Genomic DNA, 144,179 nt, shown 5'->3' with positions numbered 1-144,179 from the left:
AAATAATATATAGCGAGTGTTGACACGTAAATTAAAGGACTTGCATATGTAAGTTACAGTTACAAAATATTTGTTCGCTGCAATCAAGGATGCCAGGTTGTTGACGCACAGAGCTAACTGAACCTACGGCAAGCTAGCAAGCTATGCAAGCTAGCTTAGATAGCATTAGCAAGCAAATCCAAGCCATGCAAAAAGAGCTGAAAATGTACCTGAAAACTGTCAAAGACGGCATCACCACTCAAGTGAAAAAAGAACTGGCTGAGTTTAAGGAGGACATTAACCAGAAACTTGTCAAAATAAACGCAGACGTAGAAGGACAAAATGATAAGATAGACGCCACTTTGACTCACACTGACGAAGTCGAGCATTGGAGTACTGACGCAAAACGTGCAATGAAGGACATACTAAAGGAGCAGAAAATAATGATGGATAAGCTGAATGACTTAGAATCGAGATCCAGGCGGAACAACCTGCAAATATACGGCATTCCAGAAGATGCAGAGCTGAGAAGCAAATCGGTCGTGGCGTTTATTGACAAATGGTAAAAAGACGAGATTTCAATCGAAACAGACCTCCAGATTCAACGAGCCCACCGAGCCCTGGCGCCGAAGCCAAAGACAGGACAACCACCAAGGTCGATTATCCTCAACTTTCAGCAGTTTAATGTGAAGGAGATGGTTTTGAAAGAGGCGCGGGGAAAGAAAACGGTCAACCTCGAAGATGTTGGGCAAAATAACCTGCTGAGTACATCACATGTACATTATAAATATAGCTAACTCCTACCCTAGCCTGAAGAGCACATCACACGGCAGTCACATTACAATATAGTCAACTTTTAACACATAACACACACATAATATATAGTCAGGTCAAGGCCGGAGCCGAAGGCCCCATTTCTCAGCCAGGCAGATGTTGGACACTCAGACAATGCACTAGTCATCCTCAAGAACGGGAGAGTCACAAACAGGAGACTCTGTGAAGCCCTCCCCCGTTAGGAAGAACACAAGAAGATACACAGGCATACACTAAGGCCTGGGAGGCAAGGTCAAGCAAAAACACACAGAACCATACACATCTCAAACGCACACACCTCATCGAGAGGAGGATACAGCATAAGAGTGTATCACACAGGAACTCATCACCTTCTTCTGCAGCAGACCTTCCACGGAGGCGAAGCTCTGGACGAACCATCAGCGCTGATTAGGGACTTAGACATATTCGATTTCTCACGCTTTATGACTCTGTATAACCGTTGCCACTTTACTTAATAAATCCAAGGTCCTCGTGCCGATAGACTTTATTACCTCTCCGTCTCATTTCATCTGGTCCAGTAACTAGACAGACCGTTTTTCCCTACAGAGAAACAAGGATTTATTTTGATCATGACTACTCTGTGAGGATGCTGCAACAACGCGAAGCGTACGCAAACGTGAAGAAGATTCTAAAGGGGGAAGGCATCCGCTTTCAGACACCCCTCAACAAGATGCGTATCCACTGGGCTAGTGGAATGAAGACGTAGGCCTACAGCAGCGCGTGGAGGAAGCAGTTGGGGACATGAGGAGAAAAGGATATGAAGTAGATGACATCACCGATACCACCAGAGGCACTACAGCCCGTGACAGGCTCCAGTCGAGTGGGCTGGAGCCTTGGGCACGCGTCGGGAGAGAACGAGACCGAACCTCGCAGGCAAGCACACGAGCGAAAGGACGACTGCAAGAATTCCAACGCGAGGACAACAACGCCAGATGAATACCTGACTCTAAGTATAAATGTGAATAACATATCCTTAAAGTGTAATACAGGTCAAAAATGAAAAAAGGTATTGTTAAATTCGGATTTAGATATCAGACTTGTTGGCTCAAAGGGACTGAAGCACAGCTGCCTGCAACATAGTCTAGTATGGTCGAATCTATCGCTTACGGGTTACATCTTACTACGAGTTGGGGGCCCTTCTCTTATGGAAGGCATATCCCTCAAAACTAACTGAGGGTCAATATATGAGGGTTGTTGACATCTCTTTTTGGAGGTAGCTTTTTCTGTTTATAGCTACGTTATTTTTTCATATGTTTGTTTCATATGATGTTAAGTGCCTATGGTTATCGCACTGTTAGCCTGAGGGGGAGACACCACAATGTGAACAGACCAAAAACCGCCAATGACTACCAAACAAGAATGTATTAAGCTTATGTCTCTCAATGTTAATGACTTAGCAAACCCAGTCAAAAGAGCTACAATTATAAAAATTATAACAAATTGTGTAGCTATAAAATTATAGCAAAAATTAAAAGGAGAGGACGCAGATTAACTTTCTGCAAGAAACCCACCTTTCACAAACAGAACATGAAAAGTTGAAAAGATTTGGATTTAAAAACACTTTCTATAGCTCCCATTCTATCACCCGCAACAGAGGTGTTGCAATACTAATTCGCCAATGCCACCAAATTTGAATATCAAAAAGACATAAAAGATAAAGAGGGACGTTATATTATTGTAAAAGGAACAATTGACCAAGCAATGGCAACATTGGTGAGCATATATGCCCCACCTGAAAGCGATAAACACTTCTTTAAATCCCTATTTGATTTGATTGCTGTAGAAATAGAAGGTGTATGTATATGTGGAGGAGATCATAATGTGATAATGAACTATGACCTAGACCTAGACACAACTAGTTGCAAGAGAAATAGGAAAGCTATCACAAAGGTATTGAAAAGTACATGGGAAGAAATGGGCTTTTTTGATGTATGGAGGGAACTACATCCACTACAGAGAGAGATAGAGATAGAATACAGGGATGTCAAATTGGAGTTGCCAATTTGTCGGACCATAGCCCAATCTATTTAAAAATATCCAGACGAAAAGACACATTTTGGAGATTAAACGTGGGGATATTAAAAAACAAACAGGTGGTCGAACAAATCAAAACTGAAATACAGAAGTACTAAGAGGAGAATGATAATGACGAGACAGACCCAGCAATACTATGGGATGCTCTAAAAGCTGTCATATGAGGAAAATTAATTGCAATTACAAATAAACTTAAAAAAGTTAACGAAACTCGGTACAAGTCTCTGTTAGCTGACCTGAAACAATTGGAACAAAAACATAAAGAGAAAAAAGACAAAACAAATAGAGCAACAAATGAAAGAGGTGAGAAACCAAAATAATATAATACTACAACAGGAAATAGAGATAAAGGCTAGGTATTTAAAACAAAATTTCTATGAATTAGGCCCTAAAGCTGCCAAATTATTGGCGAGAAGATTACGTAAGAAACAGGCAGGGATTACAGTCAATAAACTACGTGATCCTAATACCAACCAAATTAAATATGAACCAAAATAAATTTGGTATGCTAAGGGATTATTGCAAAGATCTTTACGCCAAAACATCGACCACAAATCATAAGGAAACTAAAAAAATTCTAGACTCCCTGGATCTGCCTTCTATAGGTAAAGTGCAAAATGAACGCATAACAGCAAAGTTAACTACAGATGCTGCTCAGAGGTATTACGTTTTGGTGCTCATTGTTTGATATTACACTGTGGAACTAAAGTGGGGGACTCAGGGCTCCAGACTAACTTTTTCCTTGGGTGCACTGGTGCGCCTACATTTTTAATTTGGGTGCACCAGCACGTATTTATGGTGCACCCAAGTTTTGAGTTGTTGGGGGAGGGTGGGGGCGTTGGACCGTGCCTGCCTTGCGCTGAGTTGTTGACGGGGGGGGGGGGGGGGGCAACCGGGCAGCTGCACCGGTTGCACGGTCGATATTTACTCCATTGATTAATAATATTTTGACCATTAAATAAATGCCTTAAATAAATGCCGAATCTGTATCTCTCATAAAGAATATCGTCAGACAATGCCAAGGGATCGGTTCTGTCCCGAAAAACCCTCTGTCTCCGGAGAGACGCCTGTACGATAAGTGCGCCGAGGTCCATGGGAACACCCACAAATGGTGACGCTATTATCGGAGGAGGGGCTAGGAAGCTGCGCACGCCGATATAAGTAGCCGATCTCCGGGTAGACTCGCTGAAAAGCTGCTCCCGACCAGGTTTGGTTGCGAGCGTAAGTCACCATGGTGATACAGCGTGGTGACTTACGCTCGAGATCGACTTTCATGGTACAGCTAACCCAGGCTTTCAGCTCAACATACCTCGCTAACCCTCTAATCGAGCTTCGTAGTACAGGCCCCTGGATTGGGCTTTGCGGGTTTGTTTACCGGCGTTGCTATTGTTACCGGTCTTGCGTGTTCCAACGGTTTATTAGGTATCTAATAAATCGCTGTCTAATCAAAACTTCATTCACTGCCCCTTCCGTGGTCATTACAATATTATGAATAGACTGCTCTGTAAAAAAATAAAATAATAATAATTATACCAGATACATTTTCAGTCGCACCGGTGCGCCGGTCGCAGTACCCCGAATTCTAGGCGCATGTGCGCCCAAATTAGGCGCACTCTGGAGCCCTGGGACTTTAGCGGGGGACGGACACCCTGTTTTTCCAATGTGGGAACAGTGCCGTGTTCCGACATCCATGCTTCCCATACTTACTATACTTATGTAACCCAGTTTCTGTTAGGGAACTGAAGGGGCAGAACGGAAGTTTCTGCGTGTGGGTCGCTGTTTTGACTCTGTGTTGGGAGCGCTGAAAATAAAGTGGACCGCCTATGGAAGTAAATCTGTGCCATCGGGTTTTGAAAATAAAAACACATTGAATTATAAGCACTGAATATTTATGCATTGAAATAACCTATCTGAATTTTTTGCCTCTGAATTTAACTCTTTACATTTTCAATATATCATATTCACCTTCATTTTTCAATGTTAAAAAATTCAACGTTAAAATATTCAACTCAAATATTTTCAGTGTCCAGAAATTCAGTCCGCCAAAGTCACTATCAAAATTCAATGTACGAAATTCAGTGTTAACATTCGGGGACCCAAGAAAGAGCAATCGATCCTAGATGCTAGATCGCGGTCAAACGAGTGGTCGCGTCATTCGGGTCAGAGGAAAAAACTAACAACCACAACGATGGAGTTTGGGGGATTTATCAATGTTTATTTTGAGCTTGGCCTCAAATATTCGGACATCAAATCAATACTTGCCAGTAGGCACGCCTTCCACATAAGTGAGAGACATCTGAAGAGGATACTGTGAGATAGGGGACACTCTCGCCGCAAGGCGTAGGCTACTCTGACCTGTCGGTCCAGGTGGATTTTATTAGCGACCAACTGCAGTAGCCTACTCTGGACAGCTTCACGGGTACCGATGGATGTACGCTAAATGCAGGGAGCATCGACTGCGTGTGAGGAAAGAGGATGTGCGGTTGTTGTTGAAAGAGCTCGATCCCAGAGGAGTGTCACGAAGGGCGAGACGTCTCAGACGACGAAACTAACTACTAGTGTAGATAATAATATAGTGTACATAATAATACAACTAGTATTACTTTTCATACCCTGACATGTTTTGATTGTAAATGTTCCTGCAGTCTTCTTCTAAATGTCACATGATGTTGCTGTGGTGTCAAGACAGCTGATTTTATACAGGTTTCAGGTTATCCTACTTGAACCGGCAGGACGACCGCACCCCCTGCTGTATACAATCAGCTGTCTTGACACCACAGCAACATCATGTGACATTAAGAAGACTGCAGGAACTTGTCATGGTATGAAAAGTAATAGTTTGATTACAAGAATAATTAAGTCAATTGTTCTTGAACAAGTACAATTATTAATTCATTAAGTTTTTCATCTAGCTCATGTGGCCAGTGAAAAATATGGAGAAAGAAATCAGGAAACAGCACTAAACTTGTTTGGCAATTTTTTGTTTATTCAGAGTTCCACATACGGGATAGCAATATAGTTACAGTAATAAAAAATCTTCCATTCTCAACAAAAACATGAATAGCGTGTGTTGTCGTTCTCTCAGTATTTGAAACGACAGGTTGTAAATGCACAGATAATTTCAAAATGCTTTTCTGTCGGTAACATGTCAATATTTGTACTGATTGGCCATCAGAAATTCAGAGTTCGATAGATACATACATTTTTTTGGTCCCATCATTTGAAATCCAATGATATTCTATCATGAAAGACTCAGAATAAGTATTCACATTTAGTTACTGAAGCCAGTTCCCTCATCCTCCTCATCGTCATCCGCTTATCCGGGGTCGGGTCGCGGGGGGAGCAGCTCAAGCAGGGGGCCCCAGACTTCCCTTTCCCGGGCCACATTGACCAGCTCTGACGGGGGGATCCCGAGGCGTTCCCAGGCCAGTGTTGAGATATAATCTCTCCACCTAGTCCTGGGTCTTCCCCGAGGTCTCCTCCCCACTGGACGTGCCTGAAACACCTCCCAAGGAAGGCGCCCAGTGGGCATCCTTACCAGATGCCCGAACCACCTCAGCTGACTCCTTTCTAAGTAAAGGAGCAGCGGCTCTAATCCGAGTTCCTCACGGATGGCTGAGCTTCTCACCCTATCCCTAAGGGAGACGCCAGCCACCCTTCTGAGAAAACTCATCTCGGCCGCTTGTACCCGCGATCTCGTCCTTTCGGTCATCACCCAGCCCTCATGACCATAGGTGAGGATAGGAACGAAGATCGACCGGTAGATCGAGAGCTTTGCCTTGCGGCTCAGCTCTCTTTTCGTTACAACGGTGCGGTAAAGCGAACGCAATACCGCCCCCGCTGCTCCGATTCTCCGGCCAATCTCACGCTCCATAGTACCCTCACTCGCGAACAAGACCCCGAGGTACTTGAACTCCTTCACTTGGGCTAAGGACTCATTTCCTACCCGGAGTAAGCAATCCACCGGTTTCCTGCTAAGAGTCATGGCCTCAGATTTAGCGGTGCTGATCCTCATCCCAGCCGATTCACACTCGGCCGCCAGCCGATCAAGTGAGTGCTGAAGGTCACAGGCCGATGATCCAATGAGGACCACATCATCTGCAAAAAGCAGTGACGAGATCCTCAGACCACCGAACTGCAACCCCTCCCCACCACGACTACGCCTCGATATCCTGTCCATGTATATCACAAACAGGATTGGTGACAAGGCGCAGCCCTGGCGGAGACCAGCACCCACTGAGAACGAAACTGACTGGCTGCCGAGAACACGAACACAGCTCTCGCTTTGGGAGTACAAAGATTGGATGGCCCTGAGGATAGACCCCCTTACCCCATACTCCCGCAGCACCTCCCACAGTTTCTCCCGGGGGACCCGGTCATACGCCTTCTCCAGATCCACAAAACACATGTAGACCGGATGGGCATACTCCCAGGCCCCCTCCAGGATCCTTGCGAGAGTGAAGAGCTGGTCCGTAGTTCCACGTCCGGGGCGAAAACCGCATTGTTCCTCTTCAATCTGAGGTTCGACGATCGGCCGAACCCTCCTTTCCAGCACCTTGGAGTAGACTTTACCAGGGAGGCTGAGAAGTGTGATACCCCGGTAATTGGCACACACTCTCTGGTCCCCCTTTTTGAACAGGGGAACCACCACCCCGGTTTGCCACTCCTTTGGCACTGTACCCGACTCCCACGCGATGTTGAATAGGCGTGTCAACCATGACAGCCCCTCAACGCCCAGAGCCTTTAGCATTTCTGGCTGGATCTCATCAATCCCTGGGGCTTTGCCACTGCGGAGATGTTTGACTACCTCAGTGACCTCCACCAGGGAAATTGACGACGAAACACCATCAACCTCGAGCTCTGCCTCCAACATAGAGGGCGTGTTATTCGGATTCAGGAGTTCCTCAAAGTGTTCCTTCCAACGTCCGACGACCTCCTCAGTTGAGGTCAACAGAGTCCCATCCTTACTGTACACAGCTTGGATGGTTCCCCGTTTCCCCCTCCTGAGGTGCCGGATAGTCTTCCAGAAACACTTTGGTGCCGACCGAAAGTCCTTCTCCATGGCCTCTCCGAACTTCTCCCACACCCGCTGCTTAGCCTCCGACACGGCAGCCGCTGCAGCCCTTCGAGCCTGTCGGTACCCTGCAACCGAGTCAGGAGTCCTCCAGGATATCATATCCCGGAAGGCCTCCTTCTTCAGTCGGACGGCTTCCCTGACCACCGTAGTCCACCACGGTGTCCGAGGGTTACCGCCCCTTGAGGAGCCTAAGACCCTGAGGCCACAGCTAGCCACCGCAGCTTCAGAAATGGAGGCTTTGAACACCGCCCACTCCGGCTCAATGCCCCCAACCTCCACAGGAATGCCAGAAAAGCTCCGCCGGAGGTGTGAGTTGAAGATACCTAGGACGGGGGCCTCCTCCAGACGTTCCCAGTTCACCCGCACTACTCGTTTGGGCTTACCAGGTCTATCCGGAAATTTCCCCCATTCCCTGATCCAACTCACAACCAGATGGTGGTCGGTTGACAGTTCCGCCCCTCTCTTTACCCGAGTGTCCAAAACATGCGGCCTCAGATCAGATGACACGATCACGAAATCGATCATCGATCTTCGGCCTAGGGTACTCTGGTACCAGGTACACTTATGAGCACCCTTATGTTCGAACATGGTGTTTGTTATGGATAATCCATGACTAGCACAGAAGTCCAATAACAAACGACCGCTCGGGTTTAGATCAGGGAGGCCGTTCCTCCCCACCACGCCTCTCCAGGTGTCTCCATCGTTGCCCACGTGGGCGTTGAAGTCTCCCAGCAGAACTACGGAGTCCCCTACTGGAGCCCCATACAGGACTCCATTCAGGGTCTCCAAGAAGGCCGAGTACTCTGAGCTGCTGTTTGGTGCATACGCACAAACAACAGTCAGAGTTTTCCCCCCTACAACCCTTAGGCGCAGGGAGGCGACCCTCTCGTCTACCGGGGTAAACTCCAACACCGCGGCGCTCAGCCGGGGATTTATGAGTATCCCCACACCCGCCCGGCGCCTCACGCCCTTGGCAACTCCGGAGAAGAATAGAGTCCAACCCTTATCCAGGAGTACGGTACCAGAGCTGAGACTGTGCGTGGAGGTAAGCCCCACCAGATCTAACTGATAGCGCTCCACCTCCCTCACAAGCTCCGGTTCCTTTCCCCACAGCGAGGTGACGTTCCACGTCCCCAGAGCCAGCTTCTGCCGCCCGGGTCTGGTCCGTCGAGACCCCTGACCTTCGCTGCCACCCATGTGGCTGCGCACCCGACCCCAACGGGTCTTCCCACAGGTGGTGGGCCCATGGGATGAAGAGAGGGGGGGTGCCACGTAGTTTGTTCGGGCTGTGCCCGACCGGGCTCCGTGGCAAACCCGGCCACCAGGCGCTCGCCATCGAGCCCTCCGTCTGGGCCTGGCTCCAGACGGGGGCCCCGGGCTTCCTCCGGGCCGGGTCACATCTCCTCTTTTTTCGTTCTTCATTGGAGTTTTGTGAACCATTCTTAGTCTGGCCCCTCACCTGAGACCACTCTGCCATGAGAGACCCTACCAGGAGCACAAGGCTCCAGACAACACAGCTCTCAGGTTCACAGGGACACGCAAACCTCTCCACCACGATAAGGTGACGGTTCCAGGAGAGGCCAGTTCCCTTTTTTGTTAAATACAATTCTAACTGAAAAAAGTGATACATTTGTTAAAGTAAAGTTCTGAAATTGATACACATTTGATTTACTTTTTACAGGCTTTGTCTATAAAGCCCCCCCCTCATTTCTGTGTTTCTAAACTATCGTTTAAAGGAATATAACATTTGCCAAAAGCTAGAGATGTTGAGCTATGACTTTAAAGGAAACTTATAAAGGAAAAGGACAGCAAAGTGAATTACTTATGTGACCAAAAAATCCTGCCACTTCCAAGCTCGACACAACTAAACACGTCTGACCTACACTCATGCCCTGATGGCCTCTCTGAGGTGCATGTACAAATTCACTGCCTGATGTGAATCTGTTGCTAGAGTGAGATTGGACTCAGCCATAAAGATGTTGCATAGTTCATATAGATCTGGATCACACGGTTTGGTCTGGCGAAAGATACATTCATTTTTGCACAGTTGAAAATCATAATCTTCAATTGGGGAAAGGAAGTCTCTTGTCCCATAGAGTTCAGGTAATGCAAACATCACGTTCGGCCGACCGCTGGGGACGTTAAGGTTTTTCGATGGCCTGATGGTGTGTGTGTTCCAGACCTGTGCAGTGTCATCCAACTCATCCTGTTAAAAGCAAGAATATAAAAACAGTAAATACATTAACGAAGAACTATAAATGCATATCCAGGGCTGTTCGCTTATTTTTTTTAAGTGGTAGCACTGGTGCCAGCAAGCACAAAAATTCAGTAGCATAAAAATAAATTTTGTAGCACAGTGTGAACTTGCATAACCATAACCCTTGCATTTCACTCTAATTACCTTTGAGCATGTCATCTTGGTCCATTGGCCCATAGAACAATAATATTAATATCTATATCTGTATATTATTTATCTATACACATAATTATCATAATAATGATAAACATTTTTAGAACATTTCCTTTTAATTAAAACCAAACTTTATACATTGAACACAGCCTATTCAATTAATTACTATACATATTTCTACAATCTAGGATAAATTAAATAGATTGTTGTGAATGTTTTTGGAGTAGTTCTTCCATGGCTTATTTCAAAATGTGTCTATATAGGCTACTGTTGACTGCTCTCAGCTCTCTGCAGCTGAAGGACAAGATGTGTCCAGCCAAAGTGGCGGGTGGACTCAATAACTTAAGACTACTTTACCCAGTTTGGCGAGTGTTAATTTTGAGCCCTCTAAGCAGTGTTGTGCATCACTTATGGAAGTAAATCTGTGCCATCGGATTTTGAAAATAAAAACCCATTGAATTCTAAGCACTGAATATCTATGCATTGAAATAACGTAACTCAAAATAAAATGTTTGTATTATTGGATATTTTGAATAATTATTAGCTATTGCATATATAAACCCATGCATAATCCCATTCACAAATATATACAAGTTTTAACAATACTTGCTACACTTTTGTAGTTGATGTTATTTATTTAGTTTAATTGATTATTTATGTTTTTTCTTGAAGTGCTATTTTTTTTCATTACATACATTGCACATACTGCACCCCTGAAATATTCAATATATACGTTTATAAAACAATGTACATGGGGTGAGTAGTGGTGTAAAATAACGTGATTCTGCAGTGGGAGCATTATTTGATAGAGCCAATTGGTCTATCCACATACTGTGTAACGTGCGATGGTACAGTAGGTCAGGGTTAGCATGAAGGAGACAACATGCGAGATTCTCCTCACGGTACTTTTAGTATACTATAAGCTTTTGACCATACCACACCAGGTCTCCACGGCACTATATTTAACACACAGATGGAAAGTCCGGGATTCCTGCCTACAACAAATCAGTAACTAAATAACTCATATTAGAAAGGGAGACTTCGATCGTATACGTAAGGAATAATCACCGAGAGGCCGGGCAATAAACAGTTTGATATGCCCGGCTCGTGGACGGCTTACCTTACGGTAACCTTCCGCAAGCCGGGCATATCAAACTGTTTATTGCCCTGCCTTGAGGTGATTATTCCGTTTATTCTACTTCGCGCCGGCCAATAATAAAACAATTCATATACTTTAATAATTAGCCTTTTTCTTATTCGTATTGCATGCTTATTAAATGTATGCTCTGTTTGAGTTCATCTCCCTCGAAAAGTAGTTCCGTTTAGAACTACGGTGAATAACGTTAGCTCAACTGTAGGTAACGCGTTTCTATAGCAACCACACAAGGTTGCAACTGATCACTAGTTTAACAACGTAGTTGTTACATTCGTATCAAGTCAGCTTTAATGACGATCGATCAAACATGCACTCCTTGGTTTATTTTTACAACGGACCTCATGTTTGAAATGTATGTAATAGAAAACGATACAAGCGGCGTATTGATCTACTGTGCTCAGTCAGCAGCAAGTAGAACCGACAAGTCAGCGGGCAATATGCCGGATTAATGCACCCCTCCCAGCCAATCAGAATCGAGCATTCTTAAATGAAGTAGAATAAAGCTGTTTATTCTAGCCGAGCGAAAGAGCACGCACTTCTTCACTGTACGTGAAGAAGAGGGAGGCGCCACCTAGTGGCGCTACATATTATAAACCTGACTGTTACAACTGTACCCCTGAAATCTTCAATAAAGACGTTATAAACCAGCATCAAAATATGCCCGTTGACTTGTGGCTAGCCTAGCTAGCCTAGTCTCCAATGATAAAGAACACCAAGGCTAACTTGGGAATCAGGCTCTATGTCCAAAATTCCGAACTACCCCTATTTTTCAATTCGACGTCCTTCTTATGTATAAGTGTCCGTTAGTATTGTCCATTGCTGAATCTTACAGAAACAACCCATACGAATGGCATATATATATAGAAAAATGTACTCACCGAAGCACTATTACTGCTGCTGTTGCCGTTGGACATGGCAAAATCTGTTTTGCCTTCCCGCGTGAGAGAGTCAGGTATCCAACGATGCGCAGTGCACACTCATTTGACCGCGATCTAGCATCTAGGATCGATTGCTCTTTCTTGGGTCCCCGGATGTTAACACTGAATTTCGTACACTGAATTTTGATGGTGACTTTGGCGGACTGAATTTTTGGACGTTGAAAATATTTGAGTTGAATATTTTAACGTTGAATTTTTTAACGTTGAATTTTTTAACATTGAAAAATAAAGGTGAACATGATATATTGAAAATGTAAAGAGTTAAATTCATAGGCAAAAAATTGAGATAGGTTATTTCAATGCATAAATATTCAGTGCTTATAATTCAATGTGTTTTTATTTTCAAAACCCGATGGCACAGATTTACTTCCATAACCGCCCCGTTCAGGGAATGGAGTTAACCGATTCTTCCATTATATATTACCCAAGTATAGGCAACAATAACACGAACGGTTACATTGGTGGCAGCGGTTGAATTAGTTCTGTTCGGACGGCCATCAAAAACAACTGAAACGGACGAAACTGTTGGGAAAAGTTTAGTTAAGTAATAAATCACTTCTAGCGCGGTTAGTTTAGCTGTAGACAGTTTAGCTAGTACGCGTGGAGAGTCTGTGATGCGTCCAGCGTGAGGACTTCAGCCTGCATCTTATTGTCGTCGAGCCCCGTTAAAAAGAGCTACATAAATGTGGAAGTTTAACGAGGACCCATTGGAATACAGGCAGCGCTGCAGGGAAAGACCGTTCTCCAGCAACGTTAAGATTGAACTTCCACCGCCCTTTGCGGGAGAGGAAAAGCAAAGTTTCCCCTGCTTGGCCAGCCAGTATGAGGTTGCCATGAAGGTTTTAGTGGGAGGCACTGAAGGTGACTATGAATTTGAAGTCGTCAGGATTTTACCAACGCGTCTGACCAAAGCTGCTTTTTCTGTTATGGGATAGCCTGCCCGCAGCCGTTCAGGCCGACTATAATGCAGTAAAGGAGAGGTTGCAGGAGGCTTTTGGACAAAAACTTTTTCTGGACTTTTTCTGGACTGTTTCAGAGCGAACATCACTGCCCGCCTCCGTGCTCCGGGCGAGAGCTTGGATGTGTATGCAGCAGAGATAAGTAAACTAGTTCTGGAAGCATTCCCAGGCTACGGCGACATAGCTCAGAAACAAGAGAAGTTTTGCAGGTTTCTGGCGGGGCTCGACCCGGCCCTGAGAGTTAAATATCACGAGCAGGGGGCTACTGATCTGGATGAGGCCCTTATCATCGCCGGCCGATGGGAGATGGCTCGAGAGGCTTTACAGATTGCCTATCGCAACACTCCGATACGCCAGATTCCGACTGGAGGCGGCGCAGCAGCAATGGTGCACTCCATATCTGGAGGTGACTTGTACAGAAACCTGGACAGACTGACTGAAGATAGGAGAGAAATGAGAGTGGAAATGAGACGAATGGCAGAGGAAAACAAGAAACTGCAATCCAGCGGCTGGGGAGATGAACGAAGAATCGCTCACCCAGTGCTTGGAGGCCAGTGCCAGTGTGGTGAGCAGAGCTGCCAGTCGCCTCGCCCGCGGGGTGACCACAGGTGGCACTCACCCGACCGTGGCTGGCGGGAACAAGAAGCGGAAGGAGGTCCCGGCAGAAAACAGAATTACAAGGCATCCTTTGGTGACCGAATCCCCTCTCCAATTTGGCGGGACTCTAGACCTACCAGAGGCTCTTTCCAGGGTGATTCACAGAGTAGAAGACGTGTGCGTTTTCTCTCACCTAAGAGGGAGGATCCTGCCAACCGTTCGGGAAAAAAGATTTGTAGCTGATGTTGCGGCCCAAACGTCAGCTACCACACTTTGGGGCACTTTAGAGTGAGAAATGCTTCTCTCCTCAGCATGTAACATCCAATTACATGACACAACAGACCAGCAGCATACCTCATATGTAAGGGGCAGCATCGAAGGGACCGAAGTCTATATATGAGTGTTCTCAGGAGCCACAGAGTCATTTATCAGTGCTGATTTTCGCATGTCAGTTCCGGCACTACGTTAACGTCCCTTAAATGCAGACTTCATTGTCGCACGTGCTGTGAATGGCCAGATGCTAGACACATTGGGCACCGTTACTGCGACTCTACATCTAGGGCAGGGGTGCCCAACTAGTCGATCGCGGTCTACCAGTCGATCGCCGACAGATCCCAAGTCGACCGCGAGGGGTGAAGCATGCGCTGTCAACAGCAGTTGAAAGCCGTCAACAGTAGTTACACACTCCTAAACGTTGGCATGGCTGAGGGGAAACGAGCTAAGACCTACAATTTTCACCCTGAGTGGGAGGAAGATCATTGATTATCGTTGAGAAGGTACTGTGCGCAGACGGAATGAAACCCCCACTGAAGTCCGTAGGTTCACGATACAAACCCCCCCTTTTTCTCATTGGATGAGTCTGACCTTCTATCACTCCTGCAGGTTTCTGTCGAGACAGTCTCTGCTATTTCACCAAATGAGCTCCCTGTCACTAGAGAATTCAGCCGCCACAGCAACAGAAAGCGCGATTGGGTGCTCTGCTAGTAGAACACAGAAGGTTGACAGGCAAATGTACACTTATAAAACACCACATCAAAACCGACCACCATAGTCCCATGCGACAGCATGGGACCTCACCAGACAAGCGAGAAGAGATAGACAGGCAGGTGGCGGCCCTGCTAGCTGATGGGTTGATTGAGGAAAGCTGTAGCCCCTGGGCCTTGCCTGTCGGTCTGGTGAAGAAAAAGAATGGTGAGTGGAGGTTTTGCCTTGATTATCGTCGCTTGAATAATATTATCGTCAAAGATTCTCATCCTCTTCCCAGGGTGGATGACACCTTGGATGCGCTAGCTGGCTCCCGGTGGTTCACCACCCTGGATTTCACAAATGGTTACTGGCAGGTGGAGGTCGTTGAGGATTTCAGGAAGAAAACTCGATGCCTCGGCGGTCGATGCCAATGGGCCTCAATAACTCACCTGCAACATTTCAACGTACTATGGAGCTGGTGCTAAGAGGGCTTCCCTGGCAGGTGTGCATGGTCTATCTCGATGATGTGCTTATCTACAGCCCCACATTTGACCAGGATTCAATCAGCAGGCCTCAGGAAGGAGAGCGAGATGAGTGTTAGAACTCAACCCTTTTAACTGGGTCATGCAGCACAGAGGGTCAGCAGCAATACTGCGTCAATGCTGATGCTCTCTCAAGGCGGCCTCTAAACCCAGGGTCTGGTGTGGTGAATAACACGCATTGGAGACAGCTGCTCAGGTGAATTCTGTTGGCTCAGACATGGAGCCATTGGTTCCCCGGTCAGACATTTTGTCATCTCCACCATCTGCTGTGGACCCCTGCACCTCTGACCTCACCACAGGGCAGCAAGTGGACACAGACAGTGAGTCTGACATGTCTTTCATGCATGCACTTCACATGACGGGAATGGAATAAGAGAGCTGCAAAAGACCGATCCTGACACAAGTGCAGTGCTGCAATGGATTTAGGGAAGTGGTTCTCAACCGCTGCGGGGGAACATGAAAGGCATCTCTCGGCAATGTTGGAAATTATGGACTGAATATCCCTGCCTTTCTGTAAAAATCGACGAAAGTCGGTTCTATTTTAGCGGTATGCAATTGCTTCTTTCCCCCACAATGCATTGCATTAGGTCACATTGGGGAGACAACAAACCAAAGCCCACCTTGAGACCCTTGAGAGAGACGAGTAAAGAGAGACTAGTAAGAGAGTGTAAAACAGATTACTGTATACAGATAAATAGATGAATACAAAGATATATAGATAGCCTCGATAGATAGATAGTATATAGAGAGAGAGAGAGAGAGAGAGAGAGAGAGAGAGAGGCAGACAGATAGCATAGCATAGATTGCAGATAGATAAATAGAAATACAAATTGTTAAACTTCAATAATTGTTCGTAGTCAATTTATAAAGTCCATTTATTTAAGCTCTCAACAGCATAACCATATAGCATAGCGACATCGGCGGAATAACACAGCACACGCAAAGTACATCCAAGGAATCAGCCATTCAAAGCAAGTCCGCACGAATCGTCCGACAACTGGATGGCAAGGGATGCGGACAAGGAATACACCGCAGGAGGGAACATGAGAGCCCCAGCTCGCCGCATACTTGTAGCCTGGGTACTGGAACAAGCGTGGAACAAGCTGGATACGGAGCGGGTGAAAAACTCCTTCAAGGGGTGTGTGTGTGTGTGTGTGTGTGTGTGTGTGTGTGTGTGTGTGTGTGTGTGTGTGTGTGTGTGTGTGTGTGTGTGTGTGTGTGTGACGCTCTTTGAGCATGCACGAGAGTTCAATGTCATAAGGCGGCTGCATGCTTCAGCGTTGGTGTTACGTTGTTGCGCAAAATTTACTCAAAGCAATTCATGCTCCCTTTAGGTTGCGCGTGTTGCCAAGCAATTTACCGCCAGAACAGTAGGTGGAGTAATATGTGGAGTGAAGTTTTTCGTTGAAGACGACCTCGAGAATGACGTCTTTGTCTGTGGGAGTCGTTGGTTTGTTTATGTGCCAGATCGTGTTCTCCCCATACACAGTGAATGATGGCAACAGACAGAGGAACAGGGGTGATGAAGTTGTTGATCATTGGGGTTGTATAAATGTGCATATCTCTCTACATTTTAAAACGACATAATGTGTTGGCAGCAAAGTTAACTTCACTTCACGTTAATGATTTTGTATATGAGCCTGCCGGCCGGGTTCCATTCTATCAAACCACCCACCCTCCTTCCTCCTACGGCAGCGTTTCTCAAATTGAACCATGAAAAGGAGATTTTCATGGTATTGGTCGAAGACTACCTAAGTGAAGCCTATATGGTGTATTTGTGTGTGGGCGTCGTCGTCGGCTGTTTATAAACCGCCTCCCAGTCATGTTCTACACATTCAGTGAACTATGGCAGAGAAATGTGATACTCCAGACAGGAAGTAGTAAGCAGACCAATCACAGCCTTGCAGGCTGCGCGGCTCGCGTAAAAGCTTACGTAAAAAATGACGCAAGTCTAGAAAAATCGCCCGACGCACGCAAGACGTGAGAAGTCGCGCAAGGGGTGCGCAAGGGCGCGCAAGGGCCTCTTGCGCTTGCGCTTACGCTTACGTAACTGAGCATAAATCGGCCTATAGCCGTTACTTCTTTCTTGCGTGTGTCCTGAGCGAGTGAGAGGCTGCGGGCGCACAGCTCAGGCTGCTGGATGGCGCAGCAAGGAACTTTCATAAACGCAACATTGTTATCCCGCAGTAATCAGCCCGGCGGTCCCGAAACGTTAACGGCCCATCGGGATTTCTCCACTCTCCTGAAACCACTCCGCCACTGTATTCTCGGCACTGAGTTCTCGGCACTTCCTCATTCACCTTCTCACGTCTGACATTTTCAAATTATACGGTAGCGGGCCATCATACATAAATCATACATCTCCGAATTGCGTTAAAAAAAACCTGTTACTACCAAAACGACAAACTGTACTGGACTTTAACTCCATTTTGGTGGTTAGTCTGTGGTGATATCTGTAGTTCCACGTTACCACAAGGTGTCGGTACCGGTTCTACTAATGAGTGATAACGGTTAATACAGATCAGATTTAGTACTGAGTTCATACAGTGAAGTCGCATGTAAGATGCTCCGTCTTTATAATTAATGACAAGTGCTAAACAAAGATTCTTTATTGAAATGAAGAACAAAACATGGTACCAGGAGTAAAAGACATGAAGTGAGTGAGTTTCGGTTCTGGAAAAGCGGACAGTCGCCTACAAATTCGACGATGGAGAACTTGATGAGACCTCCTGGACACCTAAAGCTAACGGGAAACGTCAACAGTAATTGGCGCACATTTCAGCAACAGATTCGGCTCTACATCGAGGCAGTGGGGCTGGACAACAAACCGGACGCAAGAAAGGTAGCGTTATTACTCACTATAGCTGGGCCACAAGCCATTGAAGTAAACAACACCTTCGTATATGAGGATGGGGAAGACCAATCCAAGTTTAATACTGTGCTAGCCAAGTTCGAAGCGTATTGTTCACCAAAAAAAAACGAGACATACGAGAGATACGTATTCCGTTCAAGGCTGCAGCAGCCAGGGGAGAGTGTTGACGGCTTCGTCACAGACTTGAAGATAAAAGCACAATCATGCAATTTTGGAACCCTCAAAGATTCGATGATAAAGGACCAGATCGTATTCGGAATTGATGACAAGAAGGTTAGGGAAAGACTGATAAGGGAGACTGAACTAAAGCTAGATGGAGCGGTGAAAATAGCCCAGGCTAGCGAGCTAAGCAAAAAGCATGTGCGAACGTTCAGTGAAGCAGCGACTAGCAATGCTAACCTGCGAGAGATGGCACATGTTGGCGCCATTTCTAAGCACCACAATGCACGTCGAGGACATTCCAGTGGACAGAAAACGGGACAGTTTCAGTGCAAACGGTGCGGCACACAGCACACTGAAAAAAATTTGGAGTGACATTTACTTAAAAAAAGCGAGGCATATTTTTCCACACAGAAAGTGCTAGTAATCTTTACTCAGGCTATTTCTAAGTAATATTTACTTACTGGAACCACTTATTTTTTATGAAAAATACACAAGTAAATTGCACTGACAATACTCACGTATGGGTTGTAACTTTCACTCAGTTTACCATTGCATCTAATTACAAAACCCAAGTAAACGTTGCTGATGTTTCTTTGTGTTTCTTACTCTTGTTTTCTTTGTTATATTTTATGTAATTATTAAGTAATATTTATTATGAATGTATTAGTTAATATTAATTGAATTGAGTAAATATCTTTACTATTCTATTAAATAATTCAATATTTTCCAGAAACAAATATTTGCAGCTTAAGGGGTGTTTAAAATATTTTTATTTCACATTTGAAATGGCAGATTTAAAATATCTACATAACATTATAACCACAGAACTTCTCGACACACACACACACACACACACACACACACACACACACACAAAATGAAGCAGTGTAGAATTTGACAAATTAAACGCGGAATGACAAAGAACCAACTGACTATTCCAGCGAATACAGTGTTAGTTGACTTTTCAGAACATAAAATCTGTCCATTAACAGTTGCAATGACTACCTTTGCGGACATTCAGGACAGAATATCTACATAACATTATAACCACAAACACAGAACCTCTTGCTAGCAAATTTCAAAAGAGTACACACACACACACACACACACACACACACACACACACACACACACACACACACACACACACACACACACACACACACACACACACACGTAAAGCAGAGTAGAATTTGACAAAATAAACGCGGAATGACAAAGAACCAACTGACTATTCCAGCGAATACAGTGTTAGTTGACTTTTCAGAACATAAAATCTGTCCTTTAACAGTTGCAATGACTACCTTTGCGGACATTCTCAGGATATTCAGATATACAGAAATAACTTAAAAAATTAAGCAACACTTGAAATCTCTGTCAGAAAAAGGACAAAATGTAAAGAGATTCTTTGTGCTGGACAAAAGCACAAATAGCACAATGGAACACTCACGCTAAAAGTTTATTAAGGAGAGACTGGACCTTTGGTGACATTTTAATGTAGTCAAGCTCAAGGAAGACCTTCTGAAATACTTCAAAAGTATACTTCAGTTTTAGTGGGTAACTTAAGTTGACTGCATAGATAACACCCATGAGCAGGAGGCAAGCGTTTGTCACACTTACGCAGTCCTCCAGAACTTCTGTCCCCTCAATGATGACTGACACATTCACAGGATCTTTGTTTTCCTGTGCCACATTGGGATGGATGACGTTGATCTTCATCATTTGATTGTTGCAGTCCTCTTTCACTGCTTCTTGGCTGACGTCCTGTGAAAACATCTAAGGCACAATGAGAAACAAACTAAGAATAGATTCCAAGTAAAAGAAAAGGTTAAGAGAAAAAAAACTTAAATAAAAACAAAAAAGGTATACTCAATTTAGTGTACTCAAATCAAACAATATTCATATGGCACTTTTCATACATAAAGTTACACAACGTGCTTCACAAGGGCTGACCCTGAGACAAAGAAAGTCACTTTTGGGGGCCATCCAGACTGAGAGGGGTCATCGCCCACGACCACAGGGAGTGCCGCTGTCACGTTAAAATTGTACCGGGGGCGAAAATTGTACCGGCCTACGTCATCTGTTGTTTACATCTTGACAACCTGCCTGGTAACAGACGACGCGATCGTCTGTTGCCGGGCAGGTTGCAAAAAACATTCGGCTCATGTTTCCAAAAGACGAAATAACATAATACAGATAACGGATCGCTAGATAACACTTGTTTTTACTTTATATATTTGTATTGTATTTAATTGTTTAATCGAATAGCAAAAGACGACGCGATCGTCTGTTGCCGGGAAACGGGCTATCGCGTCAAATGACGTAGGAAGGTTCTTGAACATTCATAAATGCGATTAAACAATTAAATACAATACAAATATAAAGTTAGCAACGCCAATAAATGTTAATGGTAAAATAAGTGTTCTGTCTTGTCACGCTCAATGAAGGAGTGCAATGAACGAGCATGAAAGTTCGCGAATGTTCAAGAACCTTCCTACGTCATTTGACGCGATAGCCCGTTTCCCGGCAACAGACGATCGCGTCGTCTTTTGCTATTCGATAAAACAATTAAATACAATACAAATATAAAGTAAAAACAAGTGTTATCTAGCGATCCGTGTTTTTTAAAAGAAAAAAAAGTGTAGAGAATCTTTGACCTTCAATATAATATCACAAGTGAAAACCAGATTATAAGGCTAGACAATCATTTTAATATGGTCATGATTATCATCAGATACCTGATGGTCTTTGATCAGCTCCTCTCCACTCTCTCCAAGATACTCAACCAAGCAACGGATGATTATGTCCCTTCTGCCATCGACAGGATGCTATTAAACACAAAAATAATTTATTGCAGAGAATACATAACATATGTAGCATGCATACATCACAGCACATATAGATGTAAACAGAAAGTTACCCATGGGGAATGTAAGCCTGCAAGTGCATTCTAACGTGAAGTGTGCAACTTAAAATACATTTTTTAACGATGTGTGTTGAGACAAGAGTCAATGTTTAGTGCATGTCATAATATGTGGGTCCAGAAACTCTGCCTCATCACTGGACGTGCAAATGAATTTTCCCAACATAACAGTACCTTCCACCACAAAATGAACCAGGCAGGCAAGGACAGGAATTCCCACACACAAGTAATATTTTGGAAAATTATTGTGTTGGGAGTCTATGGGCAGTAGGAAGGGATCTCGCTGCACTCAGAGGGTCACTTTGAAAATTCTGTAAATCTCTCTGCTTTTGAGCACATATTAAAAGGTTGGGTATGGGATTTGCGAAACGCCAGCAGATTTTGAAAATACACAACTCAAATGGTCCTACCCCCTCTCCTTCAACGTTGACTCTGACTCCACCCATTCCAAGTACATGTACATGGGAGCGGGGGAGGGGGAGTGCAGTATGACCGTTTGATTGACATACTTACTGTCCAATGCCACTCGGTGGTTCTGGAAATAATTGGAGTTTTTCCAAGCCCTACCCGTTCCACAGATGATTGACTTGTTTAATTTTCATGTAAGTACTTCTAACTCAGTGGCTATAAGTGGGTTATGATAAGGATTTCAAGTAATTTTGCAAAAATGGCCAAAAAGAGAATTCCATACCCAACCTTTAAGGGAGAGATGACAGGTTTGTATACACTTGTGGAGAAAATCATGTGCATAAATGGTTGCTTGTAGCCAGTGACAGGACAAGGAGAACAGTTTCAGGCCAACACAGATACTGATCAGATTAAATAAAAGAGTGATACATTCTCAGTGTGTATGAGACCTCATCATTAGATTATGTAATTAAAATAATTTGTAACTTTACCTCATTCAGTGAGTCCAACAATGGTTTTATTTTGGTCCCTGCAGTCCCACCCTTCTTCCGAAATATCTCCAGGAGTTTGGTGGTGTACCTGTCCAATCTGGACAAAAAGGTTCGCTCCAGATGCATCGTGGTTATTCGTTTAAACTCCTCTTTGATCTGAAATGAGATAAAAAACACCAAATTATGTTAAAAGATGACTCATGAGATTTCACATACTTAGTTGCTGCATGAACAAGAACTGGATTTACCTGATATTCACAGAACAGAGAAGGCCATCTCTCCAAGAGGTCGTGGATTGCGGGGCAATCCCTGACAACCTCTGTTCTTCTCATAGCGAAGGACTTCTCCATTTTCTCATTAATGGCCCTCTCATTGTTCTTCTTCTTTATTTCCTGCAGCAAATCGAGTCTCTCCTTCTCTAAGGTTTCCTCAGTCTCACCAAATGGCAGTGGTGGCAGATAGTTGACTTCAGCTTTTTTTGGCCTTTTAAAGCCTTTAAGTGAACCCTCTTCACTGGAGCATCGTCTCTTCAGTGTGTTCACCTCGAGCTCTGGAATGGCTAATTGGCGACCTCTTAACTTTGCCCTGTAGTTGCCCATTTTATATTTGATCCTCTGTTGCCAACCATATAGGCCATTAAAAGACCCTGGCTCTTTGAGGCATGGGTATTTTTCTACCAAGGCTTCAGCAACAGCTAAAACCTGGATACCAGTTGGATATGCCGTGAAGCCAAATATAGTCTCTGCAAGCTTCTCAAGGATGGTACTAGTTATTCTTGGGTTGTTCAAAAGTTTGCCATCGTTTTCATGAGCGTGCTTTCCCTCTTCCAGTGCAAGGTTTACATCATAGGAAAAGTCTGGTATTGAAAACTTAAATGGCCATGGCTCAGACCTGTGGGATGGTGCACTCACATCTGGAGAGGACAACAGGATTGTGTTGCATTCAGATGAGGAGGAGCCTGATAGTGGAACTGGAGCTTCGACTTCTGACATGCCCACAGGAGTGAGACTCAAGATCACTGGTTCAGCTTTTACTACTTTGAGGTTAGCTTTATCTTGTACTTCCTCAATTGAGGTCAAAGTGAAGTACTGACCATCGAAATCCATGTCCTGGTACATAACAGTGAATGGTCCTGTAATATCAAATGTGTCACGAAGAACATCAGTGAGGTCCTGGAGTGTGCTTGGGATTCCTGCAGGTAAAAGTAGTTTGTGGATGACATCCTCCCCAAAAATGCCATATCAACAGGAAGAAGCTGCAACAACAGAGGAGAGAAATTCAGACATTTATTCCCAAGCTTCTCTCCTCATACTTAAAAGGATAAGCAAATGTGGTGCTTCAAAGTTGTCAGGCGTCTTCCTGCAAGGGTGTATGGAGCCAAAGGATAAAAATCTTTAAGCTCTCTTTGCTCAAGTAACTGCACACTCCCTGTGTTCTCCAGCTCATAACTCCTCAGGTGTTCATTGTACCATGTATTTTGTTGTCTCACAAAAAAAGTCAGTTTGTTACAAATCACCATTATCTGCAACACTTCAGAAAAGTCAGGCAGTCCTGCAGTGGAACCACAACACAACAACATTCCCACTGCATAGTTGGTGCCTAAACTGCACACATTATTGGCAACATGCACAGCCGTAACAGCAGGGTATCTGCATTTCACCAGGTCTTTTTACATCCTTAAGCACATCTAAAGAGACCGCTGTTGTATTTGTGACTGCAAGTGATGGTTTGACAGCATCTGATTGATGGTATGCAACCATGAGCTGGTGTTTGTTTGCAAGGGACAGCAAGATATTCCTGAAACAACGAGTGTGTCTGACCACCTTCTTGAAAAAGCTGTGTTTGGCCTCGAATCTCATTGTCCAGAGGGCAGCTAGGGGGCCAAATTCCCGAATGAGTTGAGGATAGTGCTCAAGGAAATGGTGCTTGGGAATGAGATTACGTTGGGGGAAAACATCAAGGAATCTGCTTCGGTGTTCTGAAATGATGCTGTCAAGATAGCAAATGCTTTCTTCTGTATGGACTGGAGACATGACCAAGTCCACAATGTCTTTCAGTGTCATCAGCATCTGCCATACAGGCTCTTGTTCGGGTACTTTTAAACCTATAATCAGAGGCAAAAGACGTAATAAGCACCAATTTTCATGTGCGTTGCCCCCTACTGATTTTCGAGTCTAAATGTTAGCAGGAATGAGATGAGGGCGATTAGTTTTATCGCTCCACTTGTATGGAAAATTGCAAATGGCATCGTTCAGTTCGATGAGAGAAAAATATTTTTTCTTGATAAAGTTATCAAATGCCAAAGCCAGTTCCACTGGAACAATGCCCTCCAGCAGATCATGTAAAACATCTGGAGGGTAACCAGATGTTACATGGAAATGTTCAAGTTTTTCTGACAATGCACACTGTTTTTTTACACCATAACAATGAGTGTGATCTGGACTAGACACAGCTGTCTGTACATGCAGTGTATGCTGATCTTTGGTTCTTTGATGAAAAGACCCAGATCTCACTTCATCGGACTGAAACTTGGATCGCTCCCCAACACAAAACCGGCAGACGTATGACGCAGAAAAGCTTTCGACAAATCCTGCCACAGAGTGCGCCCCCAAATTATCTGCCACCACACTGACCACAGTCCCTTTAATGGCCTTCCCTAACGCTGGAACAAAAATACCATCTTTCTCCAAGCTTTGGATATCTGTCAACAGTGGCTCTAAAACTCGCTGGAATCCAAACTGCTTGGTGTCTTCAGCCTTACACAGAATGGCAAGATAGATTGATGTCAATGTGGAACGGAACTGCACTGGAATGTTTCCCAACACCCAATAGACAGCTGTGACTTTGTGCTTTTTTCGAGATGTTCCAAGAGGATTACATACCTCAAAGTCATCAATGTAAAGGATGAGACTCACTCTGTTCTCCTCTGCAGAGAAAAAACGATTTTTTTGATAGTGAGATCCATCACGAAATGTCTGGTACTTAAAGTCATTTTCAGACTTGTTTTCACCTTCAAATGTGTTTTCTTGAAAAGACTTACTTAGGGCTTGCACCAAGGAGGGCAATATTGGGACATACTGGAAGGTTTTGCCCTCTTTTCTATCAAATATGTGTTCTTCTGGTTCAAGAACTGAAAAATGCTTCTTCATGAATTCTCTTCTCTTGTATGCAGTTGTGAAAGGGCCACCTGTCCCCAAAGCAGTACTTATAGGGTGTGTCTCACAAATGTTTTTCACTATATCTGAGATAATGACTGGATCCAGATTACAATTATGGCTTTTCAAGGTGGACACCACCACATCTCTTAAAAGTGGACCAGATGCAGAGGTGGATATAAATTGAAGCTCATCCACTATTTCATCAATGCATTTGTTTGGGACATTGAACATGCTTTCCAACTTTAAAAAGAGATGGCCAAATTTCTCCTTTATATCTTGAGACAACTCCTGTGGTTCCCCATCCCAAAGCTCCAAGCTCTCTTCCACACAGGTCTCATCCTGAGCAAACATGGGTTCATAAGGTTGGCTTTTTAATACTTCAGTTTTAAAATCCTCAAGGGTGTGTGACTGGTGTTTTCTGTGTCTATGTGTAGCAAAGGTGGAGTAAATATTTGTACTGAAGTTGCAGTTTTTGAAGACACATGCAACTGCTTCAAACTTCCTTAAGTGGCTGCCAAGATGCTCAAAATACTGCTTCTCTGAATCAAAAAAACCAGAGCCGCAAAGTAGACAGGTAAATGAAAGAGGTCCACTTTGTGTGACCATCTCCACATGACGTCGATACAAATGGGTCTGAAGGGCATTAAATGTTTTAAACGAGCAAGGGCAATCGGTGTGAAGACAAGGGACTGATTGGCTGCGACCACCATTTCCATGCTTTAGTCTGTAGTGTTTTAACAATCCCAACCTCTTCTCTGACTCAAAGCTACATATCTTACACATCCATCTCATGTTGTGGCACCTGAAACATACAAATTAAAAATCTAAAAATTTAACGAAGCTGCCACAATATATAATATTATTATTTGTATGTCATATATTAAAAATTATCTGTACATTATTTTGTAATATTACCTGTATGGCCAGGTGTCTTGTTTTTGTAGTCCAAGTAGTTGATGCTCCTGATGCTCTTAAAGACTTGTGACTTCCTGTTCAAGTCTAAAAGGAAAACAGAAATATAATGACAAGAAGCAGTGACTCACTTTACATATTCAGAATAGCTTGGAATCGCGCACTTCCTTTCAGATTTTTTAAATATTTAATACTTTTTTATATATATATATATATATATATATATATAAAATATTATATATTTTTAACACAACTGTAGAAGTAACGTTACTAAATCAATTTAACCGTTTATCTTCTTTCAAACCATTTAACAAACCTACACACTTGTAACTTCAATACTATCCAAACAGAATTTTGATAGCATTTATACTTTTTTCAGAATCACAGTTCTAGTTTCAAACCGGTACGTTTTCAGTTGCTTATAATAATTTAGGTAACCATAGCAACGCCGGTAAACAAACCCCGCAAAGCAAACACCGGGAAGTATTCGATTTGGAACGACGCTGACATCTGAAAATTCGCGCACTTTTAGCGAGTGCGGATAGTGTAGTACGTTTAAGTGTACTCATGGAATTCCAATACCCGTACTGTCCGTACTTACTAGCCACATTTTAAGTACGTAGAACGTTCCAATTCTGATCTGGCGAAAAGAAGTATACTTCAAGGACCCGGATATCGTACTCAAAACGGGTGGATCGAAGGACACTTTCCGTACTCAACGGCAGCCATCTTAGCTACGTAGCGGAAGAGTCGGAGCCAGGCTGAGCCAAAGTCGGCGCATTTTCCACATAGCCTGCATTAATAGAGTCATTTTGTAGTTTTTATAGCTTTTTATAGCTGCTAGGCGTAAAGAGTTCACTGTTCAAAGCGGGATGTTTATTGCGGGGGAGGAGCCACGGCGGCAGTCGTGATCGTAATTTCCGGTTAGTGCACCACGGAGTACTCGATTTGGAACAGCACTCACATCTGAAAAATTAACGTAGTAGATAGTACGGATAGTATACCTATATTCCTTTAAGTATACTCATGAAAGTACGGGTATTGGAACACGGCATGGATATTGGAACACAGCACAAACCCTAGAGAGCTCCCCGGCGCTACGGCCATCCGGAGGCGCAGAGCTTTTGGCCGTGATATTATAAACAATTATATTATCACACACACATTTGACCGTTCCGATTCTTCAGTTCAATTCATTTTACATTTCTGCATTTTTAGCAATGCTTTGCGCTTTTTATTTCTTTATGTCTTAATCTATGTGGCTTTATTAAAACATCTTAATACACATGCTCCGGCCATCATCCGATCTCTAAAGTAGTAGCAAAATCGGTATAAGGTTAATCCGAGCTATCCCATATAAACGCACTGTGTGTTCTCCTACGTTCAGAGTGTTCATGGTCGAGGTCAAGACACTCGGAAACAGTGGTTCCAGACAGTCGTCCTGCAGTAGGCACTGCTGCAGAACATACATCGCTGTAAAATGTGTGCGGGAATTTCACACATTATAAATGTTGGATTTGCAGGCATAAATTAAATTGTGCACAATCCCACGCTGAAATTCAGCCCGTTTTGTTTCGTTTTTGAAGACGTTAGTTAAGGCGGCAGGCATGTGTTGCTTTGGCGGCCGCCTAAGCTGTAAAGTGCTGTCGGAAACCCTGGACATGTGGCGCTAGCAAAGTTAACTAGCTAGCAGGAAAATACACTATTTGTTAGCGCCGCAGCAGCCGCTGCTTTCAGTGCGGAGAAACTGACTTAAGTAGGTGAGCCAACAGGAACGTACAACATTTGTTTCACTTAAAACTTACCTTCGTGGTTCATTCATGTTCTTCCCCGTCTCATTCAACCAAGTCCGCCAACCCAGTTGAAATGTGGAACTTGGACGTCTCGGATGAAAGACCGTTCAAATGTGGGGAGGGGCTTTGACGTCATGCTCCGAATGTTCGTGAATGTTGCCAGGTTCAATGATATCACTCAAGTACATTTTACTTGGAAATATCAACTAATTAGGCCAATGAACTGGTTTAGTGAATATTACTTGGATCAAATGATTCAATTTACATACAAAACTGAGGACACATAATTACAAACAATCCCCAAGTAATGCACTACATGAAAACTGGTATTTTAAAGTAAAAGCACTGAATTCGTATTTCATGTTCTTCCCCGTCTCATTCAACCAAGTCCGCCAACCCAGTTGAAATGTGGAACTTGGACGTCTCGGATGAAAGACCGTTCAAATGTGGGGAGGGGCTTTGACGTCATGCTCCGAATGTTCGTGAATGTTGCCAGGTTCAATGATATCACTCAAGTACATTTTACTTGGAAATATCAACTAATTAGGCCAATGAACTGGTTTAGTGAATATTACTTGGATCAAATGATTCAATTTACATACAAAACTGAGGACACATAATTACAAACAATCCCCAAGTAATGCACTACATGAAAACTGGTATTTTAAAGTAAAAGCACTGAATTCGTATTTCTTTGTAGAATTTATATACATAATTGAAATAATAATTACAGGGCCAAAAAATCATTTTTTACAGTGCATAAGCCCAGAGAATGCCCTGCTTTCGGCAAGCAATGCAGCAACTGCCAAGGCAATAATCACTTTGCCAAACAGTGTTTTTCGAAACGAAAAGAGAAACAGAGAGGAAGATCGGTGAATGTCGTGGAAGATCCGGAATTAGGTGAGACATTCTTTATTTCCACTGTGAACTGTGAAGATGAACCAAAAGCACAGATAAACGCTGTTAAATCAGACAAATGGATAGCACCACTGCAAATTAATGGGACTGTAGTTACTAGGGCTGTCACTTTTTCCAAAAATGAAATTCGAACGAATTTCGAATGTCCATAATTAATTCGAATACATTCGAATACATTCGAATGTATTCCCCCCCCCCCCCCCCCATAGAACTATTAAAAAAAAAGAAAAAAAAGAAACACGACAACGACTGTTGTCGTGTTTCTTTTTATTTCTTGTGGAAATCACGTATACCTACTGAATTCATAACAGCACAGGATAAAAACACATCTTTGATAACACATTTGTAAACACAACAAGAGGAAGCTCCGACACACAAGTGCGGCTGTCTTTTACGCATTAACAATAACTGCTCGGAGCGCGACATGCGGAGCGCATGTCGTCCATGGCACACACAGCCTATATAAACGAACAATCTGTGAGGCCGACCTCCAACACGGCATGCTGCTCTTTTGTACTTGTAAAGAAAATTACAAGTAGTCTCGCAGCTCTCCGTTACCGCTGCAGCTGCAGCCGCTACAGGCTGCCCATCGCGCCCAGCGCAGCAGCGGACTTTTCTCCCTGTCGTGTGCGATCAGTGTCGGTCTCCGTTTCAATGAGCTTGTGTGAGAGGCTTTCAGTCACGAGATGTTTCTGTGCAGGGGAAAGGTGGACTAACCGGGAGAAGCGGGGATCCAGGAGGGCCGCTTTATTGAGGAAAAGCCACTCGCCGCTCTCTTCTTTATAGCACATTTTTACAGTTCGAATGGAGAATTACACTTCGAATTCAAACTTTTCACCCCACCTTCGAACGAATATTCGAACTTCGAATAAAAAGTGACAGCCCTAGTAGTTACAATGAAGCTAGATACTGGTGCAAAAGCAAACTTGATCAGCATGTCAGATGTGAAGGCAATGAGAGAAAAACCAAAAATACAGAAGAAAACACTCGCACTAAAAGACTACAATGGACAGAGCATTGAGTGTTTAGGCACATGCAAGCTGGAAGTCACAGTCAAGGATAAAGTGCATCACCTGCTCTTCTCAGTTGTTCCTGAAGGACTTGATTCACTGCTAGGGGACAAAGCCTGTGAAAGCTTGGAGCTAGTGAAAAGAGTGTACCGGATCAACACCAGCATGACTGACTCACCTGACTCTGCTGACACGATCGTGCAGAACTTCTCCGACGTCTTCAGAGGTTTTGGTATGCTGCCATGTACATACAAAATTCAGCTGAAAGACAACGCACAGCCAGTTGTTCATGCCGCAAGAAGAGTTCCACTGGCACTCAGAGACAGCTTAAAGAAAGAGCTGGAGCGGATGACGGCGCTTGGAGTGATAAAAAAAATCGAAGAACCAACGGAGTGGGTTAATTCCATGGTCTGCGTAAAGAAAAAGAATGGAGAGCTTAGGATATGCATGGATCCAAAAGACCTCAATGAAAATATCAAGCGTGAACACTACCAAATACCCAAGCGAGAGGAGATCACCAGCGAGATGGCAGGCGCCAGGTACTTCTCAAAAATGGATGCATCACAAGGTTTTTGGCAATTGAGGCTGGATGAGAGCAGTACCAAGATGTGTACGTTCAATACACCCTTTGGACGATACTGTTTCCAGAGGCTCCCCTTTGGAATTATATCCGCCTCTGAAATCTTTCATAGGGCAATGGAGCACATCATCGAAGGCCTGGATGGAGTAAGAGCCTATGTAGATGACATAATTATATGGGGGTCCACAATCCAGCAGCACAATCAGAGACTGACCAGTGTTCTAGAGCGAATACAAAAGAATGGATTAAAGCTCAACAAAAACAAATGCCAGTTTGCTGCTCAAGAGATCGTGTTCCTCGGAGACAAGCTCTCAGCTCAGGGAATACAGGCAGATGAAGAAAAGATCAACGCCATAATGAACATGCCAAAGCCCACAGACAAACCAGGTGTCCTACGCATCATGGGAATGGTAAACTTCATCGGGAAATTCATACCCAATCTCTCAGCGAAAACAACTTACCTGCGTGAGCTCCTCCACAAAGAAAACAACTTCAACTGGACAGCCAACCATGAGCGCGAGTGGCTAAAGCTCAAAGATGCACTCACTGCCACACCTGTGCTGACATTCTTCGACCCAACCAAAAGAATCAAGGTGTCGACAGATGCTTCGAAAGATGGTATCGGTGCGGTACTACTACAAGCCGAAGGTGAGCACTGGAAAACTGTAGCATATGCATCTAGGTCAATGACAGAGACTGAGTGCAGATATGCACAAATTGAAAAAGAATGTCTCGGATTAGTGTTTGGCCTTGAAAAGTTTCACAGCTACATATACGGCCTACCCACCTTCTCGTTGCAATAATGAAAAAGAACCTGAATGAAATGTCACCACGGATACAGCGCATGATGATGAAGATGCAGAGGTATGACATTGAACTCATCTACACACCAGGCAAGCACCTCATTCTCGCCGATGCATTGTCAAGAGCTCCTATCAAGGGTTGTGCGAGCACGACTGAAGAAGATGTCCAGGTGCACGTCAACACGGTGTCCGCAGCGCTTCCTGTGTCCGACGCCAAGACCCGGCAGATCATCGACGAGACGGTGAAAGATCCAGAGCTACAGCGCGTCATGGAGAACATGCGGAATGGATGGGCTGCAGGATCCTGTCCACAGTTCTTCCACGTCAGAGGTCAGCTGAGTGTAGTCAATGGACTGTTGTTAAAACAAAACAGAATAGTCATTCCACGCACACTTAGAAAAGAGCTACTGCAGAGAATTCATGAAGGACACTTAGGTGTCGAAAAATGTAAAAGAAGGGCAAGAGACACAGTATACTGGCCAGGACTTAACAAAGACATTAACAACATGACAGGCAAATGCGAGACATGCCTGAAATACAGAAACAAACAAACAAAAGAGCCAATGACGGTAACTGATGTGACAACAACACCTTGGCACAAAGTAGGAATGGACTTGTTCCACCTGAAAGGAAAGGATTACTTGGTAGTAATTGACTATTTCTCAAATTACCCTGAGATGGCATTACTCTCAAGCACATCATCCAACTGTGTCATTACACATGCCAAGTCCATCTTCGCCAGACATGGCATTCCGCATACAGTAATGAGTGACAATGGACCATGCTTCAGTAGCAAAGAGTGGCAAGACTTCGCAAAAGTCTATGATTTCAAGCATGTCACATCTAGCCCACTGTATGCACAGTCTAATGGCAAAGCAGAGAAAGGCGTTCACATCCTGAAGCAGCTGTTGAAAAAGGCTGCAGACAGTGCTTCCGATCCTTACCTAGCTCTACTGAGCTACAGAGCATCACCTCTGGAATGCGGACTGTCACCTGCTGAGCTGCTGATGAATAGAAAGCTTCGAACAACACTTCCAACCTCTGCAAAGCAAAAGAAACGCCCAAAGCTGGAACAAAAGCTGAAACATCAGAAAATGAAACAAAAGAATTTCTATGACAGAACAGCAAAGCCGCTTCCACCACTGTCCAGGGACGACGCAGTCAGGATTGAAAATCCTGAAGGATGGACGACGAAAGCTACTGTTCTTCAAGAGGTCGCTCCACAGTCCTACACTGTGAAAACACCAGAAGGACAGATCATCAGGCGAAACCGGCGCAGTCTCCTGAAAACACCAGCAACACCAGAGACTGTTCCAGACCAAGAGCTCAGTCAAACCCAAGCTGAGTCCGAGTCAATCTCCACACATAATGCACACTGCAACACAGACACAGACACTGATAATCTAACCAATATTTCTCTTCCAGGTGAAATGCTGATAAGAAGATCCGCAAGACATATCAAGAAACCTGAGAGACTTGACCTGTAAAAAAAAAAAAAGGAAATTAGTTAATGTGTTATGTGTTATGGCATTAATGTTTGAGTTTAGTTACAGTAATTAATTAGCCATTGTGTTTTTCTTACATAACTAAATACCAAGAATGAGTTATGTTTGTTGACTACCTATAATGAGAAAAGAAGTCCATGCAGTTTAATGGAAAAGTTGTAAGGTAATTACTGACACTTGTGATGCGTTTAGTTTTTCATGCTTCAGAGAAAGGGGGATGTGGTGATATCTGTAGTTCCACATGTTACCACAAGGTGTCGGTACCGGTTCTACTGAGTGATAACGGTTAATACAGATCAGATTTAGTACTGAGTTCATACAGTGAAGTCGCATGTAAGATGCTCCGTCTTTATAATAAATGACAAGTGCTAAACAAAGATTCTTTATTGAAATGAAGAACAAAACAAAGTCCAGACATTTTTTAAACTATATACATATCTTGAGTGCTTTATGTACCCATTAATCAACAATCGTGGTTAACCTACAACACGGGCTTTAAATCAACCTGTCTTCTGTTTATCCAAACGATAAATACAGCCTGCTAATGTATTTTTTTATACAAAAATAACTTGTTTGTTTTAAACCTACGTTGCGTGCATTCCAGCCCCACAATACTAGATATCGCTGTTACTTTAACAACGACAAGGCCTTCGATGGCGTCCTAGAGAATCACAGCGTTATTAGCATTATTAACATGGGTGTATCGATTCATATTTAAAATTAGGCCTATAAATCATTATTCAAATATTAAATATATGTATGAATCCACAAAAATTATACAAAGCATTTTTCCACAATCATCCTGTTTTATAGCATTAAGTTGCGAAAAAACACGACAGGGCTAGTAAAGTACAGTGTTTATTAATATGCAAATCACTGAGCAGCCTTCCACCGGTTTGGCATGTATTTCTCCATCTTCGGCCACAGATCTGGGACCTGTTTTCATGTGTGCATCGGTGGAACCTCCTGCTCTTATGGTTGTTGCTAAGCAGCAGCCACTATCAGTAAAACCAGCGCGAAGGGCTCGTCGCTTTTGAAGCAACGGCGACATCCAGTGGTGAGGGACAAGACTGCATGCAAAGTTGGTTTAAAATTGAATATCGTAATTGCTGCGCTGTAAGGCCGAGTAGTGCATTAGGATATGGTAGACTCACGCGTATTTCTTTCTTAATTTCATAACTTTGGTTTGCCTTTAGCCGACCCTGGCCACAACTTTGAAGAGCAAGTCTGAACTTTTAATCAGAATAACATCTAGTATGGAGTGCAGTTCTCAGAACACAAAATAAGGTCCCATAGATCTGTGATCAGGTCTCATTCATGAAGAATTCCTTCTCCTCTTGCAGAGAAGAAAAAACACCTAGAGAGAGAGAGAGAGAGACCTAGATAGAGAGAGAGAGTGAGACTGAAACACACGCCGACTTACCAGGACCCACTAGGATCTCTGGTGGTCCCCGGTCCGGTGTGGCCAGACCGGTCTGAGGCAGGGCCGTAGCCGGGGTTTAACCAATAGTGAGGTCCAGATTTTTTTCTTTTAATAGAGCTTATTTATTGTAGATATGGACTAGCAAAATGAATATCAAAATTACACAGGCCAAGCTATACACAGAAACTCATCATCTAAAATTAAATTGTTGGCAAAAACTTGTTGGCAAAAACTTTTATTTTTTCGAATTTTGTGTGTGTGTTCCATGCGCGTAATGTTTTATATTGCCAATTTGTAAATATATAAAAAAGTATGCTAAAAAATATCTCAATTTTATTATCTATAAATTATTTTTAGCTGGCTAGAGCTCTGGACGGAGGAGTCCTGTGGAAGCGCAGCACAGACAGCCTCTCGTTGTGGGCCCTCCTGGACAGACAGGGCACCGCGGTCAGGCCCCCTTCACCCAGCAGTCTGATGATCTCCTCTGTGGAGGGAGAGGGTAGGGGCCGAAGAGAAGCTCATTGATTAATAATGATAAGTTGCTTAAAAACAATAATAATTATTATTTTATTTACAACGTTTATAAAAGGTGCAACTCAAATAAGAATATTGTGAAAAGAAATAATTAAATTGTGAAACTCCTATATAATATAGATTCATTACACCCTAAATGTTATATTGCAAGCCTGTGTTTTAATCTGGAAGATTTTGGCTTGCAGCCCATTAATATACGAGTTTCACTTTAAGTTAAATTATTGAAATTAATTAACTATTCCAGAATAGTCACATTATTGAGATGCATCCGTTTTCGAGTTGTCCTGCGTACTGCAGTGAGAGTTTCAATACGCACTAACAATTAATCCCCCGTCCCCTCCATCGTCATCGTTCAATTTGGGAACATGTTTGGTAAGCATGTTTTATTTCGCTTGTCTCATAATTTTATGAATTAATTAAGGGCGCCACCGCCGATCGATCAGTTTGTCGTTGCATTTTATTCATAACCAGTCGTTGCCATGGGGCTCCAGGCCAGCTCGGGTCTGAGTCTTTGGACCGTGCACATGATTCTATAATTTTAAGTTTTCACAACATTTAAAAGAAAGTTATCTCGTCTTGTTGCTAGAGTTGCGAATGCTGTGTGAGTCCTACTCCGACAAGTGGTACACTGACCGAAAAGAAGAATTAAACGAAGTACAACTACAGAGAGAGTTCATCATGATGATCACACTATAGGAAATATTGCTGTGCTTGAGAGACTGTGTAATTATATTCAATATTTTCAGATGTATTTTCCACTGCTTACATGCTAAAAAGACTGCTAGTGGTTCACATTGTTAACCATTTAATTTATCTGGAGAATGAATCGCTAGCCTCATAGCATAATTGCCATATTTTAAGGTTCATCTTGTATTGAGCGTCAAAAATAGATTGTCATTATTATATTCGGATATAGCCAATGAGCCACTGTGAATCAGCAGTATTAGAGTAGAGTAAGGCTCAACATCACAATTTGGCTAACAATATCAATTATCCTACGATGCTAACAAATTGGATTAATGTTACCACACTGTCCACGATATGTCGATCTACTTTATGGCTATGATTTAAAATAAATATTTAAAGGGGACATATTATGAAAATAAAACTTTTCCTGGGATTTGGGGTGTTGTTTCAGATCTCTGGCGCTCCCACGTGCATACAAACTTTAAAAAAAAGTATGTATGTACATGATTTTTTGAGTGAGATATGCATTCTGAAAGTACCCCGCCTACATTTACCAAACGAGCGAGTCAGTTTCGGCACCCCCTCCTACGTAGGAAGGGGGCACATTTGATTACCTCCCACTTCCCCCCCCAATCAGAGCATAGCTACAATTTTGTGGACCAGCGGACGAGCACTGGGGGGAGACGTTTGCGCATTTCAGAAGCAGGGATGTTCGATACAAAAATAGATGTCTAATTTGTCAGTTTGCCATGTGACTGCCTGGCATGGAGTCCGGGGGAGCTGCCGGACTGCTACTGAAGCTCTGACGGCAGTCCGGCAGCTCTGGCGGGTGAGCTTCGGCTGCAACCGGCAGCTCAGCTCCGGGAGTACAATCCCCTTCTCCACTGGAGCTGCCGGACTGCCGCCGAGCTCCCCCCGCCGGAGCTGCCGGACTGCCGCCGAAGCTTCGGCAGTCAAGCAGTTGTACTCCCAGAGCTGAGCTTCCGGCGGGGGGAGCTCGGCGTCAGTATGGCAGCTCAGCTCCCGGAGTACAATCCCCTTCTCCACCATATCGCGGTTCAAAATGGACTTCAGAGAGTCAAAGCCAAAGTTCCTTTCCCCCAATTCTTCTCAACCATTGCCGAGATATCCCCCACTACGAGTCTTTACTTATTGTGGAAGTACCAGAGACGTCAGACGCATTCTTTGATTCATAATATCATCCGAGGCGCACATAGCTTTTGGCTGTGATATTTAGGGCTGGCCCGAATACCATTTTTCAGGCTGCGAATACTCGTTGGTTTTTCCGAGCGAATATTCGAATACTCGTTCCAGAAAAACACACCATCAAAAACAACATTAATAATCCCTATATACTCACTGGAACCGATTTAGACAGTATCTGCATATTTTGTTGAAGATCTAATAGCTTTTGAACGTTAATTATTAGGCCTGAGTAAGTTCGAGTTCCTTAGTTTTTCCCCGTGGAAGCGAACAGCTGTTGCTCCGTTCCAAACCAGCTGTCCTCTGCCATCTCAGCCCTTATATGGCAGCTTTTCAATTCATCGTGGAACGTGCATATTTTCAGGGAATTTGTACAATAAATCCATACAAATACTGAATATTGATTGTCTTATGTGTCCATATTATATCCATTATATTGACCGGGTATTCCCAAGACGCTCACGCTCTGCAGCAAGCCAGTCACAGTTGATTGGTGCAGCGCTGTACAGCGAACGTAAACAAACTAAGCTAAGGTTAGCATTTCGCTAAGCATTACTTTTCCTCCCGAGATCTTGCTAATGTTGTAAAGTAAAGGGAAACAAGATATCTATTCTTCCTCCACCTCTCTCGCTTCTCTGCATGGTGTCGCTTATAGTTTGCCTCCCTTGCTCTGGTAACGTCAGGTACGTGGAAAAAAAAACAACGAAGCTCCGAATACTGATTTAAACTTCGAACACTAATTTTCCGAACGAGTATTCGAATATTCGAATAATTCGGGCCAGCCTTAGTGATATTAGATATATTATATACATACCTATATATAATAATAATATTTTTAGTATTATAATACAGATATAGAGCTTCAGGAGTCTGCAAATTCAACAATCACTTCTCCTCCATGCTGTGGTTCACTGATAGCGGATTGGTCAATGGGTAACAGCTCATTTGCATTAAAGCTACAGACACCAGAAACAGCGCATTCTGAAGGGGCTGAAACAGAGGGGAATAGCGGTAGGCGAGAAAAAAATTTCTCCCTAAAAGCTATTTCCAGCAAACAGCTTCAAAAACATGTTTTCTGAACTCATATACTACGTTTACTTGTTGGAAAAACACCATGATATGTCTGCATTATTTTTTTTCCTGCAATGTATTCTACGTGTATTCTATCCAGTTTATTACAAATGTGATGCATAATTACTGCGGGTCATACCTGGGCAGTTCTCCACTATGGTGACGAGGTAGAACAGCCCCTGGTTGGACAGCAGCTGGGTTACCATGGGGAGGAACCTGTCAATCACCTCTCTGCCCCGTCTCCCCCCAGCCCAAGCTGCCTCTATGCCACTTCTGCCCACCTTAAAGACCAAGAAAAAACAAGACTGAAATTACATTAAAAAGGGCCCCTATTGTACCACCAGGTTTTAGAAGCCCTTTGAAAATCTGCCTTTTCCTGTGTTTTAGTGACATCACAAGTGTGCGTGTCCAACTAGATGTACAATGGATATATGAGCAACATTCACAACAGTCTACTTGGTAGGCTGGCAGACTGATCAATCCAGCATACATCTAGGTGGACACGCCCATTTGTGATGTCACTAAAACATAGGGAAAAGGCGGATTTTCTAAACTGCTAATCACATTCACACATGGTGGTATAATTAAAACAAGGTGGACCCCTTCTAAAGCATTAGAAATATATGATTCAGTGTTGGCTCTGACCTCTTCCGACGGGGTGACCACATAAGGAGGGTTAAAGAGCAAGACGTCCACTTTTCCACACAAGCGGGGCAGTAAACACTGCACCTTTAAAACAGGAAATGGCTCATTGAGAAAAAAAAAAATCACTGATTCCAGACATGGACTAAACTGTGCCTTGGTTACAGAACGGGGGTCTGGCGCTGGGTCAAACTGATCCAGAGTCAGGAGACGATTCTCCCATGTGGTAACCTGGCGGTGGAACGCGGGACGGCAGAATCCCAAACTTTCAAAAACAATCAAAAACCCAAAAGCCAACCGACTTGTGGACTTCAACCGTTGAATCAGAGCATATCTTGGTTGGGATGGATGCCGATGGCTGTCGCCTTACGTGGTTGACTCCGCCGATGTGTGAACGTGTACATGAATGGGTGAAGGTGTGCGGAAGTGTGTAAAATGTATGCATAGATGGGTAAATGTGTGAGTGAATTGGTCTATGAATAGGTGTATGTGTGTATGAATAGGTGTAAGTGTGCATGAATGTGTGTATAAATGGGTGTATGTGAGGTAATATTGTAAAGCGCTTTGAGTGGCCATTGGTTAGAAAAGCGCGGTATAAACGCAGTCCATATACCATTTAATTGTTGACAATGAAAAAAATAGACTTTTGGCAGGGTTAGCATAGCATTAAACAGCATGTTCCATTATGGATCAGGAAACGGGGCGGGGCCATAGGACTACTTCCTAGTTACAGTGAGGCGTTGGTCTCACCAGGTCTGTGATGACCGGCTGTAGAGCTACGTTGTTACAGGTGGCCGTCGTAGCCGTGCAGCTCGCCGCCAGGGAGTTCACGTCTGTGCACCTGCAGTGATACACACACACGCAGAAACATTCATAACACACACACACACACAGGGAAACATTCACATACATACAGAGAGAGAGATATAGATATATACACACAACAATATAAAACACAGACACACACACTTGCAAAAAATATATACATACAATTTGTAAAGATATATTGGGATGAAGAGCTTTAAAAAGAAGTAAGTCAAGTCAGTTTCTTCAATGAATGTCAACGTGACATCCAACTTTAAAAAATAATCACCCACAGGTATAACGCTGATGAGCCAACAACCGATGCCAGGAACGCAGACACCACCCCTGAGCCGCTGCCAACCTCTAGACACACGGACGGGCTGGGAGAGGGAGCGGTCCAGAGACCAAACATTCATAAATATAACATCTGACCTCAGATTGTTTAAGTTTTTCCCAGTAACTTGGTCCATGATACCAAGTAGCTTCAACATGCTGGGTTTGAAACCTGGAGAACACAGCAGGGGGCCCTTATGAAGCGAGGAGTGCTCTACTGGGCACACACATTTTGGACCTCAATCGTTTACTTTATTGCTTTTTAATAAAAGAACGAATGAGTGTGATGCACGACTAATAGTATTGACCAAGCGCAAGGCCTGTCTTTGGATACGCCTTGTGCTTGGTAAATGATATTAGTCACTAATATTAGTAACAAATTACGTCACTAATATTAGTAACAAATTAGGTCACTTTGCTCTGCGTCACTTTCAATTACAGATGAACACAATTGCGTTCACCAGGATAATCCTCCTGCAGGCCTGCAATTGGCCAAATATTCCAAAAATAATAATTGTTCAGCTTAATCACTTAATTATCCTAATTAGTACTGGTTCCATGGCATTTGTTTTACCATGTCCGTTGCAATGCATTGAATCACAGAACAATGTAGTTTACTGCACAGAGTAGGAAATTGATCAACACCACAAAACCATCCCACCAGTATGACCTTCTCACCTTAACCCCTGCAGCTCGTCAGCATCTCGCTCCAGAGCATCGATGAAGAGGAAGGAGTCCTCAGCCGGCTCGTACACATCCTCGAACCGCCCGCGCCCCGCGTGGGCGTAGAGCGGCGTGGGGTAACTTAAAGAGCTCATGGGTGAGAACAAATACTATAACAATAGACTTTAATACTCTTACTTTTACTTTGACTCAGCGAGTCAACTTCCTATTCTCCAGATTGGCTCGTGTTATGCGTACGGTCTGGTTTGCGCTTCATAGTGCGGGTGGATGCTGACGCGGGGACCCTATGCTGGTCAGGAGTGAAAAACACTTCCGTATACAAGGGCGACGTGATTGTGACGACATCTCCAACTCTGTGTGTTGGGCCCGCCCAGAGCTATGACCGGCTACGCAAGAATGATGATTGGCAGTTACAGCATGTGAACCTGGTTAACGTTGATTTTATAATTTTTGTAAAACATTTAAGCTTTTCCTTTGCGCAATTAATTGCGCAAGGATTGTTTTATAAAAGGATTGTTTTATAAACAGTTTATAAAATGCCTTTTAAAAGCAGTTCAACGCTGTGGTACAATTATAAATGCTCTTTTAATTGTATATTTAATCTGTTTGGTGCTTAATTGTTTAAATTCATGCTCCATAAAAAAAAGCATGTTTGATATATACATATTTAAATTGGGAGAGAAACCAGAAGGAGAGAGACCAGAGGTAGTGATGGATTTCATGATTATTTTCCCTGATTCAGTTTGCGTCGGACAGTTCGCTAAGCCTCTTCCCTATTCACTCACAGTCAGTAATCAGTGACTCAGCGACTAGTGGGTCTGGGAGGAGTCGAATCTGAGATCGAACGAGACGAACAAGAGAGAAGAATCAGTTTGGTTCGTTCTTGTTAAAGATTTGTTCATTCGAATTGATTTGTTCGCGAACGACCCATCACTAACCAGAGGGAGAGAGACCAGAGGGAGAGAGACCAGAGGGAGAGAGTCTAGAGGGAGAGAGTCTAGAGGGAGAGAGACCAGGTCCAGAGGGTGTCGATTATTTAATTAATTGGCATACAAACATATGCACTTCCTTTGGAAGCACACAGATTATTCATCGAGGGACACGTCGACGCGTTAACGATTTGTCTTCATTTCTCTTTGCATTTTTGCTGCAAGCCTGCTGCGCTGAATACAGGCTTGGTGTACCAGCCTTCATTGATGAGTAGGCAACAGTTTTAGTCTGAGGACCACAATTACTTTTGCAAAGTAAGCAGAGAGCCAAACTTTGCAAGTTTGCAATTAAAAATAGTAACACAATTAAATTGTACAAATTAATTCGTTGCAAATTATGTATTAGGCTGCCATACAGTTGCCTCGACTTTTCCAGCCTATTTCAAGGCCTGCTATTTATTTTTATTAGACCTATCTGACCTCTGCTACTCAAAGGCTACCGGAGGTAGACCTTCATCACTGAATGAAAAATACATGCCTATCCAGCTGATTTCAGTTGTTATTATTCTTTTTTTTTCATTTTTCAAATATTTTATGAAATACACAATTTAAGTGCAGATGAACTTCACACTTGTGTTAGCTTGTAAGATATAAAAGGGCAACATGGAATATGCATCTCAGAAAATATTTTGAAATTTGATTTGGCTGTTTCATCACCTTCTACGTGGGACATGTATAGAAAATGCCAACATATGCAACTGAACTATGATGTGAAAATAACATCCTCAATCAAGGTGAACTGAATGGAACTTGGGCTAATTTAGAAAACTGCATTGGGGCCTATGCTACTGTGAGATGAAAAGCTTTAGATCTGTGTTCTGTAATTTAAAGTGTAATCCGGCAAAAATTGAACCAAGGGTCTTTTTTGTTGATAATTGAGTATAGAGCTTGCCCAAAGTTGCCCGGAGCAATGTAACAGCCCAAATGGCTTCCATGTTATTGGCTAGGGGCAAAGCGAATGCTTCAAAATCTGCATTTTTTAACCACTAATATTGCTCAAAATAGCACCAAACCTCTGCAGAAGCATGATGTAGGGTCCCTACACATGATGCATTTTTTTAATGCATAAACAACTTAGTTACCGGGAATTTATTAAAAAATACTGTTTTCCAAATCTGTCATACTTGGAAAACAGTCTTACCGCCGGTTTGTGTTTCCAGGAGGCAGCTGTCAACAAACTACGCGACAATACTTGCACTGATGAGGCCTTTACATGGAATGAGCCTAGTATAGCAGCCAGGAGAAAAATAGAGTGTACAGAGGGGAGCAAGATCGTTTTTTCAAAGGCCCAGAGCAAGAGAGCAGCAGATGGGTTTGTGTGACCTTCCCCCTGCTAAATTTCCACCTCCAACTCCTGCTGAATGTACAGCACTGTACAACATGCTACACCTCTCCAAGAAGAGTGAGAAGGAACCAATACGGAGTGCCATTCAAGCTTTAGTTCATGGCCATGCACAGAGACATACACCTTGGGCTGTACAAATGAATATCCCTAAACCCCTGAGCAAAATATACACGCCGTTGAACAGGTGATTTGCTACATGAATTTCACTCATTTTCATTTTAGTGCTGTGCAAAAGAAAGCGAGGCAAGACTTCAATCCAAATCCACTATGTGGTACTACCAGAAAGCAGGAAGGGTCACTGCATCTAACATCCGAGCATCCTGCCACACTAACCTAGAAAAAACAGCCGTGTCCCTGCTAAAAAAGCTTCCTGTGGCCTACAAAGCTCGAAACACATCACATTCGCTCAAGTAATACACAATGCCTTTAATTAATAATCAGATAAATTCCACAGAAATTAATTGAGGGCTTTCCATTTTCTTTACCATGATGATATGCACATTGTGGAGGTTATCAGAACCAAAAAAATATGATACAAATATTGTTTGTTTCAGATGGGGCATAGAACAGGGCCCGGTTTCCCGATAAAGCTTTCTCTTTGCGTGCTACGCAGACTCCTACGTTTAGACTTATCAGAGTTGTTTACCTCTATAGGCGTGGTTCCCGAACGGTCTCTTAAAAGGAGACTTAGGAGTCTTCTTAGGGAACACTCCTTACGTTGTTCGTAAACGGCGCTGTCCAGAAAGAACATGCTGAAATAGATTGCTCAGAGATCGAGTTTCCATTTTATGCGCATGACAGCGTTAAAAAATAAATAAGGTCAGGGTTTGCTCAAAAAAGGTTGAGAACCGCTGAGATACAGGATCGGCAGGCAGAGAGTAGTCAGCAGGCAGAGGTCGGCAACGGGAAGGCAGATGAGCAGTAGGGAACGGGTGAACAGACAGACTGACAGGGACTCGACGGCGGTCGGGAGGTCAGGCAGGCGAAGGGTCGAAAGCAGGGGAGGCAGGCTGGTGGATCAGGAGTCGGGGGCAGAGGAGCAGACAGGCCGACAGGGGCTGGGCGGCAGGCAGAATAGTCAGAAAGGCAGGGATCCGAGAACAGGCAGGATAGTCAGACAGGCAGGGATCAGAGAACAGGCAGGATCGGAGATGGGTCAGGATTCGAGTCGCGGGAAAGCACTGTGAAACACAAGGGACAATCTGGCAGGGAATGTTTGGAAGGAGAGGACTGATATAGGGGGAGCATAGGTGAAGGTCAAACAGGCCTGCGATACACTCTACTGGCCAAAAATGCAGGGAGAAATCAAAGACTATGTGCAGCAGTGCTTAGTGTGTAATGTGTATGCACACGAGCAACAGAAGGAGACTATGACTTCTGGGAGATCAATCTACTTCCAGACCTGTCAGCAGGTACAGACATTAGAAGGTTGGCACGGTACAGCATCCCTGACCAGGTCATTTCAGACTGTGGAGGTCAGTTTGACTGTAGAGTGTTTCGGGCATTTGCGAGGGAGTTGGGCTTCAAACATGTTATGTCCTCCCCGAGACACCCAAAAAGCTAACAGCAAGGCAGAGTGTGCAGTGAAGATTGCGAAGAGCCTATGCAGAAAAGAAGACCGTGCCGACGAGGACCCCTGGAAGGCTTTTCTACACTGGAGGAACACACCCACAGGAGCTGAACCACTCCCGGGTGGCAGGAAGGGCCGATGGAGGAGAGGTGTATGCTTGCAGCAGGTGAGACCGCGGTCCTATCTGGTCAACATGGAGGGAACCGCATGCACTGCAGCCCAGCACAGAGACTGATGTCGGGAAGGCTGAGAACTCTTCTCCCTGTGGCTGACCAGCTGGTAGAGCCTCAGGTCACCACTGGTGTTAGAGTGAAGCATCAGGCAGTGTAGCTGACTTATGACAGATCTGCGAGGGATCTGCAGGAGCTGAACATCGGCCGTCCCATCAGGGTGAAACCACTCCCGGGTGGCAGGAAGGGCCGATGGAGGAGAGGTGTATGCTTGCAGCAGGTGAGACCGCCGTCCTATCTGGTCAACGTGGAGGAAACCGTGCATCGTCGCAACAGGGTCGATCTCCGACCAGCAGATGTTGCCCCTCCACAGCCGTCAGCCCACGAAGAACGGCCACCTGAGCAGCCTGTGGACACAGGTGCAGCTGACAGGGGCCATGCGGAGGCAGTCGTCCTTAGCCCTGCGACGACTCCAAGGTTGTCAGCCCCGAGGTCACCGGCATCTCCCCCACGGGCTGTGACCTCATCATGCCGTGCGTTACAGGGCCAGGCCTTCTTCCGAAGAGGGAGGCATATTAAGCCTCCAGAAAGACTTGACTGTTAGGACATACACTGAGCTGAGAGTGACACACACACACACACACGCACACACACACACACACATGCAGGACAGTGGACTTTATTGTTTACAACTAAAAAAGGATGGTCACTTTGTGCATGCTCTGATACTACTATTTTGTGGTTATAATTCTACAAAGGTCCTGGTTGATATTGACTTGCCGTCTCATCTTGATACACCATTTCTATTGCACTATTTTGATTTGTGGATATGAACACTAATGTTCTAATGACTTATACAATCCATGTTATTGTTTGGTATTGCATTCTAATAAAGGAAGGGAGATGTTGAAGGGTAATGTTATGCAAGCCGACAGCGCCCTCTGATGGGCTCGTGTGTGTATGCACTCGGTAGTCCTGTTATGTGCCAGCTCGGTAATACAGGTCCTTCTCAAAAAATTAGCATATTGTGATAAAGTTCATTCTTTTCCATAATGTAATGATAAAAATTCAACTTTCAGATATTTTAGATTCATTGCACACCAACTGAAATATTTCAGGTCTTTTATTGTTTTAATACTGATGATTTTGGCATACAGCTCATGAAAACCCAAAATTCCTATCTCAAAAAATTAGCATATCATGAAAAGGTTCTCTAAACGAGCTATTAACCTAATCATCTGAATAAACGAATTAACTCTAAACACCTGCAAAAGATTCCTGAGGCTTTTAAAAACTCCCAGCCTGGTTCATTACTCAAAACCGCAATCATGGGTAAGACTGCCGACCTGACTGCTGTCCAGAAGGCCATCATTGACACCCTCAAGCAAGAGGGTAAGACACAGAAAGAAATTTCTGAACGAATAGGCTGTTCCCAGAGTGCCGTATCAAGGCACCTCAGTGGGAAGTCTGTGGGAAGGAAAAAGTGTGGCAGAAAACGCTGCACGACGAGAAGAGGTGACCGGACCCTGAGGAAGATTGTGGAGAAGGGCCGATTCCAGACCTTGGGGGACCTGCGGAAGCAGTGGACTGAGTCTGGAGTAGAAACATCCAGAGCCACCGTGCACAGGCGTGTGCAGGAAATGGGCTACAGGTGCCGCATTCCCCAGGTCAAGCCACTTTTGAACCAGAAACAGCGGCAGAAGCGCCTGACCTGGGCTACAGAGAAGCAGCACTGGACTGTTGCTCAGTGGTCCAAAGTACTTTTTTCGGATGAAAGCAAATTTTGCATGTCATTCGGAAATCAAGGTGCCAGAGTCTGGAGGAAGACTGGGGAGAAGGAAATGCCAAAATGCCTGAAGTCCAGTGTCAAGTACCCACAGTCAGTGATGGTCTGCGGTGCCATGTCAGCTGCTGGTGTTGGTCCACTGTGTTTTATCAAGGGCAGGGTCAATGCAGCTAGCTACCAGGAGATTTTGGAGCACTTCATGCTTCCATCTGCTGAAAAGCTTTATGGAGATGAAGATTTCATTTTTCAGCACGACCTGGCACCTGCTCACAGTGCCAAAACCACTGGTAAATGGTTTACTGACCATGGTATTACTGTGCTCAATTGGCCTGCCAACTCTCCTGACCTGAACCCCATAGAGAATCTGTGGGATATTGTGAAGAGAAAGTTGAGAGACGCAAGACCCAACACTCTGGATGAGCTTAAGGCCGCTATCGAAGCATCCTGGGCCTCCATAAGACCTCAGCAGTGCCACAGGCTGATTGCCTCCATGCCACGCCCCATTGAAGCAGTCATTTCTGCAAAAGGATTCCCGACCAAGTATTGAGTGCATAACTGAACATAATTATTTGAAGGTTGACTTTTTTTGTATTAAAAACACTTTTCTTTTATTGGTCGGATGAAATATGCCAATTTTTTGAGATAGGAATTTTGGGTTTTCATGAGCTGTATGCCAAAATCATCAGTATTAAAACAATAAAAGACCTGAAATATTTCAGTTGGTGTGCAATGAATCTAAAATATATGAAAGTTTAATTTTTATCATTACATTATGGAAAATAATGAACTTTATCACAATATGCTAATTTTTTGAGAAGGACCTGTACATGTTACTAAGAGACACAGCCCGATACCGTGTATTATTCTATGCACCTTCACTTGCAACACTATCCGCTAGTGCACTTAGAACAGATATATTTCGGTCAGTTGCACAACTGCTTTATCGATCTGTAAGATAGCAGCACCATGTATCATTTGCGCCTAAACACACCTCTGCTTTTCGCCGACACACCTCTCGGGGCGCAAGTTTAGTGGCGCGGGGGAAAGTCAGCTTTGCGCCCGGTGCCATCTAGCAACGATACATGCGTCGTTATAGAAAGGCAATTGCGCTGGGTGCAAGATAGGTCTCAAAGTGTGTATAAATTAATGGAATATTTTTCGCGATTCATTTATATGTTAAGGATAACTTATCAATGTCACAATTTAAATTAAACGTTGCAGGCCGTATTATTGAATTTATCATATGGTTTAATAAAGCCATCATCTGGCAAACTTGAAGGAAATGTCAATTGAGGCCTACACCCTGAGGGACATTCACGTGTCTCTCATTCACACCATTTATCGCCCCTGAGATGAACCCGTTTACTTAAAGGGATACTTCACCCATTAAGAACCGGCGTTCTATCATTATAAAATCGCGATTGTAATATAAATAAATATCAGTCTAAACCAGTCTCCCCTTGGCCCATTTTTTCTCATCTAATTTTCTCCCGAAATGACGTCAAATTACGCGTTTGACGTCATTTCGGGAGAAACCTCTTGTCCCGCTAGAAGGGCAGAGGACTACAACACACTTTTGGTGGCAAATTTTTCCACCAATAAGGAATGAGAGGGGGCGGGAGCTCGCGTACTGAGGGGGAATGAGGGGGACGGGAGACCGACAGGTGGGCGGGGCATCGAGCACAATGCACTGTGGTAGTTGGAGGTTTTCTTACTTTGAGCCAGAGAGACCATGAAAACACTCTTTCTGCCTTTTTTCAGGCTAGGATGAACCGATTTCAATTTTTTCTTCACATTCATAATACATTGAATTATTTAATTCATAAAACCTGCATATTCCCACCGGTGAAGTATCTCTTTAACTGACTCTATATTGGCCCCTAAAAATTTGTAAACCTCTCTTGAACCCCTCCCACTCTAGGGACAGCCCCTGAAGTCCCAGGCTGGTCAGGACAATGGCGGTGGAAATCAAGGATGAGACCGGAGTTGACGATGTTGCGACCCATGACCTCTCTTCTGGACCGTAACCCTCCCAGCCGGCCAAGTATTGATAGCCATGGGGTCGGACCACCGACAGCCGTCTAACAATCGATGAACCCGTGGTGGTTGGGGCTTGGAGATGGGAGGGCTCTGCTTGACAGGCTTAACACGTGCAACACGGTATGTTGGGTGTACCTTCATGGGTATGGGCCGATTGAGTCTGACCGCCACAGGGTTTTTTACCTTTGAGACTGGAAAGGGGCCAACGAAGCGAACCGTATGGTGAGACAACACATGGAGCGGGAGGCCCCGGGTGGATAACTGGGTAACATTCTCCTAAAACATGCTGCACTCATAAGAAGCACCTGCCGGGCCCGGCTCCAGTTGCTGCAATACTGGCGCGTTCCCTCAGTCAGAGCTGAGGGAATGCTAACCTCCTCTTTGATGGCCTTGAATAGGGATGGCTGGTAACAGGGTTAGGGTTAGCCAGGCAGGCAGTGTATTGTTGGCTTATTAGACCCAGGTGAGGTGTTTCGTCCAGGAGGTGGAATTAAGACGAGGCAGCACAGATCAGTCTCCAACTCCTCATTGGTGGACAGGACGGTCTCTGCGGTTTCCTTGGCGGAGGGCAGTTTGAGAAGAGGTATGAAGTGTCCACTCTTATGGACAGATAAAGCCCAGGGAGATGACCGACCAGGGGAGATGCAGGACTGGGAGTGGGCGTAGTAGGCCGGAAGGAGAACAAGTGTGAACTCATTCCCGGCACACTCCGGGAAGGCAGAAACATGCTCTCCCACTTCCCTCTCTATGGTCGGCCACCAGAAACGTTGTCTGATGACAAACAGAGACTTTTTTACCCCCGGTTGACAGGAGGGGACTATGCCCAATGGATCACCTGGGAATGAAGAGAAGACAGCACAAACAACTAGTTTTGGGTGCAACCATCCAGTACATTCTCCTAAATGCCCCAGGTGATGGCCCGACCAAACATGGAGGTGGCAGAATGTAGGAGGGAGACTTGGGGGTGGAGTCAGGGTCAAACAGACGAGAGAGCATCTGAGGTCGTGTTCTTCGAACCGAGGCGGTAGGACAGAGAAAAATTAAAACGATTAAAGAACAGAGGCAACCTGGCCTGACGGGGGTTGAGCCTCGATGCGGCCCGAAGATACACCTAGCTCTTATCAGTCCCCCCAGAAAAACGTGATTATGCGATCGCATAATTCAACGCATAATCAGCCTAAGTCTGCATATTCATGCGGGGGCCGCATTTTTTCAAATATGCCGCACTTTCACAGCATAAATTGCCAATTTCCGCGAAAGAAGCAGCCATTTCCCCCTGTTACCATGGGAAAGTTATGAAGTGACGTAATTACGCGACGTGAACGTCATCGTAAACCCCACGAAGAAGGCAAGATGAAGCGGTCTCATTTGCCAACAAAGATAAGTGCAAAAGACCGTGCAAAGCAGTTTCCTGGATTGTTACACGACAGTGGGGGCAAATTATTTTGCACTCCGTGCAACTGCGTGTTGGACCATAGGCGGAAGTCAACGCTGGAAAACCACTTTGTTGCAGCCAAACATGCAAGGATGGTTAAAGAGATGGACGTTGAGGGAGAGGGGATGGAATGATTGGCTAGTGTTAGAGGCTGCAGTTAGTTTTCATTTTCACAGTGGACTGTTGTAGTTTCATTCAATGTGTTGATTCAACTTTACAGTTGTAAGATTGCACTTTTTTCTTACTCTTTTGAAAAGCTTCCTCTGTAAAACAGGAACATTTATTTATTTATATTTTATTTATTCATTTTTACAGAAGTTTTAGCAGATTATTTTGTAAAGCTACAGAAGTTGTACTCAATGTTTTGTAAGTTTGAGCCATGTTTTAAGGTCTCAAATAAAACAAGACTAGAACTTAAATGTTCCAATTTACAATTAGGGCATTTAGCAGATTTACATCGTTTAATACACACATTGACACACAGACGGCAGAGTCAACCATGCAAGGCGACAGCCAGCTCGTCAGGTCAAATTGTAAATTGTAAATATTCAGAGCACTTTCTATGATGTAGTATGCTTGTTTTTCATAGATGTAATAAGATATGACTCTTTACATTAAGGTAATAGCCTAGTGAGAACAGGGTGTTGGGGAATCACTTTTTCCCCTCTTTTTCAAACCCCAATTTTCGCACGTTCCCGCATTTTTTACAAGTTCCCGCATTTTGTCGCGAGTTCCCACAATTTCATCGCATAAAATGGCATAAATATGCCGCATATTTCATCGCATTTTTTAAGAAAACGTGCCGCATAATCAAGGATTTTTGGCCGCATAAATCACAAAAAAACGCCGCATTTTTCTGGAGGGACTGTCTTATTGTCGGTCCACACCCACCGACCATAAGATTGCATCTGTTGCAACTGCGGGGATGGCCCACTCCGAGACAGCACCAACCATGGCTGGATCCGTTTCAAGTCTCTCCTCAAGTTCTCTTGACAAATAGACAAAATCAATACAATCAAAAAGTGAGGCTCACATGTACCGTTTCTCTCCACTCTTAGTTCACATAAAACAAATACACAGCTCCTTTTTTATCAAAATCCTGTTTCAGCTTATTCGCTGGTTGTTTGAGCTACTGTATTGGTCCGAATATAAGACAGCCTTTTTTCCCCTCGAAATAGGTCAGAAAAAGTCGGGTCGTCTTATATTCGGGGTCTAGTATTCAGAGCGCAGTTTCTCTTCTTCGGCGCTCCCTTTAAATGTCAATACACATTTGCGGCCCCAGATGGCGCCAAAAATTCGTTCCGGACGGCGGGAAGAAGTAGTCCAGCATCCTTAACAACCAGCCCGTTACCGGTGTTCAAAGATGGAAAGACAGGCTGACCATTTAGAGACAAGTGGCTCAAAAGTGGGTCAGGTCAATAAACAACAGCGGAGGAGCTATGATGCCAATTTCGAAATAACGGTCGTCAATTAGGCAGAGTCAACTAACAACTGCCAAGCTGCCAAGAAATTCGGGGTCACGGAGTGTAATGTAAGAAGATGGCGAGCAGAAAAACAATGTCTAAATGATGCCAACAGTCAGCGCAAATCCTACCGTGGTCCTCAAACTGGTTGTTTCATTGAGGTTGACCGGAGAGTTTTTGAATATGTCAGGGAAAAAAGAAGTGAGGGAATGCCCATTACCAGAGCTGTCATCCAGCTTAAGGCCCTGGAAATCGCCAGAGAGCTCAACATCACTGGATTTAAAGCCAGCCTCGGCTGGTGTCGTAGTATGATGCGGCGTAATGGACTGTCACTGAGACGGAGAACGAGTTTGGCCCAACACCTGCCGTCAGACTTCGGAGAGAAGCTGCTTCCGTTTCAGCGCTTTGTTATTAACCTGAGGAAGAAGCACTCCTACCCGCTGGATCAGATCGGCAATGCTGATCAGACACCCATTTATTTTGACATGCCAACATCGGTGACGGTAAATAGAAAGGGAGAAAAGTCTGTGTTGGTGAAATAAACAGGCAACGAGAAGAGCCGCGTCACTGTCATGTTGACATGTCTCGCTGATGGCAGCAAACTCCCCCCGTATGTCATTCTAAAGCGTAAGACGGTGCCAAAGGACCCAATGCCAGCTGGCATTATTGTGAGCGCCCAGGAGAAGGGCTGAATGGAGTCGGGGCTTGTAGTGGACTTGCTAAAGGTTGTGTGGGGCGCACGCTACAGGGGACTGAGGAAGAGGAGGAACATGCTCGTTCTGGATGCGTTCCGCGGACATCTGACTGAGTCAGTGAAAAGTCAGGTGCGAGCAATGAACGGTGATCTTGTGATCATACCAGGGGGAATGACAAGCCAGCTACAGGTGTTGGACGTAGTTGTGAACAAGCCTTTCAAGGATAACCTGCGAAAGAAATACACAGAGTGGCTCCTGTCTGGCAACCACGCACTCACACCGACCGGGAAAATACAGAAGCCGTCAGTCCGTCTACTGTGTGAATGGATCCTGCATGCATGGGATGCTGTTCCCTCACAGAGCATCATCCATGGCTTTAAAAATGTTGCATCTCAAATGCATTGGACGGCAGTGAGGATGACGCGCTTTGGGAGGAGCCGCTGGAAGCGGAGCAGCTGGGGAGCGATGACAGCGAGAGCGAACAAAGCGGGGCAGAGGACGTGTGTGAGGGATAGAGAGACATCGGAGGAGAAGTTTGGCGAATTTTAGTTACGTTTAGTTAAATGTGTGGCCGGAATTTTCTCTGTTATTTAAACATTTTCACAATGTTGCTTTATTATTATACATATATACATTTTTTAATCATACTGTACATATTTTGCCTCGAAAGTACCGTGGCCTTTACCGGCATTATTATTATTGTCATTAATATATATAACAAGTGTTTAATTCATTGTGTTTTTAATATTGTTATTTTAAAACAAAATTAAGTTCTTTGTTCGGCAAATCTAGTCTGCACATTTTTTTTTCTAAATGTTTGTGTTGAAAAACGGGGGGTGGTCTTATAATCAGGGTCGTCTTATATTCGGACCAATACGGTATCTCACATAGTGCAATAGTGCATAGTGTTCCTATAATATTGTCATGGTCCGTCCCTAGTTTTCCCATTCACCTGCCTGCCACCCTGATCTCTCCTAATTAACCCAACCATCTTCACCTGTGCTCCCCCTATATCAGTCCTCTCCTTCCAAACATTCCCTGATTGTCTCCAAAGTTTCTCAGAGCTTTCCCGCGACTTGATTCCTCATACTTCTCAGATCCTGCCTGTTGCCGATTCCTGCCTGTCTGACTACCTTGCCTGCCGCCCAGCCCCTGTCGGTTTGTCTGCTTTCCCGTTCCCCATTCCTGGTCTGTCCATCTGCCCTCCCGTTGCCGACCTCTGCCTGCCGACTACCCTCTGCCTGACGATCCCGTCCCCAAATAAAGCCTTGTACTCATTCTGCGCCAGTCGTCTGTCTCTGCACTTGGGTTCTGGTAAATGCCCCCATTACAGCACAATCTGGCCAAGAATGGACCCAGCCCAGATGGACGACCGCCTCTCCCGGATGGAGAGCGCGCTACAGCGCCATCAATCGCTCCCAAAAGCGACTCCCAAAAGCAGTACCCCCTGTCTTCTTCTCACCTGTCCCAACCTCTCCCGTAGGATTGGGCGGCCCCGAGCCGATACGATTGGTCCGCAGCCCCCTTACTTCGGAAGAGAGGGATAAGAGGGTAACCATGAACCTCTGTTTGTACTGCGGCCAGCGTGGTCACTTCGTCAACCAGTGCCCAGCAAAGGGGCAGAGTCCCCAAGTGAGCGGGAACATACTTGTGAGTTCCGCCACGGTCACTGCTCCCCCATCAAGAACCATTCTCTCCGGTGTGTTACCGTTTACCCTCCGGTCCCCATCCCATAACCGCCCTAGTCGATTCAGGAGCTGATGAGAGCATCATGGATCGGTCCCTCGCTCTTCGATCTCTGCCAGAGCCCTGGATGGATACGTGCTGGGGAGGGTAACTTCACAGACAAACCCCGTACACATGCTCCTGCCCGGAGGCCACAGGGAAACCATTCAGTTCATGCTCCTGCCTACACCCGACCAGCCGGTCATCCTGGGTCATTCCTGGCTTCGTACACACAATCCAAACATTGATTGGTCTACTTTCTCTCCGCAAATGGGGGGTCACCTGTCAGCAATCCTGTCTCAGGACCCCTTCACCGCTACCTGACACTCTCACTCCCGCTTCAGCCTCGGACATCTCTGGGGTTCCTGCCGTTTATCATGACCTTAGAGAGGTCTTCAATAAGGCCAAAGCCACCTCCTTGCCCCCTCACCGTCCCTATGATTGCGCCATTGACCTGCTCCCGGGCACTTCTCCCCCCAAGGGACGCTTGTACTCCCTCTCTGCTCCTGAGAGAGAATCCATGGAGGAGTACATCCAAGGCTCTTTAGCAGCAGGGATCATCCGACCCTCCTCGTCAACCGCTGGGGCAGGTTTTTTCTTCGTAAGTAAGAAAGACAAGTCTCTGCGGCTTCGTATTGACTGCCGTGGTCTAAACGACATCACGTGAAGAACCGCTACCCCCTTAAACTACTCTCCACTGCCTTTGAGCTGCTCCAGGGGGCAACGGTATTCACCAAGCTCGACCTAAGGAATGGAATTACCACCTGGTCCGCATCAGAGAAGGAGACGAGTGGAAGACGGCCTTCAACACCCCAACGGGCCATTACGAGTACCTGGTGATGCCCTTCGGTTTGACCAACGCCCCAGCAGTCTTCCAAGCGCTCGTCAATGACCTTCTGCGGGACATGTAAAATAAGTTTGTTTTCGTCTATCTGGACGACATCCTGATCTTCCCCCGCAACCTAGAGGAACACGTCACCCACGTCCGGTCGGTTCTCCGCCGCCTCCTAGACAACTCCCTGTACGTCAAGGCGGAGAAGTGCGAGCTCCATGCACCTTCTGTCTCCTTTCTGGGATACATTATAGCAAGGGACAACCTGCGGTTGGATCCTGCCAAGGTCTCTGCTGTCACCTCCTGGGCCCCCCCAGAAACACATAAGCAGCTGCAGCGTTTCTTGGGGTTCGCCAACTTCTACCGGCGCTTCATCAGAGGCTTCAGCTCCATCGCGTCCGGCCCTCACCTCGCCCAAGGTCCCCTTCCGTTGGTCTAACAAGGCACAAAACTCCTTCGAGACCCTCAAGACCCGCTTCACCACCGCCCCCATCCTTCAGATCCCCGAGCCCGACCGGCAGTTCATTGTGGAGGTGGACGCATCCGGTGTGGGAGTAGGGGCGATCCTCTCCCAGCGTTCTTCCACCGACCAGAAAATCCTTTTTCTCTCGCCGTCTAACACCCCCCGTTTTTGGTCTGGACTGATCACCGGAACCTAGAGTACATCCGGTCCGCCAAGAGGTTGAACTCCAGACAGGCCCGCTGGTCACTGTTCTTCGACCGGTTCAACTTCACCTTGTCCTATCGACCCGGTTCTTGTAACCTAAAACCAGATGCTCTCTCCCGACAGTTCCCCGAGTGTCCCGATGAGACGGTCAAGCCTTCCACCATCATCCCAGCTTCCTGCCTCGTCGCTTCCGTCACCTGGGAGATAGAGGAGAGAGTACGAACCGCCACTTTGAATCAGCCTGCCCCCAGCTCCTGTCCCCCTGACCGCCTGTTCGTTCCGGCTCCCCTCCGCTCCGATGTGCTCCAGTGGGGGCATGCTTCCTGGCTCACCTGCCATCCCGGCATCCAGCGGACCCGGGACTTCCTGCAGCGACGGTTCTGGTGGTCGTCACTGGAGGAGGATGTCCGGGGTTTCGTCAACGCCTGTCCTGTATGCAACCAGAATAAGACCTCCCGCCGCCCACCAGCCGGCTTCTTGCATCCATTGTCTATCCCCCATCGTCCCTGGTCGCATTTTTCCCTGGACTTCGTGACTGGTCGTCCTCACCATCGTCGATCGGTTTAGCAAGTTGGCCCATTTCGTTCCACTTGCTAAACTCCCCTCTGCCAGGGAGACTGCGGAACTGGTCCTCCACCACGTCTTCCGTCTCCACGGACTTCCCACGGATGTCGTCTCTGACCGGGGGCCCCAATTCACGTCGGTCTTCTGGAGGGAGTTTTGCCGCCTAGTTGGGGCTTCCGTCAGCCTGTCTTCCAGCTTCCATCCCCAGTCCAATGGACAGATCGAGAGGGTAAACCAAGACCAGAAGACCACCCTTCGATGCCTGGTGAACCGCAACCCGGCCTCCTAGTCCGACCAACTGATTTGGGTAGAATATGCACATAACACCCTCACCCTTTCAGTGCGCCTACGGGTACCAACCACTCCTGTTCCCCGACCTGGAGAAGGAGTCTTCCTGCCCCTCAGTCCAAGCCCTGATCCGGCGTTGTCAACGCACCTGGACCCGGGCTCGCACTGCTCTCTCTAGGGCTGCAGGTCGCCACGCTGCCGCCGCCAACAAGCGCCGTTCGCCGGCCCCTGCCTACCGGCCAGGCCAGAAGGTCTGGCTCTCCACCCGAGACCTTCCCCTTAAGATGGGGAGTTGCAAGCTAGCCCCCAGGTTTATAGGTCCCTTCCCCGTCGCCTGTGTCATTAACCCGGCGGCGGTACGCCTCCGGCTCCCTAGGGCCATGAGGATCCACCTGACGTTCCACGTCTCCCGACTCAAGCCCGTCCAGGAGAGTCCACTGGCTCCTCCCGTTCCGCCTCCCCCTCCCCCTCAGCTCGTCGACGGCGGCCCGGTATACACTGTCCGGCGCCTCCTTCGCTCCCGCCGCCGTGGGCGTGGGGTACAGTATCTGGTGGACTGGGAGGGGTACGGCCCGTAGGAGCGCTCCTGGATCCCAGCTCGTTTCGTCATTGACCCCCGTCTTATCTCTGACTTCCACCTATCCCATCCCGACCGACCTGACCCGCCCGCCCGTCCACCCGCTACAGTTCCACCGGCGAGTGGTTCTTCTGACCTGCCGGGAGGAGGGGACTCCGATGTCGCGTCCTCCTCCTCTACGGAGGACGCAATCTCCGAGGCCTCAGAGGGGCTAAACGCCCCCATTACAAATATAAACAAACATACTCCGTCTTGAAACCACAATAAACCATAATAAGACAATAAACAACACCTAGGGAATTAACATTAAAACACGACCGGAACTACAATGGATTTGCCTGCCTAACAGACCGAATAAACATTTAATTATAAAACATATCAACACTTTTCTTATAGTCTACTCTAAGATATCCTATCGCAACGTCATCTAACTCTTAATCACATTAAATATATTCTTAAACATGTACGTCAGGTGTTCAGGGCCAAAGTAAACTTAAACATACTCTACAGTGTGTGTGTTTCCACAATAATATACCATGCGAACGGACCAACTGCCATTTTACACTAGCGCCGTTTGGCGCGAAACAAACAGGACTTTTCAAAAGTAAATGACTCGACATAACAGACTTCAAACTCAACACAAAGTTTATCGACTCTGTTCTAAAATGTTCTGACTAATGATAAGTTATTTGTGTGATTTTCACGGTGTACAAACCTGAAAATCAGGTATATATCTATTACAATGACTGAAGCAGCACAGCTTTTGTTTGGTCTTCCGAAATCCGTCTGGCGAGGAAGCGGAAGTTCCCACAAACCATAGGAGTCCGGGCTGCAGCACAAACACTTTGGTTCCGCCCTTCCGGTTCCAAGTATAGCGTAATAATACCTAATAAATAAAGGCTCAATGTAAATAAAACAAATGTAAATGAATGACCATCGGTTATACATACAATCACAAAAAAAGAGAATACATATTGAAATAGTGGTTGGTTTTGAGTGTACCACACAGGCGCAAAGAGATTTATCCTTCTTGTTCACGAAGAAGAACCCAGCACCGGCAGGAGAAGGCGAAGGACATATTATGCGAGTAGAGCTGACCTCTGGTTCCAGATAACAAGTCGGAAAATCTGGTCAGGAATATCTGGTCAGGAAATCAGAATCAGGGGATTCAGTGGTTGTGAGTACGTCGTTGCAGGGGGTTCTAGTGACAGGAGAGGCTTGGACAGTCTCTTCCTGAATTTTCAGACTCAGAATCTAAGGGACTAGGCTATGTGTGGTTGACTTGCAAGGTTAGCTGGGCTGGCTGTGTGTGGTGGGATACCCTGCAGAGAAGACGTCCATCCGATGGGGGTTTGGGAAAGGGGACAATGTTTAGAGCCAGTCTCTTAGCTAGCTCAAAGACCAACCGGCTAGCGTCAGACCCTGAGACCACCAACACTGAATGGGAATAAGAGGGAAAAGTAACCAGTGCCCTCTTCACTGGGAAACCTGGTATTTTACTGGGCATGATGTAGTGACCCATCTGAGCACAGTAGATGCACCGACCCCCCGCATGCGACGCAGTGCCCATCTGCCTAACTGCATTGGTAACTCCCAGTAGCAGTGGTAGGCACAAAGTGTTGACGGAAAGAAGGAACGGAAGAAGAACTGGCTGAAGACTGCCTCCTAAGGAAGGCAGAGGAAACAGAGATAGATAAGTTGCTCATCTTTTTTGTGGATTCTCTTAAACTAGGCTTGGAGAGCGGCATGCAGCAAATCAGAGTCTGCTTAGTCCATTCCGGCCAGTTCGTATTGTAATGAATGGTGCACACATGGGATGGACTCAAAAGCACAACTCAGGAGGAAATGTCAGGTTAATAAGTTATCTTAACTGATAGAAAAAGGTCAGAACACAGGTTATCAATTTGATGATCAGGTGCAACAAATCGGGCAGAGAGAAGGTAAAAGGTGTAGTCGGGGAGAACAAACAGGAATAAAAAACCAGGAACAGGAAGATTGCTAGCGGGAATGCAGGAACATTTGATATAGAGGAACAAAGATTAATTGGCAAGGGAGGTTGGAAACACACTGATTAAAGACCCTTGGGGAGAAGAGAAATTGAGCGACAGGTGAAATTTATTAACGCTACGGGGAACAATCAAAGGCATGAAGTAGCTTGGAGCAGGGCAAGACGTGACAGGAAGAAGGAGCCCCCTGTAATCTTTTTCTCCCGTTACTAACACTGACTTACAGATCAAAGTTAACTACTAGTTAGAATCAACCACTGCCTGCCTCATGAATGTATTCCACAATCACATACAAAATTGTTGTCAATTATTTGAATGCATGCTTATTGTCATTGACAGTAGATTGTCATTGTGTTTGGGTATGTCCTATCTTCATGTTAACCAATGTGGTATGGGGATTTGTTTAATTTGATTATCCATTGCTCATCTAATAAGTACATGTGTTTTTTTATGTATGTTTTAAATCATATGAATTAATAAAGTGATGGGTTGATTGAGTATTACACTGCCCTACATATGATATTACTGTAATGTTTAAGATGTCAATTCTTAACACTGTAATGTACTGAGAATTCAGAGAAGGATAAGTGCATGTTTAGTTAATGGGGAACTGGGGTGGGAACGGGAGTGTTGTGATTGGTCAGTGCATGTAGGGGGAAGGCACACAGTTTGGGGATATAACCTGAGGCCTGATTCCTGAACAGGAGATCTTTGAGCTGTATCTTAATTTTGCCAGAAAATAATCTGGCTTCCTCCCATACAGAAACTGTCTTCCTCCCCTAAGAGAAACACTGACTGATTCAACAATGAGAAATGCAATCAAACTGACCCTCCCAAGATGCAGAACTGAGAGACACAGAAGATCTCCAATCCCATATATGTGCAGACTCTTGAATGACAAAGGACTGTCAATTTTTCCTTCCTTTTTCAAGTTTGTTTTGATTTAGCTTCTATTTTGAAATAATAAATATGGAGGTGACTTTTTAAATATGTTCTTATTCTTATTGTAACAGCACGAGTATTTCAGTTTTGCGGCAATGTTTTTTTGTATGCAGTCTTCATTGACCTGCCATAATGCTGAAATTAAACTATTCTTTGCAAACCAACTTATGTAAGTTATTAAGTTAAGTAAGTTATTCCTTATGTTTAATTGATAATTTAGTCATTATCTTTCAAATATTGTCATTCTCGACCCCTCATATTTTGTGTGGGTTTTTATCCACAAAAATAACTGGGATGGGCTACAGGGTGTGCATGCCGGGTTGGGCGTCTGGTGGTCCGGCACCACCGACAGACTCGCTCCCTATCGGCTCCATCGCCCATCCTGCTGCTGGGTATGAGGGCAAGCCCAGTACCCTACAGCCTGACCCACAGAGACATGTTCTGTGGGACAGCCACAGCCAGTCTGTCGTTAATGAGTAAGAGCTGATTTTGGCTGGTTGAATGACCAATCAGTATGGTAATGCTAGACTTCTGGTTGATTATTTCTGGACGATTCATATAAAAACCAACACAAACATTTCTAAGAAGTCCTGGAAATATTTTCTTATTTTCTTATACTTTCTCAGCTTGCTCCTTGTTCCAAACATCCATCTCTTATCAGCCTAGCCTATTGTATCTGCAAACGCAAAAACATCCCTTAATGTGACTCCGTAACATTATCACAATCGTTTTCGACCATTTACGAGCGCTACCTTTTGTAAGGCATGCTTCAATATACAATATGTTAGTGTTGGGTTAGGGTGAATAACAATGGTGTGAGTCAGACAGGGAACAGAGATGACATTTGTGTTAGCTACGTGAATCAACATTTTATGAAGTACAGATTGAAGGATTCAGATGGGATACTTTTGTACATGGCAGCTCTAGGCCTCCGTATCTCTTGTTTTGTATAAGACTGCTCCAACATATTTTATTATGCATTATAGATATCCGAAAAATAATAATAAAAAAAAAAAACATTTGTGCACCTAGATTCAGCAATGACTAGTGGCAGGTATCTACAAAATGAAAGGCTGGCGATGTATACTCTGTGCATTCTGAAACTAAGCCTCTCCCACTGGACTCGCTGGTATGGATCACTGACACTAGGCAATCCATCAGATTTACGCATCCAACCTATCCTCGGGATTCTCTACCTGGCTTTTGACAGTGCCAGACATAATGACTCTTGAGAATGTACAGTTCTAAGTAATCAAGCAGAATCCTGATAAGCCAACTTAATATATTCAAGTATGAGCCTGAGCAATTCTTTGTATTTTTTAATATGTTGATCTTTAATTACACTACTGCCTACAGCAGGTTAGGGTTAGGGGGGAAAAAAATATTGTTGGCGCCGGCTAGCATCTGCGGCGTCACATCAGTTAATCCAGTGTGACGCAGCCCCTGGTGGTTTGTTAGCAGTGAACTCAATGGCACCTTCAATAAGAATTTGTTCCCCTGTCACTGAGTGTCTAAGCAGCTAACAGTAACAGGACATTAGTGAGGGGGTCCAATGTGTCTGAGCAAGAGTGCATGCAGCTGTGACATTCCTTGTGAAATAATTAATTTACCTCTTCACAAATTCAAAAGCTACACAGGCCACGATGTGATGTGATGTGCTATGATGTGAAAAAATTATTAATCTATTAATAATTTTAAAAGCAAATACACCAGCCCCAAAGCTAAAACTTAAGAGCTAGCAATAGGGAACGTGAAGTTATGTCACGCCGGGCGCCATCTTGAGAGGCTTAACCAACAGACACACAAAGGCGCGTTCACCGTCACAGCGCTCGACAAAGTGTGATGTCCTCTATACATTCTCATGATAGATCGCAAATGTATCAAAGGCGTGCATTCATTATCATTTTGTACTGTTGATGTGAGTAAATGTTGAATTACACTTTTGAACCTGCTATTGTATTTATGCACATATCAATCTGCACATTTGTTAATATTTTTTATGTCACTTATATCTGTCACTTAAAGGAACACTCCATCCATTTGCATTAAGCTTTGCATTGTTAGAAACCCAGTCGTACTTCTGAATGGTCTTGCAACACTATCACATTTTCCCTGAGACAGGAGAAATCCGTATTTACCTCTTACACTTCCAATGATGCAAAAAATCGTCATTTTGCGTCATTGCCAGGAGGAAATACAAGAGGGGGATTTCTATTGAGACTACAAGCACTAGTCCCACCCTTTCAAACCCGGCCATAGGGGGTGGGACCTAATGCGCTAACAGACCTATCACAGATCAGTGCCAGTGCGTTAGACTTCGCCAGCAGAAAACATGGCCGAAAACATGTTGGCCAAACTTCCCGTGTTGTCCAGGGCCATCAGAGCTAATGGTGCGTTTTAGTATTCTCTGCGAACAGACTCGGATCTCGGATCTGACGCCACGCCCACACTTCAAGCTTTTTATTATTTCGCTCGGTCGTTGGAGGAAAACATGGACGCCACCCGGAAAGCTGTTGTGACGGTAGCATTGGCAGAGTACCAGGCGCTCCAAAATAGGTAGACTATAGGCCATAGGCAGAGATACGGACGCAGTAAGGTATTGCAGTAATACGGGTGATTGTAATTGCCATTTAAACCACCAAAGCGGTCCAAGCACAATGAAAACAGTTCATGCTTCAAGTCACACTGGGCGCAGCCAACTTGAATTCTGTCTCGGAATTTTGCTCGGTCACTACTGAGTTCAACCGAGATGGCGAGTTTGCTGTCCGAGGAAATGGGGCGTTTTCGTGCGTGTCGCTAGGCAACGTCCTCGGACCTCCGAGACGGATGGATAATAAAACGCAGCATACTTAATTACCCAGCACAAGATGGGCAGTACCGTGGCTACCAGAAGACAGTAGATGCTTAAGCTGAGCTGTGACTATTGACTCCAGCAAACGCACACTACACGTTTTATTTTTGCAAATAGTTCAAAAATGTTCCATGAATAAAACTTCAAATTCATGTTGGTTGTTGTGATTTGTTTACTAACCCAAGTGCTGTTATACTAAAGTAGGCCTATTGTATAAGATAAACACTTATTTCAACTGGGGAGAAAAGGTTGAGTACAAATACTTGATATGCTGAGCTACTGTAATTAGCAAATGTTTTTATGCTGTACAGTCAGGGCTGACGGACTGCGGGGGAAAGTGAGGCAGTCCTGGGGGGGCCCAAGGCAGAGAGGGGGCCCATGGCAATACAATTATTATTATTATTATTTTATTTTTTTAATATTTTATATTTTATTTGAATTATCCACCAGCCCATAGTGTTAGGAGTCGCACACGGCCACGTCTCCTACCTCCCCCCCACCCCCCCCGTCAACAATTGTTCTCTACCCCGTCCCCGTCCCCCCCGTCAACAATTCAGCGCAGAGGGCTGGTAGGGGGAATTCGGGGGGGGGGGGGGGGGGGGGGGGGGCATCAGTACCTCTTGTATACAGGGCCCAGGATTTGGTGCAACGGCCCTGTGTACAGTAATATACAAATGATGCATTTGAAAAAACAGAAGTCTAAACTAGTTATCGTATCACGGGGATATGTTTAGACAAAGTTTGCTCGCGCTAACACTCGCGCTAGGACCATGGGTCCTTCCCCCTCCAAACGGAAACAGGCGGGCGGTGCAGCGAGCGCAATGCACTGTGGTAGAGCAGACACTTTCTGCCTTTTCTCAGGCTAGGATAAACCGATTTCAATTTATTTTTGCACATTTATAACACATATGATTATTTACTTCATTAACCTTCAAATCTCCACCGGTGAAGTATCCCTTTAAAACAAATATTTTACATTGTAAATATAAATTTCATCATATAAATTCATTATTTTTCTACAAGCTTTTTCATTTATTCCTTAACTTGAGCTCCACCAGACTTCCTTATCAGCTAGGCTTTGACCATACCAAGCAACGACAACTCCTACACTGTATGTTGATCAGCTAATACGTGTTCGTTGATTTAAAAAAAAAGCTCATGTGGCTCAATGTGCATTAAAATCCTTCTGGGCTCTCAGCTGTCTCTGTGTTTTAAGACGGCTCTGGTCATGGAGCATTTACAAAATGTAGCGCTATTTTTTTTTTTTTATTCCCAGCAATTAGCCTATTAAATTATTTGAACACAAAACATGTTATTGTTGTTTTTGTATTACTGTTGTTAGTGGTAGTAATAGTAGTAGTGGTAGTAGTAGTAGTAGTGGTATTAGTAATAGTAGCAGTATAGTAGTAATACTTCCATTTTGGTAAGATAATAAGGAAAGTGAGAGCACCCGCCCCCCCCCCCCCCCCCCCCCAGCTAACAGGCTCCGCCCTGCGCCCCTCATCACACGCGCACCGAATGCTCTCCCGCTTGCTCATTGCACTTGTAACAACTTGTTGCCATCCAGTCTCCACATGGGTCCGACCGTGGAGAGAGCCCTGGTTTAAAAGACATCTGAAAGGGGACGAGTCCACTGGGAGACCCGCACAGCGATCGTTCGGCAACGAGGAGCATCAGGTATTCTTCATTACCATTTCCTCTACATTTCTTCATACAGGTCGTCAGTAGTGGATAGGATTGTTATTCATACTCCAGGTTCAGATGCCGTGGGGTTGTTTATCCGTTGAGACGAGGCTTCGGTGGTCACCGCACCGCTGCTGGCCGAGCTGCGGCGGGGGAAAGTAGGCTAAAGGTTACTGGCTCACTCGGGCACTAGGGACCGCTCTGTGGAGATCTTTGTCAGGACAATTCTTTGTCGCTGCATGGGCGGAACTAAATGCACGCATTTCAATGAAACGATAACGTGAACTGAATCATAAAATGATGCCATCTTCCCGGTAATATTATGTATTCTCCTAATTTTTACATTTTAAGATTTTTAGCGAATTCTGTAAATGCAGCTCTTTTGTGTAAATTCAGCAGATTATTGAAAGAATAAACGTAGACGGAAAATCAATTAACCTTGAGTTAAAGGGGAGGACAGAATGGGAATCTGAACACCTTCACTCGCTGCGTTATCCGGACTGCACAGCAGCCGGGTCAGGTAGAAGTTAATGGAGCTGTAGAGGGGCCAGGTAGAAGCTAGGAGCCGTAGAGGTGCCAGGTAGAAGTTAAAGGAGCTCTAGAGGGGCCAGGTAGAAGTTAAAGGAGCAGTAAAGGGCTACTGGGCAGTCTTTTAGAGAGTCAATTCTGTTTGTAATCTATTGATTTCTATGCACAAAGGTTTTAGTTTGTAGATAAGCCAGGCTTTCTTCTATAAGATACCTGTAGGCTATAATATCATATAATAGCCTAATAGTTACCAACTTGGATATTTGGAATAAGGCTATCCAATATCCTTATAAGGATCCGGTAATGTTTCCCCATTAGTGAGAACTATTTAGTTCTGCGTCTGTGTCTGATGTGCTTTCACCAGAGCCAACAATTCTGAACTTTATTAAGCATGCACCCATCTCAGATAAGTTCTCAACCCCTGATTTTATATAGCCTACAATCGTTTTTACTTTTCAATTTCATGTTTAGCTCCAAAAAGAATGACGAGGTCCATTGGTGAGGTGACCTCATATCTTGCTACGGGGATGCTCGTAGTTACTATTATTTAGCTTGTTGGAATAAAAAATTATCCCTTTTTTTAACGACTGAATCCGTACATGTAATTACCTCGAAACTGAAAAAGCTCAGCCGAGTCTGGTCCAGCTGCAGCCCGGAGAAAAACAAGTGAGAGTTAACATGAATATTACTCTCACTTCCGTCACACCAGAGTACTTCCGTCGTGCCTGAGTTGTTTTCTCATGAGCTCTACCGGAAGGGGCGTGACTTCGCCACTCTATAGCGGTAGACGATACTTTTTTTTCCTAAAAGCTATTTCCAGCAAACAGCTTCAAAAACATGTTTTCTGGAACCCAAATACTATGTTTACTTGTTGGGAAAACACCATAATATGTCTCCTTTAAATATTGCCGCCGTAAAGGATTATGGGATACCACTATCACCTTTCCTTTCGTATAGGTTCCCCAGGAGTAACCTATGCTAAAGGAGGATTAAAGGATGCATCATGGCTCCTTTTCTACGTTTTTTTTAATTTGAACCACCTTTCCTCCAAGTACTTCCGGGTCTCTCCATAGGAAAGGAAATTTCCTATGCAAAAAAAGAGAATTCGTAGAGGCCCCTGCTCATTTTAGTGAGCCATTTAGCTCGGCCAAGCAGTAAGAGCCAGCTCTTTCTAGTGAGCCAGATCATTTGGCTCGGCCCAGCAATAAGAGCCAGCTCTTTTTAGTGAACCAGATCGTTTTGCTCCACCCTGTGATAAGAGCTGGCTCTTTTAGCTCCCAAACGGCTCTTAATTTAGTAAACTATTTAGATAGAATTATACCAAACTGTATTATTTCCAAATTATCATAATTTGACATTGGTGTAAAAACCTTAAATAATGTAAAAACATCAAACTTTGAATTCCAAACAAATCACACTCAAAACAGAACAAAGTGCCATTTAACAATTACAAAGTAAAAGTGCAAAACAGCAGCATCAAGACGTTTTAGTTCTTGTTTTGAGCTGTTGGATTCTTCTCTGTTGATCGGTTGTCTCCTGTCTTGTGGCTACTAAACATGCAGAATTGAACACATGAGGATAACCAACGCGACATTCTCAACGTGCTTGGCCCTTAAATCTGGTTTTATGAGTGTTTTTAACAAAATACATATCATTAAGCTAATATTTCACACATATTGGAGTAAAACGTTGGTGCAGTAATCATGAGCAGAGGTTTGTTGTAAATAGATAAGTGACTTCTGTCCGTCCTGCCGACAAACCAAACAAATTCCTTTTTGCAGAAGCCCTGAAAGGCATAGGCAAAATGCCTTAGGATATATAAGATATTTGTCTAATCTTTGTAAAGTTCAGCAAAGGCTGTAAAGAGTATTTGATCCACAATTAGGAAAAATATCAAGCCAGAATACTGCCAATACTGCTAATACTGATGGTACACACAGGAGGGCTGAACGCGATGACGCCCCAAACCCCGAAATATATTTCTTAGAGAGCTGGCTAATTGTATTTGTTTCGAGAACACATGACTAACTTAGACAATAAAGAACAGACATTACCTGAATCTCAAGCCATTTAATTGCATCAGGAGAGGGTATCTATGTATGCATATTTGTGGTAACTGCAAAACCTAAACAAAAAAACTAAAAAGAGATCAGGAAACCACTGAATAAATTTGAAGACTATTATCCAGAACTTTAACAAAATTATTCAAAAGCCGAGCTGGTCTGCAGAACACCTGCTCTCCCAGCAAGGGATTCTCCCATGAGCTCCAAGCCAGGCTTGTTGTCACACCATGCCAATGCATGGCTCCACCACCAACCAACTCCTGTTGTTTTTGTATTGTTGGGATTTGTTCCATGTATCATCATCTTCAATCTTATCCACGTCCTTGTCTGAACATTCTATAACTTTGTAACAGGCCACTTTCATGCATGCGTCATTCACATATCTTGTTATTAAAGCCATGAAAGCTGTGCAGACAGTCCTGAGAAATCAGCTCTTGGGCAGACTCTAGTGAGCTTGCCTGATGCAACCTAATATATTGTCGAAGCACTTCAAAAGGTGTTTGGACTGGTCCGGCAACGTAACGTAACGCAATGTAACCGATCACATTCAGGGAAACAAGGCCCATGGCATGCTCCACCCAATAAGTGAATAGAAAACTACCTCGTGAGGAGAGTTTATATCCGAATGTGCAGCCCATATGTGCACGGTGTTCAGTGCTGTCTCACTTTATTTGCCTGCTCAAGGATTTTATATGCTTGCGCGAGGTGCAGTAAAAGGGCTCTCAATAATCGTTTTTGTGCACAGATGTGATAGTTGAGCGGGAAGTCATTTTTGCTTGGCCGTCATAGATAAATCCCATTCAAACATCCATTTAAGAGACATTCATTTGAGATGCATTTAATACATTTGATACACGCCTGCATTATATTTAGTAGACCATCTAAAACGTACAGACAGAACACACAGCTTTACTTCAATTTTGTTTTATCCTTACTGATCTCCCTCTAAGTGCTTCTCTCTGGCTAATCGTGGGAACAAGCCTTGGTGGGCCCTTTTTATCTCGTGGATGGGGGCTTTATTTGTTGGATAATTTATCGTCTGATATTATTATTTATCGGATTAACAGCCCTATGGTTAAGCCAATGGAAGCATTTTCTGCTTCAAATTATCAGCTCTGTTTATGGGCTAGGATTTATTTCTGGGAGTAGTAAGTCATATGAATTATGTCCTATTATTCGCCGAAGATCTGTATATTGAGTTTAATGTATCTGATAAAACCGGCCATGTGTGTTGAAACAAAACATCTGTCTTTTCCCCCAGAATGTTGATGGACCCACACTACGACCCGAAGTCCCAGCAGGACGGGAAAACAGAGATCCCTGTGCTCAAAACCTTCACCAGGGGCCAGTGGTCCAACAAGCTTGAATTCCTGCTGGCCGTGGCCGGGCAGATCATAGGGCTGGGAAACGTGTGGCGGTTCCCCTACCTGTGCTATAAAAATGGAGGAGGTGAGCTGAGGATACAATTTTGTAATTTGGTTTTGATGAAAACGAAAAGGACTGGGCCCTGATGAATAAATTAGGAATTTAGTAACTTGGAAAAAGGTTACCTGGTTAGTAAGCATAGAATACTTATCAAAGATAAATAATTTTAAGGTGAAGAATGGCGCCCAGATAAATATATAATACATAAGTAAATTGGATGTTTAAGAACTTATTTAGTGAATTTAGAACCAAGTGCCAAGCACTTTATTCATACAAGTGATATCAGCAGAAAGCAATCGTAATAATCATAAATCATAACATTTTTAAAATCTGTCAAAAAGGTGTTGCCATTGATAGAGTGGGTTGTCTTGCTATTGAAACAAGTCCAACAAATAATTATGTATAACATTCTTCAGGACAGCTGCCTGAAGTCAAATGTAGGGGAGGTTAATTGCATGTTGAGGTGTGAAGTTGGATGTTGAATGATGAAATTGTCCAAACTTGCATTGAAGTGGAAACTAATCGTTATTTTTCCTCAGGGGTGTTCTTCATACCATATGTGGTATTTTTGTTTGCGTGTGGGATCCCACTGTTTCTGTTGGAGACAACCCTAGGCCAGTACACTGCCCAGGGCAGTATCACCTGTTGGAGGAAGATATGCCCTCTGTTTGAAGGTAAACATTGAGAAACCATAAGGGCTTGGGAGAATTTTTGCGAAAGGCACGCAGTAATATCTAGCAACCAGTAAGACAATAGGTAATATAATATAAAATAAAATATCAAAGGCAGAGAAATCAATTAATGCAATCTAATATTTACATTTATTTTTTTGCAATTTTGTATTAATAATTCTATCAAATGTTGAAAAATTAACCTTCATTGTATCAGTGTCTGTAAAGCTACTAACATCTATTCACAATTGTTTAATTGATCCTGAGATTGAGGTGCACAGCGCTACACTTAGTGGACCATGCAAACCAAATATATCTGTTGAATTTGCATGAATTTGCGTATCCCCCAAAAGTGGGTTTCTGTTATTGTGCAGTGATGGGTACAACCAGAAATCATGGGCCCCTGACTCTTCTTGATCTTTTTGACGCCATCCCCCACCTAACGCCCACTGGTAATTCTCCTGGACAGGAATAGGTTACGGAAGTCAGGTGGTGGTCTTATACTCCAGCACGTACTACATCATCATCCTGGCCTGGGCTTTCTTCTACCTGTTCTCCTCCTTCAGCTCTGAGCTTCCCTGGGCGTCCTGCAGCAACACCTGGAACACCGGTAGGTTTGTGTGTGCTCAACGGACATATTGGGTTCACATGTTATGGAAAAGTGAATACTCTCTGTGATATATTTTGATTTAAACTGCATTATACTAATACTGCTACTACTATAACTAATAATAATAATAGTAACCAAAGCTGCAAGCAGCAAAAACCAGATTATTCTTTTTTTTTTTTAAATGGTAACTAAAAATTCTGCGGACAGATAACTTGAAGTGAGTCGCCTGTTGCCATCGTCATTGTTTGTCGAGTCGTGCTAAATCTGTGCTCTTTAAGGTCACACATGTTTTACCAGTGAACCTTAGTGTTCTTTCTTACTCATTTTCCACGTACCAGTGTAAATGGATTACCCGACAAGGGGTATTGCAAGAGTTTCTGTCATTTATACATTTTAACACATCAGAGGCCTGGAAATATCAGATGGCAATGATCCGCTGGGAGAGGGTCAGACTGACACTGAGGGCGGAGCCCTGAGTCTGTTCAGACAAACGGGGGGCTCTGAGGGGTGGAGGCATCATTTCAGAAGTGAGGGGGACAAATTATTCAGAGGTCTTTTGAGTGATTTATCATCCTCTTGCATTCAGATGCACCTCTCCTTAGTGGCTACATAACCACAAACAGCACAGCACCAGGGGACCGACTTTAGTTCTTTAAAATGATATACTATCAAAATCTAAAGTTAAAATCTAAAGCTGCCAAACTCTGGTTGAGTTGACACAGAATGACCCTCGAGCATCTACAGCATCTACAAATGACAACACTGAACACGAAAAGTTCTGTAGAACACCATTCCTGTTTCAAATTATCAGCACCAAAATGGAATGGAAGTGACAGGGTAATAAGCCACATAATTAAATTTAATGGCAAGAAGTGACAAGTGAAAGTGACAACAATAAACATATCGACATGAAGATGTAGCTATTTTACATTTGCCGTCGTCAACTATGACAGCACAGATGTTCAAAATTAATCAAGACTAAGACAAATGGTATGACCTATACCTGCTTTCTTTAAAACACAAATAGTGCAGTCGTCAAATAATATCAGCAAATAAATAATAAACAAAAAGTCTCTGAAATTAAATATAAACTAAACTAATCTTAGAGTCACTCTTATCCTATAGACATTTCCTTAGCCAGTTATATTTGTCCTGCAATGATATAGATAATAAATGTGCAAAGCCAAACTTCTAAATAGTATTAAAAATAGTAGTGGTGACGTAGCTGTGGAAATAATCGCAAAGTCACTTTTATGCTATCGAAAAATTTTCTCAGCTAGTTATATTTTCTTCTCACCTGTGACCCTGAATGATCATCCTTGCTGGCCTCTGGTCCACCATCTCCTCTCTCACCCTGCTCTTTCTATTGTAGCAATAAAGATTAAAAAATGTGTGGAAAGCAACATTTTTAAATAGAATTAGGAATACAGTAGTAGTAATGAAATTGTTGTAGTCGAGTTTAACCTCAAAGTCCTTTTTATGCTATCAGTATTTTCTCTCAGCCAGTTATAACAAGAGACGTTCTAAGGACATTGGTTATAATTTCTCCTCACCTGCTGTGAAGACCCTCCCTGTTCATTCCTGCTGCTGCTGGACTCTGGTCCACTGTCTCCTCCCTGACCCTGCTCTTTCTATTGTATGAAGATTAAAAAATATGTGCAAAACAACCGTGAGCACAAGTTCTGTGCAGAAATGCGAGGAGTGGGTTTATTCCTAAGTGGTAGAGTAGCCAAAACTTGTAGTCAAGTAGGAGTATTGTTACTTTAGAATAATATAGTACAATTTATCCAAAAAGTTACTCAAGTAAATGTAACAGAGTAATTGTCACTAGTTACTATCACCTCTGCACCTAGCAAGCGATTTAACATAGGTAACAGTTAACAATTGTTAACTAGCTTAACTTGATATATTCACATCTATTAGTCAGTCATCATTAAGTTAAACAACATGCAACAGCATTACTCAACTTACACGTTTTGTTTGGAAAAAACAAGGTAAAGTTTTTTGCCTCTTGGCTGCTGTTTTGCTGAACATGCTTGAAACAGATCTGAATCAACGTCTCTGTGATTGAAATCACAACAGACAGCGGTGTTTGCCCCCTGGCTCCGCCTGCTCATGGTGCGTTCAAAGTCGGGTCGGAAAAACGTGTTTCCACATGTTAAAAAATAATTGAATGGTTGTAATGGCTTTAAAAAGTGCGGGGGACAGAGGGCACAGATACGGGAAGTGTGGGGGACATGTCCCCCGCGTACCCTGCGTCCGCTCCGCCCATGGGTGGGAGCCCTGCGTCTGTTCAGACAGACCCTGAAAGTGGAGCCCTGAGTCTGTGCAGCCCCACTACTTCTGAAATTAATCAACCATCGACTGTGATATTTCTTCACACAATTATCAGACCAGACTGCTAGAAGTCCCGTCAATGTAGACCTGCCCATTAGAGCCAACTGCCCAGGGTTAGCTCCATTCTAGTCACAACATGTGTGTTCAAGGAAAGTGTTCCCACCAGAGCTATAGAGAGAGAGAGTTGCGACACGCTATGATCTCGCCGACAGGGTGGTCACGTGGTTGTCACGTGGTTCATGTAAGCCTCAATAGTTCCAAACACGCCGCGCAGTCAATGTTATTCTATGGGACGACAGCAGAGATTTCAATATTGAATGGTAAATATGAATGAAAAAAACACATGCAAGTATTTGTCTGACTGTTATGGCATTATTGCATATTTGTTAATGTCAGTTATACCTTTAGAGTGGTTAGATACGTTTTTAAGTTTGAGGGAAAGCTTCACGTTCGTGTTAGCATACTGGCTTAACCTTAACTTTTACCCTACATCTGTATTGAAATCAAAGTAATCAAGATGTTTTACCATGATAATTTTAAGATATGAGCCACACAAAGTATCAAATATATTAAAGAATAACAACTCATTACGCTTGGATGAATGAAATCGTTTTTATTTTTATTAAACAATTAGTGTGACAAGAACAAGTGAGTGTGATTGTGTTAACAGATTCAACAATGGACACAGCAGGGAACACTATATAATATACTTAGGGCAAACCATTAACATATAACGTTGCAAATATACTATACTTTATGCCATTACAATACTTATAATAGCCCTGAGCAAATTCAAAATTGGTTTAGATCAATGGTCATACCATGGTTGGCTGTGCAGCGTTTGGATGCTCCAATCAGTCCGAGAAGGGTTACCACATGTATGGCTTCCCCAAGGACCAAGAGCGCAGGAAGAAATGGATGGCAATGGTCAGACGTCAAAACGTACAAGTGACAGGGGTCAGCAACCGTCAAAAACTATGTAATGTAATTAATGTTCATCACTTGATAGAATTATTATGCCCTTTGAAATGCTAAGTGTAGTGAATGACTTTTCAATGATATTTTAAGTGCAATGGAAACTGATCTTACAAGCCTACCTATAAAAAGGTACACTTTGAAGATGACCAATTCACTGCCACAAAAAGAGAAGGGATGTTGAAGCTGAGGCCCGATGCAGTCCCAACAGTTTTCATTCATCGCCCTATGCCGAAGAGGAGGAAACCCCCTTCTGTGAGGGTGCCTCCAGAACCAAGTGCAACGGACCACACATATTTCATCAAATTAAACTTCGGTATGATCCATGCAGCTAACAATATTCCCCATTTCATGTAATTCAAGGATAGACTACACTCCTAATGAGATGACATAATTCATATTTGTACATTCAGTTTAAAAAACAACCAGAGGTCAGGGATTCACTGAGGATTTGCACACAATGTAGATAAGACACATTTCTACCCAATTAACAATTGCCGGTAGATCCATTTATACATTTTATTGGTTTCTGATTGTGGCAGATGATTTAATTCACATTACAGAAATGATTCGCTTTAATACATTTTCTTACATTGGAGATGACAGTAGTTGCAAATGCAAAGTCAAAATACATAAAACAGCAACATTACCTTGTAATTATTACAGAGATTGAGGGAGAAATTGAGGTGGATTTCAAGAGCGATGAAAAGGACATGACAGGAGACACCGAGAGCAATCAAGAGGCCACTTTGCCAGGGGCAGGTGATTCAGGGGCAGCTGCTCCAGGGCCAGTTGCTCCAGGGAACAGACTGCCAGGGACTGATGGGGCGACTGGAGAAGTTAAAACGAAAAAGCCATACAGGTTAAATTCACCGCCCATCATAATCAGCATTGTTGAAGCGGCGGCATCTGTAGGGCTTCATGTGCTGAACATCACCCTTTCCAGGATATAATTAAACAAACACTGTTATTTCTACTAGCTATCGCATCATAAAACCCGTCCTTAAATCAACCTAAATGATCCTAGTAAACCAACATAAATAACTAACTAAATAAAAGTTTGATTCACTACTGAACTTCGTAATTGTTGGTGTAGATACCTTCACATGGCGAAGTCGAGCTCACAAACCAGCAGGCAATAGGTCGTCTACCAAGATAAAAATATATATAATTACGCTGTGCATATACAAATAAATGTCAGTATATGCATCATAAAAGGACCTGAGTCTAATGCAATAGAGAGTTGACAATTCAAAAGAGGTAGCTATTTAATCAATTTACCCCTGGAGATACGTTCACAGGTGGTGAAGTCGAGCTAACAAACTAGCAGGCAATCGGTCGTCTACCAAGACAAATATATATATAATTACGCCGTGCATATTCAAATAAATATCAGTATATGCATCATCAAAGGACCTCTAATACAATAGGCAGTTGACAATTCAAAAGAGGTAGCCATTTAATCAATTTACCCCTGGAGATACCTTCACAGGTGGTGAAGTCGAGCTAACAAACTAGCAGGCAATCGGTCGTCTACCAAGACAAATATATATATATATAATTACGCCGTGCATATTCAAATAAATATCATTATATGCATCATAAAAGGACCTCTAATACAATAGACGGTTGACAATTCAAAAGAGGTAGCTATTTAATCAATTTACCCCTGGAGTTACCTTCACAGATGGCGAAGTTGAGCTAACAAACTAGCAGGCAAATGGTCGTCTAGCAAGATAAATATATATATAATTACGCTGTGCATTTACAAATAAATATCAGTATATGCATCATAAAGGGCCTCTGATACAATATAGACAGTTGACAATTCAAAAGAGGAAGCTATTTAATCAATTTACCGCAGAAGTTACTCGACGGCCAGCAATGGAAATGGATGATCTCCTACGCCGTAAAATGGTTGTTTGGAACTATTCGAGGCTCCATACCCCGGAAGTAGGCGCTACAACGGAGTCCAATGGAAGTGTCGCCACTATTCGCCAATATTAGCCCATAGACTGATGGATAATGTCTCCACTGCTGAAAGTAGTAGACCATAAACAGTCTGTTACCTCAGACCATTGCTGTGTTCCAATATCCATACTTCCATGAGTACACTTAAACGTAGTACACTATCCGAATTTTCCGATGTCAGTGTTGTTCCAAATCGGTTACTCTGTGGTGCACTAATCGGAAATTACGATCACGACTGCCGCCGCGGCTCCTCCCCCGCAATAAACATTCCGCTTTGAACGATGAACTCTACAAAATGACTCTATTAATGCATTTGGAAAATGCTACGACTTTGGCTCAGCCTGGCTCCACCCTCTTCCGCTACGTAGCTAAGATGGCTGCCGTTGAGTACGAAAAGTGTACATCGATCCACACTTTGCGATTTGACCGTTTTGAGTACACTATCCGGGTCCTTTCAGTACACTTATTTTCGCCTGATCTGAATTAGAACGCCCTACGTACTCAAACTAAGGCTAGTAAGTACTGATTAGCCGATGTTATCGGCCGATATTTGCGTTTTTTACGTGTATCTTTACGTGTACGTGTTTTGTTTTTTTTGGGGGTTTTTTGCGGTGATTTACAGACAGTTCAATAAATGTTCATTTTTTTTAATTGACACATTGTAACATTTGTTATCATCATTGTGTAATTTTTATGGTGTAAATTGAGGGAGGCTTAGCCTGGAAATCCAGACCCACATCTAGAAAGCTGTAGGGTCTGGCAACGAGTAAGGAAACCAAGCATGCATTTGAAAATATCACTGGATAGCACACATTGGATAACACTATGACCAATCAGAAGAATACAAGGGGTGACGTATCCAGACCAGTGGAGCTAACCAATAGATAAGACTCTTGCCGTATCCGGTCAGTAAAACAGCAACGCTTTTGGCCCGCCTATATTGATACATCGATGTGATTGATTAATGTTCTTAGCCAGGGGAAGCCAAGAATATACACGAGTATATTACTCGTTCCCAGAGTGACTTGCTGAGCAAATTCAAATTGTGCTCTCGCGAGAACTCTGGATTTCCAGGGTATTATCGGCTCCAAACATCAGCTCAAGAAAATCGGCATCGGTGTATGAGTTATCGGCTAAGGCTAATGAAAAAAAATCGTTATCGTATTGACCCTAAAAAATCTGTATCGGCCGATCTCTAGTACGTGATAGTATGGATATTGGAACACAGCACATATTAGCCAGTGCTCTTCCCGCTGAGCTTTTTACAGATACTTACCAACAGGTGGAGAGGAAAATAAGTTACACAGTATATCGTAGGAGACATCAACTGTCGGTCATAGAAACTTCTTCTATCTATGGTAGAATACCACATCCACTATCTATCAGGACACCATACACACTATCTAAACCCAACACAGCCGACTCTCTGTATTACCAACAAGGTGCTGGGTTTGACACATGATCAACATAACTTTTGGCAAGAACTTTACACGTTTTGGCAATAACTTAGAATGTACCAATTTAGAATGTACCAATAGGGTGAGATGGAGATATGTTGTAGAATACCATCAGAGAATACAGTCGCAGAATAAATCCACATATAATACATTCACTGAACGTGGACGTAAGAAGAAAAAATTACAAACTGTTTCTTAGTACCTTTTTTTCGGGAATTGACCCATGGACCTTTTAACTTTCCGTTGAGTGTTCTATTCTCAGAAATATTGACAGACACGAAACAACAGCGGGTAATGGAAAATTGGGTTAATATGGACCTAAATGTAAAGAAGTTGTTAAGTCAGAGAAAGCAGGTGTTATGACATTGGACATACTCTCTGGTATTTGAGCAACAGTCCTTCTTGTAAAACTATTTGGATAGCTTTTATTATTTGCGTAATGAGGAACCAATTTGAGTTGGTTTAGTTGGAATTGGTGAATTGGCCTGGGAGGAGATAAAGGTTCAATCCAAATAGCCTCATCCCGTCAGGCATGTCAATGGTCCCGAAAGGAAAGCTTGCGGCCATGAGAAGGACAATATAATCTATTTATAATCGGACACCAAGCTTGTGAGTGTGGATCAAATGGAACCTGAGATATGGCCTTTAGGCACTAGAAGCCTTGACCTGTTGGTGGCGGATAGAACCAGTCTAATTGGACCCAATTTCCGGATGTGGACGATGCGGGCTGACCCGGATCAATATAGACATTGGGAAATGTCTGAAGAATGTGGAGGATGTTATAAAAGCAAGTTTAAAAAACCTGAATGATACTGGGGATTTGAAAGAGCGTAATTGAACAAGAAATCTTGTTGGATTACTCAAACCAATAAAATATTGGGCAATGAAAAAGAACGGTTAAATCAATACATTAGAAGTGGCTGATTTTTCCATCTATTAGATTTTTCCACACATTCATTTTTTCATTTTCTGTTTGGGGTCCAAGGGTTATGGGCCGAATCAAATGTGGCATAATGGAGAATTTCCTTTAACTTGTCAGTAATTTTTCCCAATCTATGTAGCTGGTTTGAATAGGATCACTGTTTTTAATGGAATTACTGGAAAAATGCCAATTTCCTGTGTGACATTCAAGCACACTACGTTAGTCTCTATTGAAAAACTATTTTGATCACTTTGATTCCTATTGAGATTTGGAATCAATTACAGATGGATTGGTTGTAATTGGCCAATTGGGTTGAGGAGATGTGAAAAGCAGCTCTGCAGATAATAAAACATTGTGGAAGCACTCGTAGGTGGAAGTCCAAGGTCTCAGTAGCAAAGTGACGGGCAAGGAGAGGCTAAATCATTTTACAATATGTTTTTGAGTAGTTTTGAATTGTAGAAACTTGACATAATAGAGCTCGTAAGTCCGCCCCTTCCGGTAGACCCCCATGGGACCTTTGAGATCGTAAAATATGAATGGGTATCAATGGAGAGAAAGTAATTATTTTATGGTCCCAGTCTTTATATGCCCTGGATTACACATATATTGTTTGGATTTAAATTATAATTTTTCAAGTCAAGAGTTTGGCCGTTTATTGTGCAATTGTTCAGTTAAAGGCTGCAGAGAAAACACAATGAGAAAGACTACATGTCTCGTATGTGACGTGACGTCACGCTCCCTGCGACTGGCATGGACAAGACCGACAATCTCCCCATCGGAATAACTGAAACTCTCCACATGCCCCGACTTATAATGGTTTTCACCGATTTTGATGCTGTTATCCTCCCCTTGGAAAAGAGCGGTGAAGTGGAGCAGAGTGATCGCCATGTCTGTACAAGAGTGGTGGTGACGTATATCATTCGCGTCGAGAGCAGCAAGGGGCTGTAGTTCACAAAGCGGCCTCACTCAAAACTTTAACATTATCAAACTTCTTCACAATTTTCTTTTGTTTTCTTTGCATGAAAAATTATAATTTAAATCCGCAAACAACATATGTGTAAATATTTGGACCAGAAAATAATTACTTTCTCTCCATTGAAACCAGGGGCGATTCTAGGTTCTGACTTTTGGGGGGGCTCAACCCCAGGAAGCCACAGTACAGTACAGGGGTCTATGAAGTATATAAAGTCCTGTCCAAGATTTATTTATTCCACAACCTTTATTTTCTTAGTTACTATGCTGTTGTATGTCTAAGCCAATAGCTGGCAGTGTCAGCTAAATAATGCAGTTCTGAACCACTAAAGTGATGAAAGGAAAAAAGACAGTTTGGATGAAGGAATAATCATTGGATGTGAACTGTAATAACAAATTTGAGGTATATTCAATTTCCTTTGTTTAAGTTTCATTCAAAAATGGCCATATTTCCCCCTTTTTTTATTTACACAGTTACTGAAACACATTGGTACAACATGTACTAGATTAATAATATATATATACCTACCACTATTTCGGGAGCACTAAACTATGTTGTCTCATTTTCAGGGACCCATACATTTTTATAAAACTTCTGATACAAAATAATCTTGTTCTGATGCAAAAAAAAGGGTGCACATTTTCAGTTTAAAATTAGTGGAGATAACATCTGCAACATGCAGTTCTGAACTCCTGGAACCGTCACCTTATCGTGGTGGAGAGGTTTGCGTGTCCCTGTGAACCTGAGGGCTGTGTTGTCTGGAGCCTTGTGCTCCTGGTAGGGTCTCTCATGGCAGCGGGTGTGGGAGAAATTCGGAGAGGCCATGGAGAAGGACTTTCGGTCGGCACCAAAGTGTTTCTGGAAGACTATCCGGCACCTCAGGAGGGGGAAACAGGGAACCATCCAAGCTGTGTACAGTAAGGATGGGACTCTGTTGACCTCAACTGAGGAGGTTGTCGGACGTTGGAAGGAACACTTTGAGGAACTCCTGAATCCGAATAACACGCCCTCTATGTTGGAGGCAGAGCTCGAGGTTGATGGTGTTTCGTCGTCAATTTCCCTGGTGGAGGTCACTGAGGTAGTCAAACATCTCCGCAGTGGCAAAGCCCCAGGGATTGATGAGATCCGGCCAGAAATGCTAAAGGCTCTGGGTGTTGAGGGGCTGTCATGGTTGACACGCCTATTCAACATCGCGTGGGAGTCGGGTACAGTGCCAAAGGAGTGGCAAACCGGGGTGGTGGTTCCCCTGTTCAAAAAGGGGGACCAGAGAGTGTGTGCCAATTACCGGGGTATCACACTTCTCAGCCTCCCTGGTAAAGTCTACTCCAAGGTGCTGGAAAGGAGGGTTCGGCCGATCGTCGAACCTCAGATTGAAGAGGAACAATGCGGTTTTCGTCCCGGACGTGGAACTACGGACCAGCTCTTCACTCTCGCAAGGATCCTGGAGGGGGCCTGGGAATATGCCCATCCGGTCTACATGTGTTTTGTGGATCTGGAGAAGGCGTATGACCGGGTCCCCCAGGAGAAACTGTGGGAGGTTCTGCGGGAGTATGGGGTAAGGGGGTCTCTCCTCAGGGCCATCCAATCTCTGTACTCCCTAAGCGAGAGGTGTGTTCGCGTCCTCGGCAGCCAGTCAGTTTCGTTCTCAGTGGGTGCTGGTCTCCGCCAGGGCTGCGCCTTGTCACCAATCCTGTTTGTGATATACATGGACAGGATATCGAGGCGTAGTCGTGGTGGGGAGGGGTTGCAGTTCGGTGGTCTGAGGATCTCGTCACTGCTTTTTGCAGATGATGTGGTCCTCATTGGATCATCGGCCTGTGACCTTCAGCACTCACTGGATCGGCTGGCGGCCGAGTGTGAGTCCTTAGCCCAAGTGAAGGAGTTCAGGTACCTCGGGGTCGTGTTCGCGAGTGAGGGTACTATGGAGCGTGAGATTGGCCGGAGAATCGGAGCAGCGGGGGCGGTATTGCGTTCGCTTTACCGCACCGTTGTTACGAAAAGAGAGCTGAGCCGCAAGGCAAAGCTCTCGATCTACCATTCGATCTTCGTTCCTATCCTCACCTATGGTCATGAGGGTTGGGTGATGACCGAAAGGACGAGATCGCGGGTACAAGCGGCCGAGATGAGTTTTCTCAGAAGGGTGGCTGGCGTCTCCCTTAGGAATAGGGTGAGAAGCTCAGCCATCCGTGAGGAACTCGGATTAGAGCCGCTGCTCCTTTACTTAGAAAGGAGTCAGCTGAGGTGGTTCTGGCATCTGGCAAGGATGCCCACTGGGCGCCTCCCTTGGGAGGTGTTTCAGGCACGTCCAGTGGGGAGGAGACCTCGGGGAAGACCCAGGACTAGTTGGAGAGATTATATCTCAACACTGGCCTGGGAACGCCTCGGGATCCCCCCGTCAGAGCTGGTCAATGTGGCCCGGGAAAGGGAAGTCTGGGGCCCCCTGCTTGAGCTGCTCCCCCCGCGACCCGACCCCGGGTAAGCGGATGACGATGAGATGAGATGAGATGAACATCTGCAACAACAATTTCCAAGTTCAGTTCATTAACTCAATTTGTAACATTTAAACAAGACTGCTAAGTCTGTGTGGATCTCAAAACAGAGAAACAAGAGCAAATGATTCCCTTGGGTTTACATTTAATTACAAATATCTTTAAACAGTAAACATTGGTCCCTTGTCAGCTTCATCAGTTTATTCCCTTTCAAAAAAAAATATCTATGTTCATCTTTCAAGCATGAGTAAATGCTTGAAAGATGAACAGATATTATTGACACCTTTTATCAGCTGAGGCCGTTTTCATGAGTCCCATAGTATTAGAACATGTTGTACTTGTTGATTAGCTCACGTTGTTATGGCAATGAATATGCCCTCAGCTGATAAAATAATGCCAGCATTTTATTTTAACTGAAAATTAGCACCCGTGTCAACTTCTTCTGCTCCTTGCACCTTATCATGCTTATCATGCTACGCAGCATTACAAGCTTGTCAAACAGGAGACGCCCACCCACCAATCAGAGGTTAGAGATTCCTGCAGGAAGGTTGCGCTCGATTTCACTAGCCCATTTGAGCGTGAGTGTACGGCATCCATTCTCTCATTGCTTGTGTAAATAAAAAAGGTAGAATATTAGATTTGAGGACGAAACGATGGGTGGGCTAAGGCAAGTTCTGGGTGGGCTTGAGCCCACCCAAAAAAGGTCTAACTTCGCCACTGATTGAAACCCATTCATATTTTACGATCTCAGAGGTCCCATTGGGGTCTACCGGAAGGGGCAGACTTACGAGATCTATGATTGCGCCAGATACTGGATTGGTTCCACAATATAGATTTGGATGTTTGGCTGTTGATCAATGTGTACAATTTAGTATAAATAATAATGAAAGAATAGCAATAACAAATGGCACCTTGCACTTTCGGTGCTAGACACCTAAAAACAATAATAATAATAAATATAGCTGCGAGCAGCAATGTGGGTGTCAAGCAGAATGGGACTCGATTAACTAATTCTGCCGGACGGACGTAATTGGCTGAGTGGCTACATGACGACCGTCTCGGTAATCAGTAATAACGACAGCTGGTGGAATGAACTAGAGTATTATACGAGTACACGTCAATGTTTACAAAATGGAAAAATTACCCTACCTAGTGGTAAGGGCGCATTATCGTCTGCCTGACAGAACAAATGACACAAATACATAGGGGTATTAGGAGCAATATCCCTAACAGAGACACCGGGCCCTATCTTGCATCCGGCGCAAGTGACTTAGTCACGGGCGCATGTGTCGTTGCTTGTTTACAACTGGCGCAGAGCGTTCTTTTCCCACCACCGCCACTCGCCGGTAAATTAGGGATTGATCATGCGCCAAGGGGCGGTTCAGCGGAAGGAGGAGGCGTGTTCTGGCGCAAACGGTATTTTGCCGTTTCTGAATACCATTGCGCGACTGACCAGGAAATACCTGGTTTAAAGTCAGTGGCGCGTTGTTCAGATGCTATTTTAAGGGCGCATGCATACATGCGCATGCGATGCATACGGATTGCTTGTGCACCTCGCGCATACACTTTGCTTCTCCCATCTACCTAGCCGCACATTCTTGGTAAATTATTTGGGAAAGCAGCTGATGCAGCGGTAATAAGTTGTACTTTTAAATCAATGCATCTGCAAACACCGTACAGCAAACACATATTTTCTTGACAGAGACATCGTGTAGGCCTACATGCCCATAACTTTTAGGATTGATGAGTATTTGATCGTGAAAAACATTGTTTTACCGCGAGTGAGTGTTAAAAAGAATGAATGAATGCGGGCGCTGTTTAATGTGCTCTGTTTAAACACATGCAAACTAAACACGTAACGCATAATACAATCAATGGCAATGTCTATTACCGCGGGGACACATGCATATTAGGATAGCATACAATGCTGATAAGAAACAATGTTTATAATGTATTGCGTATATCATTAAATAGAACCACAGTTACCGCATATCATATGTTATATCATATACGTTTTCTTTGCCGAAATTTATTTGAGGACTCAGTATTTCTGAAGTTGTGGAAGAAAACCCCTTATTCCATGTGTGAATTAGGCCATATTATTTGGCAATAAACTGAGCCATTTGCAGTTTGAAATTCATGTGCATCTGTCTCATTGGAGACTGCAGACGCGCTGTCAAAATATCAACTTGTCCGATTCAAATGCGCTCATGGCTCTTAAAGGGGATGGGAGCTGGCACTCTCATTGGTTTGTTGGACGTTACGCCCAAACCACACCTACGGGTAACTAGGCTGCTTCAGACCAACCCTTTTGACACTTGCGCCGCGACGCAAGTGTCATTTATCCGCCTGTAAAATAGCGATAGCGCCGTAGAACCGCCCACAAAGCTACTTGCGCTTTGCGCTTCCCACTTGCGTTTCAGACCGTTAAAATAGGGCCCACAATGTTAACAAGCATCCGTTCTTGAGGTGGTTCATGAAGCATCAAATCCAGTAAGAATTGCAGTTTATATTGTAAGTGGGCGGAATGGTAAATAAATCATTGTTGTTTGACGTCCCCCTGAGGTCAAAGGTCACCAAATTGTTTGGGTGTCCCCAGAATTATGTCATGAGGCTATGTAGCAAGTTTGGCTATGATATGTTAAAGAGTTGTGGAGAACAGGCTTACTTCCTGTTTGGCGGCTTTGCCGTCAAGTTTGATTGGCTGTCGCGGCCAAACGGTTTTGAATTAGAAAAGCTGTTGTTCAGCTTTGTCTGAAGATCATATATGGCAAGTTTCATGATGATTAGACATAATCTTTCAACATGAACTTTCAACATGGCGGCCAATTACTGATGTTGCCATGGGAAATATATTATTAGATATATGGGGCGGTCTGACAGTATCACCAGACATTGAAAATAAGTTTGAAATATACTCATGTTTCAAAGGGCTGCTGAGATATTGGCTTACTTCCTGTTTGGCGACTTTGCGGTCGAATTTGATTGGCTGTAGCGGCCTAACGGTTTTGAATTTGAAAAATCTTTCAACACTTTTATCAAGCATGGCCTGAAGATCATGTGTGCCTAGTTTCGACATGATTGGACAAAATTTGTGATAGGAGATGCATTTTGAAGGTTTTTGACATGAACCAAAATGGCAGAAAATCCATCATGGCGCAAATCGACAACATAGAGTGCTGTTTGGCACATTTGTTCAGCTTGGTCTGAAGATCATATATGGCCAGTTTCATGATGATTGGACATTATCTGTGGCCTGTGGATATGTAATATTGATATTGACAACTTTCAACATGGCAGCCAATTTCTGATGTTGTCGTTTGAAATATTTTATTAGCTATATGGGGCGGTCTGACAGTTTCACCAGACATTGAAAATAAGTTTGAAATATACTCATGTGAAGAGAGAGGAGTTAAAACACGTCTTGAGTAATTATAGTGCCCCCTAGAGGTCAATGATCACCAAATTGTCACCAAAATGTCCCCATGATGATGTCATGGGTCTATGTACTAAGTTTGGTTATATGTCAAAGGGCTGCTGAGATATTGGCTAACTTCCTATTTCGCGGTCAAATTTGATTGACTGTCCCGGCCAAACGGTTTTGAATTTGATAAATCGGTCCGATAAGTTTTATCAAGCATGGCCTGATGATCATGTCTGCCAAGATTCACGATGATTGGACAAAATCTGTGATAGGAGATGCATTTTGAAGGTTTTTGACATAAACCAAGATGGCGGAAAATCCATCATGGCGCAAAACGACGACATAGGGTGCGTTGAGAACTCTGCTTGGATCAAGGAATCCAATGATACATTGTTTGTGAATATTGGATCAATGGGTCAAAAGTTATAAACATGAATGCATGTCCAACTTTGACCTGTTGGTGGCACTAGAGCTGATGAGCTAGCGACCTCAAATTTTGCTCCATGGGCTAATGGGCCTGTCCTGAACCAGTTTGCCAAATTTCACAACTTTCATCAAGGCGTTCTATGGGCTGCCATAGACTCCCATGGCAGGTAAATTATAATAATAGGAATTCATACGAAAACAATAGGTTGTCTCGCAGCTTCGCTGCTTGACACCCAAATATAACCGCAAACAGTAATTAACAGGGTCCGAGCAAAATGAAAAGTCAAGAACACACTAATGTATATATATATAAATATGACATATAATTATGAAGGAAAGATGTTGATGTTCCCCTTATTGCCATAATGTGCCTCGGCTTTCAGGTGACTGGGCTGCAGAGCAATGGCCGAATGTCATGTTCAGCATTGTCTAATCGGGATTCAAACACTCAAACTAAGGATCACCAATACAAGGCATTATCCCATTGAGCCACTGACAAACATGAAATGTAGCCTCATTCACATGGTAAAAATGTCTATTGATAATCACACAATATCCAGAAAACCCAAAGCACACATTTCTCAACTGAATTAAGGGCTTTCTTCAAAGCATATACCTGAAAAATCTTTGAAAATCTGGGGAAATTAAACATTTGTAGTCAAGAACACCAACGAAAGAAATATAAATATGACAGAGTTAATTATGAAGGAAAAATGGTTAATGAAGAAGTTCCCCTTAATGCCATACTGTGTCTTGGCAGTCCGATTCTTGGAAACTAATGAGCTGGAATGTTGATTGCCTGATGAATTTCAGGTACTGTTCAATGGTGTGTTTCTTAAATGAGTGGCAATGTCAGAATAGCGCCAACTTTGGGTGCAGTACCACATATTTGGGTTTATGGGTAGTGGGGGTTATTGTTAACCATACCTGAAAACTCAAGAGTTTTAGACTTAAGGCATAGGCTGCAGTGACAATGACTTTTACAGAATTTGAGGGTAAAAAAACAATTACAGAAACAATAGGGACAATAGGGGACCAAGCAGCTTCGCTGCTCGGACCCCTAATAATGATGATAAGGATTCATTTTTTTATCAATCACATTTCTGAACCCCAATTGCAGCAGGTGTAAAATAGATAGCAATAGAAGAACTAATATCATCAGTCCTTATATGGCAATTTAAAGAGATGTGTTTGAGTTGCAATTTAAACTCAGTCTGTATATTGTAACATGGTATTCGTATGCGTATGTTCCCCATAGCTACCTGTTTGCCATTTAATAATGGGGATAGCCACATGAACTGGAGTACAGCAGAAAATGCCTCATCACCGGTCAAGGAATTCTGGGAGTGAGTAAAAACACTGTTTAAATAAGCAGGCCATTCATGTAACATGAATGGCAGTACTTAATGTGATTCTCATTTGTGATCTTTAGGAGGAGAGTATTGAACGTAACCGGGAGTCCCAACGAGATGGGCAGCATACGATGGGAGCTGGCCCTGTGTCTTCTCCTGTCGTGGATCGTATGCTACTTCTGCATCTGGAAAGGTGTGAAGTCAACCGGAAAGGTAAGATAAAGTCACACGAATGTTGAACAAAAATCATGGTTCATTTACATCTCGACGAAGACAATTTCAACAATTGACCTGGGGTCTTGGCAAACTGACAACTGATGACTTTTTGTATGAGACATAAATATCAAATATTTTTTTAATCTTAAGAAAGAGTAGAGACTGGTTCTGTGGGAAACACTTGTATGTGTACGGTAACGGTAAACATTCAAGATGCTCATGAATTATTTTTAGCATGATTGTTTGGACAAACGATTACAGCGGGGTTACAATAAAGATTACAATATTGCCTGATATTACAATATATATCAGGCATTATTGTAAAGTGCTTTACACTTAAGTGCTTTTTAGTGCTGGTTACAAAAAAGCGCTATATCAAAGCAGTCCATATACCATTTACCATTTCTATCATTTTCGTCTCCAGGCCCCAAGTAAGAAGTGCCCCTGAAAAAATAACTCTGCTGTCTGCAGCTGGCCCTGTGTAGGCCACCTACAGACAGCCTTACACACAGTTTTACAGACAGCCCTACAGACAGCCTTACACACAGGTTTACAGACAGCCCTATATACAGCCCTACAGACAGCCCTATAGACAGCCCTATAGACAGCCCTACAGACTGCCCTATAGACTGCCCTACAGACAGCCCTATTCACACCCCCTGACACACAACAACTCACTGCATTGGCTGATGCCTAACATTGTTCAGAGAAGACAAAAGGGTAGACAATGTTTTACATTCGTCGTCGCCTTTCGTCATCGTCACTGTTTGTCAATGTGTGCTCTATAAGGTCACACATTAGTGTTCCTCCTTAGTGTTTGTGTTCTTACTTACTCATTTTCTATGTACCACTGTACCAGTATAATTGGAATACTCTACATGGTGTATTACAAGAGCTTCTGTCATTTATACATTTTAACACATCAGAGGCCTTGAAACATCAGATGGCAATGATCCACTGGGAGAGGGTCAGACTGACACTGAGGGTGGAGCCCTGAGCCTGTTCAGGCAGACAGAGGGCTCTGAGGGGTGGAGCCCTGAGTCTGTTCAGACAGATCCTGAGGGTGAAGCCCTGAATAGATTCAGGACCAGTACCAAGCTGTTCTCAGGACCAGTACTGAGCTCTGTTCTCTGGACCAGTACTGAGCTCTGTTCTCAGTACTGAGCTCTGTTCTCAGTACTGAGCTCTGTTCTCAGTACTGAGCTGTTCTCAGGACCAGTACTGAGCTCCTCTAAAATTCTAAAGTTATGAGCTCTTAAAGAAATGTAGAGGAGACAAGTAGTGGGCGTGATAATGAATACATCACATTTCCCAAGTCAAAGTCGAAAATATAATTAAATGTTGTTTGGAACAACATTGGAAAAAATGTACATGAATCATTTTTCTTCATGTGAGCACATGATATTTTATTCGTCATCACACTCTTTGACTTGGCATTCCTTTTGTTGGGAATGTCTTCCTCCATTTACCGGTGCCTCTGCCTCCTGTCTCAGGTGGTGTACTTCACGGCCACCTTCCCCTACCTGATGCTGGTGGTGCTGCTGGTCCGGGGGCTGACGCTGCCAGGGGCCATCGTCGGGATCAAGTTCTACCTCTACCCGGACCCGTCCCGCCTCTCCGACCCCATGGTAACACATCACCATCAGCTCTTCATGTTTACTACCATTCCATCATTTAAAGACACTGTTATATGAAGACATTGTTTTGAGATGCTCGCCAATTCTCATGAACCCCAAAAAAATGGGATCTCGTTGAGGATGAACTTGACACTATGGAAAAATGCTGACAGTCATGGTATGACATATTTTGAGCATAGCAAAAATAATTGTAGAAAATGAATGTTTGATCTGACCGGGGGAATCGACGATAGCAAAGATAGATATGTTAATAGATATGTCACTGGCCAACTGAAGGGCGTTTGGGGAATTTGGCAAGACTTTATGCATCGGTGCTGCTGGAGTATAAAGAATATAAATATACACGTACCAGGCTGGGCCCTGCATGGCTGTGCATTCAGGGCCCCTAGATTAAGAAATGGTGGGCCCTTGGTCATGCCCGAACCCCTGCCCCCCCTATCAGCTTTTGCTTTCTGGCTCATGTTGGTTGTTGATTTCTCAGTTTTAAACTCAAAGGACAAATGAACAGCTGACAACAAGTGACATTTTGAAACCCCCCCCCGCTGTGAGAAAAATGCAAACAAGACGTGTCCCTACAAAACAAGACCTTAACCTCGTTTCCACGCCCACTCACCCCCACAAAGTGGGCGTGACCCGGACTTAGCTGTACCCGTTTTGGCCTCGTTTTCAGTACTCCTCCGTTGGGGTACTGAAAACGAGACGAGACGCCTGAAAGGGTCCCGGGAAATTCTAGTTGCACACCCCCTCCGTTGATTGGTCGACAGAATCATCATTTCTGGGCGACGTGGGGATAAAAACAAACAAACAGTAGCCTCGAGGTATTATTCTTTACAATTAACATGTTGCGTAAAACGCTTGCTTGGGCGAACAAGGAGGTGGAGACGTTCGTCTGCATTCTTGGGGAGGAAGACGTTGTTTACGATGTTTAGGTAGCTGCCGCGGCGATCGACATCCGGCCTACCTTAAAGGGTACTGTGGGCGCTGGAAACGCGACCTCGGAACTGAGCTGGGCTATACCGCCCCCTCCCTACCGCACCTTTGCGAACCGAACCGTTCCGCACCCTGCAGTGGAAACGCGACATAAACCGCACCTTTGCGAACCGATCCGTTCCGCACCCTGCAGTGGAAATGCGGCATAAAGCTTGAGGTCCCCATATTTGGGGACTCTCGATCACTCTCGCATCAAAAGGCATACAACACTGCCCTTATTGTGTAGAAATAGTCATACTGCACAGCAAATTAAACATGAGAAACTCCGCTACAAGCACATACAAGGACATTTTTATACACACCAAACACAACTCAAACGCCAAGCATATTAATTATCAAATATCAAAATCTGAATAGCGTCAGAAAGTCAACCCACTCTCCACATTTGCATTGCTACCGCACCGATACTTATAGGTAAGGTAAAGGTAAGACCATGACAAGTTCGACAGTACCACTGTAAAGACCCTACGATAAAAACTCAGTGAACCAGCAGCCAAAGAATACAAAGGTATACAACCACTTATTTACAGCGACTAACATAAATCCTGTCTTACCTTTGCGATTTTTTTATGAAAAGTTTTACTTTTTCATTACTTAATAAACTCCGATTTTAGTACGTCCGACATGTCTGCGTTTGTTTACAACCAGTTTTAATGTGAACCTCACTTATTTTTAGTGTAGGATGGCTTCCTTTCAGGAAGCATGCATCGAAGTTGTGCCATGTTCCGATATCCATACTTCCATGAGTACACTTAAACGAAGTACACTATCCGCACTCACTAAGTGCGCTAATTTTCAGATGTCAGTGCTGTTCCAAATCGAATACTCCGTGGTGCACTAACCGGAAATTACGATCACGTCTGCCGCCGCGGCTCCTCCCCCGCAATAAACATTCCGCTTTGAAGGGTGATCTCTTTACGCCTAGCAGCTATAAAAAGCTATAAAAACTATAAAAACGACTAAACTAAAATGAAATCTGTCATTCATGCTTATGTGCCAACTTAATTTACTCTGAGCCAGTGACATAAATACAGATACCTACACATCTGAACACATTTCACAAGTGTTCCCTTTATAATGACACCACAATTATTCAAATAGACCTTGTAGATGCAGATATTCTCTTTTCATTTTGTCATTTTCGAGCAGAAACCTAAAAAATAGGCTGGAGCTTAACAGGTTAAAGTATAATTCCGGTGAAAATGTAACCCAGGGTCTTTTATGGCATGAAAAACTGATAAAATAAGCCTTCCAGGTACTATTTTTCGTAAATCAAGGAGTTTAGAGCTTGCCTGGAGCAACGCTAATAAACAATGTGTTTGTGTTTGTTTGTAGGTGTGGATGGACGCAGGTACTCAAATATTCTATTCATACGCCATCTGTATCGGATGTCTAACTGCACTGGGAAGCTACAATAAGTACAACAACAACTGTTACAAGTAAGTACTAGCAGCATCAAACCAACATCCCAGGGCATTTTCAGTGAAAAATATCACACTATCTGCTCTAGAGGAATGTTAAATGATGTGTAGAATCGGCATTCATATTTAAATATGCAAACGCATGCATTCATGTCACCACATCAACACTGTCTTCTGTTTCCCCAGGGACTGTGTTTATCTCTGCCTTCTGAACAGTGCCACCAGCTTCATCGCGGGCTTTGCCATCTTTTCTGTTCTTGGTTTCATGGCCTATGAGCAGAACATAGACATATCCAAAGTAGCAGAGTCAGGTGGGCCCAGGGTTTTCAGAGAAGGTAGCATTGAGCGTGTGTGGGGATGAGAGAGAGAGAGAGAGAGAGAGAGAGAGAGAGAGAGAGAGAGAGAGAGAGACCAAAGTGAAGGACAAGAAAGAAGCGGAATGCTCGGATGGAAAAAATGAAAGAGACTTCCACACAGAGGTTGCAATCCTAATCCTTCAACGCTATTCATTTAAAATAAAACTCTAGCTCAAGAAATAGATCATCAAGGATCCCATCAACTACCAACCTCTCTATGCTCACCTCGATCCTACACCCCCCCCAATAACAATTACTTATCTTCACTGAACTATGTTTATAGTGGGTCGGCTTAGCTCAGGAGGTAGTGCAGTTGTCTTGTAACTGGAAGGTTGCTAGTTCGATCCCCAGCTCCTCCTAGCTGAGTGTTGATGTGTCCCTGAGCAAGACACTTAACCCTGCTGTTGGTGTGTCAATGTCTGCGTGAATGTGAGGCAGTATTGTAAAACACTTTGAGTGGCCACTGGTTAGAAAAGCGCTATATAAATGCAGTCCCTTTACCATTGCCCCAGGTCCTGGCCTGGCCTTCATAGCGTACCCCCGTGCGGTGGCCATGATGCCCTTTCCTCAGCTGTGGGCCATCCTCTTCTTCCTCATGATCATCTTACTCGGACTGGACAGTCAGGTCAGCTGCTTTGACCGAGCTTTGACCGAGCAGTCAAAACATTCTGTTGTTTCCTGACGGACCAGCTTGTGAGATCCCATTGAAGCGTCTGAGTGTCACAGAACTTGAACGGGTCTGCTCTTCTGTTGATGGTAGTTCGTAGGCCTGGAGGCTCTGACCACCGCCATCTCCGACATGTATCCTGAGTTCTTCCACATGGGCCATCGCCGCAAAATCCTCCTTCTCATCATCTGCCTGGGATGCTTCTTTGTGGGCCTGCTGATGGTGACAGAGGTGAGGCTCTCCCGTCGTCAGATGGTTGATAATATGTATGACCAATGTGTTGATAATGAGTGTAATCAGCCGTGTTCATGAGTGTACTCAGACTCATTGATGATGTTTGTAACGCCTTGTCCCATTCTTACACAGGGCGGATTGTACATCTTCCAGTTGTTTGATTACTACGCCTGCAGTGGGATGACGCTGCTTCTGTTTGCCATTCTGCAGTCTATGTGCATTGGCTGGGTGTTTGGTGAGAGGCCTTAGCTTGGCAAGACCAATCAGAGGAGGGCGTGGTGATAGGAGGTGGACGGGTAGAACCAAGCCAGAGTAGCCTTGTCTTTTAAAGGGGGCATATCATACCACCAGGTGTGAATGTGATTAGCCATTACAAGCAGGTTTGAAAATGTGCAGCATTGTGATCACAGGTGGGCGTGTCCACCTAGATGTGTGCTGGATAGATCAGTCTACCAGCCTACCCAGTGGACTGAAGTAATCGTTGCTCATCTATCCGTCACACATCTAGGTGGACACGCCCACCTGTGATGTCACAATGCTGCACATTTCGAAAACGGCTTGTAATGGCTAATCACACTCACACCTGGTGGTATGATAGGTCCCCTTTAAGTTAAGAAATGGCAGAGCCTTGGTCATGCCCGGGCCCCTGCCCCCCCTGTAAGCTGTTGCCGTCTGGCACAAGACATATCCCAACAGAACAAGACCTTAACTGAATAGTTTGCTGTCACAGACATGCTTTACTGCCTCTGGGTTCTGCGACACATCACAGCATGCTTGGCTGAATGCGTTGTCGGTCAAAGCATGGCTTCCAATGCACTGCTTGTGCATTGGAATCAAGTACTGCTTATCAAGTACTGTTTGAAACCCTTTAGTGCAAAGGGAATGAAAAGACCTCAAAGATAGATAGGTAGAACCAAGCCAGAGTAGCCTTGTCTTTTCATTCTGCTCTGCATGCTATGAATCATTGTGACTTTCATTATGTTTTTGAAAAGGCTCTTGGTTATGGCCTTGATGACTGTGTTAACGCTAACGTTGCTTTGGGAGACACCATTAATATGCAATGAATATGTAGCTAGCGGTGGCCTGTATGTGACAGCCACAACCACAACACAGTCCCTGATTGGCCTGGGTTATGTCATCCACTACAACACAGTCCCTGATTGGCCTGGGTTATGTCATCCACTACAACACAGTCCCTGATTGGCCCGGTTATGTCATCCACTACAACACAGTCCCAGATTGGCCCGGGTTATGTCAGCCACTACAACACAGTGCCTGATTGGCCTGGGTTATGTCATCCACTACAACAAAGTCCCTGATTGGCCCGGTTATGTCATCCACTACAACACAGTCCCTGATTGGCCTGGGTTATGTCTTTGACTAAAACACAGTCCCCCGTCTGCATTTTTATTTCAGGAAATGGATGTGGGCGGCTAAAGGTTAACACTGATCTGTAGCCAAACATTCTGTTTGGCTACAGGTCATTTGATAAGGATTGTCTCAAGGCTATAGGATTCATTCATTTATTCATTTGGCTCAATGTTTTCTATCATCCCACAGGCGCGGACCGTTTTTATGACATCATAGAGGACATGATCGGATACAGACCATTTCCCCTTATCAAGTACTGTTTGAAATATGTGACTCCAGTTATCTGCATTGTAAGTTGTGATCGTTTCTCCCAAATTAGTTTACATCCTTGTTTTGTGCCAAAACACAAGATCTGTCTATTTAAACTTTGGCACGATACAATTTCCAAAAACCCATGAAGCTTTTTTTGTGTCTTTCTCTCTTCTCACTTGTTAAGGCAACGTTTGTGTTCTCCTTGGTGAAGTACACTCCCCTGAAGTTTAACAACACGTTAGACTATCCATGGTGGGGCATTCTTCTTGGCTGGTGGTTCACTCTGTCCTCCACCCTAATAGTGCCCCTTTGGATGATTTTCAAGGTTGCAATCACACCCGGCACACTAAGAAAAGTAAGCAGTTTCTTTATGGTCTCTTGTTTTTTTTGTATCTTCATTGTCAGCAACATAAGCCCCTTTCACACATGCAGTGTTTCCCTGCAATGTTCCATAATATTCCCTGCATGGGGTCAATTTCATGCATGACTGGGAATACCTGCTCAACACCTGTTAACATTCACTGAACGCTAACGTTTATGCTGTGTTGTAAATTAGAACACAAATAAGAGGCAATTACAATATTCGGCTGATAATGTGTTTGAACGTACCAATGCTTTTCGGGGGATTTCATAACAATATCAATGCAACAAATTTTGTTTATTCAAGAAAGGCTGAAAACCTGACAGATTCCCAAATAAGGGTGCTCCTCTCAGTGGGCAAGTATTCTGGCGGTATGAATCCACAGGTGTTGCACGAGCGCCCTCTGTCAACTGTCCCTCGACCCAGCCGTTCCCTCATCAATTTGCCCAACGGGAAAGCTGCGTGTGTGAACAGGGAAGAGCATCGGTCGTTTACCGGGACCAATGGGTCTTCTTTTCTTTTCTTCCTTGCAGAGGATCTCTAAGCTGTGCACCCCATCAGATGACCTGCAGTTGACACGACAAGCTAAAGCAATGGAGAATGTGGAATCGAAATACCATTTAACAGAACTCTCATGCTGTGTCTGAAATCGCGCACTTCTATACCTACACTTACTTTTTTGAGTGCACTTTGCACAAAAACGGAGAGTGTGCCAAAACGCAGTGCACTGGAAGCAGGTGGCGCACTCAAAAACGATCTTGTCTACTTAGCAGAGGGGGCAGGAATTTCAAATCTACAATGTTTTAGGCTGTATCCGACCAGTGTTTTTATGGTGTTAATTCTGTAATCAGATGGTATCAAGAACGATAACGTGAATACTGCTAGATCGCTAATACAGGCAACTAACGGAAATGATCATGCAGAAAAAAGAAATACCACAGAAGAAGAACCGTCAAACTGCAAACTCATTTCAGTCGTTTTAGAGCCAAAGGTAACAATTATTTTAACACGTGATTAGCATTAGCGTAATTACAATGTGCCTTAACGATCATATTAACCAGTAACCATGCTACTGGGAATAATGTGCAAAGGAATCAATTAGCCAGTTCATAGACATTACAGCGATGCATGATGAGGAAGGCTGAGAATTCCTTTCTCTCACTCTGCTGTGTTTTGTTGTGACCAAAGAGAACTATTTAGGCTCGAGGGCCACATTGCGTTTTTTAAACCAAGTCAAGTGCCAAGACATAGTAGTGTATGCATGTGAAAAGATGTGAACCCTATGAAAGTCAAACATACTGGGGAAAAGATGTTAGAGGAGATGAAGATGTATATTTTGGAGATGGGGGGGTTGATAAAATGCTAGCATACTGTATATATATGTTTGGATAAACAGGTATATTTGATATAGTTAAATATTTGTATCTTGATATATCCTGGCCCTCTCCCACTCTGCCATAGAGAAGGGGGATGTCTCCTGTTTCTCTTCTTCTTGCTCACATCTGTGATGTTTCACCGGGGACTATTTACTGCCTCACAGCTCAGAGAACACAAGAGATCAGAAATCGTACTTTGGTGGTAAGAGGGACCAAGGCTGACCAGAAGCTACCCCATAATACTCAGCTCTGACACTGGGAGAATTTCTTCTCTACTCTTAGGAGTACTATCATTATCTTGCCTTTTATGCTTTATGAATGAGATAAGCGTAGAAAAATACTAAGACTCTTTCAGTCTAGAACAGGTGTTTTCATAGCGCATTTCACCCTAATGGTGACTGATGGCTGTGCCATTTCTTACATATACACTCTAATAATAGTTCTTAATTTTACTTACAGCGACTTTAATGTATGAGAATACCAGATATATATAAACTGTATGTGCAGAGATAGATCTTAAGATTCTGTATTATACATTTTAACGGCTACTTAAAACGGTTCCCTGGGGTCTTCAAAAGACATTTGTGAAGTCTATATATGCAATATGATAAAGCCAGCTTTTGTAGTCTCATTTCCTGCACTAAAAAAACTGGCAGTTTTTGAAGGGGGGGGGGGGTTATGCTAACGAGCACATTTAACGAGGTGAAGGCGGACAACACCATTAACAAGCTTGAAGTAGTAGTTTACTGTAAATCTGACCACCGCTCCTTAACCAGCAGTAAGGTCCCATGACATTAAACGTGATCATTCGTTTGGCAAAAAAGAAACATTAATTTTACTCCCATCATGGTCAAATTTTTATGGATCTAGCTAGAGAATAAATCAGTTGAACCAACGCCAATCAGGAGCTTTGATATAGTCACGTAGGCAAAGTTTCTCAACACATAGACCTCTTAATGCATCCATAGTGGTAAATTACATTTATTAACAGATTATTACAACAAAACTTCAGAATGAGACTCAAGAAATTCAAGATTTCAGATTTTCCTCTACTAAAGTCATGATCGACATGAGAAACAAGTGGAAGGGCCAAGAATGAGGCCTTTCCATAATACGCCCCCTTGAACAAAGCTTCTGGGTCATTTCAAGCGAATCAGGGTGATTGACGAGCAAGATGGTTTCCCTGAATCATTCAGCGAAACCATCTTGCTCGTCAATCACGGCGTACAGAGAAGATGCTTATTTGTGCTGCTTAATTTCAACTCTTTTCGACCTTTAAATATTACCTACAGAAGATGAAATGTGAACGTGCTTAATTATAAAAATATATATTGTGATAATGACACTCCTTGATGAACTACGGGGCAACCAGCAGATAAACATATCTTATCTTACTAAGTAGGAACCTTGAGTCTCCAGGACAATGCAAACATGTTGCACAGCTCTGGTGCCTTAATATTCAGTTCTAATATCAAGTCATGGGTGTATGAAAATATAGATATTGTTCATATAAGAGTTGAACAGTAGTTTGTATAAAAATACTGTATGTGTTTCTCTTAATGATGTTTATGATTATTTTTATCATGGTTGTACTTCTTATAGATGTCAAACTCTTTTTTCACAGCAATAAAGGTACTAATGATTTTTGAAATAATTATTGTCCTTTTTGGACGTTTAAACGTCTATAACTGCTTTGAAATTGGACTGAAATCGTATCAATGCATTTAATATTCAAGCACTTTTAAAGCTTTCTTCAGACTAGGGTTATGTACCCTTAAAATTAGCATATGTTTTTTTTAAATGTAACGCTGAATCACAGGTTAAATTGTCTGATCTCCCTAAGAGCAGGGAGATCAGACATGTTGTCAATTTCTTAAAATAACCGAGTCATTTGAAATTTGGGTCTGATTTATTGTTTCATCTCATTCATTTGCGAGGAAATGTTTAATATCTGGAAAGTGCATCAGCTTTACACTGACTCAAAAGCAATTCATTGAACAATTTGGTTAAAAAAAGCCCTTAATAAAGTTTGTTACACAACAGTAGGCCTATAAATCCATACTGAACTACAAATACTTGAATAAACGGCCAGGTCAAAATAAGCCCACAAAATAAAAAGCCTTGGAAATAAAATTTGACAGACAGACGAAGAAAACAAAAGTATCTCACAAATATTCATCAGTATCCTATGTAATCAAGGTAACACTTTCTGCTTGCTAATCCCCCCGAACTACCCCATGGTGCGAGAGCAGGGTTAGCATCCCAAATATCGACGGCCAACATAGATTCAGTGGTCACTAGTATCCCACGTCATATCAAAAATGGCTGCTGTGCTCTTTACCACAACAACACCATCATATCTTAAAGTGACATTGCTAACAAAAAGGTTTTGTTTACCAGCAGCACTTCCCTTGCAAATAAAAAAGTAGCCTAATAACACACATAGTTCCTTTCCTTTTACACCATTGTCACTACTTAAGACACCAATTTAGATTGTTTTACGTCAAATTAATAAAGCAAATTCAGGGTGCAAATCTCATCCAGGCTCATATCTGATGATGCCTGTTTTTGGCGAGAGAACAGCGGAGGAATTACAATCTAAGTCCAAAGCATCAGACATCTAAGCGCAGAATTCAGAATTCATGAACAAAGTCTGGAGACTTACGAAGAGGGCATAACAAAAAAAAGTTAAGATGCATTGAGATAGCATTGTGGTTTCGACAATTCATATTTAAAGCTTACAACGATGACAATAGCATGCAAAAGTATGTACCAGTAGTTTTGTAGAAAGGTACAAAGGCAGCATTCGTTAACCATGTTCAACAATACAACCGGTAGAATGTTTTGTTTTGTGGTTTTCTAGAATGAAAACGGTTAACTTCAAAAGTCATGATTCTTTTATTGTGCATGTTGTGAATATGTTTTATTGACTTTATCAAGTTTTCTAGGGAGTATAAAATGATTGGGCCATTTATTTACAATTGGTATAGCACAACAAAAAAAAAATACGATTCTGTTTTGAAAAAAATGCCACAAATATTTCTGTTCCCAAGGACGGACATTGCACTTACCGACAGATGCCCAAAAAAGATTGAATGCCAAAGGCATATGGGTGATATGATGACGAGAATGTGGAGTTCAAAAATCAATGACATGCCTTCGCTCTGCTCAGCCGATTCCATCATATCTTCTGAACCAAAACGTTCCAGAGATCCCGTATATAAACCTCCGAAGCGACGAGTGTTATGATGGGCTAGGAAAGGAAAGGCCTGCCCTTCCTCAGAGTATTTGACATCAGGAGTTCTCCTGACTCCTGCGTCTCCGTTTACTCCCCACCTCCCCGTTGCTTTTTACACTTTCATCCTTCCTTCGCTTCTGCTTCCCAACCTGCACAGCACAAGGAAATACGGAATAGTAGGCCTACTTTAAATTCAAGATCCATGCACCTTGCTTAAGTCATTGTTTAAGGAGAGAGTTGCTGAAATACAACATTTGTATGAAATGTAAATTATGATTTGCTGAATAGGATTGTGGGTTCTTATATAAATCCCTGTCCCAACTATGATTTACCACTGAATGGACTCTAGGTGGCAGTATACTACAACAGAAACTTGTAAAAGTTAATTGGACACATATTTTTGCAGATGCAATTTATTTAAAGTTTAATTTCTCTAAATTAATGAGCCCCAAATATACATACGATTATAATGCAAACCTTGAATGTTATCTGAAATTGCATTGCCACTTAAAAGCAATCGCAAAGTCATCTAACTACAATGCGTGGAGCATGTCTTTCCTTTGATGTAGGCTACTCAATATTTTATACGGGCAAATAAATGGTGATCATTTAATTTAGTTGGACATTTACATTACATTGGTATCAATCTTCGTATGAAGACGATACGTTCCTTAACAACTATTGTGAAAGGTCTTCAGGACCACACAACATTAACATTTGCTATGAAAAAGGAAAATGGCGTAAAACTATTCTACACACTGTTCATTCATCCCATGGAATTCACTGACTTTTTTATCGTGTTCCGCGAATTTCTGGAACATGTTGGCGTAGATCTTCTTGTCCCGCTCCTGGTGTTCCCTGACCTTGTGCTGGCAGATGGTAATCTGAGCCCGGGCCGCCCGATTCAACGGGTTGACCTGCAGCACCTGGCGGAAGTCGGCCATGGCCAGACTGAACTCGTTACGGCAGAGACGGGCCTCGCCCCGGCGATACAGCGCCTTCTCGTTCGTCGCATCGAGCTCAATCACCTGCAGTAACCACCACACAAAAAGGACAGTTTGAACAACTTCTTATTCACAACACATTCTTATTCTTATTCACTACATACCAAACATAAAGCAACAATCATAGGGAATCCTAAGAGCCTGTTTCCTTCAGGCCTTCGGTATTTGCTTTAGCAGCAGGCCAGCTGCGTCTGTTGATGTGCATGTCATGAGAAGTTTAAAGGAGACATATTACACCACTAGGTGTGAGTGTGATTATCCTTACAAGCCGTTTCGAAAATCTGCCCCATGTGACATCACTAGTGGGCGTGTCCACCTAGATCTGTGCTGGATAGATGAGCAACGTTTACTTCAGTCCGCTGGGTAGGCTAGTAGACTGATCTATCCAGCACCGATCTAGGTGGGCTCGCCCACAAGCGATGTCGTATCGGGCAGATTTTCAAAATGGCTTGTAAGGCTAATCACACTCACACCTGTTGGCATAATATGTCCCTTTGAACTAACAGTCATGGGCACTCATGTTAAAAAGAAGAAAATGTTCCTAGCTATCCTTTGCTACATCCATCGATTGGCCTTTCTGAACAAATGATCGATTATGTGCTTTGTTCATTGCTCACCTGTAACTCGCTTGCGTCTGATAAGTGGCCTCCTGAGAGGCCTCAGTGATCGGTAGATGAACTGTTACATTTGCATGGCATACCACAGACAGAGGCGGATTGGCCGTCGGAACGATCGCGAAAAGCTCTGTGCGCCTCCGGATGGCTGTAGTGCGGGGAGCACTACGGCCATCCGGAGTGCTTTTGTTTACCGCTGTTGCTATGGTTACCGGTCTTGTAAGGAAGTGCGCCAATTCTCGGAGCGCCAATTGTCTTCCGCACAGAGCAGAACTGTGGCCTATTTTACACATTTTTATTTTCTTAATTATATCATTCATTTTTACCGATTTTTTTGTTTATTACTGAAAAAAATAAAATAAAAACGGTGTTGCCGGCGTTGAGTAATCGGTGTTGGCCTCAACACCGTTAATACCGTGGCGACCCTAACATGTGGGGGGGAGGGGGGGTGGGGGGGAGGGCCGGACCGGGGAGGATTCTCCCGGTGGCTGTTAGTGCCCCACTCCGCCCCTGACCACAGATGTGCAGTGGCATACCTTGTTGCAGTTGTCCACCACGTGGGAGAACTCCTGCAGCCGTAGGTAGCACAGTGCCAGGTTGAGCTGGGACAGCAGCAGGAACTCCTGGATCTTCCTCTGCTGCTCCTCTCCCACGCCACACTCCATCTCCAGCCAGGACACGATGCGCTGGTACTGGATGACGGCCTGCTGGAGGAAGCCCGCCTAGCCGCGCGCAGAGGAGGCGTCAGCTGATCCATTGGTTCTTTGATTAGTTACGGCAAGTATAAGAAACGTAGGCGAGTCTACCTTAAAATACTGATTCCCTTTATGCTTAACTTCAGCAGACAGTTCAAGTTTCTCTTTCAAGTCCATTTCCCATGATTCTTTGGCCTTGAGGAGACACGGAGGATAGCATAACATTACAATCTGAATGGAAACTGATGTTGAATGTTCCTCAAATGATGTAATATGTTTACTGGCATGCATTTATTCACTTAATTTACTTATCAACATCAAAATTGAAAATTATTTCTAATGGCTGTGGAACATCTCCGTCCGTCTCTAAAGCAGGTTCACCTTTTTGAAGTCTCTGAGGGTAACTTCATAGAGCATGTCTTTGTTTGGTCCAATCTTTAACTCTGGCTTACCTTCTCTCCCAAAGCCATACCTAGCAACAAAGAAAAATCACTCAATCTATCAAACTATGCTTTTAGGTCAAACTTACGCCTTGAAGTGTTTCTTATGGGCATGGAGACAAGGACAGCGTGAGTTAATATGAAGTAAATACTGTAGCAGAAATCGATGAGGGGCCACATGTTCATGCTTGAGGCGTACTTGGATTTAAGCTGAAGTAGACAGCACTCTCCTTTCTGCATCTTCTCCATGGCCCGGTCCACTCCCAGTGGGACGCCCTTGTCCTGCGCCTCTCCCACAATAAAACACACATCCCGGGAGTCAAACAGCTGGCCCTCGCACCTCCCCTCCAGGTGCACTGTGAAGGGAACAACAGATCAACCAATCCTTCCTGATCGATTCTCTAAAGCAACATTGGCACTCAAAAAACAACAACGCAGTATGTATTTATGAAAGTCGGTTAAATACCAGAAGAGATTTACCATCGACAGTAGCCCCGTCGTTGGGGTTGGTGAACCCTTCTCCCTTGGTCTTGATCCTCCGCATTACTCCTCCGTCTTCTGTGAGCATCTCGCCCTGGAAGTCCAGCAGCTCAACCTGCCGATACACCATCAAGAAGAGCTCCACGTTCAGGGGAAATCTCTCCCTCTCTACCCATACACAACCACCACACTCCCTTTGTGTGTCAGGTATTGTTGTAGTGACGTCAAGGCATCCATACTATACTAAAACTATACTAAGGTTACTATACTAACCTCAAACAGTAGGGTTGAGTTTGGGGGAACCTTTGGTGGGTTCCCTGGGGCTCCATAGGCGTAATCCGGACGACAGAGCAGTGAGCACACCTCTCCCTTCTGCATCGTCATCACACTGCTGTCCCACGCCTTGATCACTTGCCCTGTGGAATGGCTCAGTGTTGAATACATCCAGAGCCGAAGCTACATGCCATTGCAAAGATATCATCGCTTGGGACATTATTATTATTATTATGAGTCACTTACCCTTTCCTAAACTGAACGAAAAGGGTTTCTTGCGATCTAAACTGGAGTCCACCTGCTGCCCGTTGAGCAGTTTACCCGTGTAGTGCAGGGTAACCCTGTCCCCAAGCATGGGCCTGTCTCCATCTACGCCCTGGACCTTCACTATCTGCAATGATGAAAACCATTCATTCCCTTCTCCACAGACACTCAAGTGTGTGTGTGTGTGTGTGTGTGTGTGTGTGTGTGTGTGTGTGTGTGTGTGTGTGTGTGTGTGTGTGTGTGTGTGTGTGTGTGTGTGTGTGTGTGTGTGCGTGTGTGTGTGTGAATGTGTGTATATTTACTATATGGAATCAGATACAACATAATAGCCATAAAGTTATTTATAATTTTGTCAGTTAGCTCAACAGTGAATGTGTGTATTTTAAAGTTAACACATGAGATACTAGGGAACGCCACTCATACCTTCAGTACTCCTTTATCCTTGCTAGACGTTACGTCAATACCCTTTACAGCAAACAAAGCGACAGCTGATTGACCGTCGACAGACAAGTCTTGATCAGTGGTCATCCTTTTCTCTTGACATCCCACTCATACTGTCAAGAGTAACACAAGAGGAATAACACTGTTACTGACCAACACAAAGTTATATCACACTGTTACAGATGAGTAACCCAAATAGACATAATATAAATCACAATTTTGCAGTTCAGTAACCCAAATATAAATCACACTGTTAGGGATCATCGCAAAGATAAATCACACTTTTAGGGATCATAACAAAGATAAATCACGCTGTTAGGGATCATCACAAAGATAAATCACACTGTTGAGAAATGTAGCAGCCCATGCCACCTAGGTGGCTTTATGGAGCACTATAGACCCCAGCACCGAATGTAGAGGTTTAGGAACCAGTTTAGAGGGCTTGGAGGTCATGACGTACCATAGCAATAAACGTCTCCATTTCGGGAGTAGAGGAGCAGTGAAAACTGTTATTGGTAACTATGTGTTTTTGATTATGTTTCAGTAATTTATCTCGAAAATCATTTGTCATTACGTTTTGATTAGCCTACACTATGGTATATTTATGTTTATTTAGCATTTTACATTACTACAACTCTCAAAAATCAATCCCTCTCACAAAATTGGAAAGTTCGTCGGCAGAGCCAGTGTGACCCACTGACCTGTCGGTGACCTTAATACTTGTTGGCCATGTTGATCGTTTGGAAATATGTAAATATTTATATTCAAAATTTCGGGACAGCATTATCTCCTTTCCTTTTGTAAATGATCGTCCGATGTGCCCTATGCTAAAGAAGAAGAGTTAAGAAATATATATATATATATATATATATATATATATATATATATATATATATATATATATATATATATATATATATATATATATATAATATATTGAGTTTTCCAAGATCTGTAGCTTACATATAAAGGCCAATGGCGAGAAAAAGGTTGTGGAAGGTTGTTCTTGTTGTTCAGAGTCTACGGTCTAGACTCTGCATAGCCACCCCCTTACCCCCCATACCCCTCTTCATCGCTTATTGCACTTATTGCATTTGGTATGTCCTGGCACTTAATGTACACACTTATTGTATGTTGTACGCCCTTGTAATTAAAAATAGTATTAAGCATCGTGTAGCATCTTACCCCATCTTTGTTGAATAAAGGGTCAGAATTTTTTTTTGTGTTTGCCACTTGTTTCTATGAACATCCTTACTGTATCGACAGCAATATATTGTTTCTCTTTCTTCTGACAAATGTACTAATTGTAAGTTGCTTTGGATAAGTGTCTGCTAAATACCCTTAATGTAAATGTAAATGTTGTGTACGTTGGTGAATGAATGACAAAATTCTACATCAGACATTAATAAATTTGACAAAAAATCATGGACATTTATCAGAATTATAAGTAACTGTTTTGAGTTTTCTCCTTCGCAACGTACAGACATCAACGCTGATCGAGAAAGAGCTCTGGTGTTCCCTGATGAGTGGGGGCACCACAGGTGTGCAGCCTGAACCAGCCCCAGAGGCCAATCAGCCAAAGGCTCGCCAGCTGAGGCTGCTTCAACCAGCCATCAATCACACACACTCCACAGCAAAACACTGAGTCACATAAAGAAAGTAAATTACAATGTGCACAAATGATTGATTTATCAATTGTTGATTAGGTGAGTGCTGCATGCAGTGCTCAACTATTGTTCTTCATAAGTTTTATTCTTTCTTTCTTTCTTTCTTTCTTTCTTTCTTTCTTTCTTTCTTTCTTTCTTTCTTTCTTTCTTTCTTTCTTTCTTTCTTTCTTTCTTTCTTTCTTTCTTTCTTTCTTTCTTTCTTTCTTTCTTTCTTTCTTTCTTTCTTTCTTTCTTTCTTTCTTTCTTTCTTTCTTTCTTTCTTTCTTCAAAATGTGGGACCTCTCCCAATTTTTCAACTAGAGACTCCATTCAAATTTTTAAATATTCAGAATAGCTTGGAATCGCTTGATTCTTTTCAGATTTTAAAATATTTTATACTTTTTAAGATATACTTTTAAAAAATCATCTCTTTTTAACATGGGAGTCAATGGGAGGCCTCTGGTACTTCAACTGTTTAAAGGTCCCATGACATGAAAATCTCAATTTATGAGGTTTTCTAACATAAATATGAGTTCCCCTAGCCTGCCTATGGTCCCCAAGTGGCTAAAACTTGCGTTTGGTGTAAAACGAGCACTAGCTGTTCTGCTCGCCTTTGAAAAAACGGAGGCTCAAGCGCGCTGATTTGGAAATCTGTGCTCATGACGTCATGAGGAATCTCAGCTCCTCCCCTTACTCTGCCTGGCCCGCCCAGAGACGTTGGCCCGCCAATGAGACTCGACCGTGCGAGCGCCACATGTTTGTGTGTGTGTGTGAATACACACACTGTAACGTGTTTCTTGTCGGTTCTTTGACGTGTCTTGTATTTCCACAACGAGACTGTCGTGGGGGTTATCTAAGCCATGGTTGAGAAGGAATTGGGGGAAAGGAACTTTGGTTTGACTCGCTGAAGTACATGAACTGCGACATGCCGCCGGTTGCCGCGAGGCACCATCGCCCGGCAGCGGGCAGCCGGCCGCAGGCAGCGCGCGGTTCAGTCGACTTCAGGTTGATGTGAAAGTGGAAGAACCAGAGACGTCGCAGAACCCGACAAAGTCGTTTGTGATTCATAATATCGTCTGGAGGCGCACACAATATGTTATATGATATAGATATCTATGTATTATATGATATTATTTAGATATAGAGCTCCAGGACTGTAACGCAAGTGTTGTACACTTCCTTGTTATTTGGATAACCGTTCTGCTGTTGGTGTGATGGCGCTCTCGTATCTGGTATTTCTACAACGAGACTCGTATTGGGGGTTATCTCAGCCAAGGTTGAGAATGAATTGGGGGGAAGGAACTTTGGCTTTGACTCCCTCAAGAACATGAACCACGACAAGGAGGAGAAAGGGATCTTTGCCGGGCAGCGCTTATGCACCTCCGCCTCCGGCGGTGGTCCCTCAGCGGGGCTCAAGCGGGAGACATTCGCCGCCAACAATCCCTTTCTCCTCCATGTCGTGGTTCATGTTCTTGAGGGAGTCAAAGCCAAAGTTCCTTCCCCCCAATTCATTCTCAACCTTGGCTGAGATAACCCCCAATACGAGTCTCGTTGTAGAAATACCAGATACGAGAGCGCCATCACAGCAGAACGGTTATCCAAATAACAAGGAAGTGTACAACACTTGCGTTACAGTCCTGGAGCTCTATATCTAAATAATATCATATACATAGATATCTATATCATATAACATATTGTGTGCGCCTCCAGACGATATTATGAATCACAAACGACTTTGTCGGGTTCTGCGACGTCTCTGGTTCTTCCACTTTCACATCAACCTGAAGTCGACTGAACCGCGCGCTGCCTGCTGCCGGCTGCCCGCTGCCGGGCGATGGTGCCTCGCGGCAACCGGCGGCATGTCGCAGTTCATGTACTTCAGCGAGTCAAATCAAAGTTCCTTTCCCCCAATTCCTTCTCAACCATGGCTCAGATAACCCCCACGACAGTCTCGTTGTGGAAATACAAGACACGTCAAAGAACCGACAAGAAACACTTGCGTTACAGTGTGTGTATTCACATTGATGTGGACGTTGAAGAACCAGGAACGTCGGAGAACCCAACGCGGTCGTTTGAGATTCATAATATCGGCTCACACAGCTTTTGGCCGTGATAATATATATTATATGATATAGATATCTGTGTAGGCTATATGATAATATTTAGATATAGAGCTCCAGGACTCCCGTGTGTTCTGGAATATTTACAGAACACGGCTAAAGGCTGTGTGCGGCTCGCCATTGCGATACATCCACTGTAAACAGAGCGCATGGTGGCTGCAAGCTGCTCAGGGCCACACCCCCACCCTCCTCCTTGACCCGCCCACCGAAACAGCGCATTTGGGGGAAGCTCAATGTGCGACTGGCTCGGAGTGGCTGTAACTCTGCACCACGGCTGAATTTAGGGAACGTCTTTGAATACTGTTTTAGTTGCCCACTAATACCTATATTAAAGAATACATAAAATAGCATGTCATGGGACCTTTAAGGCGTAACTTAATCGGAATTTCGATATCATTTTCTTCAGAATCAGTTTTAGTTTCAAACCGTCATATTGTACAGTTGGTCCCAGTGAAGCCGTCTGCCCATTCTGACACTTAAATTACTTAAGACATCGTAACTCGGTCAAATTTCAACCATTTACCATCGTTCAAACAATTAAACAAATGTACACACTTGTATCTTCAGAATAACAGTTTTAGTTTCATACCGGCTTCGTTTTCATTTGGTCACATTGATTTACGTTGAAGCTTGAGCGTGAGGACGTTCAGCAGTGTTGCCAGATTAGGCGTTTTTCCCCGCTGGATTGGGCTACTTTTGGAGGACGTTCAGGCAGTGTTGCCAGATTGGGCTGTTTTTCCTGCTCTATTGGGCTACTTTTACACACACCGGCTCGCTATTCTCTTAAAGACACACACACACACACACACACACACACACACACACACACACACACACACACACACACACACACACACACACACACACACACACACACACACACACACACACACACACACACACCAGCAGTGCAGGGCAATACATTTGACCTTTAACATTTCTGCATTTTTAGCAATGCTTTGTGCTTTTCATTCAGCTGTCACTTTATTTGTTTTCAACCATTACATTTTTCTTAAAGGTCCCATGACATGCTATTTTATTGATGCTTTAATATAGGTATTAGTAGGCCACTAACACAGTATACAAAGACGTTCCCGAAATTCAGCCATGGTGCAGAGTTACAGCCACTCCGAGCCAGTTGCACATTGAGCTTCCCCCAAATGCGCTGTTATGGTGTCTGTAGCTATAATGCAAATGAGGAGGAGCGAGGCGGGTCAAGGAGGAGGGTGGGGGTGTGGCCCTGAGCAGCTTGCAGCCACGGTCCCTTGCGCTCTGTTTACAGTGGATGTATCCCAATGGCGAGGCGCACACAGCCTTTAGCCGTGTTCTGTAAATATTCTAGAACACACGGTAGTCCTGGAGCTCTATATCTAAATAGTATCATATTATACATAGATATCTATATCATATAACATATAATATCACGGCCAAAAGCTGTGTGAGCCGATATTATCAATCTCAAACGACCGCGTTGGGTTCTCCGACTTTCCTGGTTCTTCCACATCCACATCAATCTGAAGTAGACTGAACCGCGACATGGAGGAGAAAGGGATTGTTGCCGGGCAGCGCTTAGGCACCTCCGCCTCCTGCAGCGCCGAGGCGATGGTCCCTCGGCAGCGGTACCCTCGGCAGCGGGAAGCGGGGCTCAAGCGGCAAACAATCCCTTTCTCCTCCATGTCGTGGTTCATGTTCTTGAGGGAGTCAAAGCCAAGTTCCTTTCCACCAATTCATTCACAACAAAGATGAGATAACCCCCAATACGAGTCTCGTTGTAGAAATACAAGAGACGAGAGTCCGACGTGTTATGCGCCATAACACCAAAAGCAGAACGGTTATCCAAATAACAAGGAAGTATACAACACTTGCGTTACAGTCCTGGAGCTCTATATCTAAATAATATCATATAATACATAGATATCTATATCATATAATACTAGTGCTGTCAGTTAAACGCGTTATTAACGGCGTTAACGCGAACCATTTTTAACGGCGTTAATTTTTTTATCGCGCGAATAACGCAATTCTTTTTTTTTCTTTGGCTAAAAACAAAGAAGCAGTAGTCTGACTGCTATGTTCAAGGCGGCATGTTTGTATGTTCATCGTTTAATTGCACTATAGGCTTTTTTTTTGTATTGTCCTGTTTTGATCAGTATATGCCAATGTTGTTATCAATAAAAAAACATTTGCACAAGGCAAGCCGATGCACTTCTCCATGTTGATAAGAGCATTAAAATTAGAAAAATTAATGGGACAAAGAAATCAAGGGATATTTAGCATAGCATTTTTTTTGCAATTGTGAGTTAACTTTGACATTAATGCGATTAATCGCGATTAAATATTTTAATCACTTGACAGCACTATATAATACATATTATCACGGCCAAAAGCTGTGTGCGCCTCCAGACGATATTATGAATCACAAATGACTTTGTCGGGTTCTCCGACGTCTCTGGTTCTTCCACTTCTACATCAATCTGAAGTATACTGAACCGCGCGCTGCCTGCTCTATATAATACAATCACTTGACAGCATTATATAATACATATTATCACGGCCAAAAGCTGTGTGCGCCTCCAGACGATATTATGAATCACAAATGACTTTGTCGGGTTCTCCGACGTCTCTGGTTCTTCCACTGCTACATCAATCTGAAGTATACTGAACCGCGCGCTGCCTGCTCCCCCCTGCTCGCTGCCGGGCGGTGGTGCCCCGCGGCAACCGGCGGCATGTCGCAGTACATGTACTTCAGGGAGTCAAAGCCAAAGTTCCTTTCCCCCAATTCCTTCTCAACCATGGCTGAGATAACCCCCCACTACAGTCTCGTTGTGGAAATACTAGAGATGTCAAAGAACCGACACCAAACACTTGCGTTACAGTGTGTGTAATCACACACACACACACATGTGGCGCTCGCACGGTCGTGTCTCATTAGCGGGCCAAATTCTCTGGGCGGGCATGGCAGAGAAAGGGGAGGAGCTTTGATCCTTTATGACGACATATGGGACCACATTCCAAATCAGCCCGCTTGAGCCTCCGTTTTCTTCAAAGGCGAGCAGAACACCTAGTGCTCGTTTTATACCGAATGCAAGTTTTAGCCACTGGGGGACCATAGGCAGGCTAGAGGAACTCATATTTATGTTTGAAAACCTCATAAAGTGAGATTTTCATGCAATGGGACCTTTAAATGGTGTGCATCTTAAGATTGTTTACTCCATTTAGACTTTTGAACTTTTGTTCAAATCCCTTCACTTGATTTAAGACATTAACGTTTCTTTATGTCTTAATCTATGTGGCTTCATTCAAAAATATTTTCAACAACACTTTGTACTACAGCACTCACCGCATTTTCTGCAGGAAATGTATTTTCTAGTTAATGATGAGGTTTCTTTGGATTGATCATAACACTACTTAATCCTTCAAAAGGATTAATCCACACAAGGCCCCTGGTCCTGATGGCATCCCTGGCCAGGCTCTCAGGGTGCGTGCAGATCAGCTGGCAGGTGTGTTTACAGACATTTTCAACAAGTCACAGCTCCAGTCTGTGGTCCCCACATGTCTCAAAAAGTCCACCATCATTCCCATTCCCAAGAAGTCAAAAGCGTCCTGCCACAACGACTACCGCCCAGTAGCACTCACCTCCATCGTCATGAAGTGCTTCGAGCGGTTAGTCAAATCATTCATCACCTCCTTCCTCCCAGACTCACTGGACCCCCTGCAGTTTGCATACAGGGCAAACAGGTCCACAGACGACGCCATCGCCCTCACCCTCCACACTGCCCTGTCCCACCTGGACCAGAGGAACACACATGTGAGAATGCTGTTCATTGACTACAGTTCAGCATTTAACACCATTGTGCCCTCCAAGCTTGCTGGGAAGCTCAGGGAACTCGGGCTCAACACCGCCCTTTGTGACTGGATACTGAGCTTCCTGTCGGGCAGACCCCAGGCAGATAGGAAACGCCACATCATCCATCTGAACTCTCAACACCGGCGCACCCCAGGGCTGCATGCTCAGCCCTCTCCTCAACTCCATGTTCACACATGACTGCGTGGCCACACACAGCTCCAACACCATCGTCAAGTTTGCTGACGACACGACCGTCATCGGCCTGATCACCGATGGCGACAAGACGGCGTACAGAGAGGAGGTGAGAGCCCTGACATCTTGGTGCCAGGATAACAACCTCAAGCTCAACCTCAGGAAAACAAAGGAGCTGATTGTGGACTACAGGAAGCGACAGGGAGTCAAGCACGTCCCCATCACCATCAACGGGACGACAGTAGAGAGAGTCAGCAGCCTCAAGTTCCTTTGGGTCCACATCTGCGAGGACCTGACCTGGACTCACCACACCAACGCCATCACAAAGATGGCAAGACAGCGGCTCTTCTTCCTCCGCAGGCTGCGGAGGTTCAACATGGAGTCCAGGATACTCTGCAACTTCTACAGGTGCACCATAGAGAGTATCCTAACCGGCTGCATCACCGCCTGGTACGGCAGTTGCTCCGCCCTCAACCGTAAGACATTACAGAGGGTGGTGAAAGCTGCCCATCACATTACCAGGACAGAGCTGCCATCTATGGAGGACCTCTACACTCAGCGCTGCAGGAAGAAGACTAACCGGATTATTAAAGAACCTCATCACCCCAGTAATAAACTGTTTCAGTTGCTCCCGTCTGGTAGACGCTACCGCAGCATCCGGTCTCGCACCACCAGACTCAGGGACAGTTTCATCCCATGGGCCATAAGACTACTGAACTCCTAAGCTACTTAGCTCACCACTATAACACTTTATAACTTGCCACTTTATACCAGTCAACATCTGGATAAACACATATGTTTACATTTTACATTTATTTAGTTTTGCATTTAGGTCTCTGCTCTCCTAGTTGTGTTCCTCTTATACACTTACTTTTTATTATTATTATTACATTTATTTTATTTTTTATTATTTAAGTCTCAGCTTGTGTCAACTTGTGTTTCTCATATACTTTTACTATCTCTTATATTGCACTGTTGGAGGAGCCCAAGACTAAAGAATTTCATTGCCAGTGACTGCTCTGTAATTGCATATGACAATAAAACCATCTTGAATCTTGAATCTACTTCCCCCCAAAAACAAACCAGAACAGGATTATTAAAACAACCATTAGTAAACCAATTGGATATCTTTAGCCTCATAGCATAACTGCCTAAATCATACTTTGAGGCTCATCTTGTATTTTTAGCGTTAAAAAAGCCTAAGTCTAATTGCTGACTTAGGGAAATAGTGATTATGGAATGTAAAATGAATACAGCCAATGAGGCACAGTGAATCAGCAGCATTAGGAGAGTAGAGTTAGGTTACATATCACAATTTGGTCAAAATATGACTTATGGCAGGTTCAGACTACACGATTTCAGCCCGATTTTATCCCGATTTGTTCGTCGCAGACAAATTTGCACACGACGTACACGATTTTGTCGTACACGATTTTGAAAAGTCGGCGACGAGACGAGGTCTTGTAATGTGACATGCTTGCTGTAGATAGCTGTACTGTTTAACGGTTTGACCCGTAAAGTCTTACCATACTTTGAGTGGGTCTTGCGGGATTAACTTCACGTGATTTGGTTGTGATTACCCGGAACTCGATATGCATGGCAGTGTTTCCCCCACGTTCACACAGCACACCCACGTTTCTGTCCGGTATGTCCGTAATATACGTTAAAAAAATTTAACTTTCGTTGTCGTTTTACGGAGATACCGTATGAAAGTTTTTATGTTTTTCACAAAACATGTAAGTACCTGGCAGGCCAAACTCCTCGCTGATCTCTTTCCAAGCCTGGTTGGTTTTGTTTTTATCTCTGTATATGTTGATCCTCATGTTCCAAAGTACCGGTCTCCTAAAAACGGCCATTATAATACGCTCCCCCATCTTTTGTCCGTAAATAAATTCATGTCCGTACGTAAAACACTAGCGACTCCTTCAGTAAATTTACGGAAGCACGGATACGAAAAACATACGTATGTGGAAACGAGGCGTAATTTATCTTTTTTTTTTTTTTTACGCAGCTCCTTTTAGAAAATGTACAGCGTGTAACGTCAATTGCGCAGCACGCGGCACATCGTCACGTAACCAACATCAAAGAAGAAAAATACACAGCGAGTGTGGCAGTTGTTGGCAGTAGGCTACCCTACACGGTTGCAAAGTTACATTGATTCTAGCAGTAGCGAGTGAAGCGGAAGATCGAAGAAAGAAGGAAAGAGAGACAGACAGAGAGAGAGAGAGACAGACAGACAGACAGAGAGAGAGAGAGAAAGTAAGTTGCTAAAATGTGTCGCTACATGACCACCAGTGTTAAAAACCCTCAGAGCCCAATCATTTTATTGTATCTATAAACCGCAACCTCCGTACCGTTTTTCCTCTAGTATTGTGTGTGTGTGTGTGTGTGTAGGCCTATGTGTGTGTGTGCGTGTTGTCGCTCTTTTTGGGATCACTCATAGCCTTTACAGCAGGGCCGTGCAGAGACCCTTTGAGGGGCAGGGGCTCAAATTCAAAAAAGGGCACATGTTTGTTCATGAACTCATCAGAAGTGGTTTGGTGTTGATATCTATAAAAACAATTAAGCTATTACAAAATAAAAGCCTTGAATATGAATTAGCCTAACTATACACAATGTATACGTATGACTAAATTTTTTTTTTTTAATGTTTTTCTATTAAACACAGGGTGGTGGGAACTCCACAATGAGTTTATGAACACATCAGAAGTGGTTTGGTGTTGATATCTATAAGAACAAGTGAGCTATTAAAAATAAAGCCTTAAATATGGATGCAATACATGCACTGAAAACTTTTGCATTTTTTAAAAACAATTAAAAGTTTTTCTTTAAAACAAGGGGTAGTGGGGACTACAAAACGAGTACATAAACTCATCAGAAGTGGTTTGATGTTGATAGGAATAATTTCAAGTGAGTTATTAAGAATTAAAAAAAATGACGTTGCACTTTTTTGACGGTCCCTAAGCACTTGACGCTATTACAGATACAACCCCGGAAAATAGACGAATGTCGAATATAAAACCAATTTCACCCCGTTCTGCCAGAGACACTGAGACAGAGTAGACATGAAACGGATTTGGCCATGGCATGTGGCCAAGTAGTTACTACAGAGTATACAGATTAAATATAACGATGTATGCTTTCCCTTTGCAATTTCAAAAGGTTTCCCAGATAGGTTAGCTGTATAGCTAGCTGGTAGGCTATAGAAAATAAACCGAGTGGTAGCCACTTTCACAGGTCAGTTAAAACGATGCTAGTTGAAAAGCTTTTGCTGGCAAACATAGGCCTATAGGCTACTTCAAAATGACACTACAAAACGAGATAACTGTTACAGTTTATTTAGCATTATCAACTTTATGGTTTTGGAAACAACTGTCTGTGTCTGACTCTGTAGTGATCTTACCCTGCGTTGTACCGTCTCTTAAAACAACAAGCGCATCTTGCAGGCAGGCAAATTGTGAAAGGTCACGTTGATAGCCTATGACGTCACCCAGCGGCAGCAGCGCACTGAGCGCCGGTGTAAGTACCATATTGGCTCGGCTACCAGATCGGCTCGGGGTCCGTCGTCTGCTGATTACGTCACACAATACGCTATCTACAGCAATAAGGTATTTTATGGCTTCAATTAAAGAGCCTGTAATGATCTTTCATTTTGAACATAGACCATTCCCAACCTATCTGTATGGATAGTTTTCTTCTAAATACAAAACATCCCTCGGAATCATCTTGGCTGTTAAGATAAGCCGTCCGTGTTGCCAGATTGGGCACATTTTCAGCCTGATTTGGCTACTTTGAATCACGTTAGGCTGAAAAAAACGGGAATATGCCCAATCTGGCAACACAAACCGAAACTAGACAGACCTACTCGCGCTCACACATGTGCTCGCTGTGGTTGCTATGACGACAGCCAGAGCTACAGCACAAAACAGCCAATCACAACTGTCCCTTAGCAGCCAATCACAATGTAGCCTACGCCCATTCAAGCGTACAGCCAATGATATTGTGTAACGTAATCAGCAGACGACGGACCCCGAGCCGATCTGGTAGCCGAGCCAATATGGCACTTACACCAGTAAACGAGGCTACAAAGCATTGAAAATTTAAACGACCACTCAAAAGGGCACTTTGGTCCTTCAGAGGGAAAAGGGCAGGGGCTCGGGCACCCATAGCCCCCCCCCTCTGCACGTGCCTGCTTTACAGGAGCTTATATCCAGTCAGGAATTTATAGCCTAGGTATTTTCAGGAACTTTGAAAAATTAATCCATACTGTTAGATCCGATGTTGTTCTTTATTGCCATATAAAATCAGTTTTCATCGCGTATTCTAGTTAGGGATTTATGCTAATCGCCTGTAAGCATGTGGTCATTAGCATAAATGCAGGGAAAAAACCTAAGGACTTCTTAAAAGATCATGAATAGTTCACTTTTTGACTCCCAAGACTAAGAAGAAGTGTTTTAAGCAATAACAAGCTTATCATCGCTCTCTTGTCCTCTTCCCCTGACTCTCACTGTCTCACAAAGGAGCTGAGCTCACCTAAGGTCTATTTGTAGTGCTAAGGCTCACACTGATTGGTATTCAATTAGCTTTATTTTATTTTTTTCATGTGTGAGTCTGTGTTCTTTTCAAATTTTAGCTAGGTTTATAATTTAAAAAGATGTGTTTTGCCCATTGTTGCAGGAGATTTCATTTTTGAACGAAGTGTCTTATGTAAAAAACAGTTATGCTTTGGGCATAGCAACCATGTTTAGTGTTTAAGCATTAGGCAAAAATCTGTAAATAAATTGTGCAAATTATATTTGCGTTGTGGCATTTTTTGTTTAAATATTACTATACAAAAATATAAAAATCTGCAAATGAAGACACAAAAGGCAAAGTTACAACACCAATAATCCCATCTACAGTAATACACAGGACTGTTTGAATAGGATTTAAGTGCATATTCTCCTCTCAAAGTGCACCAGATTCATGCATTCCAATGTAAAGGGTACAAAAGAAATTCAGCCGGGGGAGCATGCCCCCGGACCCCCCTAGAGGGATCGGCGGTCGTGGTTGGCGGTCATACCCGCGGACACCGTGGATAATCCACGGGTGGATTGCGTGAAAAAAAGGAAGACTTGGAGGAATGCGGGCGGGTAGTGGTTGAGATGAATAAATATATAATAAGTACACTGTAAAAACGAAAACTTAAAATTGTTGGTCTCATTATGATTTCTGAGTAAAATGAATATAAAACATTAAGGGCCCTATCTTGCATCCGGCGCAAGTGACTTAGTCACTGGCGCATGTGTCGTTGCTAGTTTACAACTGGCGAAGAGCGTTCCTTTCCCACCACCGCCACCCGCCGGTAAATTAGGGATTGATCATGCGCCCCAAGGGGCGGTTCGGCGGAAGGAGGAGGCGTGTTCTGGCGCAAACGGTATTTTGCCGTTTCTGAATACCATTGCGCTACTGACCAGGAAATACCTGGTTTAAAGTCAGTGGCGCGTTGTTCAGATGCTATTTTAAGGGCGCATGCATACATGCGCATGCGATGCATACGGATTGCTTGTGCACCTCGCGAATACACTTTGCTTCTCCCATCTACCTAGCCGCACATTCTTGGTAAATTATTATTTGGGAAAGAACAGCGGAAATAAAGTTGTACTTTTAAATCAATGCATCTGCAAACACCGTACAGCAAACACATATTTTCTTGACAGAGACATCGTGTAGGCCTACATGCCCATAACTTTTAGGATTGATGAGTATTTGATCGTGAAAAACATTGTTTTACCGCGAGTGAGAATAAAAATAATGAATGAATGCGCGCGCGCGTGTGTGCTCTATTTAAACACACGCAAACTAAACACGTAACGCATAATACAATCAATGGCAATGTCTATTACCGCGGGGACACATGCATATTAGGATAGCATACAATACTGATAAGAAACAATGTTTATAATGCATTGCGTATATCATTAAATAGAACCACAGTTACCGCATATCATATGTTATATCATATACGTTTTCTTTGCCGAAATTTATTGGAGGACTCAGTAGGCCTATTTCTAAAGTTGTGGAAGAAAACCCCTTATTCCATGTGTGAATTAGGCCATATTATTTGGCAATAAACTGAGCCATTTGCAGTTTGAAATTCATGTGCATCTGTCTCATCGGAGACTGCAGACGCGCTGTCAAAATATCAACTCGTCCGATTCAAATGCGCTCATGGCTCTTAAAGGGGATGGGAGCTGGCACTCTCATTGGTTTGTTGGACGTTACGCCCAAACCACACCTACGGGTAACTAGGCTGCTTCAGACCAACCCTTTTGACACTTGCGCCGCGACGCAAGTGTCATTTATCCGCCTAAATAGCGATAGCGCCGTAGAACCGCCCACAAAGCTACTTGCGCTTTGCGCTTCCCACTTGCGTTTCAGACCGTTAAAATAGGGCCCTACGTATTCATGTCAACTGTGCAATGTAATTTAGTCCAACCAACAATGTTGAGTTTTGGGTCAAGAGTTGGGCTCAGTGTAGTATCTTTGTTAGCAAGACTAACGAGTTTAAGTCAGACTCTGTCTGAGGCTGGGCCAACTACGGTGCACATGCGCATTTCGACACTTTGGAAAATACAGGGTTTCCTAACGGAATTTTCAGATGGTAAATATTGTGGCGACTCCTACCCCCCGGGGAGTCTGGGTATTCGTGATGCCGGTTGGGAAAAAGGGGTTTATTGCCTTTTGTCAATTTGTTTCTGTTAGGTTAAGTGGGGTTAACGGGTTTGGGGTCTTTATTGTTTGTGTGTTGTTTATTGTGTGTAGTGTTGCCGCCACCGTTACCGAGACTTGCATGTCCGTTGGTTGGTTTTGCGGTGCGCTGTGTGTTGTGGGTGTGTGTTAAATAAAGGCAGCTCTCGGGTAGTGGTGCCGAGATGATGCCTCATGAAACGTCAAAGCCTCAAAGCCAGATGAACCACCAAAGTGGTTCGTGCTCGAAGCTTCAAATGAGTACGCTAGGGACATCTAGTGGTGAATGAAATTATGACAACCCAACCCAAAATGTGATTTTTGCTTCGTGTGCCGATACAACATTAAATCATTTGAGAATTGAAGTCATTTCAGTGATACATGTGTGTGAGTGTGACATTCATAAAATGGCACAGAGCTCATGCTAGAAAATAAATCATTTGGCAAAAGTGTGTCTTAACAGACGCTTTCATCCAAAGCGACTTACATCGGTAAATACACACATTGACACACCGACGGCAGAGTCAACCATGCAAGGCGACAGTCAGCTGTCAGGAGCAAAGTGACAGGGTGAAGACAACACTGAGCTAGGAGGAGCTGGGGATTGAACTAGCAACCTACTGGTTACAGGTCAACTGCTATACCTCCTGAGCTAAGCCGATCCACACTGCATGATAACTGAGAAGGACTCATTAATTGAATAGCCATTAAAGTGTTCTGGACAGTGGTTATTGAATTTTTTTGGCAGAATGATAGAACTGATTTTGTAAAAGGGGAAATGTGGATGAGATGTGGGGGACAGTGTTTTGTGTAACTTTGGAGGGAGGTGCAGGGGGGGTAATGTTTCACGTAGCTCCCTACGTGATGTTTACACAATGTGTGATGTTTCGATTGATACTACAGAAAATGCAATGCTCAAACTACTACGATCACAGACTAGTGGTATATTGAATATACCACAAGGTTGTGATCGTATACGGGACATCTTTATAGTCGAAATCTCCCGCCAATACTGAACCCATATTTCGAAGCAGAAGCCCGAGGCAAAGCCTCGAACGTCACACCCTACGTCATTTTGCCAACGTGAATCCTACTCGAAGCGGAGCTTCGCTGGGGGAGGAGCCGAGATACTCGACACACGCCTCGATGCCTCGACGCAAAACGTAACATCACTACTCTCGGGATCGTGTGGTGTATGAGGCACGAGAATTGCGTCACCGTTTAACCTGGGCTCCCGTATCGTGCAGAACAAGTTTGACCATAATGTCGAACTTGTACTGCACTTTGGTTTGCTGCATTTAGACAGCGATTCTCTGCTGCTGAACTAGCTACATGTTGCTTGTTCTATTGCTGTCTGGCATTCAGAAATGTAAAATGGAAGTTTCCAATTATTAATTTAATAAAGTGAACTTAAAACTAGTTTTGCATTCTTTGAACTGTTTTTTTTTTAAATAATATTAACCTTAATTTGAAATATAAAGTTAACAACCCTGACTTACTTTTTTGAGTTTTGTAAAATATAAAATCTTAGTTTGTAGGCTATAACTAACTTTCAAGTTTGTCTAAAGAAGAAAAATGACATTTTGTTGGGCTCAAATCTCAAAGATAAATTGCAGTAAGTTGCCTTGCAATTTTGAGTTTTCTCAACTTTTTATTTTTTACAGTGTAGGTTAACATATTGACTACTAGACAAACGGCAAACTGACCAATTTGACATGATATTTTTCTATAATCTCCCTGTTTCCGAAATCTCTGCCCAACGCTCATCCGCTGGTTTTCCATTAGCATTCCACTGTGGATCATCCCCGCTGCGTATGCCCTCACACATTGTTGAAATCATATGCTGGATGCTTTATTCTTTCTATGTGGCTTTTAGTTAATTTCGGGCTATAATAAGACCACATTGGCTATGTTCACTGACAACAGGGGACATTTCATAGTGGTTGGACATTTTAGCGAGCCGACAGGCTTTTGTCGGAACGTGGAACACACAACTCAAAATCGGGATGACATTTCAGCTCATCCGCGCATCGCTACTAACTAGACTTCACTGCACTACGCAGAGGACCGCCATCATAATGCCTAGCATAGGAACATGGGATCCATTGTTATTTTCACTTTGTTGCTGCGTTGATGCTGCGTATATCATGAACGATACAAAGAAAACTTGCCTTTGTACTTTTGGCTTGAGACATATTTTTGCTTTTGAGTGAAAATGATTAGCCAGCTGATCAACTGCAACTATCACAGCTAATCACGTGCCTGTAATATAAACAGAGAGGTGTGGCGGGAGTCACGTAACCATGACAACAACTGTTTATCAAAATCATTTCAGTGTGGAAAGTGGATGCAAAACATTCCGAAAACGATAGTGTGGACGGAGATCGTTTTCATTGCGAATGTGCGTTTTTATATTTACCCGGGTTAGTTTGGAAAGGACCTAAAGATCCTAGAGCATCGCACCCTTGAATCTTATAGTGTGGCCAGTCTCCTGACGAGACAAGGCCCGATTTCATGGCTCTGTGATCGCATTGTCTTAAATCGTGGAGGAATATCTGAGAATCGTGTAGCCTGAACCAGCCTTTAGGCAATTATGCTATGAGGCCAACAATAAGGAGGTTCAAGTGCTTTGAGTGAAGTCCTTCCAGACACAAGCCATCAAGGTAGGGGACATATTTCTGTCTAGGACTGTCAACAACTGCAGCCAAACTTGGAGCCCATTGCACACAATGCTAAGTGGCAAGCATCTAGCCAAATAGATGACATCATTGACATGGCCGACACAAATTGGGCCAACCTCTTATCATTACGAGAAACACCCTCATTTTCTTCACATCATTACTAATTCGTCTTCTTCTTAGAACAAGGTGTCAAACCCCACCTGTATTGTCAAGTGTGTGTTTCTTCTGCAATTCTATAACCCTTACCCTAACCCTAATAAAACTATGACACAGCTAGGTAGAACAAATACAATACAAATATTTATATTACAAAATATATATTATTACGGTAAAATAAAAATTTAGTACAGACTTAATTAGGCCAAATATGATGCAGCAATACAACTATTGTATGCAGTAACATAACAAATTGTTGACAGAATGTAAAAAATAAAGAAAATGTTATGACATAACGTTGTAACGTTATAACATATTGTTTATCAAACATAAATGGTCACAGATCCTGAAATCCGAAGTGAACTATTTGCACGTACTTCACCCTCCTGAGTCCCCTAGCTTCCTGAACACGACACAACACATACTTTAATTCTGAAACATTATAACCTGACAGACTCAAAACATAACAATCAAAGCATACTCTACATCTCTACAAACAACAACACTCAGATGCTAGTCACAGAATACTTTATCGGCCATTTAATTGTTTCATAGTTTTGCAAACAACTTCATTTCAAATGATTGATTATGGTGGTGATGTCCTATAGCAGAACACATCTGAAACTCATGTTCATCCTTTAACTGTAGTTTACAATAACATGTGTAGGTTTGTTATCCTTTTACTATAGTTGACAACAGTGCAACCTTTGACATTATCAAAGGTTGCACTTTGCAATTACTTTCACTATCTTCTATACTTAGAACAGCTTTTACTGCCATTAAGATAACCATATTCACTCAACAACCTTTTGTACCGTCCCTAGAATCTTTAAAGAAATCGGGAGACATGCTTTCAAATGTTAAGCATCCTCAGACTTGAATGTTTAGCCCATTTCATTCAGATCGATTTCTTTGTTTCATGCCTTTAAAGGCACCCAGTGCAACTTTTGAGGCTTAAAAATAAACATTCAATTTCTAGTCTTTTTTACACGTAGTAAGTTTCAATAACTCCATACCATTACATACCGACATTCAAGCAGCAAAGATGAGACGTCGTTGTGTGGTGAGAACTGATAGAAAATCGATAACAACAACATTGCCGCCATTTTCTTTATTTTTTGTAACCTACAATAAATAAAGCAGGCTTCCAGTCAATGGAAAAATGGCTTCTCCCCACCGGCGATTGTTGTTGTTTACGATTTTCTATCAGTTCTCACCACACAACGACGTCTCATCTTTGCTCCTTGAATGTCGATATGTAATGGTATGGAGTTATTGAAACTTACTACGTGTAAAAAAGACTAGAAATTGAATGTTTATTTTTCATTGAATGTTTACATAAAGTTGCACTGGGTGCCTTTAAGACTTTTAATTTTGATTATATATACGTATATATACGTTTATAAGCAGACTCAGACCCCACACTCTACCTGTTACTTCTGTTACAGATGTCACTTGTAACAGAAGTAATAGGTAGAGTGTGGGGAAGCCCTTATGTGCATGTTCTTGTTGCTGTTAGTGTGATTGTTTCATATTGTGCAAATGTCTGATAACTTCCAAACAAGATGTGCATCTCAAGGGGTTTAACCTCTAATTAAATACTGTAATAAATACCCTGATCCTTCTATGCCACGGTTCGGACCTGACGTCATCTACTCTGACCTCAAACCGACCCCAGCACCTTGTATACACATCGCATACGCTGTAAGCCGTTTCTATTGGATATTGATTTTGCTTTTCATCAAATTCACAATTATATTCTCCCATATGAGAATCGACTGGATACATAAAATAGAACACTCTTTTTATTAAACAGGAACATCGACATACTACATGCTCTCAACATATCTGTTTTGTCTAAGTTAAATTTATTCAAAAATAAAATAGATGTGATGCAAGTTCAAAGTGTAAACTGAGATTATTCACATGCAGGTGTTAGCCAGTCGAGATCCAGAGGGAATGGTACAACAAGGCTACACAGGTTTGCCTTCTTTTCTACTTTTACTTATTTAGGGCTTTATATCAATTATTATTCATACAGCAAAATTCAACCATCCATCTAATTTAAGGAACATATTTTTTCTGAGTTAAGTTTTAAGTGACAAATAATGAGAAAACAAAAAGGTGACAGAAAATGTTGTTTGTTGCTGGAGGAAACCCAGACTTAACCCTAGGTTAAGAGCCGCATCGACAGACAGACCGGGGGAGGGGACGAGGGGGTGAGAAGCATTTCAGAGGATGTTTTTGAAAGGCTATTGCAGATCAGATATTGGAAGAGATTGTGCATTTGGCTGACCTGTTCACTTTGTGGACAGAGATGACTTTTTTCATTTTAACACTTACATTTTCAGCTTGAGTGAAATTTTTCGTCTGGACAATTTACTGGTTTCTCGACATTGGTCAGTGTGGACATTTTCCTTTGCTTTACAGCCAAAACGATTTAAGACAACATTTACGTACTAAGAAAAACTTTCCGAAACTGCAAATAAATACAGCATTAAGCACATGGAGAGTTGAGTGTTTACAATCTGGATATAAATGGTTTCACCCTATATTAAATGGGGAAGATCTAGACTCAGCCTGTTAGGAGATTTTTTATTTAATCTTTAAGGAAAACGCATATGAGGGTACTTTAGGAACTGGCTGTCCTTTTTCAAAATTGAATTTGTAAACCTGAGATGATTCTCCTACAAATTAATACCAGATCATTAGATTTGTTTTTTTGTATTTTACTCATTGAAATGTCTGTGTTCAATGCTAGACTGATGTACATCCTCTACATGAAGAAATTAGTGGAAGGAATAATATTACACAACTGCACTAAAGGTACAGTTTGCGCTCCTGTGCCTGAGTGTGTGAGTTTGTGTAGGTGTGCGTGTGCGTGTGTGTGTGTGTGTGTCAGAACACTGTGTCCCTTCTATTCAGAGCGTCCCTGCACAGTCGGATGTTATTAACCAATCAGATGGTCAGATGGTGTTAACCAATCTGAAGGCAAGTCAGTCTCACACAGCATTTATTTTTACAATCAATGACATCATCGTGAAGTAGCAAAAGCGTTTCAATCTGCTGCATGAGTACAATTCATAACCCTATTGTGATGCTGTACGATGTCCTGATCTACTTTTGTAATTGACATTTTCTTTTTCAAAATGTTAATTCTAAACCCAAAAATGCACAGTTGCACATCCGGCGAGACAGCAGACTTTGAGAGAGACTCATAAAGCAGGTTATAGAGTTAACGGGACATATTTGCCACTCCTTGAGATTTATCATTAAAACCACTGTCCGTCCCAACAGCTCTTGGCACTCAATGAGAGAACATTAGTGTGTTTTGTAGCCTCCATCAAACACCCATGCAAAAAAAGATATCCTACGGTTAGGCCAAAAACAACCTGCCATTACCAGCTTAGAAAGGAAACTAATAGGGAGATCAACCGAAAGCTTCAAGTCATACTTACCATATAATTACATTGAATATTTTAAGCATATATGTATAATTACATTGTAAGTATACATGTATAATTACATTGTATATTGTATATATTTGATTATATTACATTGTATATTGTTAATTGATTAGTACGGTAATTACATTGTATATTGCATGTATACAATTATATTATAAGTAGGCCTATAAATATTAAAAAATACACCACAACATGTTTTCTTCAACGTGTCCCACACACGCTGTTTTCAGTCATTTGAGAAACCTCGCTGTGTCTGCCAGCCGTTATATTTATAATTTTTTCTATATGCATTTCCGTGTGTGTGTATGTGTGTGAGAGAGAGAGAGAGAGAGAGAGAGAGAGAGAGAGAGAGAGAGAGAGAGAGAGAGAGAGAGAGAGAGAGAGAGAGAGAGAGAGAGAGAGAGAGAGAGAGAGACCAACAGCCTTCCCGTAACGCAAAAGAATATCCACCAAAGCTATGAGGTCCAACTCTTAAAGCACCTAGAGACAGAGACCTCCTCACCTGTGTCTGGTCTCATCGTAGTCTCTCTCCACCGAGAGTTCAGCACAGGTGGATAATTATTTTGTTTAAAACGATTAGCCCATATTTACAAAGAAAAGATGAAGTAGCCTAAACCAAACATATGCTGTACAAAATAAATGAACCCGACTTACTGTTTGATAAAAGCTCGATAAAAGACGCCTGGTCCTGAGTCTGATGATTAACTTGTATCCCCTCTCATGTCCACTAACAAGCTCCTTACTTTAATAAACCTCGCTTCCACACATCTCGCCAAACGTAAAGCGAAGAATGGAAATGACGCCGAAGAGGAGGCGGAGAGAGCGAGGCTGGAGGGCGTTCAGTGTGATATTAAGGGCAGGTCTTGGAAAGTAGCCACTAAGTAACACAATGTTCCGGCTGTACTGTAGCTGATGAGAACACAGTGTTCCAGCAGACTGACCTGTAACCCGTTGTGTGCCGACACGCTGCCACGGGGAACAGACTGTACTGCAGCAGAGGGGGCGGACTGCCGCTACGAGCCCGGATGAACACTTCCTCAACATTGTTGGTTGTGTGTGTGTGTGTGTGTGTGTGTGTGTGTGTGTGTGTGTGTGTGTGTGTGTGTGTGTGTGTGCGCGCGCGCGAGTGTTAGTGTGCGTGCGTGTGGGTGTGTGCATGTGTGTACGTGCGCCATCTGGAGTAAGTGCGGTGAAACCGGAATTGTCGACCATGCTACAATGCAATATTTCTAATTGTCTTTTATTCGCAAAGGTTTCTTGTGATTTGCATGATGTGCACTTCTAATTTTGTTTTGAACACTATGTACACTTCAACTATTAAACTTCATGTTCTAACCCACTTCTTCTTGAAAACAGGTTGGGAAACCATCTAAATATGGAACTCACTGTACTCTCGCTCTAACCAAGAGGCTGCCAGCAGTGGCAAGAACACTCACATACATGTGTTTCATCATTGATGGCGTAATATGCACTCAACTGGTAAGTTATATCCCCTGAAGCAGCAGGCCTATGAATCAGATTTATAACAATAATATGATCGAGATCTGAGACATACTCTCTTAATTCATTTACCATTCAACATTAACGTCAAAAAGCAGCTTTTTCTTTAGCAAAATTAATATGATCAAATGAACAAACCATGGACCTTACCTGCTTGGATTAGTTGCTAAGCCCCTTTTTAATTCCAAGTCTCTGCTAAGGTAGACATGATTGAGATCATGTTCACAGCGGGCAACACGCTGTTTACATATGATACAACGTGAAACACATTTACATTGAGCTTGTGTTTAGTTAGTACACATAGTATCCATACTGCGAATGTTGTTTACAGATCTACAAAATGTGTTCCTTCCACTAGGCCTACAACAACTTGGCCGGAGCTACACTTTACTTTACATTATGTGAAACTATGGCTGGTTTTTCATATATATTTCTTATCTTTAAGAAAAAAAGAAGTCCAACACACACATACATTCTCTATCACATCCAACAATCAGCAACTTGCTGTTCCTACTGTGTCCATCATGTAAGCTCTCTGAATATCCAGCAGTAGGACACGCTGTGAATGGCTAGCATAACCCAAAGCACGAGGCTGAGTTCATTCAGGGATACAGTCAGCACATTCATCAGGAAGTAAAGCAGAACAGAGTGTGATGTGTGCCTGTAATCTGATTGGACAACACAGCCCATTGTGCTGTGCCAAGGAGGACATGTTGAATTTACACAGATAAAATAACATTATTTGGACCAAACAGAAAGTACTCACACCGAAGAAGGTAGAACAAATATTTAGCTTTAACGCAAAAGTTATCAGGAGGGAGCTCTCTCTCTCCCCCAGACCATGCTAAACCTGAGTAGCGTAACGCAGTTGGTTTTAGAGAGTAATCTCTTCCTTGATCACGTTTATCCATACACTTTGAACCTTTGACGTGTTTCATAGTTCTGTTTCATGTCGGCGCCATGCACATTTGAGAGTCTCTTTCATAACAATAAAACCTATGACAAATTAAGTATTTAAAGAACACCGTTTTGGGACTCTAAACTTGTAATCGCAATAAGATATCATGGCTTGCATTCCTGAAATGTGACATTAATTTTATACTTCAGTGCAACATTCTGAAAATGATTGACGATTGTCCATCATTCATTTGTTTTCAAGTATGGGGCTTAGTGTATACTTTTCACAATGTATAAATAATTCTGAATAGATATAAATAATATTTTCAAATCTTACTGATATAATGTTTGTTAATGCCCTTCTGTACAGTGATTACATAAAGGGATGGCTCTTTTCAAATAGTTCTGGTATAGGCCGCGCTATTACAACTTATAAGTAGGGTTATGGTGCATAAAGGTAATAAACAACGTAGGGTCATATTAGGGTTGAATGTGAACAATGTTGAACCATTGGTAATAATCTTATTTATAACCAAATGTGTGAAGGTTATCATAATCTAAAGGCATTATATTGGCATAGTAAGTTCCACCCATTTAATTATCTACAACAACCATCCGCCTAACAAGGATTGGCATGAGTAGTTTTTCGAGTAATCGGTTATGACGTCAGTATTGACTGAAAGCCTTCAAAAACACTGGTTGCTATTCAGTGGTGTAGTCTATTTTATTGTAGTGGGTATACTGTGATGATTCCCTCCCAGCCTCGTACAAACCCATCCCACCGGTACGTGTACGTGTGTGGCGCTTATGGGGTGTCGCACCACACTCACCAACGCAGGGGTCTACAACCCGCTGATTTAAGAGTATAACGATTATCAACAATCATGGAAAGCTGAGTAGGTTTATCAGTTTTAATAACAGTATGAACAAATAGAACACAAAAATGAAAAGTTGTCCTTTGTATATCTATAGTAGCAATAGCACATGCTAAACAAGGACAAAATCTACTCAAAATAATTTAATGAACTGTTTACAACCATGGCTAACCAGTGCATGAGAAGGAGATGACAGGAGACTAATGTTTCACGCTTTCAATTGCTCTAATTTGAGCTCTTACTGTTGTTATCTAACATACCATACAGTAATTGAATTGTGTAAAAGTGTGAAATTACTGCACCTTAAAAATGACCATGAATTAGCTATACTCTCATTTGCATAGTGATTAACATTATGAATTTCAATTGTGTATACCAACTGTATGTTGGCTGACATTTAGCTAACTTTTTTTCCCTCCACTCTAACCAAGGATGCCTGTTTTTAAATTCCCTAGCCTGACACCCAGTATGAAAGGCTGGCCAGGGGGTTCTCATCTAAAAGTAACAAGGAGATATAAAGTGGGATTAAAACATTGTCTTCTGTTGACTACTTATTATGTGGTTTACACATTAATATGGGAGTACTGGACACACACACACACACACACACACACACACACACACACACACACACACACACACACACACACACACACACGCACACGCGCACACGCACAAACACGCGAGAAGGAGGGGCCGCTTCGCGCTTCGTAAAAAAAGAGACGGGGCAGAACGCGAGCCGAGCGCGCAGGGGGAATTTTATGAATGGTGAATGTAGGAGATAACTTCCCCTGCTTAAAGTATTTTATTGCAGTTATACCCGACCAGTATTTGCGAAAAATAAACACAGAAGTGAAAGATCTGTCACAAGACGATTGATACGTATCCGTGCACATTTTTAAGTGGGTAAACGCAAATCCTGGTGCGTTCCTAGTGGGTATACGGCGTATACCTGCGTATCACGTAGACTACACCACTGTTGCTATTTGTCAGGTTCCAAAACGTGCAAACTTTGGTGTCAGGGGCTTATGGTGTGATCCAGATGCCTCGGACACCAGCATTCCCAGTTGCAATTGTCATTTCCGGTAACGGAGCACTTACAGCGTTCCCGTTCGACTTTGTGATTGTGTTATGAAATTGGCTAGTCGTTGTTTATTGTTAGCTACATTAGCCTCTTTAGCAAACCAGCTCGAAAACAAAACAACACAACTTTACATTGTATTGCATGCACAGCAAGACCGTGCAATGAATAAATTGGTGACCGGAATAAAGTAGCAATGAAATGAAGTGTTTAAGAGCATTTAAAATCAACATTAAAAGGACCAACGTGGTACAAATACAAAGAAAATAAATATCTTCCCGCAGAGCCGGCATAGGCAGTATAGGCAAATGCTAGGGGCGCTGTCACGTTAAAATTGTACCGGGGGCGAAAATTGTACCGGCCTACGTCATCGTTTGTTTACATCCTGACAACCTGCCCGGCAACAGACTACGCGATGCAGAAAACATGTTTCCAAACGACGAAATAACATAATACAGATAGCGGATCGCTATCTGTATTATGATAGATAGAGATAACAATTGTTTTTACTTTATATTTGTATTGTATTTAATTGTTTAATCGAAACAATAAAAAACTTTGCCCGCGAAACTGCAGAACGCGTCAAATGACAAATGTTTTGCCCGCGAAACGGGCGATCGCGTCAAATGACGTAGGAAGGTTCTTGAAACATAATACAGATAACGGATCGCTAGATAACACTTGTTTTTACTTTATATTTGTATTGTATTGAATTGTTTAATCGAATTTAGCTAGTAAATAAAGTAAAAACAAGTGTTATCTAGCGATCCGTTATCTGTATTATGTTTCAAGAACCTTCCTACGTCATTTGACGCGATCGCCCGTTTCGCGGGCAAAACATTTGTCATTTGACGCGTTCGGCCGTTTCGCGGGCAATTTTTTTTATTGTTTCGATTAAACAATTAAATACAATACAAATATAAAGTAAAAACAATTGTTATCGCTATCTATCATAATACAGATAGCGATCCGCTATCTGTATTATGTTATTTCGTCGTTTGGAAACATGTTTTCTGCATCGCGTAGTCTGTTGCCGGGCAGGTTGTCAGGATGTAAACAAACGATGACGTAGGCCGGTACAATTTTCGCCCCCGGTACAATTTTAACGTGACAGCGCCGTCATCCGCGGGGAGCGCCAAAAACGGGGGGAGAAAAATAAATAAATAAATATATATATTATACGAGCCACATCCAATGGGTGTGCTCCGTGTGGTTTGACTCCCGGGTGACCTGGTTGACGCGCTGTGTTGATGTTTCCATTAGCCTACTATGCAGCTACGTGAAGCAATGATTGATCCGTGCGATCGTCTCCGGTTTACAACCCGTTTATTTCCTCCCAAACGTAACACCAATTGCAATGGAATACGGAATGCATTTATAGATCCTCAGTGACATAACAACAACATTGTATTTCTTGCGGTCAAAAACCGTATGCCCTTCCGGGGTCAAACAACAGAGGTACCCCAAATGACGTCCCTTTTACACCTGTACCCGCAATACTGCAACACCACTCAGTGGTCAACACAGACATTACAACATAACTGAAAAACAGGAAAATGGCTCTTACACTCCGGCCCCTAAATGCAAGCGACGGATGGAGCTAACATTTAAACCAAAACAACAAAGAGCCATTAATACCAGTCATGCATTACTGCATTATCATCAGATATCTTGAGCTGCGTTTAACAGACACAATTTGGTCACTGGTCTTACCACAGTGTTAAACTTCGTCTTAAGACGAACGGACCGTACAAACTCGTTTTTGTCGGGAAAGGTCTCGACTACTCGTCCAAGCAGCCAAGAGCCACGAGGTGCAGCCGAATCCATGACTATGACAATGTCTCCTGGCACCAAATTCCTTTTTTCTCTGTTCCATTTTTGCCGTTCTTGCAGCAGAGGGAGGTACTCTTGAACCCATCGTTTCCAGAACAGATCAGATATATATTGAACCTGTCTCCACCTTCTCTTTGCATACAGGTCTTGTTTCACAAACACCCCAGGTGGTAATGCAGGTTTGCCTTTCAGGAGGAGGATATGGTTTGGTGTGAGAGGTTCAAGATCATTGGGATCCTCGGACAGCTGGGTGATGGGCCGGTCATTTACTATGGCCTCAACTTCACAGAGAACCGTGTGGAGGCCGTCGTCGTCCAATTGCTGCTGGTGCAATACAGATTTGAGAACACGCCTTATTGTACGAATCATGCGCTCCCAAATTCCGCCAAAATGAGATGCCCCTGGAGGATTGAATTTCCAGTCCACTCCTGCTGGAATGAGAGATCTTTGAATCTGTTCATGATTAAGTGCAGCGTGAGCCTCCTTCAGTTCTCTATTTGCTCCAACGAAATTGGTACCATTGTCGGATAGCATATGAGAAACTTGGCCTCTTCTACTTAGGAAGCGCCGCAAAGCATTAATGCACGCATCAGTATCCAGCGAGTTTGCAACCTCCAGGTGCACAGCTCTACTTGCCAAACAGGTAAAAATCACCCCGTAGCGTTTACAGTGGCTTCTTCCTCTCTTCACCTCGATAGGGCCAAAGAAGTCTACACCAACACTTGTGAAAGGAGGTAGGTCAGGCAAAGTCCTTTCTAAAGGCAGGTCTGCCATTTTTTGTTCACCTACTCTTGCAGCGTGGAGTCTGCACGTCCAACAATCATTTATGACCTTTCTTATTGCTGAAGGAGCCTTTGTGATCCAGTAATTCCTCCTGAGTTTGGATAGTGTGTGGTTTCTACCACTATGACCCAGTTGCTGGTGGATATGCCTGAGAATAAGAGTCGAAATATGCTGGTCTTTAGTGAGGATGAGTGGATGCTTGACTTCTTCTGGCAGAGCTGCCCTACTGAGCCTTCCTCCAACTCGAAGCAGGTCGTTCTCCAGACAAGGATCTAGTTTGTAAATAGGACTTTCTTTGCGGACTGCCAACTTTCCTGATGAGAGTGCATCAATTTCCGCCTTAAACCGCTGCTGCTGAGCGAAGCGAACAATCACAATCTCTGCCTCCACAAGATCCTCCGACGTTATGCTCTGGTCCCCAACTGCACCTCTTGCCTTCCTCATCTCCAACTGTACATGAGCGGGTTGGTTGTTTGCATCAGAGGCCTGCAGCTCCTTTCTCCTTTGGCTTAATTTCAAGAGGATACTTTGCACCTTCCGGAACCAGGCAACTGCAACCTTGAGCTTCCTCCAATCTGAGAAGTATGTAATTAGTTGGTCAGTCGCATTCGTTGATTCCTTGGTGATAACAGCATTCACCGTGAAGTCTTTCTTAACTTCAGGGTCGTCCAATGGGATGCTGATTTCTATTATATTTTCTGGCCAATACCTTTCTGGCTTCCAAAGAAAGTTGGGCCCTTCAATCCACCTGCTGCGAGCCAGTAGATCTTCGACTTTCATACCTCTGGATGCGTCGTCAGCTGGGTTATCTTTTGTGTTCACATACTTCCACTGTGACACCTTTGTAGGGTCTCTGATAGTTGTCACCCTGTTTGCTACAAAGGTATGAAAGCGCCGGTCCTCATTCCTTATGTACTTCAGTACTGAAGTACTATCAGTCCAGAAGCATGAGTCTTCCAACTGCAACTGCAGCTCCGCTCTCAACAATCTGTCTACACGAGCAGCAAGAACTGCGGCAGTAAGCTCCAAACGTGGAATGGTGATCGGCTTTATTGGTGTTACCCGCGTTTTGCCAAGCAGGAATGCCACGTGAACCTCGTTCCTGTTATTCTCCAACCTTACGTAACTAACAATGCCGTATCCTCCTTCACTTGCATCGGAGAAGTGATGCAGCTGGGCAAGTGTAGGCTGTCCAAACTCTGTTGGCTTGATGCACCTTCTGATATTAAATTCTGACAACCTGCTAAGCTCTTCCAGCCACTTAGTCCACTGCTGCAGTATGTCACCAGGTACGCTGTCATCCCATCCAGAGTTCCTCCTGCATAGCTCCTGCAACAAGATTTTGCCAGGCAATGTGACTGGTGCAATAAACCCCAAAGGATCGTACACTAGGGATGGGCGATATGGCCTAAAATTCATATTGCGATATACATGCAACCTATTGCGATAACGATATATATCACGATATATAAATCATAATAGAACCATTTCAGAACAGGTTACATAGACTCTAAGGAAAGCTAAACTGCTAAATGTATGTCGTTTTGAGAACATTTATTGTGCAAAACTAATCATACAACATAATGTTGTAGCTGCAGAGACTTTAAAAAAGAAAAAAATCTTCTGTGTAATGACGTATACTTCCCTTAATGAAATAAAAATTGGTGGTGTCTTGTTAATAAAGAAACGGATACTGTGAATTAGGGAAATACGTCCAGTATTAGGCATGGCTATTTTAAATAAAGAAAAATCTTCCAAGTGTGTGCACAGATACTTGCTATTAAAACATAAAACAATAAGTGGAAAATGAACGCATATAATTTTGAAATGTACATGAAATGAGAGCAATCACCAGCTCCTCCGTTTCGCTTTCAGCCATATTTACTTAGATGACGATGATGCGTTGAAGCCGGTTGGAGCTCATGGCTCTTTAAATTCCGCGGGTCGCGGACGATGCGTTGCAGCCGGTTGCAGCTCGTGGCTCTTTAAATTCCGCGGGTCGCGGACGATGCGTTGCAGCATGTTGCAGCTCGTGGCTCTTTAAATTTCGCGTGTCGCGGATGATGCGATGCAGCTGGTTGCAGCTCGTGGCTCTTTTTAAAATTCGCGGGTCGCGGACGATGCGTTGCAGACGGTTGCAGCTCGTGGCTCTTTATATTTCGCGAGTCATGGATAGATCGCGTCAAACATACATTATCGCGATAGAGCAATATAACTAAAATCTCTATCGTAGGTCATTTTTTATCGTTTATATCGTATATCGTTTATATTGCGCATTCCTATCGTACACTGAACTAAGCATGGACAGCATGCCACGTCTAGTTTCAGGACCGTTTTTCACCAGCGTCCTGAACTGAAAGGAGTCCCTCTCGATGCACCACTGGAGACCAAGGGCTTTCTCCAAGGGAAGATTGTCTCTATCCAAGTCCAATGCCTTTAAGTCCTTTGCTCTGTGTTCCTCTGGCACTGTCCGCAGCACCGTCCTGCTGTTACTGACCCACTTAGTCAGATGGAATCCTCCCTTTTGACAGAGAGCTGTGAGATCTTTAATTGCCTGAATGGCTTCTTCTTCGGAAGATGTGCTTTTTAAGCAATCATCGACATAGAAGTTTTGCCTGACTGTCTTAATCACCTCAGCAGGGAATGACGCCTGATTGTCTTCTGCCGTCTTCCTGAGTGCGTAGCAAGCGCAGCTGGGGGATGAAACTGCCCCAAACAGGTGGACCGTCATCCTGTGCTCTGCAATTTCTTGGCTTAGGTCACCCTCAGGCCACCACAAGAAACGGAGGAAGTTTTTGTCTGTTTCTGCAACATTTACCTGATAAAACATCTGTTGGATATCTCCCATCAAAGCTACAGGCTCCTGTCTGAAGCGAGTGAGCACTCCGAGCAGACCGCATGTAAGGTTGGGACCCTGGAAGAGCTCGTTGTTCAAAGATCTTCCTTTAAATGTTGCTCCACAGTCAAACACCACTCGCAGGTTTTTTTTGCTGGGATGATAGACGCCATGATGGGGGATATACCAAACCTTTCCTTCTTCACAACGCAACTGGTGCTGAGGTATTTTCTCTGCATAACCTCTGTCAATGACGTCAGTAAGGAAGCTTGCATACTCCTGATGAAACTGCTCATCCTTCTCAAACCTTCTCTTGAGTCCCAAAATCCTTTGCTTGGCCACCAACAAATTATTTGTGAGCATGAGCTGCTCTTTCCTAAAAGGCAATTTCAGGCTGTAATGCCCGTCAACCAGCTTTGCTGAATGGCTGACAATTTCCAAGAACCTAGTTTCTTCTCTTGACATTTGTTCGTCCACCAGATTCTTGTCGTTGAAGTCATGGTTGTACTGAGCAGCCAGCATTTCCTCCAGTTTATGCACAGCAATCCTGTTAACGGTAGCAGAGGGAAATTTTTCCTCCATGGTGCCACAGTTTCCATTTAGTGGACCATTTACTGACCATCCTAGCACAGTTCTAATAGCATATGGGCCATTCCCACAGCTGTTGACAACCTGCCATGGTTCCAAAAACCTTGGAGCATTAGTTCCAATCAGTAGATCAACATTTGCCTTGATGCTTGGGATGTGTACCTTTTCTAGGTATGGCCACTGAGACAGATCTTCCTGTGTCACTATGTCATCGGCAGTCACTGGGATCTTCTCCTGTGTGAGAACATCTGGAAGTGCATAGAAATCACTGCTGTCAAGCCCAGCAACCTCCAACCCAGCTAAGCAATAAGCAGTCTTCACTCTTTCTTGCCCCATTGTGCGTAACAGGAAGCTGATTTTGTTGCCCGCAGCATTCAGTTTCTTCATTAGATTTTCCGAACAAAAGGTGCCTGAGCTGCCGGGATCCAGAAATGCGTATGTGGTTATGATGTTATTTCCCTTTGAAGCTTTCACCCTCACAGGAAGGATAGACAAAGCGCACTGGTCCCTACCAGCCCCTGTATGTTGTGGGGAAAAACGGTCTGTCTAGCTACTGGACCAGATAAAATGAGACGGAGAGGTAATAAAGTCTATCGGCACGAGGACCTTGGATTTATTAAGTAAAGTGGCAACGGTTATACAGAGTCATAAAGCGTGAGAAATCGAATATGTCTAAGTCCCTAATCAGCGCTGATGGTTCGTCTGGAGCTTCGCCTCCGTGGAAGGTCTGCTTCAGAAGAAGGTGAAGAGTCCCTGTGTGATGCAGTCTTATGCTGTATCCTCCTCTCGATGAGGTGTGTGCGTTTGAGATGTGTGCGGTTCTGTGTGTTTTGGCTCCCAGGCCCTGAGAGAGCTTCGTAACGGGGAGAGTTCCTCGTGTCTCCGGTGTGATAAATTAAAGCGGGGGAGTGTCCCCCGAAGTGTCTCGTGTGTGATAATTTAATGTGGCTCTGAGGCCCTGGTATGGGCAGGTGTATCTCTTGGTTCCTCCTAACGGGGAAGAGCTCTCAAAATGTCTCCTGTGTGATAAATTAATGTGGCTCTCCCGTTCTGGAGATGATACTGGTGCATTGTCTGAGTGTCCACCATCTGCCTGCCTGGGAGATGGGGCCTTCAGCTCCGGCCTTGACCTGACTATATATTATCATGTTTGTGTTGTTGGGTTAGAGCAAGAGTTGACTATATTATAATGTGTCCATGTGATGTGCTCATCAGGCTAGGGTAGGAGTTAGCTATATTTATAATGTACATGTGATGTACTCAGCAGGTTATTTTTCCCAACATATCCCCCTCAAGTCGTCGCAAGACGACTTTTACTCATTAGGGGTACGAGGGATAGGATTCCAGCGCGGGACTACCATTATAACACCATTAGAAATAACAGAAAGAAGGCAAAATGATCATAAAAACAAACAACCATGAGCATGGGACCAAAACAATTCGCTGGACCGGGCGTATGGGGAACCACGTGGGAGAAACGCTACCCATGCTTCAGACATGGGTATGCCATACACACCCCACCTAGGGGTGGCATCCACCCCGGCCTTACATCGCGAGCAGACAATACCAACAATACTGGCAGCAGATGATACACAACAAAACCAACACCAAACCATAACAACAACAACAAAATGCAACAACAAAACTAACAGTAAACAATAACGATATAAACAAAAATGCAACAATCACACAAACACTACACAATAACAATCACAGGAAAAGAAATGCAACCATGAAACGTGTCCCTAAATAATAATAATAATGTCAGAAAGATATGAGGTACACAACGGATGGCAATCCCCCTCAACCCATCCCTAGATGACCACACACTAAGGATGTGAGGAGGAGTTAACTGGTCGTGTAACAATAAGCAATCACACGCATGGGGTATTCAGGGTAGGCCCGTGGCACGGGAACAACTGAAACCACGGAATAGTCCTGAGCGTCATCACGGGCAGGTGGTCGCAAGGCGCCACCTGAGCATTAGACCCTTTTATTCAACTGCGCTCAGGACCTCATCTGATAAACGGGCAATCAAGGCCCCTGGAATCTCGCCCGTGTGTATCCCCGAGCTCCATCTTGTTCTCCAGCCGGATCAGGTCGGGCCCCTCTGGCGGTCCCTCGTCCAAACTCTCCGGTGTATACTCGATCCCCAGGTAAGCTTGGATGGCACCTGCTGCACCTGTAGCGCCCATCGCTCATTGGGCTCTCCATCCATCCTGTGAAGGGGTCATTAATGCCGGAGCTCTCTGCCAACACTAATCTGAGGGACTGTAACCCTGCCAGCACCCTGGCCACCGACCCATCCGGTGCTGTGTTATTGGGGATAAAAGTACAACATGTCGTCTTCATCATCCCACACACCCCTCCGTGCTCTGCCAATAGCATATCTATATCTATATAGTCCCTTGACCTTATCCGTGGAAAAATTGACAAAACGTTGCTGATTATAGTATATATTATTTATCCAATCAACATTTTTGTTAATAGTGGACCACCAAAACAGGACTGATTCAAACCCTGCCAAAATTTGATTGCATCATTCTTGGGTAGTTCGTCGGCTCCGGGCGTGTCTGCATCTGGCTCCTCCTCTGGCCCTGGAACTTTGTGTTTCTCTTGCTGGAATTACAAACTTATGTACAACAGTTAGATGTTCAAACATATTTTCCTTAATTCTATTTCTAATTACTCTAATGGAAGTCCCTTTTGGGACCCTCAAATGTTAAGTGAAGGCATGGGTCGACCCTTAAGCATTTCATGCGGGGTTAGATGCGTCGTTCTGTTAGTTTTCATGCGATAACTCATTAGTGTCAGTCGTAGTGCATTAGTCCTTTAATTTAGTACTCTAATTTAACTTTGTTAATCTTTGTCTCAAGCGTCCCATTCCTCTCTCCACCATACCTTGTGGTCTGAGGATTGTAGACACAGACTAGTCTTTATTCGACATGCAAATGTTGAATCACTTGAGTGTTCTCTGAATAAACGTTTTGTCTGAGCTTATTTCTGACGGAATTCCAAACCTTGTCATGACTGCTCTAGTCCAAAACTTGATTACTGTAGCCGCACTTTGGTCTTTTGATGGGACTGCTTCTACCCATCTGTTGAACACTGTGTTTTTTTTTTGTTTGTTTGCAAGTATGGTGAAGAAAAAACCTTGTGTTCTAATTTTTTTTATTATTATTATTATTATATAATTTTTTTTATATATATATATATATTTTTTTTTTTTTAATTCTCCTCAATACCTCCCCCCTTGGGCAATGGTCAAAACCATGCACATTAAATGATAAGCAAATCTAAGAACGCCGTTGGTGCAACCAACGTTGAAGCGTCTAACCTTAACCATCAGCAAACTAAAACCAATCTTTTGGGAAGGGAAATCGAAACCAGTATGTCCAAAACCAAAGCCCAATATGGGTGGGTTTACCATCAGCCGCCGGAGACCACGCTGTTCCAAAGTCATGCACTAAACCGAAAAACGTACATGCGTTAGTGGCCTTCTATACCACAAAGGTAAAATAAAATAAAACGCGACATGCCCCGTTCCAAGACCACCTCTGCTGCCAGAGCTGACATATCTGACTCCTGTTCCTCCTCCACCCTACACCCCAGACGGGACTTCCCATGATTGTTGCAGCTCGTCACTTCATGATCAAGTGAGCCAGTGCCCACAGCGACTCTGCCAAGTAATCGTGACTGTGCCTGCCTTAGGTCGTCCCGGGTGTCAAGGTGGGATCTTACCCGTCGTTGGCTAACCAGCCTTCCATACTGGCTCGCTGCAGGATGCCATACTTGGGATACAATCAATCCCCACCTATATGGTGGTATAGATCGCAAAGTGGAGGGATGGAGACAGAGTCTTCAGCCCCATCTGCCCTATGCAGCCAAGTGTGTGTGCGTAATGAATACACCTCAGGGAAACTATAAAACAAAAAGTCATTTATCAGAGTTACAATTATTAAAGTGTTGCAGCAGCAGTAGTGGCATTTGAAAGGTAAACCCACTACTTCCGAATCCAAATTGACAACATAGCATGTAGGACCCCTTCCCAGCAGATGTGGCTTCAATCCACCTGTCATCCTTGACCAAAGAGATACACCCCATATTTTAATAGGTGTAGTCCTACTTGTACAGTTTATCAAGATTACTTTATTTTATTTTATTATTATACTCCTTCTTTATCATATCCATATTTATTCAATTATTCTTTCCTGTGTGAAAATAATATGAATCACTTAGTTAATAGCAATACCTTCTTTAGTCCAATTGCATTAGATTATCATCACTGTTGTCCTATTAAAGTATCAATGTTATTGTCCTTATAACCTCCTCATGAACTTTGATGTTCTTCATCCTGAATGGTAACTGTGTCAGGATGTTCATCATCCTTAATAAAAAACAAAACTAAAACTAAACTTAAAGAAAAACAAATTAGCCATAATGTGAATATCCGCTGCGTGTCTCCCTGTGACTCTCTCCCTCCTTCGGGAGAACACGCTCTCTCTCTCTCCTCAGTACGGGGTGCTGTTTGGTGCAAGACAACAGATAAGGGTGGAATGTGGGTGTGGCCATAACGCCTTGAAAGCGAGTGTGCTCTGGGGGCTGGGTGTGAGAGAAACCATGGGTAGTTCCTTTTCTCGGCCAGCAGAGGGGTTGTTCAGGTGAAACCTATGGACAGAGACTACAAGGAACTTCAAACATGGCAGACAGGGAACTACAAATTTATCAAAGCCTGAAAACTCAACAGAGCTCTACCTGCATTCCTTGGATATGTGGTATTTTATGGCGTATGGCCACCACACGCTTTCAGTTGAACACACTCTATTTCCTTTCTCTGTACTGTGTGTTAGTCTGAATGGTGTAGCTCGACAAATGGGGGGGGAAATGTGTTCTCTCTCTCTCACCCTTCCTCGCTCCCCTTAGGGTCAAGCAGCAGCTAGGACCGTTAACAGATAAGCCTGGAATGCAACATCCTCAACTCTCCATCATGGAACAAGGCCTAATAACTATCTCTCACACACAAAAAGATCCTTCTGTCCCTTCATTCACAAATAACTTTTCACTTTATTATATATAACTTAATACTGCTCCCCCTTTCCAAATTTCTATATACACAAAACTAGAAGCTGACCACCGAAATTGGTACAGGCCTCGTCAGGCCGAACCAAAACACCCTCACAGGTTCTAACTTCCATATGGTTTTAGGGAGGGGAACTACAACATGAGGTGGAGTAGAGGACTTCAAATATGGTGGACGGGGACCTCAAATGGGAGGACTACACATATGGGAAAGGGGATTACACTCTGGGCCTGAAAACCATACAGAGTCCCTTCTCGTGGTCCTGAAACAGCCGTTCATTGTTAGAAAAACACGCACTCTATCACTACCTCCAACTGTCTAGAGGGAAAATGGTCCTTCTCGATCGTCCTCCGACTTTAGCTCTCCTTGCTATCTCTCCTTGCTATCTCTCTCGCTCCCTCTCACACAAACACACACACACACACACCTAAACAGACCTTTCTCATTCTGTCTCCTCCAAACGCACACACAGAAACATCACCTCTTGCGTACACGCGCACAGAGACGCACACAGCCTTTCTCACTCTGTCTCCTCTAAACGCACACACAGAGACATATCAACAGACTTCTCTCATTCTGTCTCTCGCAGATGCACACAGAAACATATCAACAGACTTTTCATTCTGTCTCTCACAGCCTCTTACACACACAGAAACATCACCTCTTGCGTACACGCGCACACACGGAGTCGCTCACAGCCTTTCTCTCTCTCTCACGCGCATACACCCACTGTCTCTCTGTGTGTCACTCGTGCCCTAGGCACCGTTTCCTCTGCAAAGGGACTCTAACCCTGATAAAGGACTCTAACCTTCTTACCACATAGAATTATTTAATACACAAACAAAGAAGGGGACTCTAACCCCCCCCCCCCCCGAGGGACTCTAACCCCCTTTAAGACATAGGTGGGGACTCTAATGCCCCATTTCCACTGCAGGGTGCGGAACGGATCGGATCGCAAAGGTGCGGTAGGGAGGGGGCTGTATAGCCCAGCTCAGTTCCGAGGTCGCGTTTCCACTGCCGACAGTACCCTTGGTGGTAGCCCGGATGTCGATCGCCGCGGTAGCTACGTAAACATCGTAAACAACGTCTTCCTCCGCAAGAATGCAGACGAACGTCTCCACCTCCTTGTTCGCCCAAGCAAGCTTTTTACGCGACATGTTAATTGTAAAGAATAATACCTCGAGGCTACTGTTTGTTTGTTTTTATCCCCGCGTCACCCGGAAGTGACGATTCTGTCGACCAATCAACGGAGGGGGGGGTGTAGCTAGAATTCCAGGGTACCCTTTCAGGCGTCTGGTCTCGTTTTGGGTACCGCAACGGAGGAGTCCCTAGAATGGGGTCGGAACGGGTACGGCAAAGTCCGGGTCACGCCCACTTTTGGCGGTGGAAACGCGATCCGACCCGCACCTTTGCGATCCGATCCGTTCCGCACCCTGCAGTGGAAATGCGCCATAACCCCCCCCCCCCCGAGGGACTCTAACCCCCTTTAAGACATAGGTGTGGACTCTAACCCCACTAAGACATAGGTGGGGACTCTAACCCCACCCCGAGGGACTCCAACCCCCTTTAGTCACAGGTGGGGACTTTAACCCCAGCCGAGGGACTTTAACCCCCTTAAGACATAGGTCCATTTATTACACATCCATTACTTGGCCATCGGTAGTCTTGTATCACTATGCCCGATTCTTACAGGCCCTATGGTCTCGAGGGTATTCTTTCACCATGCAACGAGCCGATATTCGATGTGTCACGCGTTCAGGGTCAATCGGGTTTATGGGGAAATACTGGGATGCAGTCCTATTCGTCCCCACGAGATATCCCGTAGCGAACCGCTCTCACAGTCTCACCTCCTAATGTGATTCCTATATAACTATGCAGAGTTTGGATTTTATCAACAGGTTCTGCCTACCTTTTGTTGGGCGTACGCGAGGTGAGACTGCAGGAATCGGTCCGGTGCTCCGGGGTCCCGAGGTCGTGCCGCTCTCCGTCTCTCGTTTCCCAGTTGCGTGTTCAATTCAGAAAAAATCACGTCGGAGGTCACCAAATTGTGGGGAAAAACGGTCTGTCTAGTTACTGGACCAGATGAAATGAGACGGAGAGGTAATAAAGTCTATCGGCACGAGGACCTTGGATTTATTAAGTAAAGTGGCAACGGTTATACAGAGTCATAAAGCGTGAGAAATCGAATATGTCTAAGTCCCTAATCAGCGCTGATGGTTCGTCCGGAGCTTCGCCTCCGTGGAAGGTCTGCTTCAGAAGAAGATGAAGAGTCCCTGTGTGATGCAGTCTTATGCTGTATCCTCCTCTCGATGAGGTGTGTGCGTTTGAGGTGTGTAGGGTTCTGTGTGTTTTGGCTCCCAGGCCCTGAGAGAGCTTCGTAACGGGGAGAGTTCCTCGTGTCTCCGGTGTGATAAATTAAAGCGGGGGAGTGTCCCCCGAAGTGTCTCGTGTGTGATAATTTAATGTGGCTCTGAGGCCCTGGTATGGGCAGGTGTATCTCTTGGTTCCTCCTAACGGGGAAGAGCTCTCAAAATGTCTCCTGTGTGATAAATTAATGTGGCTCTCCCGTTCTGGAGATGATACTGGTGCATTGTCTGAGTGTCCACCATCTGCCTGCCTGGGAGATGGGGCCTTCAGCTCCGGCCTTGACCTGACTATATATTATCATGTTTGTGTTGTTGGGTTAGAGCAAGAGTTGACTATATTATAATGTGTCCATGTGATGTGCTCATCAGGCTAGGGTAGGAGTTAGCTATATTTATAATGTACATGTGATGTACTCAGCAGGTTATTTTTCCCAACAATGTCCACATGTTGTAACTATAGCAGGCTGTTCATTGGAAGGTTCCTCTTGCTGGTCCATAGCTGGTTGCCTTTTTATATGAAGCAAGGTAGGGTGAGTTTGACCACAGATCTTGCATATCATGCGCCTCTCGCAGTAACGGCTCATGTGACCCACACATAAACATGCGAAACAAACTCCTTTTTCACGCAAAAATTTAATTTTGTCTTTGTGTCCTTTTCCAATGAGCTCCTTACATTCGTCCAATGAATGCCCACGAGAACAGCAGAGGCATCCAGCTTTTTCCATTTTTGTTTCTTCTTTAATTCTTTCAGTGACGTTTGTAGAAGCTACTGTAGTGGCAAAAATACTTTCCTTAACTCTGCTCCTAGGCTGTGAGGTAAACCTGGTGAAAGTCTTTGACTCTGCAGCTCCAAACCCGGAGTCCTGTATATTACCAAACAATGGGTCTGACAGAATTCTAACATGGCGTTCAACAAACGACACTAGGTCTTTGATGTGTGCTCTGTCATTTGTTCTTTCCATTGCATCATGAGCTCTTGCTCTCCACTGATCCCTCATTTTAAATGGTAGTTTGGAAATAATGGCCCTCATGTTAACTGGCATATCAAGTTCTTGTAAGTACTGGAGATCCTCCATAGCATTGCAGCAACCACGCAAAAACAATGAATAGGCTTGGAGTGCATCCACATCTTCAGGTTTAATTGATGGCCAGGCCAAAGCTTTCTCCATATAAGCAGTTGCAATCGTATAGTGGTTCCCAAAATGTTCTTGTAGAAGACCCTTAGCCACTCCATAGCCACTCTCAGGATCCATATGCTGGCAGCTACGCACCAACTCTCGCGGCTGTCCTCTCGTATATTGCTCCAGATAGTATAGACAATCAGCATTGCTTGCCTTTCCTTCCACTCCTTGCTCGAATGCCTTTATGAATGACCTGTATGTGAGAGGGTGTCCTTCAAAGGTAGGAATATCTCTCGGTGGTAGAGACAAGTAATGCTGTTGTTGCACCAGAGCAGCAGTAATTTCATTTTGTCTGCTCATGATGTTAATTATGTCGTCAGGAAGATTTTGATGGCTACCATGTTGTCTTGGTCCATCGTTTGTCCAACTGTAGGCTGGCACTGTGCATGCTGTGATGTTGCTATGATGTTTCCTAACAATTGCACAGGTTGTTTTGGCCTTACGTCCATTGATGTATGATTGTCTGGTGGTAATGATGATTGTGCCCAGTGAATTTGTTGCACAGGCCTGCATGTAGGCTCATACTCCTTCACCATGGGGTTTAGGACAACGACAGAGTCCTCTTTCTTTTTTCCTTTTTCAAAATAGGAATTCATACCATCTGAGCCTTTGGAAGAATAACTTTTTGTTTCCCACGCCTGCAGTACTGCCAGCTTTGCATTGGATGCAGCAAGGTCGGATTTCAAGTCAAGCTCCTCTCTTTTCCTCCTCAGCTGTTGTTCTTGCTCATCCATTTTGCTTTTTAGCCGTTGTTGCTGTTCCTCCATTTTGCTTTTTAGCTGTTGTTGCTGTTCCTCCAGAGCATGTTTTTCTTTTAGGGCTGCTTGGCGAGCGAGAAGTGCAGCTCTGTCGGCTTCAGCCATTATCCGTCCAGAGGATGCAGTGCTTGATCTCCCACTGCGGTGGCTCCTTTGACTAGAGTGTTTGCTACCCACATTTGAAATACTGTCATCAGGACAGATACCATCCTCCACATGAACATTTTCATGTAAAGTTAAATGACCATGACACAAAAACCACTTTTTAGCATCAGCAATAGAACCATTATTTGACAACATTTTTGCTTTAAACCATGTTTCATGCTTCACCTTCTCTTCAGACGGCAATAGGGTCAACAAAGAATCATGGCTGAATTTAGCCTCATTACACACCGTTATCAGTTTGTCAAGAGCATTTTTTACCTCTGTTTCATCATTATTCAACATTAGACATTGTATTGTTTTTCTTATAACATCTGCTGTATTTAGTTTGTTTTTTCTTTCCTTTTGTAAAATATCTAGTTTACCAACCAACGCTTTTGCTGTAAGTTTGACCACCCGCTTTAGTGGCAGTGTTTCAGCACCACCAGTAACACTGATTGCTTTTTTTAGCTGTTGGTATTTTACCAGTCCCGTTGACAATGTCTGATGCTGCGTTTCCCTCTATTAGAACAACAGTCACAAATCAGTTCAATAGTTTGAAACACAAAGTCAAGTCAATGCAAAGTCTACCGTCCTGTCAGTTTGTCACCAATGCATTGGATTTAAAGCCCGGGCATGTGTGTGGCTCCACAAATACCTGCTCTCTAAATTTTGTGTTGTGCGCCGTCCAGTAGCTTGTGTACGATGTAGTCCACTCCACAGCCGTAGCCTCCAGCGTTAGCACCGTAGCCCATGGTTAGACCCGATGATGCAGGTGTAGCGCAAGTCCTGACAGCTCCCGCAGGCGATTCTACTCGAAATCCCGCAGCCTCCAGACGCACTCCAGCGCAGCCGAAATCCCGACAGCTTCCCGGTCCTTCTGCAACCCGCAAACATCCTCCAAAAGGTACGATAGTCGAAGCTGCACTAAGCTACCAATAGCTTTCAAAGTCCTTGTGCCACCAGTTGCCTTACGTGCCGAAGGTTTCCTACAGTTCCAACCGGCAGTTTTGAATAAACGGCGGGTTTTTGACAAGTATACGAGCCACATCCAATGGGTGTGCTCCGTGTGGTTTGACTCCCGGGTGACCTGGTTGACGCGCTGTGTTGATGTTTCCATTAGCCTACTATGCAGCTACGTGAAGCAATGATTGATCCGTGCGATCGTCTCCGGTTTACAACCCGTTTATTTCCTCCCAAACGTAACACCAATTGCAATGGAATACGGAATGCATTTATAGATCCTCAGTGACATAACAACAACATTGTATTTCTTGCGGTCAAAAACCGTATGCCCTTCCGGGGTCAAACAACAGAGGTACCCCAAATGACGTCCCTTTTACACCTGTACCCGCAATACTGCAACACCACTCAGTGGTCAACACAGACATTACAACATAACTGAAAAACAGGAAAATGGCTCTTACATATAT

General features: G+C 43.6%; 3 protein-coding genes across 8 annotated transcripts; 1 reads left to right on the top strand and 2 right to left on the bottom strand.

Moving 5' to 3' along the window:
* Window positions 1–34,669: 34,669 nt before the first annotated feature.
* Window positions 34,670–40,719, bottom strand: n6amt1 (N-6 adenine-specific DNA methyltransferase 1). Of its 2 annotated transcripts, XM_060063379.1 has the most exons (6): window positions 40,403–40,719; window positions 39,685–39,771; window positions 39,338–39,428; window positions 38,591–38,674; window positions 38,085–38,226; window positions 34,670–34,934 (listed from the first exon to the last, which is right to left on the bottom strand). In XM_060063379.1, exons 1-6 carry the CDS (start codon window positions 40,540–40,542, stop codon window positions 34,804–34,806), a joined length of 675 nt encoding a protein of 224 aa, XP_059919362.1. In that variant the 5' UTR covers window positions 40,543–40,719; the 3' UTR covers window positions 34,670–34,803. The 2 variants fall into 2 exon arrangements, with proteins under 2 accessions (XP_059919362.1, XP_059919371.1); XM_060063388.1 differs by lacking the exon at window positions 38,591–38,674.
* Window positions 40,720–63,846: 23,127 nt separating this feature from the next.
* Window positions 63,847–96,194, top strand: LOC132466033 (sodium- and chloride-dependent GABA transporter 2-like). 3 transcript variants are annotated; one of them, XM_060063033.1, is made up of 16 exons: window positions 63,849–64,030; window positions 67,889–68,076; window positions 68,592–68,726; window positions 69,193–69,333; window positions 85,566–85,653; window positions 85,740–85,872; window positions 87,369–87,503; window positions 89,838–89,941; window positions 90,110–90,234; window positions 90,792–90,904; window positions 91,040–91,177; window positions 91,313–91,415; window positions 92,741–92,841; window positions 92,988–93,158; window positions 93,698–95,242; window positions 95,277–96,194. In XM_060063033.1, the coding sequence occupies exons 2-15, from the start codon at window positions 67,890–67,892 to the stop codon at window positions 93,809–93,811; spliced, it is 1,788 nt and encodes a 595-aa protein (XP_059919016.1). In that variant the 5' UTR covers window positions 63,849–64,030; window position 67,889; the 3' UTR covers window positions 93,812–95,242; window positions 95,277–96,194. The 3 variants fall into 3 exon arrangements, with proteins under 3 accessions (XP_059919037.1, XP_059919016.1, XP_059919028.1); XM_060063045.1 differs by lacking the exon at window positions 63,849–64,030 and adding an exon at window positions 65,301–65,347; XM_060063054.1 differs by lacking the exons at window positions 91,313–91,415; window positions 93,698–95,242; window positions 95,277–96,194 and having other exon boundaries at window positions 63,847–64,030; window positions 92,988–93,129.
* Window positions 96,195–96,430: 236 nt separating this feature from the next.
* Window positions 96,431–123,791, bottom strand: fkbp5 (FKBP prolyl isomerase 5). Of its 3 annotated transcripts, none has more exons than XM_060063116.1 (11): window positions 123,482–123,791; window positions 101,972–102,104; window positions 101,531–101,675; window positions 101,285–101,427; window positions 101,012–101,126; window positions 100,731–100,887; window positions 100,473–100,563; window positions 100,203–100,286; window positions 99,933–100,118; window positions 98,567–98,806; window positions 96,431–97,927 (listed from the first exon to the last, which is right to left on the bottom strand). In XM_060063116.1, exons 2-11 carry the CDS (start codon window positions 102,074–102,076, stop codon window positions 97,835–97,837), a joined length of 1,359 nt encoding a protein of 452 aa, XP_059919099.1. In that variant the 5' UTR covers window positions 102,077–102,104; window positions 123,482–123,791; the 3' UTR covers window positions 96,431–97,834. The 3 variants fall into 3 exon arrangements, with proteins under 3 accessions (XP_059919099.1, XP_059919107.1, XP_059919090.1); XM_060063124.1 differs by having other exon boundaries at window positions 101,972–102,013; XM_060063107.1 differs by having other exon boundaries at window positions 101,972–102,099; window positions 123,482–123,790.
* Window positions 123,792–144,179: the final 20,388 nt, after the last annotated feature.

Source organism: Gadus macrocephalus, chromosome 1 (genome assembly GCF_031168955.1).
Source record: "Gadus macrocephalus chromosome 1, ASM3116895v1".
Classification (NCBI taxonomy): domain Eukaryota; kingdom Metazoa; phylum Chordata; class Actinopteri; order Gadiformes; family Gadidae; genus Gadus; species Gadus macrocephalus.
Note: the sequence above shows the minus strand (reverse complement) of the source record. Positions and strands in the feature narration are given on the sequence as shown.

What these genes read in the sequence shown, in the direction of transcription:
- LOC132466033 (XM_060063033.1), top strand. Translation starts at nt 67,890, where the DNA reads ATGTTGATGGACCCACACTACGACCCGAAGTCCCAGCAGGACGGGAAA. An exon ending in GATATGCCCTCTGTTTGAAG is followed by an intron (nt 68,727 to 69,192) that starts GTAAACATTGAG and finishes TCTCCTGGACAG; the next exon opens with GAATAGGTTACGGAAGTCAG. An exon ending in TACAACAACAACTGTTACAA is followed by an intron (nt 89,942 to 90,109) that starts GTAAGTACTAGC and finishes CTGTTTCCCCAG; the next exon opens with GGACTGTGTTTATCTCTGCC.
- fkbp5 (XM_060063116.1), bottom strand. Translation starts at nt 102,076, where the DNA reads ATGACCACTGATCAAGACTTGTCTGTCGACGGTCAATCAGCTGTCGCT. An exon ending in AAGGGAATCAGTATTTTAAG is followed by an intron (nt 100,119 to 100,202) that starts GTAGACTCGCCT and finishes GCGCGCGGCTAG; the next exon opens with GCGGGCTTCCTCCAGCAGGC. An exon ending in TCGCGGAACACGATAAAAAA is followed by an intron (nt 97,928 to 98,566) that starts GTCAGTGAATTC and finishes TGTGCTGTGCAG; the next exon opens with GTTGGGAAGCAGAAGCGAAG.
- n6amt1 (XM_060063379.1), bottom strand. Translation starts at nt 40,542, where the DNA reads ATGAGCTCTTTAAGTTACCCCACGCCGCTCTACGCCCACGCGGGGCGC. An exon ending in GACGAGCTGCAGGGGTTAAG is followed by an intron (nt 39,772 to 40,402) that starts GTGAGAAGGTCA and finishes TCCCTCTCCCAG; the next exon opens with CCCGTCCGTGTGTCTAGAGG. An exon ending in GGCTCATCAGCGTTATACCT is followed by an intron (nt 39,429 to 39,684) that starts GTGGGTGATTAT and finishes GTATCACTGCAG; the next exon opens with GTGCACAGACGTGAACTCCC.